Source organism: Fundulus heteroclitus, chromosome 19, assembly GCF_011125445.2.
Source record: "Fundulus heteroclitus isolate FHET01 chromosome 19, MU-UCD_Fhet_4.1, whole genome shotgun sequence".
Classification (NCBI taxonomy): domain Eukaryota; kingdom Metazoa; phylum Chordata; class Actinopteri; order Cyprinodontiformes; family Fundulidae; genus Fundulus; species Fundulus heteroclitus.
In genome coordinates, this window is record NC_046379.1 from 2,795,238 (window position 1) to 2,939,416 (window position 144,179).

At 41.6% G+C, this 144,179-nt stretch overlaps 3 protein-coding genes and 2 long non-coding RNA genes across 5 annotated transcripts; 1 reads left to right on the plus strand and 4 right to left on the minus strand.

The window, feature by feature from the left end:
- Positions 1-3,708: 3,708 nt before the first annotated feature.
- On the minus strand, positions 3,709-37,194 carry rnf144aa (ring finger protein 144aa). Its single transcript, XM_012867781.3, has 8 exons — positions 36,264-37,194; positions 20,827-20,977; positions 16,992-17,096; positions 16,047-16,107; positions 12,591-12,807; positions 10,100-10,247; positions 9,709-9,798; positions 3,709-4,933 (listed from the first exon to the last, which is right to left on the minus strand). Exons 2-8 carry the CDS (start codon positions 20,959-20,961, stop codon positions 4,802-4,804), a joined length of 888 nt encoding a protein of 295 aa, XP_012723235.1. The 5' UTR covers positions 20,962-20,977; positions 36,264-37,194; the 3' UTR covers positions 3,709-4,801.
- Positions 37,195-38,310: 1,116 nt separating this feature from the next.
- rsad2 (radical S-adenosyl methionine domain containing 2) lies at positions 38,311-42,071 on the minus strand. The gene is made up of 6 exons (XM_012867815.3): positions 41,655-42,071; positions 41,411-41,572; positions 39,676-39,905; positions 39,430-39,579; positions 38,780-38,812; positions 38,311-38,672 (listed from the first exon to the last, which is right to left on the minus strand). Exons 1-6 carry the CDS (start codon positions 41,977-41,979, stop codon positions 38,508-38,510), a joined length of 1,065 nt encoding a protein of 354 aa, XP_012723269.1. The 5' UTR covers positions 41,980-42,071; the 3' UTR covers positions 38,311-38,507.
- A 2,544-nt stretch (positions 42,072-44,615) lies between these two features.
- cmpk2 (cytidine monophosphate (UMP-CMP) kinase 2, mitochondrial) lies at positions 44,616-50,782 on the plus strand. Its single transcript, XM_012867814.3, has 5 exons — positions 44,616-45,405; positions 47,303-47,417; positions 47,741-47,942; positions 48,048-48,281; positions 50,126-50,782. Exons 1-5 carry the CDS (start codon positions 44,695-44,697, stop codon positions 50,244-50,246), a joined length of 1,383 nt encoding a protein of 460 aa, XP_012723268.2. The 5' UTR covers positions 44,616-44,694; the 3' UTR covers positions 50,247-50,782.
- Positions 50,783-54,041: 3,259 nt separating this feature from the next.
- Positions 54,042-58,825, minus strand: LOC110368846. Its single transcript, XR_002428458.2, has 2 exons — positions 58,507-58,825; positions 54,042-55,271 (listed from the first exon to the last, which is right to left on the minus strand). It is a non-coding gene; the product is annotated as an uncharacterized LOC110368846 (long non-coding RNA).
- A 76,608-nt stretch (positions 58,826-135,433) lies between these two features.
- LOC118567061 lies at positions 135,434-135,854 on the minus strand. Its single transcript, XR_004933448.1, has 2 exons — positions 135,701-135,854; positions 135,434-135,527 (listed from the first exon to the last, which is right to left on the minus strand). It is a non-coding gene; the product is annotated as an uncharacterized LOC118567061 (long non-coding RNA).
- Between the last annotated feature and the right edge of the window lie 8,325 nt (positions 135,855-144,179).

The following is a 144,179-nucleotide window of genomic DNA, read 5'->3' on the forward strand; positions in this document are numbered from 1 at the left end:
CAGCAAAGTGAACGGTTGACTGATGCTGCTGCAACAAAGACCATTTAGAGGCTACATTACAGTAACATTCAGCGTGAGGAGGAATAAATCTTCATATTTTGACAGTAAAATGCAAATAGCTGCTCTTAAGGCCCTCTTGACGCTGGCTTGAGACCGCATCATGGTTTCTGCAGGGTGTTGAGATGCATCAAGAGTTAAGGAGCATCAATCCGGCGGCTTGCTGTGATGGAGACGGTTTCCTAGTTGTTTTGAGCGTTTACTTGACATCTGAGCGGTGGCGTATCTGGATGCTGGGTGTGGCGTGGGGGAATGCGGTCACACTAGTGGCAGCTCACCTGGGTCAGGACAGAACTTAGAGAAGGCCTGACGGCACGCCGCCTAACCACACGGGACTGTGAGCGGCGGTGCTGCTGCACGCATGGCATCCTGCCGCGGCTCTGGCTCTACGCTCCTACTGATCTCCTAGCTGGGAAAATGGACACATTCCTTAAAATGATGCAAACAGGCGGGATGCCGGGAGACTGAAGTTGTGTTTTTCAGGCTGCAACTCAAGGCAGGGTGGTTGGTGTTGCTGGCAGAAGGAGAGGAGCAGCTTATGGGGTTTCTAATTTACTGCGGTCACAACACAACTCGTAGGAAACAACGTAAGCATTGTTGATTAGGAAGAATGAGTGATTAGTAAAAACCAAATCTTTGTGGTTCTGTGTCTCCTCTGAACTCGCTGAGACACGCCCAGAACGGTTCACCAGGTGAAAAGTACTGAGCAAGAGCCGTCCAGTGGGGCTGAAACTGATGGTGAAGGTGCTGAAACCTCCCAGGTCCATGGGGACATTTTGCTGCCTGTGTAGCCTGAACGGGGAAGTCGGTAAGCGCTCGGAGCGCCGTGGCGGCCAGGCTCGTGTTCACACTTACAGCGAGGTTCTGCAGTTCTTCAGGTCCTGGAGAACATGGGTTGGTCTTAGCCAGTTTAAGAGGGCCTAGCCTATTCTTTACATGTAAGAGCAGATCTGAATCCTCTGTGAAATTATTTCTTACCTCTTCCATTCAAGCGCTGCGCCCCAAACTCATCTTACGCTTGACAACAGGATTCATCGGCATGAAACGCTTCTACTTGGTGAGCCTTAAAGCAAAAGCCCTGCTAGGCAAGTCTATACCTGACTGCTAGTGATTGTAGTGCCTGCTGATTGGCTTTTAAGTCTGTTGCATAATCCAGAGTCTATTAGCGTCACTGTGAGCAAACGAAGGTAAAGGAGATGATCATTAAAACAAAACAGATTTCAGTCTGTGCCAGCTTGATGCTCGGATGATGCAGATCTAGCAGTATTTATATTTACAACCTGGCGAAACACGTCTGGAATATATACGGTTGCATATTTATGTTTGAACTGTTCTTTTGCCCCTGATGACAGATTCTGCCTCCATGAAACACAGTAGGCACCAAACAACACACAGAAATCACAGATTATATGAAGGCGTAGAAACACATCCAGGAAGAAAACTGCTTTCCATCACCAGGAAGTCCGTTTGGCACGATTGTCAGAAAGAACGATGAGTTTATAATAGAATAAAAACCTTAGTGGGGATGAAACTAAAGCCAAAAGGTCCCAAGGGTACAGAATAATAAAAAAAAGCTGTGGGTAATCGTTCCAGTAACTGTAGAAATGCAATATGAACATCAAACAACACCAGAAGCAGATGGATAAAGTACAACACATAAAAAAATCTTAATTCATCAGAAAAATATTCAAAAATTCTGGTTAAAGTCAGAACATTTTAGGTTTGATATAGATGATGTTTTTTAAATGGTTAAAACGTGTTTGAAAACTGATAACTAATAAAGGTTTGTATAAAGGTCCCTGATTAAAGGAATAAAGAAGCCCCCTAATTTATGCCACAATCACTGAGGATGAAGAGAACAATGAGGAATAAATAAAGGCTAAATATTATCTATTCATGCAACGGAGGTTAAAAATTTTGATTTTCTCCATGCTCAGTGGGCATTTCTAACAGGATAGCAGCAAACATGAAGCTCCAGGAGTGAGCTTTGCTTCAAAGACCTCCATTAAAGCACAGAGTCCAGGTTTTATATCAGGTAATTAACTTTAGACGGAATCTCGTCCTCCTGGGCACATTTGAAGACTTGGCTTGAAGAATGAGGGCCATGGAGGCGCCTGGAGACTTTCTGAAACACCTACAGTCTGTTTACTGTAGGGTTGCCTTCTATGTGGCCTCAGGATGTGGATGGAGATTTTAAATTAAATCAAAAATTTCACTCTCAAAAACAAAATCATCACATCTTCAGATTGAATATTAGTATTTTTCCTTCTCTTCCAACCTCTAACATCCTATCATTACCTGGTGACTGTGGGAAAACTAATGGTGAAATGAAGCTAAAACCTCATGATGTAAAGAAAAGTTGGCCGACTGGTTTTACACAAAGCATCTCTAAGCAGCAGAGTGCCGGTTTGTTAGGTCTCCATGCTAATGCTAACCGACTACAATATTAATCGAGACTTCCTCCTGCTTGTTGGATAAATCCCCAGAGACATCTCTCACTTAACTGTTAAATTTAGTTTTGCTTACTGGTAGGAGAAACCAGTAAGCAAAACATGTTTTTTTTTCTCTTTCCAATAAATTTAGAGGATGATCTTGAATGCATCGTCTGCCCTGTTGGGTCCAGGTGGACACATCCAGTGTCAATGTCACCGATCCAGTAGGTTTCTGATTGCTGCAACCGTTCCCAGTCTCCCCTACATTTAAGTAAACCTGAATATTTATTTCTGTAACTCATTTCAAAAAGTGAACCTCATACTTGAATTTATTATGAACAGACGACACAGACGTTTTCCTTCCACAAAACTTTCCTTTACTGTGCTTGCGTACAGCAGCTTCTGTGCCAGAGACCTTTTGCTCCACGTGGAGAAAGTCTAGTGAAAAACCCGCCGTTAGTAGTCTTCCCCGTGATTGTGTAACCCGTAACAGATCGTTTTCTGTTTAGCCCTGTGGAACGACTCCATTTTCAATAAACCTTCATCATAATTAACAGTTAAACACTTCAGGTCAACCATTCTGTGGGTAAGGACACCGCAAAAACGGATCTAAAAATAAGTAAAATATTCTTAAAATGTGTGTATTTTTCCTTGATTTGAGCAGGTAAATAAGATGATCTGCCAATAGAATAAGATTTTTGCACATAAAATAGGAACAATTCATCTTCATCATCTTATTTCAAGTGCAGTATATCTAATTATCTTATCTTAGGGGTCACAATACTCATTCCATTGGCAGATAATCTTATTTACCTGCTCAAATCTAGGACAAAAACACACATTTTAAGAACATTTTACTTATTTTTAGATCCGTTTTTGCACTGGAGTTACTGAATTATTTTATTTTAACACCGATTTAATTCTTTAGACCCAATACATGACGTCACTGTTAGTAAGGAACTGTTACTGTTAATAAGGAACTGTTAATTGTGATGATTACGGTGATGCACAGACTTGCATAGATGGAGTATGACGGTAAAGATCAGCCTAAATAAGGAACCATCGCGTTCCAACACCTCAGCAAAGACCTGCTGCCGGTGAAAAGTGTGCAGAGTTTCAGGGACGACGGCTAAATGCACGACGGCCAGCTCTCCTGCCCAGAGAGGCTGTAGGAACTAAAAACCTTGGGTCATAAAAAGTTTTATTTAGGAACCTTCAGTGTTGTTGTTTTTTTTGCACAACGACTATTAACATAGTGACACATTGATGACATCATAGAATCAAGTGACCGTAAAGGGCTCAGCATCACGCTCTCCCTGGGCTGATTTCTCTTAATGCACCGGGGAAGCTCCCGGGTTTAGGCCGTTTAAGGCTTTCCATTTCTATTTGGCTAAACGTTCATCTCAGGCCTGAACACTTTGATTGAAGTCCTAAGACAAAAAACGTGAATATAAAGTCCTCTGAGACAAAGAGCCCCTGCTAGACTTAAAGGGGAGCGCCACTCGGTTTGGAAACCGTTAGGTCGGCCATCTTGACGGGTTCCAGGCGATGACCCGAACAAGAGAGCGTTAACACCTAAAAACGAGCTTAGGGGTAACGTTTTAGTTTATCTACAAAAAGAAAAGTATTTATTATAGTGGAGTGGCAGTCCTCTTTAATACATCGGCCTGGAACGCTAAAAAAAAAAAGACTGAGATACAAGACACGCACACACGACTCTCAGCACGGTTCTACTAAAAGCGCAAGATTATAAAACATTGACATCATCGAGAGGACGTGCTGTACAGAGAGCTGAGGGCGACGCCGGCCTCCCCTCTCTCGCCGTGCTCAGTGTGCGAACTGAACCGAGTGGACCGCGAGCCGCCGCTGCTACTGGCTGCGTCCGCGGAGCTACATGGAGTGTGGCGGGAAGGAGAAGCTTTTGAGTTTACAGCAAACCAACACAGAGCAACAGAGCACAGGTCCTTCTGCAGGCGGTGGCAGCGTCCGTTCGTACGCATCGCCCACAGTAATCACAACATCAAAAAAATAAAAAAAAAAACAGAGCAGATCTTCCCGTCTCCAAACCTCCAACGTCTCCGCAACAGCGGCGGTCCTTTAGAAGGAGTCAGCTCAGCGGCTCCTCTCTCGCCCGTCTGCTCTAGCCTCCTCATGCAGAGCGATGGATCCCAAAGCGGCCGGGGCGGCTTCAGACCGAGCTCAGGGGGAAAAAACAAGCTCTCTCAAAGCCGGCGGGAGGGAAAAGAATGGAAAGTGGCAAAAGTTGACAGAAATAAGATGAGACCCGTCCTTGTCGACGACCGCCGAGGCCGTTAGGTCGGCAGCGGGTCGTCGTCGCCTTTGCTGCACTTGCACTTGCAGCAGAGGACGATGGGGGTGGCCAGCAGGAGGAAGGGCGAGGCGACCAGCAGGAGCAGGCCGAAGCCCGCGAAGATCCCCACGACCTGCGAGAAAACGGTGGTCAGTTCCCCGTCGACTACAGGCAAAGATCGGGAAATTCACAGCATCAGCGAAAAGTCTGTTAGCTTCAGAAATTCTATTCAAATTAGAAAGTCGTGATAAAAATTTATCACAGTGTTAATTCTGATGAGTTTCCATTTTAAGTAATGTAACCCCCATTTTTTTTAAAGAAATTTATATGAGAGCAATAAAGAAGAGGTTTTAACAAAGAAACGATGCAGTCTCTAGGGGCGTCCAGAGCTACACCTGAATCAAAGCCCTGAATTCCCCCTTCAGCAAGTCAGACCTGGCAACAAGGAAAAAGTTGATGCATCTAAAAACTGCAGGATTGTAGCTGTGCAAAACTCCAGGAAAGGTGTCCGGTTGCCTTTGAGCTTATTTTATATATATATATATATATATATATATATATATATATATATATATATATATATATATATATATATATATATATATATATATATATATAATACCTGAGAACCAAATCCTTTTAAGTTTTTTCCTTTTCCTGACAATAAAAACTATTTAAGCAAAAACATTACAGTAAAAAAAAAAAACGTCTGTGTTTAAGAATAAGGAGATAAGCGTCTTCTGATTCTTCTTATAAACTCTAAAGAGTAATGATTAAGTTCAATAAGCTCCTGAGTCTTTATTCACTCAGGAGGTCCAGTGTTGCACAGAAATGTCAAAACAATTTAGGCTTTAATTAAATATCCGGTAAGAAAACACAGAAAGAATAAAGGAAGGAAAGAAGGAAGGAAGAAACTAGGATAGGAGGGGTCACTAAACGAAGGATGTAAAATAAAAAATAGAATAAGGACACATCGAAGGAAAAATTAACACAGGACACAAAATTAAAGAAGGAAACAAGGAAGGAGCGCATAAAAGAAAAAAATGGTGCAAGGATGACAGAGAGGAAAGGAGGAAGAAAGAAGGACACGGAAGGAAGGCAGACATGGAGATAAGACTCAAGGATGGATAGATGGAAGAAATGAAGAAAATAAATGAGAGTACAAAGGAGAAAAGATCAGGTGACATGAAGGATAAGCAAAAGATAAATAGGATGCAAAGAAGGCATTGAGGTAGGACACAAGAAGCAAAGGATGGACAAGAGGAAGGAAGGTAGGACACAAGGATAGATAAACTGAAGGAAGGTCTGGAAAGCACAGAAATCAACTTCCAGACTTTTCCAAACTACACACAGTAATACTGCAATAAAGCGATTTGGATGTAACCACATTTCAGAGAGTGCAAGTGATTAAAATCACCACCAGGGGTCGCCAGACACCAGGAAAACTCACAGCCCAAAATGGAAAACTTAAGATCACGTCAAAGGAGGACTTAATACTAAAAAAATATGTTTCCTTCCTGCTGGTTTGAGGAGAAAGGGGAATGTTTTAGCTCTTTCTCCTTCCTATTATTTGTGGTTCTGGAAAAACAGGCTGCGCTGGAGAGCAGAACACAGTTTGGTCGTGTTAAGAGACCATCTAGGGCTCTCTGGTTTAGAACATGACGTCTGCTGTTGTGGAAGCAGAGACCCTGCCGTCCGCAGCCATGGACGGGTGGGGAACATGTTCACCCTGGAACATTTTGTGTTCCTGCAGGAGAGGAAGGGAGGCTGTCTGGGATGTAAAGCAGCCAACGAAGGGTGAAATAAGGAGAGGGAGAGATAGAGAGAGAGATAGAGAGAGAGAGAGAGAGAGAGAGAGAGAGAGAGTGGTGAAGCTTCAGCAGATGAACTGTAATCACATGACTCAGCCGGCCCCACTCAGAACAGATGCCAATGTGTATGCTAACGCTGGGAAAATAGCACGTACGTTGGACACAGTGACGCACCGACACCATGAATAGACTACTTTGCTGCACTCAGAGGGTGAAACTTCATAAATAATACCATCTGTGGGAGATCTAAGAACAGATCATGAATGTTAGATCTCGGTGCTTTTCAACTGCGAAGGCCCGCAACATTCTCCTCCTCTCAGTTTACTTTCTTTCTCCTGCGCTGATATTAAAACGGCTTTAAACACGACGGACGTTTGCGACATGCATGGATGCTGAATAGTTAAAGCCAATGTGACGCATCCCAAAGGAGCATCCGAGGCCGCTGGAGGAAAATGTAAAAACAACAGAACCATGAGCCGAGCTGGACCCGGCAACACGACGCCGACTCAAAACAAACCGCCAAGGACTGGCTGAGAATTAAAACAGTGGCCTAGTCAAAGCCCAGATCCTGCAGGGTGACATGAAACAGGCTTTTAATGAATCAAGAACCTCAAAAACAGCTTAGAACCGACAACGAGGAGTGGAACAAGCTTTCCTCAGACTGATGCAGGAGCAGCTACTCACTGAAGTTATAGCCTGTTAGGGGGTAGGGTGCCCTGACGCTTTCCTGGTACAATCTTACCTTAATTACCACAAATGCAGGACGTACAGATAAACTGAAATATTGTTTCTCTCTCTGAAGAATGCAAATGATTAAAAGAAAAAGAAAGTAAATAAATAAAGAGTTTAGGTGATCCTGCTTGCTGTCCTTGGACTGGTGGCAGTAAAGCCTCCGTACCACCAGGGCTGGACGGTATAGATAAAAAGCATGTTGATAAAATAGAAATATTTTATCAACATGCTTTGATCCATATAAAAATATATTAAACATTTTACGAGCAGCCATGTCCATTTTAGGCTGTTGCGTAATTTCCTATTTTTAGATTAAAAAAAAAAACAAACAAACACTGGATTCAAACTCAAAAACTGTTAGTTTTGAAAAAAACGTATAAAAGAGCGCGTCCTCTCTGAACTCTATCAAGGGGGCGGAGCTTGGTGACAGAGTGCTCCTGTGTCTGCGTTGTGATTGGTTGGGAGGATGAAATCACTGTAGTATCATTATCGCCTGTTGAACCAACTCCCAGTTTTGGTCCGTGAGGCAGACACCCCGTCTACTTTGAAGACTAATCTTAAAACTTTCCTTTCTGACAAAACTTATAGTCAGAGTGGCTCATTTACATTTTCATCTCAATTGTTTACATAAATCGCTGCTGCATCTTTATCCTGAAAAATACTGTGATTTTCAGAGTGATTTCTAGAGTGATTCTTTTCAAGCTGTATACAAACGAAATTTCGTTCTGTATGCACTTTGTGCATACAAAATGACAATAAAGATATCTATCTATCTATCTATCTATCTATCTATCTATCTATCTATCTATCTATCTATCTATCTATCATGTTACCCTGAGCTACCTCTATAGTTATGCTGCTATAGGCTTAGGCTGCTGGAGGACATCAGGGTCTATTTCTCTCTCTCTGCTGAGTTCTCCTACTGCTCTCCAATCTGCATTGTTTGTTGTTATTTCAGCTTTTAACTTTTTGTTCTCTGTCATTTTTCTCTTCATAGAAGGTACACCTGGTCTGGCGTTCTGTTAGCTGTGACATCATCAGGGGAGGCAGATCATCCACAACTACCATCTAACATAGAAAGTACTACTGGGTCAATGTGAGCTTCTGTGCTTTCTGTGTCTCTGCTCTGTCTTCTCTAAGCCCCAGTGGGTGGAGGCAGATGAGCGTTCACACTGAGCCTGGTTCTGGTTCTGCTGGAGGTTCTCCTCCCTGTTAAAGGGGAGTTTTCCTCTCCACTGTCGCTTCATGCATGCTCAGTATGAGGGATTGCTGCAAAGCCATCAACAATGCAGACGACTGTCCACTGTGGCTCTACGCTCTTTCAGGAGGAGTGAATGCTGCTTGGAGAGACTTGATGCAACCTGCTGGGTCCTTAGAGAGGAAACTTTCTCACCAACCTGGAGGATCTGATGGAGTCTGACTTTGAAAAGAGCCTTGAGATGATAAAATAAAATTTAATTGAATTATTAACCTACATGATAGGCTTGAACGCTATGAATTCTCTTATTTAGCCTTTTATTTACCCTTTTTTTCCCTAATGCACCACACGTCTATCGATCAATATATGTCGTTACTGAATTATCGTCCGGCCCTCTGTGATGCAGCCAGTAAACGCTGCTGTAGGGGGGCACGCAGTCGTGGGTTAGCAATTTGAAGAGCAGCGGGCTCAGCACACACCCCAGCGGAGCCCCAGTGCTCAGCAAGATGGTCTTGGAGGTAAGTGAACCTTTCTTGATAAATAACTGTATATTTAATGGGGTATTTAAAGTTATTTCACATGTGGAAAACGTTCTGAAATGAATTATTATGGTCATGGTTTTTACATCCCAGACTGCAGGCCTTTTGACCGGAGTGTGAAGGAATTACAACGCTCAACTTAAAGTTTCTCCCCTTTCCAGTAAAACCAGTGGAAACAAAGGGGGGTAAATACTGACCACAGAAAACCTGGACAAGGCTCATTCTTTCAAAAGATCTGATCCAGCACACATAAAGCATGGTTTTAAATAAGCCCAGCTGCACAGCAGAGGCATTCAGAATGTCATCCATTTAAAGTATTTAAATAGAATCTGTTATCAAAAGCTCCTGAACAACCTTGGTTACATAAACCTCCTCTAAAGGGATGTTTTTTTCAATATAATAGATCTGCATGCATACAGCAGGAGGGTCGCTGCTGCGTGCGGCTGAAGCTCTGCTCCACCTGTTGTGCTGTGGACGAAACCAGCCCAGCACAGAGGCGCAGCGTCGGGGCCAAAGGACGGGAGGAGGAAGAGCAGGAGAGCACGTGCGGCTCCGCATGCTGCGGCGTGGCTAAGAAAAGACGGAGGAGGTGTCACACACGTCTCCGGGAAGGCGTCTGTGTTCTCACCTGCGTTCTGTGCCAGATTACAGACGCCCTGGAGTGGCCCAGTTTGTTCCGACACGGTCCTTTGTCGTAGTGGATCAGCAGGAAGTCATCCTGGCACGCACACACACACACACACACACACACACACACACACACACACACACACACACACACACTCAGAGTTAAAACGTGACCATGAGGAGCCTAAAAACGTGCTTTTTTTAAATGAGCAGCATGCTCTGGAGCTCTCGTCTCATTCAGAAGCAGCGAGCAGTTATCCAGACGGTTTCATCTCTAATGAACTGAAAGTAAAATCAAGACCCTTCCTGATCAACTCTCAGGGTTGTTTTCTGTAAGGGCCTTTCTTTCTTTTTCAGAGAATGATGGTAAGATAAAGACGCAGCGAACTCACATCCAGGGACTCCAGGCAGTACCAGCAGAAGGCGTGTTTGCAGTTCTTGCACATCATCTGTGCGCAGCCCTCGTCTCTCTCGATGTAAACCTTACACTTGGGACAGCGCTTGATGGGGGCGTCGTCCTCTTCGTTCTTGTAAAAAGAGCTGGAAAGCAGGAGGACATCGGTTAGGTCGCGTTTTTTCCCCCCCTGATCTCTTCTGGGAATCATCCTGAGACGGCAGCTGATCCTGGCCGGTTCTGAGCGAATTACAGGACGTTTGAACACATCCTCCACCTCTACACGTTGGTAACAAGCTTTAAAATAAGAAAAGCCAAGAACAAAGAGCCTTCTTTAGCTGGCAATGAACCTGAGGAAGTGGTCTTATAGAAGGTAGATGAAGACTTAAACACTTTCAATCTGAATATAGACATCGTTTCATCTAGGGGTGGGTATTGCCAAAGAAGTCACGATTCGATTCGAATCACGATACTTGGATTATTGCGATGCATCGCGATGCATTGCGATATTTTCACTGAACACTGTTAGAATAAATACAGCCATTACCAGTGGCTGACTGGCTGTGTATGGATAGTGTCTTCAATTGATTCATAACTGAAAGAAACTGCATTCATACATAGCTGTATTTATTAAAATGACTTTTGGAGGTATTGCCATGAAAACAAATATTACTGTTACTAGAGTGGACGCACTGACAAAAAGTGCTTAGGATTATAAAACTTAAAATAACAAAGTAAGGATAAGTGGTCCTTTAAACGAATTAAGTTGTATTACACTTGTTTTTGGTTGATGTTCGCCAACCATTCATGCAATTTTATTTATTCATTTTTTTAAATTAATAATCAATACTTGGCGTCAAGAATCGATGCAGTAGATCGCGAAAATTACAATCGCGATGCATCGTCATGACGATTATTTTGCACACCACTAGTTTCATCACATAGAGGCTAATCCTATATTTATACCATGGTCTGGGTGAATACTTGGCTGCAGGGTGTTAAAACGGTGTCCTATGACACTTGTTGGGCTGGGCCGACAGTGGTGCAGGATTTATGGAGTTTGTCCTGCAATTGTCGGGTTGCCGGTTCGATCCCCCACCCCAGCCATCTGATTCATGGCGGCCTGGCCTCTGTCAGTCTGCCCCAGGGCAACTGTGGCTGCTAGCATAGCTCACCACCGTCAGGGTGTGAATGACTAGTGTGAAACGCTTTGGGGTTGTTGAAATAATTAAAGCTCCGTACAAGTTTACTATTTACTATTCAACAAAAAAGTTCAGGTCAAATAGCCATCTTCAGTGATTCCCCTACTGTTCTAAAGGAGGCGCCCCACACCCCCAACAGGAATGGCTTGCTTCAATGTATCCAGAACCTTTGACTCATACAAATATGAGAATGATGACGTCTGTTTAAACTCAATTATTATAAACATTAACGCTAAATGTGGCACGTTTTCAACAAGTAAACGCTTTCAGATGTCCTACCAAAACACCAAAGTCTGTCTGCTGGAAACAAAAACTCTCCTTCCTGAGTTCATCGATGAAATAAGATGGCTGCTTTATATGGAAAATGTCTTTTTGTTGCTAGATGGACCCCAGGAATGGATCAAAAACAGAATTTAATCAAGTCACGCCCAAAAATATTCTAAACTCAGGCAGATCTAGAGAGATTTTCATTCACTGAAGAAGTAGGAAGGAAGAGAGGCAGGTAGCCTTTAAAGTATAAAATTAAAGATGCCTGATGGAGACAGAACCATCACAACAGATCTGCTGGAAGACGGAGCGCTACAGGAGATCCTTCCATCAGCAACTTGTTGAAGAACCCTGCATGATACGAGTTGCACCAGCATTTACTTTACTCGGCCTGACACAATGTGAACACACGTTAAAGCTGTATTCTTTGATATAAACAGAAAGCCAGGTGGAGGAAAAATCTTTGTAACCGCCCAAAAAAGAAGCCCCCCACCACTCAGTTGATGCTGGTTCCTATTAAATAGTTCTGTCAGCTGCTTCATGTGAAACTCGTACAACTTTTATAGTGGAAAAAAACCCATTAAAGAGTTAATAATTGATTTAATATTTTTCTATTTCCTAAGTGACCATGGTATTAGCGGGATAACGCCCTTTGAGATGTCCGTCATCAGAAATAAATTAGCATCTGCGTCGTCCAGTAATTTCTGATCAGGCATCATCCCTTACTTATCTGATCATCATTATATTCATTAATGTCAATTATTAAATTGAGAAAGTGAAATTCATGTTTCTATAGAGCTTAACAAGCACAGAGTGATATATTTCAGCGGATTCTGACTTACGGCTAAACAAACTTAAATATTACATCGGATCAACGATGTAATATTAATAAGTCAACCAGCGACTTATGGAAGTAAAGAGAAGCTCACAGAGCGTCTGGCATGTTTTACACGGTGTAAAAGCCTTGGAGCTCTGTTCTTCCCCCTTTACTAGCCAGCAGACGTGAGTCCTGAGCAGTACCTGTTTTCTCCGGGGAGGAAGGAGGCGACGGGCAGGTTGCTCTCCTGACAGGGCTGCCCGGGGTGCCAGCTGGCCTTACAGGCCGAGCAGAACTCCAGGGCGCAGACGGCACACTGGACCAACTGGGGCGAAGCTGGAGGATCCGTTTCCTTCAGCTGGCACACGGCCTGGCAGGTGGATGAGGGGCACCACGTCCTGCACGGGTCCAGCAGAACCTCTGGAAGCACAGCGTGACGCCAGATGAGTAAAACAGCGAGTTTTAGTTGTGTTTGACAACTTTTTCATTTTCCCCATGAGCATCGCAAACTCTGCAGGTCATCAGGCAAACAAATATTTTGTTCACATCCTGATGTCTAATCCTATTTTTTGTTTATTTATGGAAAACAAAATGATTTAATTACACCTAAACAAAAACAAAAATAAACTTTTAATTGTCACAAAACAAGATATAAACCCAGATATGTTTTGTAATGGAGAAAATAACTTTGTACACCCCACCCTCTCTCAGCTGTCAGGTCTGAGGAGCTTCCAGCATTTATAGCCTCTTCTAATTCACCACCCAGCATCTTACAGAGGTCTGGGCTTTGACTAGGCCCCAAACTTTTCATTTCTGGGCCATCGTCTAAGACTTTCAATTTTACTCCACATCAGACTTTAATCATTGACCAACTTCATCATCAGCGTTTAAAACCCACCAGTGATTCATGTTTGTGCATAACTATACATGAGGGCCTTTCAACTAAAAGAAAAATGCCCACAACCAATCTTAAATCTTAAATAAAAGTCCAAACTACATGTTATCGTTCCTCTCCATGATGATCTCCAGGGTGACGTGTCCCCAGATTAATAGATAATTGTGATAAGGTGTCAGGTAATTATTTTAATTGCTGTAAACAGTCAAACAGACTCGTGTAAACTGTAATGCTGCACGCTGGATGCCGCATCGCAGGAAGACCCTGCTCTCATTCTTCCTCAGAAAGTCTATCTGGACGCACAGCCTCAGACCAATGAGGGATTTAAACCCGTACGGCGCCTCCGTGACGCTGTCATTTAACTTTTAAAACCACAATTATTTATTTCCTTGTAGGTGGACAGCACCTGTGCCTTTACCTCTAATTTACACAATAAATGCCTCTGGGTGAAATTGTTTCTTTGCTTTTTCTCCGTCGCTGCCATTTCACCATAAAAACGATCAGCTGACTCATTTAAATGCACATTAACATTCATGAGGTGCTTTGCACTGAGGGGCAGAACATGAGGAAGAACCTGGTCAGCCACGTTCAGCCTTGACCTACGAAGGGAAACCACCTGCTGCTGGTGGGAATTTTCTGTGGCGTACGCCATTTTTTATTTTATTTTTTTGCCCTTTTAGTTTGGATTCTACGCAATGTTTTATAAACGAGACCCCTGCTCTTTGTCTACGCCAACCTCATGTGATACTCTTGTTAATGTTTTTAAATGCATTCTACAGAAAACTGTCATCACTTCGTCCTGTTCATTTATCTGACTAGAAGTTTTTTATTACTGTTCAAACTGACTAGACTTTTGTCTGTCTGTGCGTTGGATTCTCCTCTGCACCGTCATTGGCCGGCTGACCTGCCAATCTCAATTAACAGCAGCCAATGGGAGCCTCCGTGTGCTGGGACTTCCTGGACTAGCAGAGATTAAGCTGTGAGAGAGCGGCACTGACTTTGAGACGTTTTTAACGTGTTTAATCTACTAAGGAAAGCTTTGATCATTGGAAGCAAAACATTTGAGAGTTTCATATTATTTGTTGGATTAGAATCACTAATAAAAAGTTGAGTTGTAGTTGGGTTTAGCCAATTCATCACAGAATGTTACACGTTGCATGTGGAAGGTTAATGGTAGGTTTATGTAGATTTTCTATTGTATATGCAGATGTTTAATATGTTTAATGTTTATGTTAACTAACCTAGAAATTAGTTTACTACTCATAATTGGTTATTTCTAAGTCAATGAGAGAAGTTTAGCTTTGCAGATAATTTAACTTGTATCCTAAATCGGTGAACTTTAATTTTTAACCTGTGTACTTTATAGAACCAGACACAAAGTAAACATAACATGGACTAAACTGAGCAGAGCTTAATAAAACTACTAAAAGACAAGTGACGCCTCATCTTTAATCCGACGCCTGCAGGTTTCCACTACCAGTAACCAGCCATTAGTTTCAAATAGTTAGGAAAGATGGCAGCTATTGTAGGGTGTCTGATCCAGATCAAATCAAAAGCTGTTCTGAGACCAGTTCATGCAGAACCTTCTCTGTAAGTGAAGAACCTGCAGGGAGAGAACACAGGGAACCAGGTTGCTGACGTCTGTAAGTAGGAATCAAATCCTGACGTTACTGATGAGCAGGTCTGCATGACGGCATCCACGCAGCATGACGCCGCCACCGTCTGTGTAGCGCTTCTTTATTCCGTCACGCAGAATTTCAGATGTAGGCCAAAAATTTACGTTTTGGTTTCATCCAACCAGAGCATCCTCATTTGCACAGTTTTATTTTTTTAAATAATTGTTTTCTTGGTTCTGCTCTTATGCATTACGCCCTGGCAATAAATGATCCCACCTGAGCTGTAACCCTGTGCAGCTCCTCCACTTACCACAGACCTGCTATCTGGTATCTGATTAACGCTCTGCTTGCTCAGCCTGTCCTGTCCTGGTAGGTCTGCAGGTGGTCCATCCTCTCTCCAGGTCCAGATGATGATCAGAACTCTGGATGTTGCTGTAGAACCTGATCCTGCTGTAAACTGGACCAGAACTTCCTCCCTGACCCGTCTGCTGGGTTCCTGGGTCTCCACTAGGCTGGTTGTTGTCTAATGTTCTCTAAATAACATCTGAGGCCAGAAACAGAGCAGCTGGATTTACACTGAGGTTAAGTTACAAACAGATGGACTCGGTTTACTTGACTTATGAAAGCAACTGGCTGCAGTGGATTTTATTTAGGGGTATCAGAGCAAAGGAAGACAAAAAGTAGATAAATGCTAAACTTTTCAGGACATTACTCGTAAAAAAACGTAACATATTTCCTCCTTGCAGTGTTGCACAACTGTTATTCTATCACATACCATCCCTTTAGAAATACACTGAAGCTTGTGGTTGCATCATGAGAACATATACTTGTCCAGGGCTCTGTGTGTGCTGAGCTGGTATTATACCTAAATTAGCTGCAGAAAATCCACAACCTCTCAGATTTTTTTGGCTGTTTCTATCCAAAATAATCTCACGAAACTTGGAAATTAAAACTGGTGAGCGTGAAAGCATTTTTTCAGAGTCTTCTCTCTCAGCGTTATTATCTCCCAGCATCCTTTGCATGCGTTATAGTAAAACACGGCGTCTCTTGAGCAGAGACCACGTGTGACAGCCCCAGCCCACAAATCACCCAGTGGAGAAATGTGGAGCCGTCGCCGACGCACCACAGCTGCCTTTGCATTGACTCACCGCGCTCAAACTGAAGCTTTTTATACCTCTGCATCATCTCTGTGGCCACCATGCACTCAATCTGCAGACAGAGGAGAGACCAGAAGGAAAGAAGGAAAAACAAATGATTAGACGGAATAAAAAATGATGGAATAAGCAAAAAATAAAATGATCATGCAGCATAAAAAAAATGCTGGAATCCTATTTCAGTAAGATCCAGTTTTGACATATTTTGCTTTTAAATATCTAATTTTAAATTGGGAAGATGGAGGGGCAGAAGGTCCTGGTGGAGCAAACACGGGCCGAGTCGGGTGAGCTCATTTAACGGTCGATGTATCGAATGTTCAGGCTTTGCAAACAAGAATCAATTACACAGTGGAGGACCTGCTGAGAGAATAGAAAGACTGGCAGGAGTAGCTGGGGTTACGATCAGCAGCAAGTGATGCTAATTGATCAGAAAGCCAACGCTGCGGTGAGCAGAACCACCATGAGCCTCTGAGGTGCAGTAAAGGAGCGAATGAAGCCGTCCCACACAGGCAGGAGGAGGGGAGGGAAGCGCCTGAGCAGCAGAGGAGCTTTGAAATGATGTAAACGGATACAGGAATGACTTTTTGACTTATGGACTTCACTAATTAAAAAAAGAAATAAAAAAAAAAATCAATCCAACGTTCTCCAACATCCTCCAACGTTCTTGGATAACAACTGAAACATCAGCTCAGAAATGAGAGAAAGACACGAAAGAAGAGAAGGATATGAGGAAGGAAGTTTGTTTTCTTACAAAAGGAAGATAGGAGCATAAAAACAGCATCTGTGTGTAATCAGGTTATATAAATTACATTATATTATATATGCACCAACAGTCATGATGAAAACCAATTTAAAAGGAAAAAACAAGAGTACCACATGGTGCAGGAAACAAATACTTTTTATTAGCAAAAAAAAAAACTGCACAGCTTTGAACTTTACCTCATTTTCCTGCAAATGTCCTCTTTTAGGACAGGCAGAGTCAGGACAGCTAATTGCAGTTTCAAGGCCTTCTTTAATCAGGAGCTCCACATACTGCTTCAGGCACTGAAAGGGAGTACATAACCACAGTCAGTATTGTGCAGAAGTATTCATACCCCCACCAACTTGCTTGTTACTGTAATTTACTGGGATTATTTGTGACCAACACAGTTTTTTTACAAATACAAATCCAAAAAGGCAGGTGTTGTGTTCAGTGCACCTGAGACAACATCTTATAGAACCAACTTTTACAGCAGCAGGTCCTTTGAGCTATGATTCTACCAGCTTTGAACTTCTACAGACTGAAATGATTGTCCGTTCGTCTTTAAAACACTCAAGCTCGGTCCGACTCACTGGAGAACATCTGCGAACAGCAACTTTCAAGTCTTGTCATAGGTTCCCAATTAAATTCAGGTCTGGACTTTGACTAGGCCATTGTAATTCACAAATCTGCTGGATCTAAACCATCCCATAATATCTCAGGCTGCAGGTTCAGGCTGGTTCTCCTGCTGGAAGGAGAACCTCTTCCTCAGTCTCAGGTCTCCTGCAGACTCTGACAGGTTCTCCTCCAGGATAGTCCTGATTTAGCTTCATCCATCTCCCCCATCAGCTCTGACCAGCTTCCCTGGACTCTGTTAAAGAACAGCATCCCCGCAGCATAATGCTTCCACCACCATATTTCACAGTAGCTCTGGTGTGTTAACGGTGCGTTTTGACCTTAGAAAGTTTTGTCCAGATGCTGTGCCCCCCACATGTGGACTGAAAAAAACAATCACACTCACAGGAGGACAATAGCCTAATTATTAAATAATTTCTGCGATGACTTTCCATTTAGGCTACAGAATCCAGTCAGTCATTAATTATGCCAAAATAATTAAGAATCTGGGTTTTTTCTTTGCCATGGTTTTCACTCTCTTTAGTTATGGTGTCATTTAATTCAATTCCATTCAATTTTATTTATATAGCGCCAATCCACGAAACATATCATCTCAAGGATCTTTCCAAAGTCAGACTCCATCAAATCCTCCAGGTTGGTGAGAAAGTTTCCTCTCTAAGGAAACCCAGCAGGTTGCATCAAGTCTCTCCAAGCAGCATTCACTCCTCCTGAAAGAGCGTAGAGCCACAGTGGACAGTCGTCTGCATTGTTGATGGCTTTGCAGCAATCCCTTAAACCTTTGAAGCAACTAAATCACTAAATTCACCAAGTGCACATAAAGCACATGTAGAAAACCGCTTAAATTTGGACGGTTATTTATTTTGCTAAACGTTTCTGGGTCACTGTGAGGACAGAACATTAATTGCATCTGAATATCTCGCTTATACGGACCCCTGGAGGTAAGCACCGGCGCCTCCGGGACCCTGAAGGGACGAGGCGGTTACAGCAGCGATCTCTTTTATTTAACTTATCTAACTTAACTGTAGGTCCATGTTCATTCATTTAACTTGGCTGCTTGTAAGTCAGAAAAGAATTAGCAAAGTAAATCTAAGCCACCAAGCAGCTGATGGCCAACCTCAGCCCAGACCTGAGTCTGGAGCGTCTCTGTGCGGCTGAACTTAGCCAGCCTGAGGAGGAGGAAATGGCAGCTATATTTAGAGCCGTTCTGGGTTAGGCTCTAAAAGCCAGCGGACGTCACTCTCCTTCGGACTCAGTCAGAGATGTGTAACGCACTGCGATGAAGAACCGGAGTTTAGTGACGCTCCTTTGTGGTTTTCACGCTGTTAAAATGTTCCACTGCTTCTCTGAAAGCTTCAGGCTGTTGATATTTTGGAAGTGGCAGCAAATTACAGGTCTGGATACGCCTTGCTGAAGAATTTCTGCACCCAGAACCTTTTCGTATTCTGTCGCATTGCAACAGCAGATGTAATTTATTAGGATTTTATGTGATGGACCAGTTAATAAAACTGCGTTCAGAAGTCACTTCATACGTAAAAAGAGTCCATAAAGGTCATTTACTCTGGCTATAAATAGACCTGAAGGCTGTTTTCCATTAGGACTCAACGTGCCTCGGCTCGACCCGGTTCTGGTCGTTTTCCGTTACAATGGAGTTCCACCTTAATGTGGGCGGGTCGTCACAGCAAGGCGGCCCGAGAACTAACATGACAAACGACCTTCCAGCTCTCTCTCATCAGCCACAAAAGGCCCAAAAAGGTCTGCTGCTAGCCGTTGGACCTCGGTGTTGGTTTCGGTCGGTGATTAGAAATGGCGGGAGTCGCTCTCCTGACTCAACCGTAGCCAATCAGTGACCAGCCGTCTTCACATTTTTGGCTCACTTACAAAAGACGCTGGTACCCGGCACCGGTACCTATTGCAGAACCTTAAAAACAAGTCGAGCTGAACAGTTAGGAGAGGAAAGGCGGTCTCAGAGGTTTGTTGGAAAACACTAGAGAACAACCAGCATCATGGAGACCAAGGAACCCAGCAGACGGGTCAGGGTTTCAGAGAAGTTTCATAAGTTTTATGTTTAGAAATGTGTTTCTACTGCCTGAATTTGGTACTTTGTAATTATTGTTGTTTGTAAATGTTATATCTTAGTCGTTAAATTACCAGAATTTGTACATAATTTAATATTTTTGCCTGACCGATGACATTATTTATAAATATTTACTCAGTACTTGAGTAGCCAAATACTTTTTTCCTCTTGAGTAATTTCTTGGTTGGCTACTTTTTACTTTGACTCAAGTAAAAATATACTGGAGTAGTGCTGCTGTTGCTTGAGTAAAACTTCTGGCTACTCTGCTTCAACACATCTTTACTTAATGGAAGCGTGACAAGAGAAAAAGAGATTAATGACAAGCCGTGTTTGCTACACACCATCTAGGGGGCACAGCAACATGTTTCAGACGGTGTTCTGGTCAGATTACAGCAAAACTGAACTGATGGTCAACATGCAAAATGTTGTGTGGTGAAAAAATACAGGGCACCTCATTTTGATCGCACAACGTTTAAAATGAAACTAGGGCTGCACAATTAATCGCATTTGCAATACAATCGCAGTTTTATAAAAACGCAATTTTCAAGTCGCAGAACTCTGCAATTTTTGGCAACGTAACAATTAACGGATCAGACGCGTCCTTTAAGTGTTGGTAAAATGTTTAAAGTGGGTTTGCTCCACATGGAAGGGAAGAGAGTTGCAGCACTGAGATAATCTAATTTTATTACTTGTTTTAGAGTTTATATAATCATACTTTACCAGAAAGGTTCAGGAATCTGACCATAGCATTAAGTTCTGATCATTCAGTTTATTGCATCGACTTGGTTGATGGTTGCACTTTATGTTCAACAAGGATTGATGTCCAACTCAATTAAAAGTTATCCTCTTGAATAACAATATCATGATTAATAAAAACAGCTACATTTCCTGTTTTAACAGTCCTTGTTTACACACATCTTTATCTCCAGGCCATTTTTGTTGCTTGTGGTTAATGCAGAGAAACAGTCTAAATTAAATAGAAATTATGGTCAAAATAAATCCCAACTTTGATTTCTGTGGAGCTCTAAATGAAAACCATGAGGTGGCGGCATCACGCTGCAGGAAGCTGAAGGGATGAAGCCGAAAGACCTGCAGCTGAAGATGGTTCTACGAAGCGTTGACCCAGGAGTATTACACCATTTCCAGATCCATGTTGGTACAGTTCAGGACATCAGCAATCCTTTACCCGCCGCTCCACAATCAGCCACTACTCTGTGCTCGTCACATAAAACCCTAATGCCATGGAGTAAAGGTTGTGGTTGTGACAAAATGTGAAAAGGTTCTACGGGTTTTTGCAAGCGGCTGTGAGAAGCGGTAAAACTGACCAGAGTGCAGAAGACACATTGGCACTGCGTGATGGTGGTCATCTGCTCCAGCGGGAACTCTCCAAGGCACAGCTTACAGGAGACCAGGGGGTCCACGGCCAACTCCCACGTGGGCCGGTACCGTGCCGTGGTCATCTTTCCCCCCACAGAGCTGAGACAAAACAACAACAGGAAGGAGGAAAGCCAGTTAATTTAAACAAATAAGTGGGAAAAAGGTACGCAGGAGACTCGCTTGTCCTCGTTTGTTCCCGCCTTCTGCCTGAGATGTTCTCTGCTCAGACTAATAAACTCCCTCTGTGTGGCGTTATAAACCCAAACCGGCCTGTTCTATGCAGAACCATGTCCACCATGTTCAGTTTCGTGGCATTAAAGATGAAAACAGCTCAGAGGCTTTGGAAAATCCCGTGGTCATCTGCATCAGCTATCTAAGCCCCCTGTTAAAATTCCCTCTGCATTAAGCAACACGTTTCTCTGTTTCTTCACAGATGCCTTTGTCTCTTTCCGAGAGCCGGACCGGGTTATTTTAGGCCGTCTCGTCTCACCCTGCAGCCGAGAGCAAATCGCTCCCACTCTGCTGTTTACAGGAAGTGGTCCTGCACTCGCAGCGTTAGCACCAACAACCTCTCCCCTTGCTGCTTAGCAACCAGCTGGAGGAGGATTGTAGAGATGGAGGGAGCAGTGAAGGAAGAAACAGTCTGCTTCGGTTTGGGGCTGCTGGTGGGCAGGGGAGGACAAAGAATCGCAGGATTGGGTTCAGGAGTTCATAGGACCGCTCCATGGACCCGTGCAGAGTCCATGTGCCAACCAGCAAGGGGGGAGGAGAGCATGAGAGCTGCTGCGTTTTGCTTCTATATCCCAGTTTTCCCAACTGTGTAGCCTTTTAAGCAGGAGGAAATCTGCAGGATGTTGCATGCAGGACCGACCCGCTACATGAAGCTGCTCCACCCGAGCCTTTAAATACAGCAGATGAGTCAACATGCATTCCTGTGAGCAGTTTTACTCTCAATCTGCGCCTGATTAAAATATCTAAAGACAAGAACAGCAGCAGAAATACGACAACATCAATGTTTCTAGTGAGTCTTTTGACATATAATTCACATCAGACGTCAGTAAATGAAAAAAAAAAAAAAGTAATTCCCACATGAAAGAAACTGAAACCAGACCATAAATTAAGTGATAAAGTAAAATAAAACATGGTAAAGAGAAATTTATTCAGCACTTTTAATCGGCATCTTATGCGTTTTATAAGTTTTCTCAATCATAAAACCCTGAAATCAGGGACGGCCTTTGCCAGGGGCAGGTCGTCCAAATCGGGGACGTCTGGTCCCCCTAACAGGCCGGCCACTGGCTACAGCCTATCCTGCTGTGAAACGCAGCCAAACACTCTTCCCACAGACTCCACTGATTATTTACTGACACCGTCCATGCTGCTGTCGTCAGACAAGCAGGTAATAGGCACATTTCAATTTCTGCTTATTAGTTGGAATAATATAAACCGACCGCTAGAGAGAGTTGACTGTTCAGAAGAACAAACAACTGGTGCTTACCCGTCGAGGAGAAACTTTGCCAACCCTGCATTTATTTTTTAAATGAATTATGTCTCTCAGACTTCTCCATCTTTCAAACAGGTTATTATTAATCCTCGTTTACCATAGGTGGTTTTGTCTTTTGGTGTTGTTGAGACCATTTCTGGTACGCTTACTGGCTTCCATGTTTGCAGGCTGCTGCTTTTCTGCCAACACAAAATAAAACCAAATGCTGCGTTCTGTGTTTGGGAACCCTGGAAACTCTCATACGATTGGATCAGGAACCAGGAAGTAAACACGAGCTACAGTCTGAACCAAAGTAGTTCTGGATGGTACCTCTAGGTTTGGGAGGAGAAAATGTGACTCATACATTGTTGATGGAGAGGACAGATTATTTATAGGGAATGTTACGTCCATACTGGATGTTAAAGTAAATATTTAACTTATTGCTCCTTTAATGCTGATTGTTGTAATGCACACCAAATTATTGCATTTTTTATGCTTCGTACATGAGGCTCCAGATGTTAGGAAGCAAACGTTTAACAAGTGGCTGCTGGGTTTTTCTTCAGCGGTGGAGTATTGTGCAGTGAGCATGCTCAGAGGCACAATGACTACACGCTGTGGATAAAAGCAACAGTAAATGTTTAAGGAAAAAACGTCACGGCTAATTCCAGGTCTTTCTGAAGCGAGTGCTCCCTGTTCAGATTAGTTTGACTCGTGCGTCAGAGAAAAATAGTTTTATGGTAAAATGTTTTCTCTCAAAGGAACATTCAGCAGTTTAAATGACTGAACTAGCTGATATATACTTGCACTGATAGGTGACCCTGACACATCTAAGCTTTTTTCTAGGCTTTCTGAACATTTTCATAGAATCTTTTCTTCTTTTTAAAATCTTTAAAGCCCTTTGTGTCACGTTTGATTGCATGAAATGTGCTCTATGAATAAAACTTGACTGACATGTTACTGCCTGTGTCGTTCCACATTATTGCACATCATTTAATTTGTGGAGTTCTTAGTGTTGATTTCTTTGTGTGGATTAGTTGGGTTGTTACCAACATCTTTTATGACCCGTCCATCAGAAATATGTTGACAGAGAAGAAAGCATTTGGTGTTTTTAAAACTTATTTTGAGTATGACTCAGAGAAGATGCAGAGATTCTCGGTTAGAAAACTTAACTTTCCAGCTGTCACTCCAAGCAGTGAGTCAGTTCTTGGTAAACTTGACTCGGCGAAATATCTCATTTAGTAATGAACTCTTCCTCCTTCACATCGCTTCATCATGTTCTCAGTAGGAGGACTGAAGAGAAAAGGAAAAGTGAAAGCTCGCTTGCTGCACCTCGGTTCTGACTCATTCCAGTCCTCTTCTATCCATTCATTGATTCATTTCTGGACGTCGTGACCGTCACCAGAAAGCCGTGAGGAAACTTAACCGAGCCATGAACCCAGAGATGGACGTTTGTCATTTAGAAGAAAAATGAACCAACAGAGGGTCTTTAATGCCAGATTACCTAATTACCAAAACAAAACACAATACAGGACTTATTGGGCAGAAAGACACATCATGTGGAGAGAACTAAAATATAAATTACAATAAAAACAATTATGTTGAGTCTTAAAAAAAAATAAAAAAAAATTGGTTAAAGAATTGTAAATAAATTTAGTTGTAGGGACCCAGCTGTTGGGAGTTAAGTGTGTCTTGTAATGAAAAGTATGGCTGTGTAATTTATTCTATTATTTGGATGATAAATCAATGATTGATTTGACTGTTTTTTTTCTCATTTTCAACTACAGTATATGTGGATTATGTGGGTTAATAATATCTGGTGTGAATGCTGCAGATTAGAAAGCCTTTATTTTCCCACAAAGGTGAAATTCACGATATATAGACACTAAAGGAACAATATTTCACTAAGTGCATAAAGCGTATGAAGACGTGAGCAGTCCAGCCTGGGCGCTCGCAGGACAAACAAACTTCTATAATATTGCTTTGTTTACTATTTTTTGTTGCTCAGCAAAGATGGAAATTCTTCTTCTGTGTTTTTTTTTTTTAGGGAGTTTTGATAGCTGCGCATGTCAGAGTGGTTCTATTCTGAATAAAGCCAGGTGCGTACACACGTTATGATCAGGTTAATTCATTGTGTGTCAATATAAACGGTACTATGTGATTTTTTTTGTTTGTTTTATAACGTAAACATGGCCGTTGACTCTGTAAAGTGCCTTTAGATGACGTGACGTGACTTGGTGCTATATAAATGAACTGAAGCTAAACTGAAGCAGCTAAAAGCAGCAGTGGTAAGTTCTGCTTATGTGACGTAAATCCAGACGGGTGACGAACATCTTCAACCTGTAGTAAGCGCTCCTGCAGGCGGCTCCTCCCTCGCCACTTCCTTCCTGCCTTTCCGTCGGCTGGAGTCCAACTCCTCTGCCTGGAACAAATAAATATGAACGCTACGTTTCGTCTACTGCGTTTCGTCCTGGAGTCCTGATGCTGACAAGATTTGATCAGGAAAAGAGATGATTAGAAAAATAAAAGAGAGACAGCTAAGCTTTGTCACAGATCCTTCCTTTCAGCAGCTGTTAAATCTTTACAACCATCCCATAAACTCAGTAAGACGTTTACATCCCTGCTGTTAATGCACATTTTTATTATTCTTAGAAATAGTCTGTTAGTGTTTTTTGTGCATGAACATACATGTTTTATACATTTTTGCAAAATATTTAACCTGAGTATGCTGTTTTTTTTTGTTGTTGTTTTTTTTAACAACTGTACAGTTTTTTCCTTATTTTGTAAACTCCCCCTTCTTATTTTTTGCTTTTAATATTTTTTAGCTTTGTGTGAATCTGCACGCTTCCATTTGCCTTTCACTTTGCTGCTTGTATACCTGAATTGCAAACACAACATTCAAAGCACTTCAGATAATATTAAAGCGTATTTACATCATAATACTGTAATAAAATCAGCTAATTTCAGTGGAAATCTTGTGCAAAGGAAACAAAGGGTGGAGTCCTTCTGTCTGGAGGCCGAGGGAATAACATCCTTGTCAAAGCTATTTAAAACGGGTAATTTTAAAAATGTTTTCCAGTGTTTATCTCATAATATTGTTAGCGATTCATGGTTTCCAGGTGGCAGCACAACAAATTATTTGAATCATAATTAACAGCCATGTTTAGATAATAACTAAAATATGCTAATAATCAGGCTTGTTCCTGCTGTGCAAAGCATTAATGTTGCTTGTTAAGAGACATTTCCCAAACTCTGTATGACTTAATGAGATTATAAATTACTCCAACATGTTTATTTCATGATAAAGCAGGTCATGTGGAAACTGAGGAGTTATCAAGATATTCTTTATTATTTAGAAAAAAAAACAAGCGTAAACTTAAAATATAAAAGGATAACAACACATTGGGTGAAAAAATGCCATGAACAGAAATAACAGCATGGTTTATATTCAGTAATATTATTGTAAGCCGTATTTAGGTCATGTGTTGAGGTTTATTCAAATCATTCTCTCTTTAAAAAGACCTAAGAACTCTGAGCTAAGCCTGATTTCACAAAGTAGGGATCCATGTGCTTGTTGTTTTTCTCTTAGAATTTTTTTTATTTTTTTAGCTAAAATCACAAATAGGAACTTTAATTCTGGCCAGTTCAGATGCTCTAAATGTACAGTAGCATAGCTTTAATGATGGACAGGGATTGCAGGCAGGCATTATGAGGGCAGCTAAGAATGGCAAGGGGCCTATTCTTTCCCATCCCTTGAGGTTTTAAACAATCATCTAAATATAAGTTGGCTTTGTGAGTGGGGTGGAGAGTGTGTGAGAATCAGTGCTTTGGCAGGAAGACCCGTCACAACGGTCATTGTGTTTGCACCGTTAAAATTTTTTATAAATCTGTAATTTATGAGATAAATCCGACATAACAGCCACCAACAACCTGAGCTAGGGAATCACTTTTCCTAAACTATTATATTTACTTTTCTGGGAACCAGAACAATTTCCTCCACCTCATTTACAGCAACAACTAAAGAGCCAAATAACCCATAAACATAAAGTGCTGCAGTAAGTGTAATAAAAAGCATAACAAGATATAAATTATTTTATTTAAAACATAAAATCAAAATTCACTCCTATTTATTACTATTTTAATGTCATCTAAATCCCTTTCTTGTTGCTCTTTATAGATTAACACAAGCCTAACAAGCTGACGTTAGCCTGTTTATTATTAGACGTGCTGCTTTTATATTGCTGGCTGGGGTCTTAAAACAGCATTACTGCAGGAAGAATGATGGCTGCCTGGGGCTCCTTTAACCCCCATTTCCTTTCCTGTCTTGAATGCTGCCACACTGAAAAACAAGTTCCTCGAGTCTAAAAGTAAGAAAACGACAGGATTTTTCCTGTGATGCCTTTAAGGCCTGCGTGTCTCTTCGGTGGCACTCCTGCTCTGAATAGTGCGTAACTATTGGGATCAAAAGTGTGGAATTCACAATGTTCAACTGCATCAGGAAGGGGCACTTTATTATTATTTTTTAAATTTCAATGCTTTTTGTGCATAACCAAATAATTGTATTAGTAATTATTAGCCATGTTAATCATACAACAGGACAATCAGTTTCAAGCATCCTGCATGCTGAGGTCAGTGAACACAGCAGACCGTAGCATGAAATTAAGTCATTTTTGGGCCGTTGCTCTAATATCTAAGTTGCAGTTGTGTTAATTTTGTAACACTGCTGCATCTCTGAATACTTGGCGTTGCGAGACGCAACGCAGAGCCTGACTGGAGATAAAATTGCCTGACTGGAGAATTAGGCTACGTTGTTGATGCTCAATTCCAAATTTTTGATGAAATCCCTATTTTTTTTTTTAGGTGCCCGTTCATACTACTGTTAAATGTGATAATTCTTCTGTCTGAACGCAAAGCGACACGCACGCGAAGATAACAGAATGAGATGTCCCACAGCAGCGCAATGTTTGTAGAAGTAATGATGAGTGTAATTGTTTCTTGAAGTGTTGAATAAAGTTTCTTAAAAACAGAAAAAAAAAATTTAATCGCAAATACCAGCCGGTCTCTCCCCTTGTTATTATGAGAAAGCCCTTGAGCAATGAGAGCCGACAATCAAAATGAAGGTAAGAAGAAAGCAGCATAGCTATTAACAACTTTTATGGAAAGTTAGCTGCTACTACTGTGTACTATGTGTAGTTGGAGACAGGAGAGTGACGTAAAAGACGGTTAAAATGTCACGTGTCTGTTAATCCGACACGTATCCGAATTAGTAGCACATGTGGAAGTGGCACAAATCTGATTTTTGGAATGAAAATATCTGTTCTAATGCATCTGTTCTTCTTGTAAAAACAGCAAAAGTTCAGTACTTGTCTTTCAGCCAGCTGACCATCGGTGCAGCAACATGTAGGAGCAGAACCTTTAACCCCAGGAATGGTATTACTTAAAATAGCTGACATTTTGAAATTGTACCTTTTAAGAACTTGATATACCTTAATACAGCTAAACAGACCGTGCCTGTTAACCTGAAGAATAACCTACATAACCAATGCATGAATACAACAAGACAGACATCTGGAGCACCGCCACAGGGACCAATCTAACACAGAATATCTACAGAAGGCTAAAACTACCTTACGCCAGGGAAGTAAACCAAGTAAATGTGGCAGGCCAGCAGTGAGATCAGCTGGATTGCTGTTAAATTTGTGACCTGCAACGCGTGACAGAAAAAACAACCACAGAAAGCAAGCAGGTTAATCATCACATGTTAATGTCTGTGTGCCTGGCTCTAAGCCCACGCAGACAGGGGGATTAAGGGGATTCACCCAACGCAGCGACGGTGGAGATTTACGGAGGAGCCGGATTCTTTACCTGCATAAAGCAGAGCAGGTAAGACAGAGATGTACTCTACAACTAGGGCTGGGCGATAAATCGATTTAATCGATTAATTCGAATTTACAATTCTTTAAGATTTAATTTTTGGAAAATCTGGATTTTATTTTGCCAATACACTCATTGGGTTTCCATGAAGAGAACAGCATGTGATGCTGAATATATGTTTAGGCAAATGTATTGTCAAAATATTGTTAAGTGGAAACTTTTTACCATAATACGAGGTACTTCATTTACTTATTTACTTTTTTTTTAACTTAGTTTGAAGTTCACAAGTGCAGTGAAGCCTGTTCTTAGCTCCATGTGTAATACCACTAGCAGCAAATGTTTTGTTATATTTTCATTGTTTATAATATCACGGCTGCTATCTTGTTTTACATGTTTCACAGCTTGTTTTTAGTTGCACTTTGAATTCAGGTCAACTCCCTGATGAAATGCTTGACATAAAGGCAAGGTTTTAAAATAATTGATTTAATTTATTTTTATAAAACAAAAAGGAGGAAAGAAATTGATAAATCGGATTTGGTATGATAAAATCGGAGATTTAATTTTTAATCCATATCGCCCAGTCCTAGCTACAACTCACTGACACAAGGCTTTTCTCTCCTAAAATGTGATTTAAATAAAGTTACATTATAAACTGACTGATAAATTAACGTCTTTTTTTAAATCTTACCTATCATTTTTATGTCAGTTTTGATAGTTTTGGCTTAAGCCCAAATTCCTCAGAAAATTAAGGAAATCAGACAACCAAACACTGTTCAGCCTGTTCACTGGGTGCCGTATCCAAGCATATCAATGGAAAGTTGAGTGGAAGGAAAAGGTGTTTTCCTTCCACTCAACATTTGCACAAACAACAGAGATAGCCACATGGTTGAGAGGATTGAGGAGTGAAGCCCATGCAGGAGTTTGGTGAATATTCGCCAGACGTGGACTGCGGCTGGAGGTAAAGCTCCATGATCCACCAACCACAGATGTATCCCAGACATGAGCTTAGACTGTTCCTTTCCTTTCCTTAGGCCATTCCTGGACCAGAGGCCACATCAGAAGTGTCTTACCTGAGCTAAGGAGAAGAAGAACTGGACTTTTGCCAAATTGTCCAAAGTATCGTCTTCAAATGAAAGTAACGTTTGCATTTTAGTTGGAAATCAAGGTCTCAGGGTGTGGAGGAAGAGTGAAGAGGTCCAGTGTGACGATTCCACAGCAATTAGGTCATCTCCTGGTGTTGGTCCACTGGATTTTATCAAGTCCAAAGTCAAAACAGTCGTCTACCAGAACGTTTTAGAGTCCTGCATGCTTCCCTTTATGGAGATGCTGATTTTATTTTCCAGCAGCTGCCCGCGCTGCCAAAAGGACCAATATCCACTTTAATCACCATGGTATGACTGGATCAGCTAGGAAACTGGTCATTTACACTACATGGACATTTATTTTATTGTTCTTATTTAATACTCTAATTTTTGGGTCGTAATTTGTTAAAACAAGAGAAGAAACAAATGAGATCCATCACTTTGTGTTTAATGACTATGTGAGTTTAACCTTTAGAATGGAATTCCCAAAATAAATTGATATTCCAATTTTCTAGAGCCGTAACTGTAAACATTATCTAATAAATAACTAAATAAGAAGAGCTTTAATGATGTCCGTCTCACAAACACCAGTTTTCCTTCAACAGGAAGTCCAGAACAAGCTGACTACCGCTCAAAAAGGGCGTTTTCTGCTCCTGTAATTGTCTCCTAAGCTTAGTGAAGGTGACAAGTATTCCACACTTAGCCTATTTCTTCTGACAGACGCAGAGAGCCTGGGCAAAGGGTCGACTTTGCTGGCAGCCCGTTGTCACTCGCTGCTTTACAGCGTCGGCTGTTATGTTGGCACATGGGTCACGTCTGCATAGTCTGACAATGCTGAGATTTACTGATATCTGATTTTAGAGCACAGACATAATGATGCTGCCCTGCTGGGCATAAACAGCTTCAGACCCGACTGCTCCAGCTTATTCTTTCACAGCAAGCTGCACACAGAAAAATAAGCAGCTTGGTTTGGGGAACCAAAACTAGGGAGGCATCTGAAGAATCGGTATGTAATTTGTATCTGGGAGATTCAGTGTCTTTGTTTTAGACTCTGGCATTTGGTCTCTGTAATGAGACATAATATGGAATAATTTGCACGCAGCACAAGGAAATGAGATCTGCTCAGAGATGTTCAGTAGAGACTTCTGTGGAGACTGATTTTAATCAGCGGACTGAGCCAGATCATCTTGCTCTAGGAAGTACTGCGTTAATATGCAACAAAGGCGTGATGCTTCTTCATCTGGAGCCTTAAGTGCAAAAGGGTCCATTTTTCTTTTTACAAAACAGGAAAAGTTGGCCAGGAACTACCTACATATAAAACGTTAAGGGCGCTCACATTCAAGGATTAAGAGCTTTAACTAAAAACGGGGTGATTGCTGCGGTCAAATAAATGGCACACAGAGATCATTGGGAAAATGAAAACAGGTGTACCACAAGGCTCAGTTCTCTCTCTACTTCTTTTTAGTTTATATATACATGATTTGCCACATTCATGTCCTGGTGCAGGTTTCCAGATGTATGCTGATGACATTGTTTTATGTATAGCAGGTAAGAACATCGCATTTGTTTCAACACAACTGTTTATGTATTTGGAGTCTATGGTAGCACAAGACGGACAAATCTCATGTTAATTGTAAAGAAAACTGTGTAGATGTGTTTTTCCACTTGGATGTGATCTTTAATTAACAGTAATGATTTAAACAAAGACAAAACTATCAAGCAAGTGTAGAAAGGAAAACATCTTGGGGTCATCGTGAATTTTGTTTAAAATTTTACAAAGTAAGAGCGTTGCAGAAGCCTATTTGCATTCCTTCTGACTTTTGATTGTTTTCGGATTTTAATCACTGCCTCACCTCTTAATCATAAGCAGCATCTAAAACTATCAAGCGACTACACAAAAATGCCGTTTTTCTCTCTCCTGCTTTTGTTCTTCTTCTTCCTCCTTTACTTCTGTGGCAGCGTTACAGCACCGCTAACTGGCATGACATAGGTATTACAACGCGTATTACGGCACTTCGGGACTTCATGCGGTTTTCTCTTTGTGCTCAAACCTTTCTGTGCGACAGTATTCGGCTCCCTGTGATTGTAGCCTAGGGACAATAACCAGGGCAACTAAGGGTTTGGACAGGAAGCTTATTAGATCACAGCTTCATCATGGGCCTTTTGTTCCTCTAAGAACTCGTGGGTACGTTTTGAAGTAGAGCTCCAAAACATATTGCATATAGGGATGCAAACAAATAATGGACTTTGGATTGTCGATTACTGGTTAATTAGATTAACGTTTGTCCAATCCAAATAACTGATGACATCCATTTAGACCCTCTTTTAGTGTTGTAGTATGGTCAACGTCCACAAGAGGGCGCTGTCGGTCATTCTAAAGTGGAGCCAGACTGCAGTAGTCAGAGAAAGTAATGGCGGAGGCAACGTGAAGCGGTCCAAACAGAGTCCAGTGTGATTTTTGCACAGTTTGACAACAAGGATGCAAAAATGCTTTTTATGCGGTTCTGTTCAGAAATATAAACACCCAACAAACTCCTTAAGTTGTCAGCTAAAAAAGCTTCCATTCAGCCGGGCTGCCTGGCGGAGCAGCGTCAACTTCTCAACCAAAACGGCAACAAGATGGAAATAAACATCGGATTCAGTCCAGTTTAACATATGGGAGCGGTTATTGGCGATATATCATGCACCTCTAATTATTGCTAAAAAATGCAGATGTTTGTCATGTAAATGCTAAAGCTCCGACATTTTAAGCTTTCCATGTGTTTTTCTCACATCCCTACAGCAAACAGAATTTTGGTTCCTGCTGATTTCTCTTTTCTATGAATGCAAAAGTGTGAAAACCTCCCCAGATCAACAGCCAACAGCTAAAAGCCCTTCACCTGCATTCTAAGCACCAAGTAGAACCAACGGAGACATCTAAATGGAGCCATTTATTCATTTACTGCAATCACTTTAACAAGGCACTCAGACTCTAATCTGTGGCGTCCCGTCTCACTCTCACCCACAGTGGGCTAAACTATTCCAGTAATTGCTGACTGAGAATTCGCAGACAAAACAAGAGTGTACAGAGTCAGTGTCATCCCCTAATCTCTCAGGCACACAGAGTCTGGCGACAAATGCACACCTCAACAAAAACAGCACATTTCGTCTTCCACTGGAGGGTCACTCCACCCTTCAAGCATCATATTCCCTGCCGCCTGTGAGCCAGAGGCATGGAGAGAAACCCCCATTCTCTCAGTCTTATGGAAACAGCGTGAGGAGGAAGCCTTAAACCCAACGTAGGAAGTGGTTCTACATCCTGTTGTTAAGTTAGCCGCAGACACAAAAGGGTGTGAACCCACCGAAAGAGAGGAAAGGAAACCCCTTCAAAGGGTAGACGTCTCCGATGAGACCTCACAAGTCACACAAAGGACTCAAAACACTGCCATCACACATTTATGTAACAGCAGTAAGCTCTGATTGCCTGCTGCAAGAACCCATTAAGGGCTTTGCAGCCTTTGTGTGCCACTAAATGACGGCGGTGGTTTGGAGCAAACAGCGAGCGTACACCAGTAGTCAGCTGATCCGCTCATCGTCCGGGTTCCTGCTGCCCAGGTCAACCAAGGCTTCAGACCATTGTTGACCGTTTGGAAAAGAGATCTGAAAAGTGTGGCGTGCATCTCTGTGCAGCCTCCCGTACTCAAGTAGTCCCAACGTAACAACTCCAGTGGAACCGTTTTCCTTTAGCAGACCATTAATTATTAAACAGTGTGTAATTTACTCCTGGTACAAATGCTGCGGTTCTGTTTCTGGCGTCAGGAACGCAGCAGTCAGGATCAGGAAGCTCTAGTTCAGCCTGAGGTTTGGCTGATTGTTCATGAACTATCAGACTCATTCGGCTCATAAAGTCATCTTAAATCTTTGTGTCTGAGTGAAATCCATCAACCTGACTCTGCCCACCGGCTCTTTCCGTTAGCTCCCTCCAGGCAGCTAAAAGGTGTCTGCTTACACGCCGACTCGCTGCTGCTGCTGCTGCTCGTTTGTGCGTGACTCACCCAACCCTGCCGGCTCCCAGCGACGCACACAGCGCTGCGACGCTGAATCTTGGAAAGTGTCAGCTGGTCAGCAGATTCCTCGCAGCGTTGCTAACGGCCGTCTCACTTTACACGCCATACCTGTCTGGCAGAGTGGAGCCTTGGAGAGCGGCTCAAAATGCCACCCTGCTGCTGCTGCTGGGGGGAAGCATCCCATAACGCTCCCCTAGCACCCCCACCCGATCCGAGCCTCTTCCAGCAGGTCTTGAGGCCTCGGCTGATAACGCCCCCCCTGTTCACCTGGAAACCGGCCTCGCTCCCAACATTCACTAACAACCACACACTGAAATGGCTTTTAGGAATGTTGCATAAGCTTTTGGCGCCGTGTCGGCAGACTGACGGACCCCCGGAGACAGATTACACCCAGATGACGTCTCCTCCGCAAGCGTAAAGGTTAGTGAAAGAAAGGAGCGGCTGATTTACAGGAGAGGAGGTGTTAGCCCGGTTATTTAACTGAGAGCGCTTCAGATTTAGTCCTGCCAAGTCCTCGGTGTTCGGCATCGGTTCAGCGCCGCCACCTTACCTCCAACAGACCAGGGACTGAGCAGAACCAGGCCCCAGTGACTGCTTAGCCCAGTTCAGGCTGACGGGGCGCAGGGCAGATTGTTTGGGTGCCGCTCTCCGACCCAGAGAGCGTCAGAGGAGACCGGTCTGAAAAAACCGAGGCCTTAAAAATACTTTCCATTGATTACAGCAGGGAGGACGGTGACTCCCTGCTGCCCATGAGCTCAGACCTACAGGGTGGGAGGTCCGATGATGACATCATGAAATATCAGCATCCTGTCAAACTATCGCTCCAGCTCGGCCAAATAAACTAACTTTTACTGGGAAACGCAGAAGTGAGCGTGATAACCTGGATATGAAAGAGGGCGCGTCACCCGAGTGGCGTTGCTTTTAAATTTAGACTGATTTTTGGGACTTAACCAGGACGGTTCTCCTTAAAGCACTTCACTCACAATTAGGGCTGAACAATTAATCGCATTTTCAATATAAAAAAAAAAAAAAATAAACGCAATTTCCAAATTGCAGAGGTCTATAATTTTTGGCTATGTAACAATTAGGGAATCAGACGCGTCCATTAGCTGTCAGTAAAATGTTTAAAGTGGGTTTGCCTCCACATGGAAGGGAAGACAGTTGCAGCAGTGAGATATTCTAACTTTATTACTTGTTTTAGAGTTTATATAATCATACATAGCATTAAGTTCTGGTCAATCAGTTTAATACATAGACTTGCTTGTTGGTTGCACTTTATGTTCAACAAGGATCGATGTCCAAATCAATTAAAAGCTGTTCTCTTGAATAATATTCCGATTAATAGAAACATTAAAAGTTCTTGTTTTAAATAGTCCTTGTTTACAAACACCTTTTATCTAGAGGCCATTTGAACAGACAACAATTGTTGCTTTTGGTTAATGCAGAAAAAAGTCAAAATTGCAATTTTGGTTGAAATATATTGTAGGCAGAACGTAATCATTTCTGCTCTGAGTTTAGATGCTGTGGGACTTTTAGTAACTAATCTGCACGGAGAGGAAACAAATTGATTTGTTGTTTTGTATATGTTTAAAAAGACATGATAAATTAAACTGGGGGAAAGAAATCGTATTAAATCGCAATATTAAGAAAAGAAAAAAATCGCAATTAGATTATTTTCCAAAATCGTTCAGCCCTACTCGCAATGGTAGAAACGGTGCAAACGGATGGAGATCTGATCAGAAATGCATCCCAGCCAAAGTGACTCGTTGTGGTTTTTTTCCCCAGTAAGAGAAACGCAGTTTAGTCAGGATGAGATTTAACCGTGAGAGAAGACGATGGCGCTCTGACCACCTTAGAGCGCTCGATACGATGAACACCTCAGACTCCAATGACGTACGGAACAAAACCCCAGAACAGATCCTCTTTGGACCGTAGAGCCACAAAACGATCCAAACGAACGCAGAAAGCAGGTCGGTGTGAGACCAGAACCATCCGGACCGTCGTGGATCAGCAGCTTTGCTCTGAGACAGTCTGATCTCAGAGGTGTGTGTGGCGGCTGTGCACAGAGCAAACCTGCCGAGCAAAAGTTTTTTAAATCTGAGGACCGACTTTGGGCTCCGCTGATCTAAACCATCCCATAATACCTCAGGCTGTACGTTCAGGCTGGTTCTCCTGCAGGGAGGTGAAGCTCCATCCATCCTCCCACCAGCTCTGAGCTGCTTCCCTGTCCCTGCTGAAGAAAAGCCTCCCCACAGCATGATGCTGCCACCTCCGTGTTTATGCTGCAAACTGTGTCCTCACATCGCTCTCTGCGTGACGGACGCATTTCAAACCTCTTCTCTCCTCTTACCGGAGCGCTTCTTCTGCACGTGACAAGCTGAAAATACAAACATGTGCCGTCCGCAGGCATCACGGGCTTCTGGGCTGCTCTCCGTGTTCAGATGACGCGTTCATCCGAGCTCTGGGAGACGTTTAAAGCTTTAGAACAACTGGACCGCCACACACGACAGGTGATTTCTGGATGCGTTTTATTTACAGGTGTCACATCAAAGGGGGCTGACCCTTCCCATAATTCCCTGTAGCAGACTATGAAGTGAGCTCCAGAGGCATGAATAACTTTGCAGGTTACTTCATATTTGGGGGATCTAGCCTGCCAGATGTCAGGGGGTTTATGCCTTTAGGTGAACCTGCTGCTGTCTGACGCGTCAGGGACCTGAATGACCTTTCAGGGCCCAGAGGAGCCTCGTCTCCCCCTAAAACCTCCCAGAAATGATCATTTCACAGTCAAACTGGAGCACATCTGTCTGCAGCAGAGGGATGTTTCAGGGCTAAAGTGGAGGATGGTGAATGCTCTGTTAGTAAAAGCACCCCGCTGCGCTGCAATGGTGGGAGGCATGGAGGCTTACCTGGCTGGCTGGGATAACGCCGTGTCGACGGTGTGGCCTCAGGAGCGCTGAGAAGATGATCTCCTGGATTTGGATTAACGCTGCCGAGCGGTCAGTCCATCAGGTGGAGGAGGAGGCCGTCCGTGGAGGGCTGATGCCCATCTTTTGACCTGCTGCTGTGGCCAGACGGCGCCTGGCTCCGGGCCCCCGCGACGCGCAGCAAGGACGCCAGCGACCGCCGAGAACAAGAGCGAGAAGCGGGCAGCCCCGGCTGCGGCGGACCCGCTCCTCTTCACCGGGGAGGGGGTTGTTTTCACACCGGAACGGCGGCGCTTTGACTCTCGATTTCCGGGGGCGGGGAAGGAGGGGGGGAAGCAACGTCCAGCCGTCAGGATGCGACGCGGATCCCGCAGAAAATAACAGAGCGACTTCTTCTGCAGCACGGAAATCCGGGGGCGGCGTGTTTACCTCTCCTGCGTCCCTGCTGCCGAGCTCCGTCGGGGATCAGCTGCTGCTCAGCGAGGAGACGCCATTTGTGTGGAAGGAACGGCTTCCAGCCGAGAGCTGCGCAACACCGCCCCCCAGTGGACGAGCCAGCGCCTGCAGCTTCAGCCACAGCGGCCCCTGCTGGCCACAGGCCTTCATTACGTTGTTCGGCTCAGCATTTTATATTTGGCGTATTTTCAAAAGGCCTGGATCTTATTAATTGTCAACAAATTGATAAGAATGAAATGATAAATAATATACTAAAAGCATATTACGCTATAAACATATTAATATTAATGCACAGTTGATAGCACTGTAGCCAATCAGCAAACCCCTGGGTTAAAAACCCCACCCTGAGATCTTTCTGCAGTGAGTTTGCATGTTCTCCCTACTCCTCCGAGGATTTTCTTCGGGTACTATGGCTTCCTCCCACAGTCCAAAAACATTACCTTAATTGGCCTCTTCAAATTGCCCTCAGGTGAGTGAGTGTGTGTGTACTCATGTTATCTATTGACCTATAATAGACTGGTAACCTGTCCAAGCAGGTATAGAAAATAGATAAATCCTAAAAGCCGGTATTATCATTTCTATATTTATTTGTAATTAATCATATCCCATCATTGTTTTTCACCACATCATGACTTTATTTTAACTTTTGATCCATTGAAGTCATAATTGGTGTGTTTGAGGACTCATATTGACAGCTAAAATTATTTCATGAAGAGCTGTAACTGCATGCAAATATTGTTCATATATTTGTTTGTATATGTAAATACATTATATAATTCATGTAAATTATACATGAATTATATAATGTTAACATGAGTATTTTAAGCTGTAAAAATGTTATTTAGATGGCTGGATGAATAAATAGGGGACAGACCATTCTAGCACTTATAGACAAAGTTCTTCTTTCATTTTGACAAACTAAAGTACAATACATACTGTCAGAGTAATCTAATTCAATATAATTTGATCTATATAGCGCCAATTCATGAGTGTGTACTTCATTGGTAGGGATGAAAGATGTCGTCCGTAAAACGTGGATTAATGTATCATCATTAATGTATCCCCTCGTGCTAAGGTGTGCAGGGCTGAGTGAATTACTCCATACTTACTGTATGATTGCCTGCAGCTGGAAAAGCCCTGAATAGACAACTTGTTCAGTTTAGAGAAGCGGACATAAGTTTAATTTCTTCAAATTCTTCTTCCAATTATTTTGCATTTTTCAGTGGTTTCTGAAGGACTTGTGAATAATTTTTCAAGCATATTCTCACCAAGTTGATGTAGCTGACATGAACCCTAACTCATCTAGCTGGTGGTGGACTAAAAGCCGTCAATCCCTGACTGCAACTCTGGGCCACAGGCACGACCCTTAGCCTGAGAATGATCCCAGTAAGGTGGCAGCCCACTGCTGCGGAGAACATCCCCATACTGTCTCCCCTCACCACCCTCAACAAGCTGTGGGTCTTAGATAGATAGATAGATAGATAGATAGATAGATAGATAGATAGATATGTTAAACTACAGTTGGTTATTTTAAAATGTATGTATTTTCTCTGCGTTGAAAAGACTGATGAGATCCAGTAGACAAAAATAAACTTTATTTAATATTTTCATGGAACATTATAATATACAATAAAATTAAACAGCAACATATTCAGAGCTTATCTTAACCTTAAAATACTTACAATAATCACATCTGAACGTTGTAACACATTAAAAAAACACACACACACATGCAAAAGCTGACATTAAATAAGTGAGCAGAGCAGAACATCACCACTCCAGCTTCATGTCAGCTTTGCTCCACACATAAACCCCCCCTCTCTTCAGAAACATCTTCTCATCAAAGCCACTGAAGCTGATGGCGTCCTTCACTCCGACATCCAGGATGGACCTGGACGGGTCCTTCCTTCCCTCTCGGCAGTCCAGGAAACGCATCTGCAGCAGCAGGAGGGAGGGAGTAAATGCTTAAACCTGAACACACCAGGTTAGCAGCTGCAAACACCTGATTAGATGAAGAGGTCTGAGCAATGCAAAGTACTTACATACTCGTCCAGGATCAGGTAAGAGTTCCTCATCTGTTAAAACAAAGTGCACAATAATAAATCTCACATGAAGGTGTTTCCTCTTTATAGGCTCACACAGATGTATTCATTGTTTTATGGCCTAACCCTGCATTAAAGTTCTCCACAGCTTGTTCCTGCTGGGTTCCTCCATGATGCTGAGTGTTCTCTAAGGTTCTTTAACAAACCTCAAATCTCAAATTAAAATTATATTTAAACAATTGCATTCTTTTATTTGAATGCTTTGAATGCATTTGGCTGTAAAGAACTTCATTTAAGGGTGTCAGAAGAAAAACGCACAACAGACTTTTTCACATTCTTTGTTTAAAAATGTTTTAAGTCATATATCATTTTCCTTCCCCTTCACAGTTTTTCACTCCTTCCTGTTCTACCCGTCAAATAAAATCCCAGCAAACACGCCGAGGTTTGTGGTTTTAGGGACAAAATGTGAACAAGTTGAAACTCTGTCATAATGCACTCGACTAAAGTGGAATTGTACACATTAGAAACAGCTGTACTCCCTGATCAGCGTGATAAAGCGCTGTTGCAGTCCCAGATTCCACGTCTAACGCCGACAACCAGAGGTTTGTAAAAAGTCTAAGCTGTAACGTCTCAGCGTTTCAGTCTCCTACCTTCTCGTTAGACTCTGGAACGAGGCAGGAGACGGCGCTGTGCCTGTCCAGAAACTCCTGAAACTGCTGCTCGCTGATGACGAACCTCTCAGCCTCCCTCAGCGCTGCCTCGCCAGCGTTCTCTCCATCAATCAACAGACACTGGAAAACCTGAGCAAAGCGGGAGATCAGGAGCTCAGAATCAGGGGTTCCAGCTGTGGATGCATAACCAAACATGCACGGCACATCTCGGACGTCTATTGTTACCTTCCAGCGGACGGGATTGAGCTGGTTGATCTGCTCGGTCATGTCTTCCAGAGCGTTGAAGCTGTTGATGACTGAATTGATTTTGAAGGCCACCTTGTACTGCTGGCACCAGCTGCGGATCTTGTAGAGGTTCTCGATGTGACTCTTCCTGCCCTGAGTTCTGCCGATCGTCTGGTTGGTTTCTTCATCGAAGCTGTCACATGAGATGGCCAAGATGTCCAAAAAGTCTCCTACGCGAGACCAAAGGTTGAGAGTGAATTTATAGGCTGATTGAACTGAATGCATAAAACCTGCAAATAATAGTCCAAACACAAACAATGAATGTTGTCACGACACCAAACAGGCTCACAGCTAATAAAGACCCTAAATTCAGTTTGGGTTTCCAGCCGCTGTCAGATAGAAAAATAAAATGTTGCATCAGAAAAAAAATGTTTGTCCAGTTTCTGTACATCTACATTGTTGGTTCTTGTGTCTTTTATCTTCCTCTTGACACTAATTCATAAAGTCTCTATGACCATTTAACTGGTGATACCATGATGGTGATTAAAGGAGCAATAAGCAGGTTTCACCACTAGGTGGAGCTAGATCACTGTCTGTAGACCAAAACAAAACAAAATGTAATGCTAATTAATTAGTTTTTTCTGTATTTGACAAACTAAGGCTGAATCCCGTTGCTAGATGAAGTGTTCTGGAGTGACAGAGCTGTGCCAAAAAGTTCTCTTTCAAGGATAATTTCTTCATATATTCTATACACGTGCAAACAAAGTTTTGTTTAAAGCCTGGAAAATGGTTTACAATGTTCAGGTCATTTGTGTCTTATACTTTTGCTTGCAATTGAGTCAAAAACTTAAAAAAAACTGTGTGTACGCGAAGCACGCAAAAAAATATGAAGAAAGTTTCATTGTTGGTGTGTACACAAAGGTCAGGTTTAAATGGAGGTGAAAAAAAATAATAATTAAATTAACAATAAAACTTGCATCTTTATTAAAATGTGAAATGTGTTAATTTATTAATACGTAATACAATGTGTATCTTTATTTAAGAGCCAAAAACAGGGTTGCCTGTTGCGCTTCTTTTGGGCTTGTTTTTATAGAGCTGGTTGCTTGTTTGTCTCACTGGCATCAAGCCACGCCTCTATCTACCTCACTGCAGCCCTCACACATCAGCTGGTATGCCCATATTTGCAAAGGATAACGTCACAGCAGAACAGCATCAGCTTTCAGAGGAGCATTTCCAGTGAGTAAGAAACTCAACTTTATCATGTTGTTACGCTCATGCTGAATGTGTACATACGTCCACAGCTACATAAACAAGAGACTAGAGAACAACACAGAGAGATGGTGTGTGACGTTTAACCATAGTCCAGCTAAAAAGATACTTTTAGTTCTTTACAAAAGTTTTTTTTTTTTATTCTTTCTATCTGAAATAATGAAATTTTGCTTATTGCTCCTTTAAAGCAGTTATTGATCCCTTTGGCAGTGTTGACCGGTACCAAGTCCCCATGAAACTAAAATTAGGTTCTCCATTAAGGCTTTCAGCAGACGGCTCTAGTCTCCTTGTAGGCAGCTGCTCTGAGGACTTGGTAAAACCCAGAGGATCAACACAGTTTTTCCTTCCACCAAACTTTTCAACAGCAGTCTAGAAACAGGTCAGCAGCCTCCCGACTGACATAACATTTACTTTTTAGACTCACTCAGTGTAGTAAATCAACTTTTAGAGGAAAGGTGGATCTTACCATATTTCTGGAACCACTTTTCTTTAATCATGCTTCCGTTGCTGACAATGCTGACGCTGGGGAGCTGCAGGTCCGCTTTGCAATACTGAACCATTTTGCCCAGGAAGTCTCCCCTTTCATGCAGAAACGGCTCCCCTCCGGAGAAGTTGATCTTTTCCATGCCTTAAAAACAGAAATCCAACATTCAGTGAATTTTAGTACACAAAGCAGCATTTTATGCTTCTAACTTCTTGCAAAATGTTACCTGCTTCTTTTAGAAGTTTGAGTCCCCTCTTGGCTTCCTCCAAAGGAAGGACGAAGGAGGTTTTTGCGGTGTGGAAACAGAACCCGCATTTGTAATTGCATTTGCGGGTAAAGTGATAATTGACGCTGGTCGGGGTCGTCGCGTTGTCCTCTGCGCGTTGCTCCGGTCGGCTGTCCACGGCGGACACCAGCGGCTGTGCGCCCCTGCAGGCTCCCCTGTACAAGAAGCGAACTTTGGAAAAGACGCTCGCAAAAATGCAGAGGACGGAGTGGACGCAGAGCTCCAGGACGGCTCTGGGAGAGGCGAACAGAGAGGAGAGAAGCATTCTGTCAGCTGATGGTGAGGATGCAGACTGCCTGGTCTTGCAGGGCGGCTCTTTATACCGGCGGAGCCCGGAGGCGGTCAGCTGGCTGCGCCGCGGCACAGTTTCCCTTTACAAACATCGAAAACGAAACTGATCGCTGAGTGATGGTGAAAAAATGTGTCTCTGCAGGCTAAGTTTGGATTTCTACAGCAGCAATCCTGACACACGGCGTTATTTTCCAACTATGTAAATAAACTGGGTGCAGCTGGAGCAAAAAAAAAAAAATCAACATTCAACAGGGATGCGTCAAAATTCTCCAATGCAGTTTCAGGTTTGTAAATAAAAATGTTATTGAAGTTATTAAAAAACTATATCACAAGGATCTATCACCAGTGTAAACTTAATAAAATGATGGCATAAGTCAAATGAACTTGTGATGAAAATGAGCAGGGGGGCCACTAAGGGGGGCCAGGGGGAGCAAAGCACCCCTGGTAATTGGCTGCCTTCCCGCTGACTCAGCCTGATCCTGTCTGCAAAATATGCATTTAAGAGAGGAGAGGGCAAACTTTGATGAGTGGAAACATTTATCAATGTATTTATTTACAATAATATGCATTTTTTTCCTCCATAACACTCCCTTTCATCCTCTGTCTTTGACTCGATACCAAAATACTGAAACTCAAGTTCAATTCCACCGAAGCAATTAACTCTGTTTTGGTGTGTCATCCCAGACTTATCAGCACCACTCATCTGACCACACCTTCACAAATGTTCCTTTGCCAGTCTTGAAAAGTTATCAGCTCCCACAGGCCTTGGCCTTAGGCTACACCACATCGTGTTTAATAGAATATCTAATATAAAAACCTCCACAAAGGGGTAAATCTATGTGCATATGTAAATATTAACGAGCAAGCTTTTATTTGAAGGTGGCCGCTGCCATTACACTGTTTTGGTAGCCATTTATGCTAACTATGGGTAACAGGTGCATATTGCTGCGATGTCTTCATCTACAGAGAGGGGGATTTTGTTGCACTGACAAGTCTAATAATACACTTTAAATGGAAGATTACATCTCTAAACTAAAGGATTTTTCTAAACTGGATTTTCAGTCGAAACAGGAATTAGATGGCCGACTTCGGAACTGAAAGATCTGCTTCAGACTAGGCGGAAAAAGGTAGTCCACTGTTTTCAACAGGAGTGTTAGCCTGCACCCAAAAATCTGAGCTACAAGACACTGCATTTTCTGCTTTTCATTTCTATTTCTTCATATTTCCTTTCCATGTATTTTTTTCTGCCTTGAAAAGACTGAAAACATCCAGTCTCACCAGGACCGGTCCAGGATGATTCTCCTTCTTGGTGATTTTCTCCACTGAAGCAGCCAGACCTTTAAATATTAAAGCTAAGAAGGACAATTTTTAAAACCTTGTGATGGAGATATTCATGGAAAACGATAGATGCAAAGACTTTATACACTAATAAAAGCAAGATCATAAACAACTTTAATAAAAAAAGAGAGATTAGCCCAAAAATGTAATTTAAAATTTAATTTCTACTCTGTCTTCTCTAACCCCCAGTGGGTCGAGACAGATGAGCGTTCATACTGAGCCTGGTTCTGGTTCTGCTGGAGGTTTTTCTTTCCCGTTAAAGGGGAGTTTCTCTTTCCACTGTCGCTTGATGCTTGCTCAGTATGAGGGATTGCTGCAAACCCACTGCTTGAGATGACGTTTCATGAATTGGCGCTATATAAATAAAATTTAATTGAATTTTTCTTCCTATATCACGTAGTAAAACAGTATTGAATTGAATAAAGGATAATAAAAAAAACTTTTAAAAATACTAAATGTTTACCTTAAGGTAAAAACTAAAAAATAAGCGTTTATTTTGGGTTCATTTATTTGTAGATCCAACTGATTGCTGCCAGAATTTTAGTGTTTCAAAAACAGGTTTTTGTGACCAGCAGTAATTCACTTCATTGTGCTTTTAAAACCCATGACAGAGTGCCGGTTTGTTACGTCTCCAAGCTCCTGCACTGGAACAACATTCACCTTGACTCCTTAATCCTGACTGGAGAAATCATCACCTCATGAACTCAAAGTCGCGTTGGGCGCTTACTACTTTGGTTTTGAGTCTGATTCTCTAGAGGGAACATCATCATCAACATTATCAGCAACTTCCATCGTGTCTTTGACTGCTTTGTTCTCGCTTTCTTCACTTTGCCGAAGGAATTTCTCCCTTTCCGACATGATGATGATGATGATGATGATGATGATGATGACGATGATGATGAACATAACTATCATGGGTTTAAAAGTAGACAAAAACAAAAACGTGTATAAATTCCCTTTAATGTATACAGTTCTTGGATTGAAATAAAGAAGGGTCAAGCAGTGAAAGGAAAATGTCAAATTATATTGCATTTCATAAAAAAACAGGGAATGAATCCCGGCCTGGGGTTCTTCTTCATGCACGTCTTCCTCATACATACAGGCTTCACCCCGGGTACTCCCATAAAGGTTAGATCATTGCTCTCCAGGTATGATGAGTGCATGAGTGCGGTTGTTTGTCCTGTGTCTCCAAGTTAACCATTTCTTTCCCAAAACGCATCTGACAGTGACTTTTATACAAATTTGTTCCTTTACAGCAACTTTAATTTGCTGGATTTAAAACACTCGGCGGTGACGTGCAGTGCCAAAGGTCTGTGAACATTTCAAAGCCCTAACTTTAACTTTTGGATTCATGGAAACAGTTTGTTTACTGGCTCTAAGTTTCGTTTTCGCCCTCTGCTCGGTAACTTTCGTTTTCCTTTCTGCGGCAGAGCGGCGCGCAGCGGCAGAGCGGCTCAGACTCAGAAAGCCTGTGCGTCAAACCATGGCCAGGAGCCTGAAGCCTCTCGTCCAGCGCTGGAGCTCCCGGGTCTTTTCCGTGGAGCTGGATGGAGCGCCTCTGTACTTTGGAGTCAGAGAGAAGCTCCGAGGAGGACCGGCCTCCCCTGCTGCCTTCTCCAAGCTGCAGCAGGAGGACAGGTGCTACTCCCTGCTGGTCTGCAGCTTGGACAGGATCAGAGGAGACAGGTTTCACTGGGAGCTCAGGGACAAACTGCTGAGGGACTTGCCTCCGGGCTCTGATGTCACCTCCATGTCCTCCTTCCTCCCAGAGGAGAAGGGCTCTCTGCTCAAAGGCTACTTCTTTAAAAGCAGGGCTGATGATTCCCTCCAGGTGGAGGAGCTGTTAGGCGACCTGGAGCAGCGTGACCCGGTGTTGGTGTGTTCCTACTCTCGGAGTGAAGACGGTCAGCAGTGGACCCAGAGTCTGAGGTCTGCAGAGAACCACCTGCTCAGGTTCTACGTGGTGCCTTCAGAAGCGCCAGAGCATCATCCGTCTGTCCTCAACATGATCAACTCCGATGTTTTCTACAGCTTGGATGAGGCCAGCGAAGTGCTGCGAAAGGTAAGAGGCGCAGCCGCTGCACACAGACCCAGTCTGCCCAGAAACACCTCAGCGGTAACGGGATTACAATTTACCTGAAGTTCCAACCTTTGCCACAAGGGCACCCTCTTGTGGAGGGGATGGGTATTGCAGCTTGGGCTACAAAATGTAGATTTTAGACTTTAGACAGCTTTATTTGTCAGTTTGTATGCACAAAGTGCGCACAGAACGAAATTTTGTTTGCATACAACTTGAAAAATGACAGTAAATTACAATAATTTTCAGAATAAAGATGCAGCAGTAATTTATGTAAACAACTTGAAATGTAAACAATGTAAAACAATGTAACAATGTAAACAATGCAGGGGAAATAGACAGTGTGCTATTCACGGTATCCAGGAGAGTATTATTAAAACCGTGTAATATACGAATGTGGTACAGAGTCCATTTTGTGGCTTCAGCAGTCCAGCATTCTGAAGCATATGTGCAAATGTGCAAATGAATGATGCATGGGACGCAAAAACACTCCTGCCCTTTAACCCTTGCCATATTCTCCGACGGCGCAGAACAGAGTTCATTGTAATCTATTTGGGGTTTAAGCGATAGACCAACACATGGATGTCAAGTGGGAGAGCAATTCAGCATCATGTATCTATTTGCAGCTAAAAGTAACAACTGTATATTCAAATCAGCCCCCGTACTTTGGTACGTTTAAAACCAAACTACTTCTACGTGTCCTCTGATTAGTGACTGATTATATTTAGCAGTCATCTGATTAGCACAGAGTCACCGTCTGTGTTATCAGTCTGAGCCTAACAGCAGCTATTCTGGCCTCAGAGGATGGTCAGAGAACATCAGAGAAGAACCAGCATCATGACGACCAGGGAACCCAGCAGACAGGCCAGTCAGGGAGGAAGTTCTGGTCTAAAGCAGGGTTTGGTTCTAAAACAGTGTCCCAAACTTTAATCATCTCCCAGAGCTCTGTTCAATCCATCATCTGGACACAGAGAGAGGATGGACCACCTGCCAAGACATGGACGTCCAGCTGGACTGACAGCCTGAGAAGAAGAGCTTTAATTAGTGAAGCAGACAAAAGACCAGTGGTAACTCTGGAGGAGCTGCAGAGATCCCCATCTCATGTGGGGGAAGATGTTAACATTAAATCATTAGCGCTGGTTTCCACCAATCTGGCCTTTATGGAGGAGTGGCAAGAAGAAAGCCATTGTGGAATAAAAAACAGAAGAAGTCCCTTCAGGATGCGAACAACACAGAAAACATTTGGGAGAAGTTGCTCCGATCAGATAACAGCAAAATGTAACTTTTGGGCGTGAATGCAAAAGGCTACATGTGGAGGACAGCTGACACCTGAACACAGCGTGCTGGCAGCGGCGTGCCGTCAGCGGCGTGCCGGCAGCGGTGAGCCGGCAGCGGTGAGCCGGCAGCGGCGTGCCGTAGGGACGCAGCGAGAGGGAAGCCGGTCAGAGATCAAGGGCAGATGGATGGAGCTAAATCCTGGAAGAAAACCTGTTACAGGCTGCAGAAGCCTTGAGACGGATGGAGGTTCACCCAGATGCAACCGGATTGGTTTAGAGCAAGGCATTTTCATTTATTAAAATGGCCTAGTCAAAGCCCAGACCTACATCCAACTCAGCGTCTTTTCACTACACTTTAAAACAGATGTTCCAATCTGACTGGGCTGGAGACGTTTTGAAAAGAGCGGGCAATAATCTCAATATCCAGATGTTCAAAGTCAGTGGAGACTAAAGAGGTAAAGGTGGTTCTACCAAGGACTGAATACAAATACACACCACGTTGTCCAGGTTATTACTTGTTATACACTTGTTCTGACTGCTTTAATGAAGCAAACAACCAGGTGCAGGATGTGTTCAGCCTATTTTGTGACTTACTTCTCTGGCAGTGCGATGACATCATCCCAGAGACCAGGTCTGTGCTGAGGATGCTTCCCAGCAGAGTGGATGCCAGAAGCAGACCAGACTTCCCCGTTATTGTCGTAGAGGGCCTGGATGCCACAGGTTAATGCCATTACCTCATAAATAAATATGGCATCAGCTTGATGCATGGATGTTCGCAGCGTGATGGGTGGCTGTTCTCCGCTAAAAACATTATCTGTCAGTGGGCTCTGCCTAATGGCATATCACGTATCATGACCTCAGAAGAGTTACATCACGTGGAAAGTGATTTATCCAGTCGCCCGCTCATCTAATACTCTTTAGAAAGCTCATGCAGACGCCGCCGTGCAGGTCATGAAGATTATCTGTTTAATGAAGTAAAAGTAACTGTTTTCTAAATGCGTCTTTTCTTTGTGTTTCTGCTGGGATGTTTTTTTCACACACAGGTAAGACCACGCTGACGGAGTCTCTGCGGGACGCCTTGGGCGCCGCGCTCCTGCGGTCCCCTCCCCAGTGCTTGTCCACCTGGAGGGCCCGCTTCGATCGGGAGCCGCCCCTCATTCGGAGGGCCTTCTACGCGGCGGGCAACTACATCACTGCCGAGCAAATCTGCCAGGAGGCCACCAGGTCGCCCGTTATCGTCGACAGGTAAGAACACAGCTGCAAGGCGGCTCTTAATATGGCAGCCTGGTTGTCAGACGGTACAGGAAGTCGTCGTCTTCATTCAGTCGGCCATCTTTCATCTGTCCCCAGGTTCTGGCACAGCACAGCAGCTTACGCCATCGCCACTGCGGTAACCGGCCCGGTGGGCAACCTGCCACACGAGGGCTCCGAGGTGTACTGCTGGCCCAGTGACCTCCTCCAGCCCAGCCTGGTGGTCCTGCTCACTCTGGACCCAGAGGAGAGGAAGAGGAGGCTGAGGAGCAGAGGTCTGATGAAGACCGATGAGGAGCAGGAGCTGGATCACAACAAACTTTTCAGACTCAGGTTAGAAGAACCTGTGTGGAGTGTTTGACGCTTACAGATATACCGGGGAATGGCTTCTGAAGGACCAGAGAAAGCTCTCAGTCATTGTTTCCATGTCAGGAAATCGTTGACTTACACACTGATGTGAAAAGAAACTCCTGATTAAATGATTTAGACTGGTCTGCAACACTAAGCAAACTTTTTCATTAGTTTTTCAGAGACAATATCTACATTATTCATTCTAATTTACTAAGATTTTAAGTCTTTCCCATGTCAACAGGAATTATTTTTCTATCTATTTTTACAATTAAAGGTCTAAAAAATGTGGTTACAGCTGCAGGTCTTTTGGAGTATAGGATTACCAGATTTGCACATATATTTAAATTATCGTCCATTATTCTGTGCAAAATAGCTCAATCTCAGTCAGGTTGGATGGAGGAAATCTGTGGAAATTTATTTTCAAGTCTTGAAACAGATTCTCAATTGGATTAAGGTCTGGACTTTGACTAGGCCACATCTTATACATGAATCTACTTTGATCTAAGCCATCCCATAATAACTCAGGCTGCAGGTTCAGGCTGGTTCTCCTGCTGGAAGGTGAACCTCCTCCTCAGTCTCAGGTTCTCCTGCAGCTTCTAGCAGGTTTTTCTCCAGGATGGTCCTGATTTATCTTCATCCATATTCCCATCAGCTCTGCTGTGGAAAAAAACATCTCTGGATTCTGCCACCATGTGACGCCAAAAAGCTACATTTTAGTTTTACCACAATAGCCTTTTCTGTGTTTGCTGTGCTCTCTACATTACTTTATTGGTTTTCATCATTGTCATTGGTATTTTATAAAACTTGTACCATTTTCCACCCACTTTTCAATTATGCACTACTTGTGTTGCTCTGTCACATAAAGTCCTGATCCAATGCGTTGAGGTTTGTTGATGTAACATAAGAGCAATTTGTTAAAATTGAAGAGGTGTGAATATTTTTTGCAAAAAAACCCCAAAAAAACAGTTTCTTCTTTAAGCTTTTACACAGATGTAATGTTACACAGATCTGCTACATATTTACTGAAGTCTAATTCAAACGTTTATTTAACAGATGAATACTGAAATTTGAATTGATTTAGAAAATCAACTCTTTAAGCTGAAGTGTAAAATATTCATGTCACTAACAGTTAAACAAAAAGAGAGAGAGCTCATAGAAAATATGAAATAATTACATTTAATCCATTTTTTGTAGCTGAAAACTGAGCTTCACCTGCCAGATAAAGAAGGATAAAAAAGGACAGCAGCTTTGTGTCACCTGTGAAGACATATTTGGTACTTTAGGTAAAAGGTTTGAACGTGAAGTCACAGATGGGTGCAAAATGCACAGAACATTCATAGTCAGACCAGCTCAGTCTTAGTCTTATCCATCAAACACTTAACAATCAATTACTGTCCCGTGGGGGAAGCTGCTGATGAGAAAAAGCAGGTGATTAGTTGTCGAGCTGCTGTGCTCCATTAAGCTGGTCAAAACTCGTAGCCGTTGCCGGCCCAGTTAGTCGCTACTGAGACAGGTCGATAGCTACTTTCATTCATCTTCTGCACTGACGTAATGGCCTGTCCACATGGGACGGCCAGATGTTGGGCCAGCAGAATTAGAAAACAGAAGGAGTTAGGAAGATGGAGAGATTCACTAACACAAGCACGCTTTTTTTATCAGAGAAAAGGGCTGTACTCTGAACCATCTGCCTTCTTCCTTTAGCTTGAAATTAATTTGGCCACAAAAACCAAGAGCATGAGCCGTCCTCTAAGTTAGGTACTAAGTTTCCTGTTTATATTTGCATACTGCTTACCTGTTGGCCGATGTGTTTGTGTTTTCCTGTGCAGAGTTGAGGAAGCTTATCGGAGGATCATCGGCCCAGCCTGCATCACCGTGGATGCGAGCCCCTCTGCAGACCTAGTGCTCCAACAAGCGCTGCTTTTAATTAGGGCCAAATGCCACTTGTAAACATTTCTCCCCCCCCAGCTGGCAGCCGAGGAGCCAGCGGGTGCAGTACCAGCTCTGGCCACTGGATGCCAGTAAGGTGCTGTGAGTGAGGCGGCAGGAGGGCAGGGGGCCAGATTGGAGTGTGGAAAAGAGATTCTGCTCACAATGAGCAAAGGTTGAGTGGCCAGGAGCCAGAACGGCATGCTGCAGACAAAAATACATATTAATGGAGAACACAAACATTTTCACACAGGAGGATTGTCAAAAAAAAAAAGTCTGCAGTTCACTTCTAGCTGTGCTTTCTCACAATAGGTTGTTGTGCAGCTCTCAGAATCACACTTCTGTAAATATAACTATTGGTTGAGTTGTTTTAAGTTTTCAGAAATAAACTCTAAATCTGAGCACATCTTCAGGAAAATAGACTCAAAGTGTGCATTGCAAGCTCTGGCCAGATAGTTAAACTCAATTAAAACAACTTTGTTCAATGCTAAGCATGGCGCCATAATACGAAATGCATGCAACAAGTGTAAATAAAATGTCTAACTGTTGTCTCACTACTGATTTTGTTTATTTAACAATGCTTATGTCAGGCATGTCCAAAATGTGGCCCGGGGGCCATTTGTGGCTCCTGAATTGGAAAGATTAGGCTGATGGAGATGGAAACATTTTATTTATTATATTTTGTTAAGCAGGTAAAAAACATTCACAACATCAGTTTTGGATTATTTTATATTATTATTATCCACTTTTTGGCCCTCGAGTACTTTTGAATTAAGAATTTCAGTCCATGTCCCTAAAGGTTCGGACACCCCTGGCTTACGTTTATGTGAACAGTGTGTAAAATATATAAAAAATGAATGGCAAATTAATGGAAACATTTTCTGATTTGAAAAAAATAGAGGAAATACACCTTACACCTGCTAACATTAATTAGCCTAGGTATGAATGCACTGCAGGGTGAAACCAACTCTTCTCAGTTCACTGAAAAATGTCCCGCTCTGCTCCAAATCCCAAGTTTGAAGAATAAACAGGAAGGTTCTCTGAAGCTGCAACTTCAAGTGCAAAAATCTGAAATTTCTCACTAATCCTAACTTCAAATTTCAATATGGCTGCTACTTTAAAAGTTTCCAGCAGCTGATGCAATTGTTCATCTGCACTTCAGAGCACTTGGTTCTGTTTTTTTTTTTGCTACAAACCCTGTACTGTGGTAAACATGGTCCTTTTTCTAGTCAGGCATTCTTCAGACTACTATCTGGTCCTTCCATAAGAACGGTGTCCCTTCTCTGAGCTAAGTCAAAATGCAAACCTTTCAACCGTCACCCTTGGTCATCGTGGATGTGAATGGTGACCAGAAGAATGAGACGCTGGGCTGGAACAAGCTTCATCATAAGGTGGTTGAGCTCCGCCGTAGCGGTAAGGAATAAAGCTCCTTCATCAGATGGAAGATCGAAGTGTAGCTGCTGCTCCTCCGTGTGGAACGGAGTCAGCTGAGGTGACATGGACCTTTGAGCTCCTGAGTCCTGAGCACTTCTATTTGAAGCTTTGGAGACCCCCAGGTCAGACCCAGAGCACGCTGGACACCCTCCTTTTCATGGGAGCACCATGGGGTCCCTCAGAGTGGATCTGGAAAGGCCTGCAACCTGATCCTGGACGAGCAGGAGACACGGGAAGCTTCACGTTTACCTCGTGCAAAACTGACACCATATTCTCTCCTGAGGGCAGCAGAAGAACCGCCTTTAAAACCCTGATCCTGGACTGGTCGACTTAACCGATGCCATGTGTTTGATAAGCGGCCACAGCGAGTATTAAATCCACTCAGGATATTTCATACAGTTTATACTTGATGCCTTCATAAACGTAGGCACTAAATACACACACAAGTACGCACATTAGCTAAGAGTATTTGCTGTAAGTCATTTATACAGGCAGGAAGCATATATTTGGCCTTTGTGATGGGAAGATTAATTGGGGGTTTTAGTAATTATGAGCTTGGCAAAGCTGCGGGCTGGAGAAGACAGAGTGACCCATCTCTTTTACTGTGATGCATCAGCGGAGCGCCAACAAATGCAGACCCCATTCATATGGCAATTAATGGAGCGCTGTATATCACTGTCATTCCTATGGTCCCGCTCATGAATGTAGGGCTTCTCGTGCGGCTGGTTCCAGCAAAGCGAGGTTTTTCAGAGAGCTGTGGGCGAATGTTTTACTGCCGGATCCAGTAAAAATAAGGAGCCGCCGCATTTATGAAGTATGGATCTCCCAGTTTAAGATACCTGAGCACAGGTTACTGTATTTCTAATGCTTCAGCTGCCTGGTGACCCAGCCGCTGTGCCGGCAACACAGAAGGTGTGTGAGCAGAGCAATTAGGCCTTAAGCCAGAGATCATACCTTATTGCCTCTGGTGTCAGACATAGTTTCCAGTCAGACGCTCTCAAACACTGATTTTCTTGGCGGTGATGCCGCAGCATTACTGCCCTCCAACACAACTGTGATACGACATTAATGTGCCTTAAGCAGACACGGTGAAAGGATTCACGTCTTTCATGATCGCTTTCTTTTTTGGGGATATAAGGATTTGTTTTAGGAGCTTTTCTTGCATCGCCAACATGAACACAGAGGTTGTAACAAGTGGACTGCCGTGCATTCATGGAGACGTGGTTAAAGGGGAAAGTTAACAACTAACGGATCTGGTACCAATCTGTGACTTTACTACTGAAGCTGCAGGATAAAAGTCCAAGCCAGATGTGGTGTAAGACTGAGATTCACAGACACACCACAGACACAGTGTCCGCATACAGTGCATGTAAAGCAGGGATCACCAAACTTTTAGAAACGCAGAGCTTCTTCACTCCTACGAAAGTCTACCTGTACTGACCTGTTCTGAGTCAGAGCTCACCTTAACTTTATGTAATATAAAAAATGTTTTAATGCATTTATCATTTTAAATCTACGTACGTAAGTGCAAGTATAATTAAAAAGGAAGAGCAACTAAATAAAATAACATTTTAGATGCAGCTCACTGGAGGGTTTTACTATTTTTTGAACAGGTTGACGGCTCCACATGTGGTCCTGGAGGGCTACCTGGTGCCCGCGGGCACAATGTTGGTGACCCCTGATCTAAAATAAGTACGCGACAGATGTAAAATAAATTAAAATAATAAAATAACATAAAAACAAGACCATAATAAATTGTTACAAAAGTTTCTCAGTAATAATCTGACGTATGTCAACAGAACGATGAACAAATCTGTTGTTCTATGCAAACCCATAAACTGATATCTTGTAGAAGCACCTTCTGATTTCATTTCAGCCATTATTCCTCTTTGGTTGCAGTTTATCAGCAGGCCATAACTTGATTTTATTATATTTGACCTCTCTACTTTCCAAACATTCTCCAGACATCTCAGACTGTCAGGGCGTCTCTTTTCCAAAGCGGTCCTCAGGTGACACCACAGATTTTCTGGCAGTTTTAGATCTCAACTCTGGATAGGTCCAAAACTTTCATTTTCTCCTCATGAGGTCATTCTTTTGATGATTATGGCGTATGCTTCAACTTACCGTGGTGCTGAAAAACGAAAACCATCTTTACCTTCCGCTTTCTAGCCACCTGAAGGTTTGGGTCAGGACAGGCTGGTTTGTTAACAATTTCATAAATTGTGACTAAGAACTTACCCCGCAGCATGTCGTCACTATTTTTACTGGGTTCTCCTGACTGATACCTTTTTTAAAATAAGCTCTATTTGATACTTTGCAACATGTCGCCGTAAAATGCTTTTAGCTAAATTATGCAAAAATGAAAAAAACAACAGACCCACATGGACTCCTGGTCTTTATTTCAGTGTATTCAGAACAATCAGCAGATAACAGAAGCTTTTATACCCCTCCATCCAACAGAAATGTTTGTTTTTCCATTTTATTTTACTAGATACTTCACATTAAAAATGAAAAAAAAAGTTTTGAATTGATTTATGAACGTGGCATTTTTGCACATCCCAATTTTCTTGCATCTGAACAGGGGGATGCGCCCTTTTGGGAGCCAAAGGCGCTGCATATGTGCAAATACAGTAGAGAAGCAGGGGACCGAGAGGGGCAGGCAGAGCGAGCGCATGTGCACACACGGAAAACTCACCCCGTATGAGGCCACTTTGCACTACACTCCTCAACTTCAATATTTCATCTGCACAACAGAGAAGGAGCTGCGGTGTGGAGGAAAGCCCTCCATGAAATAATTAAAGATCCAGCGGGGATGCAGCAGCGCAGCAGCCGCTGTCCTATCCTAACTAATAGATCAAATGAAAGCTGTCCCTCAGATCATTAATAATGAGTGTGGTATGGAGACTTAAGGCGTGGGGGGTGGGAGAAGAGTGGAAGGGCACAGGGCTGGTACAGGTTTGGGGGGGGGGGGAGCGGTGAAAGGGGGGCCGCGGAGGTAGAACAAGGTCTTTTTAATGTGCATTCGGTCGGTGGGGGGCTTGAATTGTGGTCCGATTCCCTCGGAAAAAGCCTCGGTGAAACCTCACTTGGCAGCCACATGAAGCGGCACGGCAAGAGGAGTCATGCATATGATTTGGCACAGAGTGTCTGCCAAACACCGAAGCCCGTCAGCAATGTCTATATACATCCCTCGTCGAATAAACAACGTTTTTAAACAGTGACAGGGCAGGTTAGCGCCGGCTAATAACGCTGCCTTTAATCAGCGAGGCCTAACGGCGCTGATGGAGGGTTTCTGGAGAGCTTATATACAGCCAGAGACGAGTTATCTGAGGCGGGGGAGGGGAGCCATAAAGGAGAAAAGAGGAGCCGAGGGGAGCACTGGAAACGGAGGGGAAGTAGGTGGAAATGAGAGTGGGGGTGGTGAGAGCGACTGTTGTGGATATGTTGTCATCTGCGATGCCGGGTCCCTCCAGATTCCCCTGGCTGTCAGGTACGCATGTTTCCTTAGACTGTCCTCGCTCCTCCATCTGCCGCCTTCCTTAACCGCCTTCAAATGTTCGTCTCAGCCCTCCGTACATCTTCACAAACGTCGCCCTCCATCACGGCAAGCCGCTGCAGAAGGAGAAGGTGATAAATAAAGCGGGATTAAAAACAACAGCTGGGAACATATGCATTGAACCCATCGATGCTTTGCTCTGTTAACATGTTTCCATTGGGGCTCCTGACCAGAAATCCACACCAGATGTCAACAATAGGTGTTTTTCACACATATACAAAAGCAACACAAAAAGTCCATATTATAAGTTACATGTCATGACATAAGGAGAAAAAAGTTCCCATGGAAATTTAGCCAGGACTTCGTTAAAAAGGCTAGCATTATGCATTTATCTGGTGTGGATTGGGTCTCTTCTTCCACACAAAGTGTTTTTAACTCCTAAATGTTCTGTGAAGGTTCCTCCTCTGTGGTTCTTTCCAGTGATTTTCAGTTGGATTCAGTCAGGTGACTGAAGCGTTATAGGGGTTTATTTTCTTCCTCTGAAACAGCAGAAGATTTCTTTACCTGAGTTTGGGATCATTCACTCTTCTTATCTTCATATTCTTATCAATAATAACATAAACCTTTAACATGGTTATTTTTTTTCGCCAGTGGAGTCTTGTGCTGTGAATATGCATAAAGGCCAAGTCACTTAATACTAAAGGTATTGTTTTAATAGAAAAACTTTAATTCTAGGTCTTTAAACTTTTTCTCCAAGTGAGCCTTGGATCTTGGACAACTCTTTTTATAATTGTTTGTTTTTTTTCTCCCCTGTCAGAAATCTTCCCATGAGAACGTTGTCGTGGCTGGCACAGATAAGGTTAGTAAAAAAACTCACCAGACTCCACTTTCTATGTAAATTAAGTACGTTTGGAGTGTGTAAAAACTTAATGACCATTTTCTATAACTCTCCCATTGAATCTGTCCTCATTTTTTCTTTTATCACCTGGTTTGGCTATCAGCGGGAAAACAGAACAGGATTAAGCAAATTGTAAAAATTGTTGGCAGAATTATAGGAGTGAGAAGATACTTTTTTAAAAAGGCAGAACACATAATTAATTATTCGTCTTCAAAGTGAATTCGAGCTACTACAATCGAGGAGGAGATTCAGACGTCCTAAATCAAGAACAAACAGATGGAAACACTTTGTGACTAGCCAGGCACTGATTCAAATACATTTTAAAGGTTATCAGGCTTGATTTGTTGTTCAGGCTGTTTTAATTGATAACAGTATATAGATGTTTACAAATTTTTTATTGTTGTTGCTAAATTAATTATGTGATTGTTTCTGTTTGCATGGGTATTGTCTATGTTTTGTTGTCCCATCTTGCTGTAGGGAGAATTTCCCTAAGGGGACACAATAAAGTGATACTTGATGCTTGATACTTGGTTTATGGCAAAATTATTTTCTTCTGACTTCTAAATCATGGGCTCAAAGGTCCTCATTGGAATATTTGTTTTTCTTCATAAAAAATCCTTATTGTGGGGTACCTTGGTCATAACAAGCCGTTTTAGGCCATCAGTTAGGACTATTCTCCAATTTTGAATTCTTTGTTGCTGATTTAACTTTTAACTTTATGTTTTTCCCTCTTCATAGTAGGTACATCTGGTCACCATCCAGAGGGGCCGATCATCTGCCATTATCCCTCAAACATAGAAAGTACTCCTGGATCAATGTGTGCTTCTGTGCTTTCTGTGTCTCTGCTCTGTCTTCTCTAACATAGAAAGTACTCCTGGGTCAATGTGAGCTTCTGAGCTTTCTGTGTCTCTGCTCTGTCTTCTCTAAGCCCCAGTGGGTGGAGGCAGATGAGCGTTCACACTGAGCCTGGTTCTGGTTCTGCTGGAGGTTCTCCTCCCTGTTAAAGGGGAGTTTTCCTCTCCACTGTCGCTTCATGCATGCTCAGTATGAGGGATTGCTGCAAAGCCATCAACAATGCAGACGACTGTCCACTGTGGCTCTACGCTCTTTCAGGAGGAGTGAATGCTGCTTGGAGAGACTTGATGCAACCTGCTGGGTTTCCTTAGAGAGGAAACTTTCTCACCAACCTGGAGGATCTGATGGAATCTGACTTTGGAAAGAACCTTGAGATGATATGTCATGAATTCTCACTATAAAAATTAAGTTTATTTGAATTGAATTAAACCAGCCAAAGTTAATTGGCACCAAAAGTGTCATGATTGCTCTATACATATTGAAAGATATGGTTTCTCTGATCTGCCTTTTCCCATCTCAATTTACGATTTCTGATTATTCTCTGTCTTTCCATTTTAATAAAAGTAATTTCATTAATTGATCAATTTCTTTAGGTTACTGTTGTTGTTGCCAACATCTGGTGTGAATTTTGATCAGTAAAATTAAGAAATCCCACCCGGTACAGGAATATTACAGAAATACATCTTCTGTTTTATAAATATTTTTCAAACCATCTCTCTCAAATCCCCAATCTTACTCATTCTGAAACATTTTCTTCTTTAAAATCATTGCGAATAAACAGTTTTCTCAAGGTCACTTTATCGTGATCGCTGAGACTTCAATTTACGGGCTAAAAATCACACGTTGTCCGTCCAGTCTATACACGAAGACGCCGGCGAGAGCGGAGTTAAAGTCTCTCGTCTTGCTTCACTCCTCAGCACATAAAAGCAGCGCGTACACACCAGCACCAGATCCCTCTGAACACAGCAGGTGGTGGCAGACACCCTGGCTCCGCTCTCTGTGAATGATGGGTGGTGGGATAGAAAAACATGAAGGGTGTAGGAGTCGAACAGATCGTTGGTGAAACGCCTCTCAAAAGTGAACAGCAAAAGCTCAAAATGAGGAAGAAAAAGCAGAAGAAAGGCAGCCACGGGGGGAAAGGAAAGTTTAGAAAATATCCCATTAAAAAGCAGATGTATAATTCAGGAGCTTTTTAACTGCGTGCTCACCCTTTGTCACGGTGTCTGGGTGCTTATTTGCGAGGGCAAAGACAGGATTGCTGTCGATAGGTGAAGGTATTACGCTCAGCATGCAGTGTATTCACAAAGCCATTATATATTCAGCTGTGGCGTCTTTTCCGATGTTTTCAGGGGTTGGGTCCTGTATTGTCTGCCATGATTGCGCGAAGCCTCACCGGGTTTGCCTGGCGGCTGTTAGGGAGGCTTCATCGGGAACGGTTAAATATTTAAACACTGCTGAGAGATCTCATTAAAAACTGCACATCAGCCCCCCAAAATCCCCCCCTCCCACCAACCCCACCCCACCGACTCCTCAAACATCCCCTCCAAAAAAGTGCAAGAAGTTGGTGGAGTGTGACAAAACATTTACTGTGTATTTACCGAGGAGAACTTGCGATAGATCGTCCCGTACTGTCAGACGAGACAGCTGGCAGTGGCGTTGACGAGTGGTAAGACGGCGTGTGATTGAGATCCAGTTCTGTTTGACAGCAGCAGACAAGCAAAAATAGTCCGCAAAACAAAAGCAGCTGACAACTAGACCGGGCTAATGCTGCCGTACCTCTCGCACGAAAACAAGACAACAGAGGAAACTTTGGATCTCTGGAGTCTCCTCCCGTTCCCTCAGAGTCTCAACAATTAATTCTAGCGCTGTTGTTCGGGGCTTCCCTATTTTTAGACTGGCCGCCCTCTCTAATAAATTGATTTCTGGTGGCAAACTTGGAGTGTTCCTTGTGCCCCCCCCCCTCCCCCCTCTTCAAAATGCACAAATGCAGTCCTTCTTCTCCCCGGAGAGATAAATCAAAGGCAGCTCAGCCAAGCCCCACATAGCTGCGCATACGCATCCCCCCCTTTTATACTTGAAAACGGTTTATTTTGGTTTCACTTCCATTAATGCTCAGGCATGTCTGGCACTTCATCAAGCATCAGCAGACAGTTGAGAAGCGGCTTGCTTGACAGCTAAGTGGATGAGTGAGTCTGAAAATACCCGAACTGACTGACTCCTCCTCGTTCTCCAGTCTCAGGTCTTTGATTCTGACTCCTCGGGGACTCGCAGGTCTGTTCCTGTGGTCTTTACCGCAGAAATAATGGCTGGGTCAAAACAGACTTAGCTCTCCCCTCGCAAGAAGATATTTAAACACCCACAATGACATGAGGGGGGGGGGTGAAGCAACCTGATACTGGCTTCTTGTAGCGGTGTCTGGGGAGCCACTGCTGTTTGATGAACACGACCAAAGACACATGCGCTGTGGCTGCTTCCAGGGGAGAGACTCTCACAAAGACGGTGAGAATAATAGCGTGGAACAGAAACCATCAGACGCACCCCAAATGTTTTCTCAACTTCGTCGAGGCAACCTTGTAAGACTACATCCCGTGTGTATATGTTATATATCCATCCAGCTTTCTGTTTCTGATGTTAAGTCAGAGCCTCCGGTACGAGCTGGATCACCAGACGAGGCGTTTGGTCGAGCTTCTGTTTCCGTTTTAGCTACCGGCCGCTGATGTCACAGACCGAACCGTTAGGAGGAGAGGATTGTAAATTAAGGCTTTTGGCGCGTGAAAACAAACAATAATGGAAAGAGAAACAGCGGAGGAAGGATAGAGGCAGAGACACAAATAAGGAAAAAGATCCCGCCAGAAGCCGGAGCCTTATCCAGACTAAGCCACCTGAATCCCCCTTACACCCTTTTAGTTTGTTCACTGCGGCTCTGCTGCGCGGGAGCCGAGGGGTTTGCCTGCTTAACAGTCTTTTCACTGCACCTCGGAAAATATTGAGCTTTCAGCCGGCGCTGCTCATCTCCATAATCAACCCTACGTACACTTAGCAGACCTGCCGAAGAGGCTGCGAGTTGACATGGGAGGAAGAAGCTTCAACAGAAAAATCTCCCAGCAAGTCGCTTCTTCTGCCTGGTAAACAGTCTGTGAACAGCACCTCTGGGCTGATGCAGAGAAGAAGAAAAACACGTTCATGAAATCACCGGGTTACTTTGAAGTATCTTCAAAGATGTCCATCTGGGGTAAAAAAAAGAAAGAAAGAAAGAAAGTACAAAATATGATGTGGAAAATTGGCAATTTTTGTTCAAGGAGGATCTCAGTTGGAGGAGAAAGTAGACATGGTTTATAAAAAGGGTAAATATTCTGTTTCCAGCCATAAAAATCTTTAGGAAGTGAAATAATGAAATGTAAATACATCATAATTCAGTTGTTTTCACAAGCAGGTGACCCACATACGATTTCTGTCAGAGGAATCAAAAGAACTGTCAGAGAGCCCAGGAACGATCCCAGAGAGCTGCAGGAAGATCTGGATTCATTCTGAACAAAAGTTAATAAATAAAAATAAACAATTAGGACTCTACTCAAGCACAATGATGCACTCACTGCCAAGACTCAGAATCTTAAAAACGGACCAGTGGTTGAGCTGCAGACAACATCTGACTAATTTGCAACCACTGCAAGAAAACTGGGACTTGCTAACCATTAGCTGCTAACGGTGCTAACGCTGTCATAGTCTTCAGGGCTTAACGACTGCTAGTGTGCACCGGGAATCTGAAATCCAACATTTTAATATGGAAATAAGATCAACTGGATTATACTACAATAAACAAAGTTTAAAAAGAAAACAATTAGATAATTTGTGAACATAAAAGCGCAAGAATTGTAACGTTTTGCTTGGCATTGGGAGCTTCATAGGGTTTTAAAAAACTACAAACCACGATGTATAAAGCTGTGTAACTGGGCCTGAGGTTTATACACTGGTTACCAATCTTTTAAAACAAAGTTAGCTTTGTCTCTTTATCATTACCCTGTTATCACCTGACTGTCTGGTTAATTGGTCTCTAAATTGCCCCTGGGTGTGAACGTGGGTGTCTCTGTGTTGTCCGGTCCAATGACCACAGGAGATAGACACCAGTTCCCCTCGACTCTACAAGGACAACCGGGTTGTTGGGACAATGGATGGATAAAAATAACAGAAACCAAAGATAAACAGCAGCAAGACTTTTCCCCTGGTCTACTGTGACAGAACTGCAGTACTGTCTAACTAAAAAAAGCAAACACGTTTGTGGGAGGAAAATCTCTAAAAAATAGGAACTTTAACTAGTTGGCACTAGAAAGGAACTTAACCTTAAAAAAAAAAAACAAGTTTACACAAAGACAAAGAAACATCTAAAACTGAACCAATGACAAACAGCAGGAATAATGATGCAAATAATAAAACCACAACGTTGCCGTTTTAACAGCCCACACAGAGCCAAGTGATGATGTAGCCGGCTAACGCTGGGCGGGAGCAGTTATCCATCTCAGCCTGCGCTGCCAGCTGTCAGGGCGCGCAGCTCCGGCTAGCCGCCGGTGGCAGGTGTAATCAATATGGACTCCACAGAGAGTTGCACTACCAGAGGCCAGTCGCTACTCTCTAACCCGTCTCTGTCTCTCCGGGGGAAACAGTAGGCAGGCGGGCACGGAGATTACGTTTGATGTCTCCTCCGGGCCAAGATGGAGCAGCTCACTGTGGCTCTCTTTCAGGGAGATGATTAATCCTGCCCACTGGATGCAACGTGTCGGCCGGGATGCGCATTATGCAAGAAAAGTTTTGCTGTTGAAACAGGGTGGCCTCCAATCATTTCACCGCATGTAATTTCTGCAGCATTTTTGGCTGTGCTTGCCTCAAAATATCCTCCATCATCCCCCTCACGCAGGACTTTAGGAGACTGAGAGCGTTGATCAACTGATGAAGCAATGATTTCATTTTCCACTCTCCACTAGAAAAGTAAGACACAAAAGGTCATTTCTAATGTAGCTCACTGCTGTATCCAAGCATGTTAACGGAAAGTTGAGTGGAAGGAAAAAGTGTACGTGGTAACAATGGTGGACAAACTACAGGGATGAACCCGTTCAAGAATTTTTGTAGATTGTTAATAGAAACACAAGCTTAAAATACATTTGTATAGTAATAATAATATTCTAAATGTCTCTTTTTAAGTCAAAGTCTCTCTGATTATATCGTTATTTTTGGAGTGCAGAAGTGTTTATTAACACTTGTTCTAAAACACCACCAGCATCCTGTGCCCAAAGTAGAGCGTTCTCACAGAACGGAAAAACAACAGGACATTTTAAAGGATCATTTACTTTTAAGCACTTGTCTCAAAAACCACGTTTCTGTGGAGTAAATAGGGGCGATAACAGCTGTATTAGACTAACATACCTTTTGCATGATAATACATTTAATAAAGACATGCATTTTTTCTGCCTTCTATAGTTTAGATCACCTGCCTTAACAGGCCAAATTCAGCCCTCCAGAGCCAAAGTAGGCATATCATGTCATAAAGTAGAGCCATATATCCTTTTAAAGTGTATAAAGTGGTTAAAACTTTAACTGTGTAGTAACAGCATCCTACCACTAGATGTCAGTTTTCCCACAACACATTAAAACAGCCCAGAAACGTCCAAAAAGAGAAGAAGTGATGCAGAATGATGAGTTTGAAGTGTAACTCACCCCAATATCAACCTTTTTCATATAAATTGTATAAACTGGGCCCAAGGTGCTACTTTAATGTTACTGTGCATTTTTTATACTTCTATGTGAACTGAGATGAAATTCTGAAATTAAAAGTATCACCTATACGCTTGCAACCGCCCCTTTTAATGACTTCATGATGCCAAAATGGCCCCATATAGAAACAAATTTGACTCCCCTGGTTTAGATTCTTCTGCCAAAAGCTTTGACATATTTACACATTCATGCATTTGCAATTGGTTAGATACTTATAAACCTCTAGAAGTTTACTTTTAGAAACAAATGACATTGATATCCTGTGTGATAGCAACACGGTCGCTCCAGAAAAAGCAGTAAAGGCCCTGCTGGCGTCGGATCAAGAACCACTGAGGCGTCAAGAAGAAGAACATGCAACTGGTAAATCTCAAAACCACCTGACAGAGCGTGTCCTCCCAGTTACCCTGAGGGATGGCGAGCAACAAAAGGCAGAGATACCATTACCAGGTCAGATCTATCTTGCAGATGTATGCAGTGAACTCCACACAAAGACGCAGCAACACGGCCCCACATTAACAACAAGGGAGGGAGTCTCAGTGACAGGCACCCCAGGCTGAGGTGGAAAATCTGCCCAACCTATTTTTAATCAACACTCCTACACACACAAAGCTAATAGGTATGCACCAATGGGGAGACAAAAAGAGGAGTTCATGCATGCGGGGTAGAATAATAAGCAGTTTTCATTTCACTGGTCCATTGGTTTACATACGGCTCAGTGAGTGCAGACTCAACCCGGATCTGTCGGAACATCTCTCTAACAGTTAAACTAAAATCACTTTACGCTTTTTCTTTTGTCTCAGTGAGGCTTAAAGGGGACATATGCTTTTAATGACTTCCTTTCACATTTAAGTCATTCAGTTGTGGTATAAAGCAGAATCCCCTTCACCCCGTTCAGCCATTTCTGTAGTATGCTGGGGGACGGTCGGATGAATTATGTGCATTAACATACCTAAACAACTAAACATTTTGACTTATCCACTTGTAGCCTGGCATCCTTGAGCTCGGACTACAAAAATTAACAAAAAAATTGGTAAAAATTACGGATTTGTGAAGTTGGGAAGCTGGAAATCCATGGCGTCATTCAGCTGTTCCACAGCAAATACTGCAACATAATTGTTCAAACAACGTGGAGGAGAATAGGGAAAACTTGAAGAATATAATCCAGACAGAAAATAAAGTTATCTAAGCAGCACCTGGAGAGCATAAGTAAATGTTTTCTGCTCTCCTAGAGACTCCAAGAGCACAGCAAAATGTATTTAAAGGCTAAAAAAGGAGGCAAAGCTGCCAGTTATCAGCCTCCAAATGGTGTCTGTGGGTATCTTTTAAAGGTTGTCCAGCTGTTGTCTCCATTTAATGCAGAAATGGCATCTAAACGTGGCCTCACTGTAAATGTTACATCATGCAAATGTTGAGCAAAGTTTTAAAATATCACAAAATAAAGAAAACGTGTATTTAGCCGTGTTTCCATCCACCGGCCATGCAAAGCATAAATTGGTCAGAGGTTGCCGTCATGCATGGCTGTGATAAACTGGAAGTAGAGGCTGCAAACTAACATCTAAAATAAAAGGAGAGGTAAGTTCTCAGGAACGTGGCAAGTCTTAATTGTTCTGTCACATCAACTAGTGCTGCAGCGTTACATGCAGTCCGTAGACGCTGAGACGCTTAAAATCTTCCTTTCTGATGAATCTTATCGTTTGATGCTCAGGTCATCGTTCCTACATGTCTCTCTTTTTTTGATGCACTTCAAGTTCCTTTTCAGTTTTTTATAGAAACTATACCTGGCTCAGTGGTTTTGAGTTTAATTGTGTCTCTTTCAAGAACAAAGTGATCAATGAAAACGTCGCTGCCATCGACTGTATATTCTCTGGTTAGCTTGCTCATACGTACTGCTACTGGCTCGGCGCTTCATCTGTATTTCTCTGCAGACCAAATCCACTGAGGGTGCTGCCGCTGGCATTAAAAGCTGTAAACTCTGGGATTCTTTCTCCTAGAAGGTAATTCTTGAACAGTACCTCTGTTTCTATCTCCTTCCCGTTCCCTCAGGTGGGAAATAGCCCATTATGCAACAACATTTAGCTCAAATGTACCTGGTGAATGTGCAGTTGAATAACACTAAGCTCGAAGTTTACGCTGAGGCTGGTTCTTTTCAACGTTCCTTCCTGTTAAAAAAGAGGAGTTCCTTCCACCTTGTCTATATAATTAACAGCACTTTGAATTGTCTCGTTACTGAAAACTGCTGCATAAATAAACTTGTTTTGCCTTAATCAGGATGAAGGATTGCTGCAAAGTCGATGACCCAGGACCGGCTCAGACTCCTTCGATAAATAACTTTCTTCATGTCATACGCTTGATTTAATTATACTGCATCGTGATTGTGATATATCTGAACTGAAACTGGGCAGAATTGGATGAATACTGTATACTTGTCTATTAAATGCCTGTTTTTTATGATGTAAAAAGAAAATGATGAGTCATTTTCAAACATTTCACAACTTTAACATGATGCAATTTCATCAAAAAATGCAAATCTGTTAAAGGGAAGATTTTAGCCAGCATAACAACAGCAATAATTGGGCTGAATACGTGTGCACACCCTGAAACTAGTATGTTGGTGAAGCAGCTTTTGATTGAATTTCAGCATTTGGTCTCATTTGACAGGAGTTTATCAGCATCCCACAGTTTGACTAGCCTCGTGAGACCATCCTGATCTCGCGAGCTTTCAAGGTTTCACTCGCAGATCAGTCTGGCTACACTCCGTTAAAGAAAATTTGGAGCCGTTCACCAAACGAACGTCCAATCAGCGTTGGCTTTGAGGCGGGTTGAGGTGTGACGCAACGAGAAGCGCGACAGTTCAGTCTAAAGAACATGGCGGCTTCAGCCGATGAAACTAGCGTTAGCGCGGCTATCGAGCAAGTTTTATCGGAATTACAGAGTATTTATTTGCTGAGCTAACGAGCCTTTACCTGCAGCAGCAAGAGTAGCTTGGCTTGTGGTTGTGTTTTCGTTGTCGCTCTGTTACGAGCGACGACGAATCTGATTGGTTTATTTGGCCCGTCTATCACCAACATAGGCCAATCAGCTAACCAGTATTTTCGCCCCTTCCCAAAATTACTTCAACGGAAGGTTTCCAGATGGATATGCAGAGCAAATCTATCTGGCGGAGTCAGGTAACAGTTTGACTGGGACATCTGTGTGTGCTCTGCCCTTGACAAGTGGAGCTAAAGATGAACCCACATGTTGTCTGTTGGTTTCTTATTTATTCTGACACAGAAGTGACCAAAACTTTATTTTTCTCCCTATGATTTTATCCATTTGGGGATGTTTTTTGTATACGTGGGCTCACTGTGATGTTGAGAAATTAAACATCTCTTTTCGTTTTTTTAGATAGAAAAGAACTAAAGATAGAAAGAACTAAAAATAGTGATGTAGAGAACTAAAGGTAATATTTACAGCTGCCACTCAGGGCTTGGCGCCTCCCTGCCCTAAAATGCCGCGGTCAGAGCAGCGCAGCGCAGCGCTGGAGCAACATGGCGGAGAGCACATCCGGCGGATAAAAACCTTCTCTGGCTAACAGCAATATAAAATTAGGAGTTACTTCTTCACTAGACATATTCCTCTGAAAAGCGATGCTGTCCTTTACACATATGTGCATTGGAGGTGGCGGGTGAGAAGGGAGGGTGGCGGGTGCTCCTTTAAGCTTTCCATCAGCTTTTATTGGTAATGTGCTGTGTTTTGAACCTACCTTTTGAAATGGTGACCCTGAAGTTAAAGTATTTTTTCCCTCCAACCAAACAACATTTTTCCAAGAGGGTTTGAGGGGATTTTATCCAGGCCTGGATGGTTTTATTTTGGAAGCAAAACAATTAGAGATATCAGCAACACTGATCCGTGACAAGCGAACTTTCTTTTAAAAGCAGCGTTTCTTCTCTTTTTATTTTTCTTATAGTGTCCTGTCTGGCAATGTGGCATGAAGAATTGTCTTAATGCCAAAAAGAGCCCAACAGATTTTACTTTCTTAAGTGGAACCGTACCGCTTTCGCCATAGTGCTCCGCTTGATTTATACATGTAAATAGCTTTATTATAAAAAAAAAAGAGAAAAGGTGAAAGAAAGAGGAGATAAAAGGGAGAGAATGGTAAAACAACCCCAGTCTGCTTCTTCACCTGCAAAGAGAGATGTAAAAGAACAGCAGTATTACAGATACAATAAAGTAGAGTTTCTTCTTAACACATAACTTTAAAATTAGTTCTTATACTGAACGAGACACGTAACATAATCAAAACGATTATGTTAAGTGTGGGAAACCAAGTGGCACAAAAGTTTTAGTTTTGTGGCGATATGCCGCTCAGATAATAAACAGGGCAAAGCAACTCCACCGCCTGCAAGAACCTGAGCAGAGTGAATTAACCCGAGAAACTGCACCTAACGCTGCAGACAGCAGAGTCAAAAATCACATTACTACTCTTTTCTGACATCTGCACACAGTTTAGTTACACATTGAGAGAATATTCTGAGTGTTTGGCAGACCACTAATCTGTAAAGTACAGAAAAAGAGCCGCAGCAATGAGCACAGGACGTGCATCGGTTGTTATCCAGATTGCGTCTGGCATCGTGTAACCTGACACCACAGCTGTCCAGAACCAAAGGTTACAGCAAGGATGCTGCTGCGCATTTACCAATCGCTGCACCATTAAAATAAATGCATCAATGCATAAAGGGCTAACTCCATCATGTAAATCTGCAGGATGAATCAAAAATCTGGAAAATGAGAAAATGATTAGAATTTTGCTAAACAGAAACAATTATTATGGGTGTCCTACATTAATTTGGCACTAAGAAATTAGCCTAAAATAGGAAAGCAGGCTCCTCTCCTGTGGAACCAACTCCCAGTTTTGGTCTGTGAGGCAGACACCCCGTCTACTTTTAAGACTAATCTTAAAACTTTCCTTTTTGACAAAGCTTATAGTTAGAGTGGCTCATGTTACCCTGAGCTATCTCTATAGTTGTGCTGTGATAGGCCTAGGCTGCTGGAGGACATCAGGGTCTAATTTTCTCACTCTACTGATTTCTACTGTTCTTCAGTCTACTGTTCTCCAGTTTTGCATTGTATTACATTGAAATGACTGTCGTCATTTCAGCTTTTAACTTTTTGCTCTCTCTCTTTTTCTTCATAGTAGGTACACCTGGTCTGGCGTTCTGTTAACTGTGACATCATCCAGAGAAGACGGCTCACCCGCTACTACCATCTAATGTAGAACAGATTACTAGATCAATGTGTGCTTCTGTGCTTTTTTGTCTCTCTTGTTGTGTCTCTGTTCTGTCTTCTGTAACCCCAGTCGGTCGAGGCAGATGACCGTTCATACTGAGCCCGGTTCTGGTTCTGCCGGAGGTTTTTCCTTCCCGTTAATGGGGAGTTTTTCTTCCCACTGTCGCTTCATGCTTGCTCAGTATGAGGGATTGCTGCAAAGCCATGTACAATGCAGATGACTCTTCCTGTGGCTCTACGGTTCCCCAGGAGTGAATGCTGCTTGTCGGGACTTTGATGCAATCAACTGGTTTCCTTATATAGGACATTTTTGACCAATCTGTATAATCTGACCCAATCTGTATAATATGATTGAACTTGACTTTGTAAAGTGCCTTGAGCTGACATGTTTCATGATTTGGCGCTATATAAATAAAATTGAATTGAATTGAATTGAAAATATGGCGTTTTCTTGAGCTTTGCTAGGCTGAAGGGCAGAAAACATGATGTCATCCTATAAGCAACAGTAGGATATTCTTCAATCCTCAGGGTTAAATGTTTCCAGCATTTTCCTCAACCAGCGGAGGAGGCCTGCAAACAGAGTGGGATTCTGCTTGTGCACCACCATCACTTTTACTCCTGTCAATCCGCGCGTCTCTCGCTCTGACCTCAATTTTCTGCCCCCTTCTAAGCGACTGATCTTCTCTTTCCTCCGACCTCAAGCGAGTCAGGCTGCTCTCAGAATGATGGATCGGTGAAACACGATGGCCCATTTAAAGTTAACTCCTCCACTTTACGCCACGCCTGACGCAATGAAATGCTACGCCTTGATGTATGCAAGCGTGTCAGCCACAGGCGTGCAAAGAGAGTCGGAGCCGCAGTCGGCTTGTTCACAGATCAATGTGTTGCTGCAGCCTGTGGCTGAATTTTAAGCTTGTTGTCTCTTCTCCTCTTTAAAAGCAGAAAGGCAGGGGTCACACCTGTTCTCGCAGAGTAGAACGGATAACCGGGGGGCTTGTCCTGGCTTCAGTGTGTAGTCTCAGCCCTGTCCCCATTAAAAGCGGACCATGAAAGCGCTGCTGTGTGGAGGCGGTGGGCTACAGTTTCACTACCACTTTATCCTTCATGGCTGTGAAGGTGTTCTTAGGTCTGAAAATACGGAGAACGCATGAGGAAAAGGCCTCTCTCCTAATCGTACAGAGCCTCACAAAAAGGATTTGGACCTCTTGAACTTCTTCCCGTTTTGACATGTTGCCGCCACAAAATCCAAGTAATGATCAAGTAACGATCTCGAAAATGGGAAAAGTGTAGCTCTGATAGCCCTGAATAAATTGCATTGACACCACTAGCCTTCAAAAGTCATTTTATTAGTAAGTAGAGTCCATCTGTGTGTAATTTAAGCTCAGTGTAAACGCAGCTGTTCTGTTTCTGGCCTCAGAGGTTGTTTTATTTTAGAGAACATGAGAGAACAACCAACATGATGGAGATCAAGGCACCCGGCACACAGGGCAGAGAGAAAGTTTGAAACCGGGTTAGGTTATAAAAAATATCCCAGCTTTGAAGCTCTCCCAGAGCTCTGATCATCATCTGGACCTGGAGAGAGGATGGACCACCTGCAGACCTACCAGGACATGGACGTCCACCTGGACTGACAGGCTGGACCAGGAGAGCATTGATCAGAGAAGCAGGAGGACCATGGAGGCTCTGACTTAGACAAACTTTATTGTCATTTTGTATGCACAGAGTGCGTACAGAACGTAATTGCGTTTGCATACAGCTTAAGAATTTCATTGAATTGCAGTGGATTTCAGAATAAAGTAACCTTGTAGGATAATAAAATGAATTTGCAGGATAAATAAAGTAACTTTGCAGGATAGTTCCAGGATAAAGTGCAGCAGTGATTTCACAGTACAGCAATTTAGATGTAAACAATGCAGGACTCATGTGATACAGAGTCCAGTTTTTTTTTTTTCTGGAGGAGCTGCAGAGATCCATACATTGGGTTGATGGGACAGCAATTATTCTTTCACTCCGTAAACCTCGCCTTTACTGTGGGGTAAAACTTAGGGATTAAAAATGTGGATGAAGGTGCTCCAGTTTTTAAACATTTGAAGTGGGAAATGCTGTGTGTGGCAAAATAACCTCTGAGCAAATCGTTTCATGTGGTGGCAGCATCATGCCGTGGAGATGCTTTTCTTCTGCAGCGACAGGGAAGCAGGTCAGAGCAGATGGATGGAGATACATCAGGACCATCCTGGAGGAAAATCTGTTGGAGGCTGCAGGAGACCTGAGACTGAGGAGGAGGTTCTCCGTCCAGCAGGAGAACCACTGAACATGCAGCCTGAGGTATTATGGGATGGTTTAGATCAGGGGTGTCAAACATACGGCCCGCGGACCAGGTCCTGTCTGGCAATGTGGCAATAAGAATTGTTGTCTTAATGGCAAAAAGAGCTCATCAGATTTGACTTTCACAAGTAGAGCAGTACTGCTTTTGCCATAGTGCTCCGCTTGATTTATGAATGTGAATAGTTTTATTATGATTCATGCGGGGAATATCTCAAATGATATGGACACTACAATGGGAAAGTAGGAGATGAAAAGAAGAACAAGAAGAAAAAAAGAAAAGGTGAAAGAAAGAGGAGATAAAAGGAAGAGAATGATAAAACCGTCCGTCCGTCCGTTGTCTTCCGCTTATCCGGGGTCGGGTCGCGGGGGTAGCAGCTTCAGTAGGGAGGCCCAGACGTCCCTCTCCTCAGCCACTTGGGCCAGCTCCTCAGGAGGAATCCCAAGGCATTCCCAGCAGAGAGACATAGTCCCTCCAGCGTGTCCTGGGTCTTCCCCTGGGTCTCCTCCCGGTGGGACGTGCCCAGAACACCTCACCAGGGAGGCGTCCAGGAGGCATCCTGACCAGATGCCTGAGCCACCTCAACTGGCTCCTCTCGACGTGGAGGAGCAGCGGCTCTACTCTGAGTCCTCCCCGGATGACTGAGCTCCTCACCCTATCTCTAAGGGAGAGCCCAGACACACTACGGAGAAAACTCATTTCAGCCGCTTGTATCCGGGATCTCGTTCTTTCGGTCACGACCCAAAGCTCGTGACCATAGATGAGGGTAGGAACGTAGATCGACCGGTAAATCGAGAGCTTGGCCTTTTGGCTCAGCTCTCTCTTCACCACAACGGATCGGTACAGCGCCCGCTTCACAGCAGACGCTGCACCAATCCGCCTGTCGATCTCCCGCTCCATCTTCCCCTCATTCGTGAACAAGACCCCAAGATACTTGAACTCCTCCACTAGTGGAGGAGTTCAAGAATGATAAAACAATTATTGAAAAAAACATGTATGTCGTTTAATTGAAAATCTGCAGTTTCTATATTGTCCACGAGGGGCGCTGTGTTTTAATCAGCAGATGGTAGCACTGAGCTTCAGGTGTGGAAAATTGATTTTAAATCATTTCTTAATTTTTATCTGATGTATTTTGTCATGTAGGACAGTGTTTTTAAGTTCGAAAAAATGTGAATAAATGTTTTTCAGCATTGTACAATCACTGTGATCAGTTCTTATGCATAATGTACAAGTAAATGTTTAACTGAGTTAAAGTATTGTTGAAATTGCACATACTTTTCTTAAAAACGCTGAGGTTATTCATAATATATTGTGTAAAGTGAAATTAATTTAATATAAAAATCAACAACAAGTCCACATTTATTAGTTCTATTTAATCTTGCAATGAGTTAACTCGTGTGGCCCTCTTGAGATCAGAATAAGCTGAATGCGGCCCCTAAACCAAAATGAGTTTGACACCCCTGGTTTAGATCAAAGGATAGTCTTGTGTTTTAATGGACAAGTCCAGACCTAAATCCAATTTCTTGCTTTTTGTCTAATCTGACTGATGTTGAGCTTGTTTGCAAGGAATGGACAAAGATTTCAGACTACAGGTGGTTCTACTGACCACTGACTCACCTTTCAGATTTAATTTGCCAAGAAAAACAACTTGAAAACTGCGTATCAATTGTTTTCTCCTTCAACACTATGAGAGAATTTGTGTGTTGGTTCATCCGTTACAATCCCATTTCCATTGCAAGGTCCTGTTTACACGTTTCTACAAACTCTGTGTTTCCGAGGTGCTCACAGGTCAAGGAGCAAAACAACCTCGGCTTGCAGATCACTTCTGGCTCCGCGCGCAAATTGGCCGGAGATTGCTTTGAATTAACGGCGTAATTGCTGAGCTTCGCTGCCGCATTGATATGCAAGCAGGTCTGCTCTGCTGTACGGTTTATAACGACGGAGCTGTCAGGCGGGCCTCAGAAGGCGGGTAGACGAGTCTGATGTCACGGGTGGTGGCATATCTCATGTAGCAACCACAAGTCATATGCAGGCATGTTATATTACACTGCAGTCTCCAGGATGTCTGCGCATCCGGGCCGAGAGAGTAATCAGATAAGATAATGTAGTCAGGAGAGAAAGAGGCAGCGAGAAAGAAAGAAAGAAAGAAAGAAAAGAGCCATAACTATAACGCTGAGTGTCAGGAGGGGAGCGCATCCCTCGGAGGGGGGATCTATCACTCTGAGCACGCAGTTGCGCCTGATGCACACACTTACTCCCACACTCAGAAGACAAAGCCGTGAGCAGCAGTCGCAGACAAAGAGGATGTTTACAAAGCTGCCAGGCTCAGCGCATCTTTCAGGTTGCATTACGGCTGCTCCTAATTGGAGGAGGTGGATGTGGGGGTGGAGGCAGAGGAGGGCCGCGCCGGAGGTTCAACCTGAGGATAGAAGTCTCTCCACGTCCCAGCTGCTCATATTTCACCGCGTTCAGCGAAACTCAAGGGGTCACTCACACTCCGACTCACTCGCACTCCTACTCACAGAGTTTAAATGTTTAGATTGGAGAATCGATGCGGCGTTCTCGTGTCAAAATATACAAACCTCCCTATATTTCCAACACTGAAGGGCCTCGACCAACCAGTTCTGCTATTTTTCTTTACTCAGATGAGCACGTTTGCATTAAGCGGGAACATTTACCGTCCCTGCTTCTGTTGAACAAATTAAACCAAAAGGTTCTCATTTTGACAGCAAGCTATACCTTTGTTGGCTCTTATGCATCATTAACTTTTCTTCATTGAAATGTAGTGAAACAGAATTTTTTGGCACATTTATCATATGGATTATTATTGTACCACGTAGTGGGTAAAAGGAACTAACACAGGAAAATATACATAGAATTTTATACAAAAATATGTATAGAGTACAGACAAACATTGAATTATGTAATTCATAATCATACTTATGAATTACATTCTGTATTGAAAATTAAACAAGACGTTAAATTAGCTTAAAGAAGCCGTGGGAAGAAGATAAACGTATTTAGTATCAATCCATATTCATAACAATCAATCACTTTCAATCAATCACTTTATTTATTTTGGTAAATTGTCCACATTAAACACAAGTAACAGCAAAAGAAAAAAAAAAAAAAACAATAGACAAACCCACAGTTTACCAAAAAAGGAATAGGCCGAAGCAAAGCTTATTCTTGCCTACCCTGTTTTTTTACCTTACAACCTACCAGGATTTCTTCAAATTCAAATTCAAGTACATAGTACATATATAGATCTACATAACAGCGTAACATTTTATCATTTTACATTTTAAAGCTCTTTTAAAGTTCACCAAGAAAGGACATAACTTAAATTCATCATTCAATTCATTCCACAGTTTCACACCAATAACTGAAACACATCTAGACTTTATCTGACTTTTCTCTTTTGCACATTCAAATATAAACAAACCTCGCAAATTATATTTATTTTCTCTTAACCAAAATAATTTAGGATTTAATGTCATATCCTGTAAGAAGAAAGAAAGTTTGAGTCTAAAAAAAGAAGAGATAAATGATTATAAACAGGAATACTGGAAACAGACAATAACTGCATAGTTTAATCTGTAGTTTCGGATTTTGCAATCGAAGGAGCGTGGGGTGAACCAACAGGCTGCAGTTTGTAGGCTTTCCTCTAGATGTCACTAAAGCTAACACAAGGCTCCTTTAATGTTGTCCTTGGGACGCTGTTGTGTTTTTGATTTAGTGGCGACCTGTACAGGACGCGCTCCGCCTCTCGCCCAATGACTGCTGCAGGGAGGCAACAGCCCTCCAAGGATAACCTGGTGCAGGGATGGAGGGATGGATGCTGCTGTAGTTACCCCTCTAGTCCTCTCTTTCTGCTGAGCTAAATAATAAACATCCAATTGGACAAAAACATCACATGGCAAATAAAAATACATAAACATTTCGCATGACATACAGCCAAAGAAGAAATGTGGCTGGATTAAAACAAAGCATGAGCGAGGCCAGATTCTCCCCACAGGGATGTAAAAGACGTCCTGCCCGTGATATCAAGCATCTGATTGGCTGTTTTCACATGAGACCAGGTCTCTATTTGCTCAGGTTATCTTTGCTGGATACTGGAAATACTTTGATGATCTGAAAGTAAAACTTATGATCCACTAATTCTGCATATTTTCAGCTGACCTCGCAGTCAGTAAATACAGTTTTTGTGTGTTTGAAAGAAAACATTTGGAGGAGGTTTACTAATCGATAAACTTGTAAAGATGGATTTTAAGAGCTCTTTTCAAAGCGTGATGCAAAGTAAAAGCGAGATGAAGGCGTGCATTTTAAAAGGGATGCCTGGCAGCAAACACAACACATCCTGAATCCTGAACCTCTTTGTATCTCGTACAGTAACTTCTCCCCGACGTGGGAAAGTTTCCATCTCAGTATCCTCTTTGAGCTCTCTCTTTGCCTTTTCTGCTCTCTCTAGCATCTAGTGCTTTGCTCCGGTGCAAAGTGGCGAGCCCTGTCTGATCATTGGACTGAGCAGATCCCACTGTGAGGGAGATGGGGGCTCAACTGTGTGATTAAGCAAGCCTCGGTTCCACCAGAGGGCCACCGGAGCAGATGTTCTCATTAAAAATGCAGGCTCTGTGAGCGAAGGAGATTGCCTTGTTCCAAGAAAAACCTGGCCGGAGGTTTAAAGCTCTCATTCCTCTCACTTGTTAGGCCAGCCAAGTTTTCAATGCCTGTACACCCTTTAAGCAATGTGGCAAACACAAAAAAAAAAAAGAATTATTCCAACATCATCCTGCAATCCCCTTAATTCACTGCTAAAAGGAAAAGGGATCCGCTCAGCGTCTGCGTTGAAAAATTAATTTGGACTGTAAGCTTGTGGTTTTCCACTGTCTCTGGTTTCCTCATTGGCACTTTTACTGATCTCAGCAGGGTGTAGCTGCTGGACATTTCATCTGGTGACAGAAGAAGAGAGCAGCAAACATTTTAGCACGTTCAGCTTTGCAAAAAAAATAAAAAATAAAAAAGGCCAGATGACTGTGAAAACTCTGGGTTTTTTGTGGCTTGAGCACAAGCTGCTGATGACAGCTTGGGATATTCCCCGGTTTTCCAGCTGGCACCTAGTCGGGGCCTACAATTAACATGAAACTACAGTGCAATAAAAGGCAGCTCGGCAGTCCAACGAGGAGAGCTTCACCTACAGTACACAGCTGCTTAATAGAATCGGGGATATCCATCAAAAAGCTTTTTTTAAACCCGCAGCAAGACGGCGGCCGTCTAACATCTTTGCCGGACCCTACGGATAATCCCCGGGCATTAAATATTGTCAACAGAGACACAGATCGGCCTGTAGTGCTAAAGTTGTTGGAAAGTTAAAGGGGGATTTGTGCGATCTGGTGGGGCGTTCTGGCTTTCATCAAACGACAGACGCTTGGCTGCGGTTGGATGCGGGGGTTAGACAAGCCCCTCCACGTGCGGAGGTACACTCCCCACATGGTGGGATGGAGAGTGTGTGGGAGGAAAGGTTGCTGATGGATTATAGTCTTCGCCTTTGAGGCTGACCCCATTACTGGCCGCAACCTCTCCCTCCTTTCCCTGTCCTTAAAATCCCTCATCCCTGTGATCCCCAAACACCTCTTGTTCTCTTCTGCTGTTCTACAGCCCAAACACCCAAAACACACACGTGTTAGAGGATTCACAGGAGGCGTGCCAGCAAAGGGGATTTTTTTGTGACAGACTACTAACCAAACTGTCAAAATATACAATTGAAAATTATTTTTTTCCCCTGAGTTATCTGATGCGGTGTTGTCAAAATTACACGCCCTCGTCCAGATTTCTGCTGACTTTGCTTTTCTGTAATGCTTTCACGCACCAGAAATGCAAATTATGTGACACTATTCCCAATTAGGCAATTTGATCGAAAGGTTTTCTCCTCAAGATGCTTTTTTATGTTGTGTTTTTGTACAGTCTACTGTGCGAACGGCAAATTTATAAGTGAAAGTGTTCTGCATCAGAAAATATCAGTATTAGACAATATTGCATTTTCGGTTCTGGACGTCACTGGAAGTCCAAAAAAAAAAGCTCAACTGGATCATAGATACACTATATTGCCAAAAGTATTCACTCTTCTGCCTTTGACATGTCTGTGAACTTGAGTGGAATCTTATTCTTAGTTCACAAGGTTCAACGCTGCATTGGTCCATCCTGTGCGGCTAGAACAGCTTCAGCTCTTCTGGGAAGGCGGTCCACAAGGTTCTGGACTCTTTGTGGGGATTTTTAGACCAGTCCTCCAGAAGTGCATTTATGAGGTCAGACACTGATGTTGGACGACTAATCACTGCAGAGATCTCCACTGCTCTGGAGTGCAGTGGTGGCAGGTTTCACAGCGCTGCATCTGATGCTTTGCGTTGCGCTGCACCAGGTGATGTAGAGCCTGGATGCAGCAGCAGCTCAGCCATCATTGCTCCTGAGACTGACCCGTTCTTTCATACATTTTTATTTAAAAAAAAAAAAACGTCTGCAGGTTTTATACATCTGTGGCCATGGAAGCCACTTGAAACTCCTGGTTTCCATTATTTGGAAGGGTGAGCGAATACTTTCACCCATATTTCCACACAAAGGACAATTTATGCTTCTTTATTCTGTATATACCAGTCTGTTAGCCCATTATCTTTTGATCAAATAAATGTAAAATACTTTTTTGCAGTATAACAAGTAATTGTGACATGCTTTAATCAAATTCTGTGAAAGGATTCATGGTTGCTCTTGATTTTACAACAGATACAGTGTAAAAAACGTCAGTAAAATTAATTGAACATCACTGTAAAATGATGACATAAAAACCTGTAAACCCAAAACAATAAAACACTATTCAAAAAATAAAACACTAAAGGAATGTACTAAACAAGACTGTTAAATTTATTGCAATTTATTTCTAAAAATGATGTTTCAACATGAAAAAACTTAGTTATAGTTAAAATTACAGGAAGAATTTTTTTTTATTTTACATGACAATGCTGAACTTTGAATGTAGCAAGCATAGACTGCTAATTTGGACTTTTAAATACATAAATTATGATTTAAAAATGTCTAGTCAAGGCACTGGTCATAAGAAACTGTTTAGATTGTTGAACAAAAGTCTACATTAAAGTCAAAATACACATTTTATACCCCTCATATCAAAACAATCATATTAATATTCCTAGGTGTTTTTACGTGTTCAGTGGATGTTGAGATTGTCAAACTTTTTTTTGATGCAGCAAGAAACCACCATTAAGGCAATTAAATGTAATGTAAATAAACAGAAAATAGCGTTTAAATATAAATTTAAACACGTGAAGACAACAAGAAGTCCACAGTTTTATAATGTAAAATATACAGGCGAGTTGGTAAACTTGCTTATATTTTTACCGTTTTTTATACTGCAACCAGAGCTGCCAAAGTTTTTCAGTAAAAACAACAGATTTTTTATTTATTTTTATTTTCAAAGTGCTGTACATATATGGAGGACCAAGTCTTCCATAATTAAAAATAAATACAGAAATAAATAAATGCTCAATAAATAAATATGCATACAATTATGTGCCACCAAAAAAAAAAATAAACAAATAAATGTAGATAGAAAAGAAATTATACAGTGAGACAAAATGTATATATCTCCTTTAATTAGCCACTTTATTTATTAATTACTTATTTTTTAAGTATTTATTTATGTGCATGTTATAATATTTTTGTCTGTTTTATTCTTTCTTTGTATTTTTTTGCCCTATTTATTTCTCCGATGCTATTTATTTCTGCCTGTCCTTTTTACATTTCTGTCTGTCCTTTTTACATTTCTGTTTCCCGTTTTTACATTTCTGTTTGTCGTTTTTACATTTCTGTTTGTCCTTTTTACATTTCTGTCTGTCCTTTTTACATTTCTGTTTCCCGTTTTTACATTTCTGTCTCTCGTTTTTACATTTCTGCCTGTCCTTTTTACATTTCTGTATGCATTTCTGCCTCATTATGCAAATGAGGAGGGGCTGTGTCTTAAGGGCTCAACTTCTTCCCATTGGTTGGTTAGCATTTTACTGCATCGGTCAATCTACATGGCTTTTCCCCGACATGAAGCATTGTTTAATAATAACTCAGCAGGCAGACGTTCAGTGTCCGACCTCTTAAGGGAAGCTGCTAATAGACTGGAAGAATTAGAACGCTGTACATTTGGGATTTGAATGTTTTTCGGTGGTTTCAGATTCGGCTTTCCAGATCAATAACTCATCGGCGGATGATTTATTCTACAAAACAGACACCTCTCCGCAACCACAGCAAGGCAGACACTGAGCTACAACCGTAGATTCCTCAAAACGAGTCTTAGTCCGTGGGCCAGAATCTGTGGGACGTCTCCTTAAAAAGTTTCGTATGAACTGTCAGACGGCAACTTTCTTCCACCGGGAAAAGTTGCTACACATAGCAGTGATCTCAAAACACCAATGTTCCCACGTTTCACTTGCACATTAATAAGTTATTGCTGATAAAAAATCTAAACTGTTGCGCTCCGGTCCGAGAGGTCACGTGATTCGATTTTTGCTGCTCAGCCAATCAGATCGCTGTATTGTCAGCTGAGTGCGTTCAATGTGTAAGGTGTTTTAAACATTTGTTTCCAGGCGAAGAAAGCCCAGTAATAGTATTTTCTGGTGCCAGTTGGCAAAGATCTTGATGGCAAGGAAAAAGAAATAGCCCAGACCATCCATCATCCATTTTCTAACACGATTATCCCTGCTGGGTTCGGACCGGTGCCGATCTCCGGCTGTCAATGGGCGAGAGGCGGGGTATAAACTGGACAGGTCGGCAGTCCATCGCAGGGCAGAAATAGCCCAGACTTTTGCTCATTTTGCTGTGATATCACCAAGACCTGCTGCGCTAGGATAGCACAGCCAAACGACTTATCCCCAGCAGAATTTGGATCCCCTGCGTCGGTAGCGCATTCAGCTGGAAGAATGAATCCAGTCAACTCCGCCTCATCTCCAACCGGCGTGGAAATGAAGATGTTTTACTTTTCTTAACGAAATATAGCGATGGTGTCGTTACATTGTCGTTCAGTTAGTGGGTTAAAACTGAAAATGTAACATTTGTTAGTACGATCGTAAGGGATTGCTATGTCGGTTAAAACTCCATTGATCACTCAATATAACACGTTATGAGAAAGTAAACGGCTCTGTGGTCATTTCCACATGTGTCACAAAAATATTAGCTTTATGTTATTAGATTGTCGCATGTCTGTCTGCTTAAACCAAAAATCCACCTTCATGAGTTCATCACAGCTGTCTACTTGTTCATCTTTTTTCTTTTTCTTTTTTGGTAGCTAGACCCGCATGAATAGATCATATAAAGCGGATTTCATGTGTGATCAAATAAACACTGAATACAGGTACAGCTAAAATTATCAGATTTAATAACATTTTAATTCAACCAAGAACCATATAGAGATATTGACTATATTAAGAAAACGACATATGCCGATTTTAAAAACAGAACAATGTATTAGGATTTTAAAAATCAATTTCATTTTATTAGAATGTGATGTTTAAAAATATTTAGACTTCACAAAGCTGAAGGTTAAAACTTTTATTGATTTCAAACATTCTCCCGACGCAGGGGATCCAAATTCTGCCGGGGATAAGTCGTTTGGCTGTGCTATCCTAGCGCAGCAGGTCTTGGTGATATCACAGCAAAATGAGCAAAAGTCTGGGCTATTTCTGCCCTGCGATGGACTGCCGACCTGTCCAGTTTATACCCCGCCTCTCGCCCATTGACAGCTGGAGATCCGCACCGGTCCGAACCCAGCAGGGATAAGCGTGTTAGAAAATGGATGATGGATGGTCTGGGCTATTTCTTTTTCCTTGCCATCAAGATCTTTGCCAACTGGCGCCAGAAAATACTATTACTGGGCTTTTTTCGTCTGGAAACAAATTTTCACAACAGCTTACAGATTGAACGCACTCAGCTGACAATACAGCGATCTGATTGGCTGAGCAGCAAAAATCGAATCACGTGACCTCTCGGACCGGAGCGCAACAGTTTAGATTTTTTATCAGCAATAACTTATTAATGTGCAAGTGAAACGTGGGAACATTGGTGTTTTGAGATCACTGCTATGTGTAGCAACTTTTCCCGGTGGAAGAAAGTTGCCGTCTGACAGTTCATACGAAACTTTTTAAGGAGACGTCCCACAGATTCTGGCCCACGGACTCGTTTTGAGGAAACTACGGTTGTAGCTCAGTGTCTGCCTTGCTGTGGTTGCGGAGAGGTGTCTGTTTTGTAGAATAAATCATCCGCCGATGAGTTATTGATCTGGAAAGCCGAATCTGAAACCACCGAAAAACATTTCAGATCCCAAATGTACAGCGTTCTAATTCTTCCAGTCTATTAGCAGCTTCCCTTAAGAGGTCGGACACTGAACGTCTGCCTGCTGAGTTATTATTAAACAATGCTTCATGTCGGGGAAAAGCCATGTAGATTGACCGATGCAGTAAAATGCTAACCAACCAATGGGAAGAAGTTGAGCCCTTAAGACACAGCCCCTCCTCATAATGAGGCAGAAATGCATACAGAAATGTAAAAAGGACAGGCAGAAATGTAAAAACGAGAGACAGAAATGTAAAAACGACAAACAGAAATGTTAAAAGGACAGACAGAAATGTAAAAACGAGAAACAGAAATGTAAAAAGGACAGGCAGAAATAAATAGCATCGGAGAAATAAATAGGGCAAAAAAATACAAAGAAAGAATAAAACAGACAAAAATATTATAACATGCACATAAATAAATACTTAAAAAAATAAGTAATTAATAAATAAAGTGGCTAATTAAAGGAGATATATACGTTTTGTCTCACTGTATAATTTATTTTCTACCTAGATTTATTTGTTTATTATATTTTTGGTGGCACATAATTGTATGCATATTTATTTATTGAGCATTTATTTATTTTTGTATTTATTTTTAATTATGGAAGACTTGGTCCTCCATATACATGTACAGAACAAAGAAAAGAAAATATCCAGAGGAAAGCACATTGCAGTGGAATAGCAGCAGCAGGTCAAGATAAGTTGGGCTACAAACTTAATCTTATTAGGTTTCAGTGAAATACAACAGTTTGACTTGATCATTAACATGTAAAGACAACTCTAAACAAACTGTGGTGTTTAAGGACGGTTGGCAATTAGAAAGAAATTGTTGGAAAAAAAGCCAGAGGAAGTTGTGTTTGCAGAAGGCGCTCGGATCGGAGAAGACAGAAGAAGAAAAGTGATGTAACACGTTACTGTGAACACATCCGCCTGATGAAACCCGGTGGTGGCAGCATCATGCCGTATTTTAGCAGGGACACTGGATCTGGGCAGAGTTCACTGGAGGAAAAAACTAAACTGAAAACAAGCTTGAGATTAAGACATTTAGCAAAGAAGAAAAAAAAGTCTTTAGATGTGCAGGGCTGGAGGATCCCAACCCCAACAAACCTGCAGCTGAAACTGTAAAACTGTGGTTTTATTAAATAGTGACGTGTGTTGTGCTCCATAATTGTATGCAAACAATTTAAATGAAATAAAACAAATAACTTTGTCATTTTCCTTCCACTGAGTTTTATTTTTTAGATTTTAGAAAGATGGGAACAAGTGTAAACCAGACCTTTCTGATTTTTATTGCCAAAAAATTTAAAACCATGTATACGTTTTTTTCACTTTACAATTAACTCCAAATGAAATACGTTGAAATTTATGTTTGTGTTTGTAATTTAATAAAATGTGAACTTTTCAGTGAGGTGTGACTGTTTATGCTCAAACAGACACGCTGTCATTTGCACAGATGTTGAAATGATGACATTTATTTATTTATTTATTTTGTTTCAGGAATCCTAATAATTCTTTTTTATGATTTACCAGAGCAACACAAGATGCGAGATATTCCCTGACATGGTCCATAATTTACATTTTTCCTCTTTAAAGCGATGTTTTTAGATGATTGCAGAGGAAACATCGCTCATTGGGCTCAGCTCTCTCTGTCTGTGTCTGTTTCTGGCGCATGTATCCCTGCGATGCATGCAGTCCATAAAACAAATGGCAGTTGTGTAGAACAGATTGCGCTGTTAAAGGAAACATTGTTTGCAACATTGAAAGGCAAGCAGAATTTCAGCATAAAAAGTGCAATAACCTATACGCTGCAGAGATTTATGCATCCCTGGATGGAGCGCGTCTTCCATGCTGAGGACTGCCAGGCGGTAAATTAGGATATGCCTGTTGGCAATGGCGCTCGCTTGATACACACACACACACACACACACACACACACACACACACACACACACACACACACACACACACACACACACACACACACACACACACACACACACACACACACTCCTTATTACTAACTTCAGCAACAGACCCGAGTAACAACATCGCCAATATTTGATACAGCTAGCCTCTCAATAAATGAAACGCATGAAGTAGAAAATGATAAAAAGCCTAGATTCTCACTTTGCTTTAAATCAAAACAACCTTCTTCTAAAGTGTTTTTTTTAAGTCTCATAACAGTGGAAAGTTTCTTGAAAAAAGGGGGATTTGACACAGAAAGTGGAAAAAAAAAGCTACTTTCTCACTTACCCTCCACACATGCATGGACAGAGACAACCCTGGGAAAGAAACCATTATGACACCTGATATGGCAGAGAGATTATGGTGTCATTTGGCCAAATCTTAACCAGTTAATGGGCTCTGAGAGCTACAAGCATCTCACACGCTCCAAGTCGCCGGGCATTTCTCCACACAACAGAAGGATATCGGATACATTGTTGGCTGCAGTCCATTTATGTGTATAGTAAAACAGAGCGGAATCATCTCAGCACATGTAACAATCCATCACTAAGACGTGAGTCTAGGAAAGTGGACCATCTCTTTCTACAAATGCACAAACCCAAACAGAGTTTACAGGACCAGTTTGGCCGGTTTTCAAACTTACACGACTAGTTAAAAGGGTCTTTGTCAGGCAAAGGACTAACTTCCCTCTGCAAAAGACCCGCACACCAACACACTCGCACACTCGTCTTCACACGTGTACAGTTTCTGGGATTGCAGATGGAGGTGTGAGCTGCTCTCATCCAGTGGTTCTGAGGGAGGTTGGCCCCCGGGGGTCCTGCAGCGGTTTGGGGGTCACCGCTGAGGTTAGGGTGGCAGCCCCCCAGAGGCCCCGTGTCAAACCTCAGCTTTCACAGCCTCGCTCTGCGTCTGGAGATGGAAGGCGTGCTGCTGGGTCTGCCGACGCAGGGAGAGGACGGCGGAGTCCCACGTTTTAACCGATCAGTTTGTTTTGGCCGACGTTAGTATAGTTTGAATCTGATTTAATTATTTTCTTTAGTGTCTTCTGCTCAGTCCCTTAATGTTCATGCAGTCAAGATGTCCAATACACTTTGTGTGGTGCGGCATATCAACAATAGTTGTGAGTTCTATTCCAGCTACTTCCTATGCGGTGGTGGCTGGAGTTGAACCCACAACTAGAGGTCGTCCATTACCACCCAACAATAACTTTTACCCAAGCATCAATCTGTCCGCGGTTAGTTGCCTGCTGCTAGATTTTTTTTCGGTCTGGTGGAAATTTTTATTGTCTGTTTTGTTTCTCCATTAAAAGACTTGTTTGGCGCACCGGTGGTGCGGTGGTAGCGTGTGGAACATGTACGGAGGCCTCAGTCCTCAGCGCCGCTCACACAGGTTCAATCCTAACCTGTGGTCCTTTAGCATGGGTCTTCCCCCTCGCTCAGCCCCCTTTCCTGTCAGCCTACTTTCAAGAAAAGGGCCACTAGTGGCACAAAAAAATCCCCCTAATATATATATATATATATATATATATATATATATATATATGTATATATATATATATTTTTTTCTTTTTTTTTTTTCCAGCACCATCTTCTTTGGTCATGTCCTTATTGCTGACTGTCCCTTTTCTGGGACATTCATGTTTTAGCTGCCAGGTGTTTGACTTTGATTGACAGGTACGATTAAATAATCTGATTAGATGAAGATCGACACAAAAAGTGCTGATTGTCTACAGGTGAAGAGAGCTGCACCTCAGGGAGGATCTTTAAGTCACCAGTTTGAGACCACCGTGAAGTCACATAGAAGTGAAAAAACTTAAAAACATAAATAATACACATCCACTGAAATATTGAAAGTTAGACAACAACCCTAAATAAACCCAAAGTGGAACGGAAATGTTGAAAAATCAAAAGTCAGACACATTTTAACAGACATCAGATGAGATAATTACGGTACTTCCTTTTTTACAATTTGTATTTTCTTTTTTTTATTCTTCTATTCTGATGGTGGTGACACCAGAGCGCCCCCTGCTGGTAAGCAACGGCTGCTCCTACTGCATCCCAAAGTGCATGTGGCAGCAGACCTAGCTGTAATGTAAAGCAGTTTGCGTGGTTGGAGTCAGTAGAAAAACACGATATAAATTCATTACATTTACCATTTAAAGGTTTTACTAACATTTTGCATCTTTGTGCATCTTTAATAGTGAAACAGCCCAACTGTAAAACAGCCAAATCTACAATACAGCCATTGTTCCGATAATGTCTTTTTTTTGTGCAATAATTTGCCTGTTCTGTGGTTTGTTTAAAAAAAAGAAAATAATTTTCTGGAAGAAATGAATATTTTTAAATGCATTACATTTTCCAGGCATTATTTGCTTTAAATAAAACATTTCTTCCCAGAAACTAATAGTCCTCTGTAAGGATTATGTTATATTTTGCTTTGTGGCTCAAGCCTCAATTAGTTTTAGAAAACAAACAAATATAAAAAGACATTCTGCTCGGGTCTGTGCTCTTTGCTCATGCATGCATCATTAATACATGGAAGCTCACGCGCACACAGACACACAACTTGCTCGCTCGCTCACAGTAAGAACTACATATGGTGGACTGCAAGCAGGCGAGTTGGGCAGCTGGCTGGAATTAAATTGGATCCCTGGGTTCCCCGCTGTTCGTTGGGACTTAAAGCCATATTAAAGGCATCTCCTATAGTCCTGCAGTAGTGGGAGAACATGGACAGGGGCCAAGGAAAGCAGCCTGGTGCCAGCAACACCCCTGGAGGACTGCATCTGCTCTCGCTCTATAACCTGGCCCCTTTATGTTCAGCGTGACATATCGTCTCATGTGCGCCCATATGCCGGTCGTACCAGCCTGCGTGCCCCTTAGAAACAAGACTGCACTGTTCCACAGGGGCGACAAACCTCATTCAATCCATCTCTGAACTTATGCAACAAAGTTTTGTTTGACTTGTTTGAAACAGATGCAACTTTAGCCATTATGGGTACGGTGCCTTGCGAAAGTATTCACCCCGCTTGAAATCTCTGATTCGGTCACGTTACAAACACAAAGTTCAGTGGATTCAGTAGTGCACAAGTGTTGGTGGAGGAGAACACATTGTTTTCAAAATGTTGGAAAATTAGTTTTATGAATTCCCCCTGCACTGCAAAAACAGAACTAGAAATAAATAAAATGTTCTTAAAATGTGTGTATTTGTCCTTGATTTGAGCAGGTAAATAAGATGGTTTGCCAATGGAATAAGATTTTTGCACCTAAAATAGGAACAATTTATCTCTGTCGTCTTATTTCAAGTGCAGGATGTCTAATTATCTTATTTTAGGGATCAAAATACTCACTCCATTGGCAGATAATCTTATTTACCTGCTCAAATCAAGGATAAATACACCAACTTTAAGAACATTTTACTTATTTTTACATCTGTTTTTGCAGTGTGTGATACCCCTAAAGAAAAAACTCATCCATCCATCTACCTGCTCATCCATGAAGGGTCTTGGGTGTGGGGGGGGGGGGGGGGGGTTGCTGGTGCTCACCCTGGAGAGGTCTCCAGTCCATCACGAGGCAACAAAGACACAAATAGAAAAACAAACCATGCATTCAGTCCTATGGACAGTTTAGAGAGAGCCTGCACTGTGTGAGGAAGCTGGAGTACCTGGAGAGAAGCCACACATTCACGAGGAGAAGATGCAGAAGATTACAGGCTGGGATTCAAACCCAGGACCTTCATGCTTGAAGGCAACAGTCCCAAATAAAATGCATAAAATTATCTTCAGAAGTAAGTAAATAGACTCCATCGCTATGTAATTGAATGGGATTATGAACACAGCTTTTCTGTTTCTGGAGAACATTACAGAACATCCAGCATCATGGAGACCAGCAGACGGGTCAGGGAGGAAGTTCTGGTCCAGTTTACAGCAGGATCAGGTTCTACAACAACATCCAGAGTTCTGATCATCATCTGGACCTGGAGAGAGGATGGACCACCTGCAGACCTACCAGGACTGACAAGGAGAACATTTATCAGAGAAGCAGCCGAGAGGTTGGTGGTAAATATGGAGGAGCTGCACAGAGCCACAGCTCGGGTGCGATGACCTGTTGACAGCTATTAGTCTTGACCTCCACAATATTAGATCAGGAGGAGTGGCCACAAGATAGCGACCCTTTAGACCCATTAGAACCTGCTGCATGTAGAGGACACAACCAGCATGCAGAAGAAGATCTTAAAAAAATAACAGAAAAGTGTAGTTAACAGAAGTGACACTGGCTTGGAGCACTAAGAAAACCCCAGCGTTGAACATGAAACATCCTAAGAGGCGTTTACTCTGCAACACTAACATTAAAAGTAAACTCACAAATAATAAAACAGGATGCATAGATAAAAGAAATGTATTCAGAATTTTAATCAGGAAAAAAAGTTAATCAATTACCGCAATGAACAAAATACAGTAATTAAGATTATTCGAAATATACATATAGAAAACTGGAAAAATGGCAGCATAAATATATAGATATACAGACCTAACAAGTTAAATTCCTTTTGCATAATCTTAACTTCTAAAAGCTAAACCTAGAGGTCTACTGGTGTCCTGTGGATTTTCAACTTAACTTCAGGTTAAAAGCATTGAACCGATCTGTGTGGCAGTTTGAGTCAAACATGACTTAAAGTTTCTGTGAGTTGGTGTTTAACCTGCAGAAGCGTTTAGTGGGGGGGGGGTTGTGCTGGCGGTGGCTGTCTCAGACTGCAGCGTGGTGCAGATCGTGCAGGCAGATGCAGCTCCATGTGCTCAGCTCGGTTTTATCCCCACCTCGCCCCAAACACCCCTGACATAAAGCTAGCAGTGCAGTCATGCCTGGAGAACGTGAGAAGGGGGGGGGGGGGGGGGGTGGATGTGGAGTTACTTTTTTTTAAGGATTACTCTTTACTGAACTGGTTTCACATTTAAAAGCCAACCCAGAGGTTTCACATAAGGTTGTTTTTTTTTAAGGAAACACCAGAGCGGAGAAGAAAAGCTGTCCCCTCGTTTGGTGGAACCCTTTACAAATGGAAAAGGTGGTAGTCTAATAAGTCGGTTTGCCTTGTTACTGCAGAATGTTTTCTCGTAAAGCTAATTAGCTTTCTGGACCCTGGGGAGCCACCTTTGTGTAGCGCACTGTTGCCGGCACAGCTACTCGCTCATCCTGTCTAACCTGCACCAGACACATTTCTGTGTGTCTGTGCCTTCAGATTCTGTCACGTTTAAATTGATGGAGGGTCTGGCGATTGTCTGTGCGTTCCCAAGGTGCCTTTCCCCACAACACAGGCCTCCTCTGGAGTCTTCCTGGCCCTCGGTTGATTACAATAAATCAATCCGAGGGGTCAAATACTTTGATTAGGCCACTGTAATCAACAGTGGCTTTGAGGGTAAGCTGGCCCATGATGAGAGGACGTTTCCTGGAACCCCGTTTACCCCCGTGCCACTCTTTGTACCTCAGAGAGACTTTCATTAAGGCAAAACATCTCTTCCTGAAGTTACAAACTGGGGATGGGGGATGAAGCGAGGGGATTGTTCTTGTTTTTTTATGCAATTCCTCTCTGCTACACCTCCAGTGGCCTTATTTATCCGTGTGGTAGGCCTGAAAAACTGACATAGCTGAGCAATTTCGCCCACCCCCTGGCCTGTATCGCAAATGATGCCGGAGATTTAATCAATGGCCGAGGGGAAAAGCAGGACCAAATCAATAGCAGCCTGGATATGTGCTCTCCTGCTTTGAAGGTGAATCCAGGCCTTGCTACATAAATGGGCTAATTGAGGAGCATGCTAGGAAACAAGCCCTTTTCAAAGCATGTGTGTGTCAGCATGTTACTCGCATGCTAAATTCATCATCTCTGAAGTGCAAAACTCCAGGATATTAAATCATGCAGCAGGAAAGCAAACCTGAAGGGATCAAAAACAGATTAGATAATTTACTATTAAATCACATTTTATTTTCAAGGTGTGAAAGAATCCCTGTACAACGAACGTGTGAAAAGGCTGCGCTGCATACTAAGCTTACGACTCAAATCTACCGACACAATGCCTCGCTAGAGCTTTTATACCCCTTAAGGTATAAAATGTAATGTATTTTGAGATTTATTTATTTATTTTTTTACCAAACACAAAAACAATTGTTGGGAAAAAAACATGCTATATAGTTATTTTTATATGAATAAACATCTAAAAAGAACATGTTCAGGTAACCAATCAATACTTTGCAGAACGGCCTTTCATTGCAGTTAAAGTGTCCATCTGCATCAACTGGCTGTGGTGATGGCAGGCCAGATTTGTACCATTTATGAATTATACAGGTTTGGGATGGTGGTCCACACCAGTAAACAGTCAACAGTAGCCCAAAGGGTTCAATCTTGGTCTTCCGCACGTTTGTTTCGGGACTCGCTGCCTTTTTTTCTATAGTTGCTTTCTTCTTGAAACCATGAACATTAGATTTGTGGAGTGCATGACTAATAGTTGTCCCATACACATATTCTACCTCCTAAACCCAAATGCGCGACATACTCTACAAAATTGTTTTTGGTGAAAATTGGTTAATAGCCATGCTTAGTTTTCCTACTACTCCCCAGTAATGCACCACTCTGTGTTGATCTTTCACATTAAATCCCTCTAAAATGCACTGAAGTTGTGGTTCTAGGCATTCAAGGGTTTTAATACTTTTGTTTGGGTTTGTGGCAAACATATTAGAGACAAACCCTTACCTTTTGAAGGCACCTCTGTTCAAAAAGTGTCTTAAAGTGGGGAAATTGGGCATTTGAGACTAACAAAGTTATCAAATAAACATGCGTTTGCTGCATTATCTATCAGACCTCTCTGCTGGTCAAGAGCCTCCCTAAGACCTCAATCTGTTTCTGGTCTCAGGTTTTCAGTCTGCAGTTTGGTCTTAATTAAAACATTTTGTTGGAATTTCAGGAACAACAGGAGGTGTTAACCCCATCAGTGCAGCGGCACGCTGTAGCATTAAACTATCCTAGAGTGAGGAGGGTACGTGGGGAATATCTCAGCTGCTGATTGGCTTACAGGGCGGCAGGAAGAGGATGGGAGCCAAAATGAAATGATTGTATCAGATAGAAATCAATGACAATCCATGCCTTCCTTAATCCTACTCCCCGGTGCAGGCAATCTCTCAAGCATCATTACGACACGCAGATCGATGGTGGGCAGCAAAGGCCTCCGGTTAAGTTTCTGGCTACACTGCAGAAGTGTGGAGGAGGCGTTTAAAGGAGAAGAAAGATGGGACAGGAGGATGAGAGAGTATAGCTGTGCTGTTGGTGAATGTAATTAACCGGGGAGGATGGAGAAAACAGTATTTAAAAAATGAAACCTAAGTCCTGCTAGAACCCCAAAGCATGAAATGTTTTGTGGTGTTATTATCTCACGGTGAGGATTTGAGTTCAGTACCAAACATACTCTGCCTTAAGAGATGAATGATGAGAACACGTACATGACTTAACGATTTACAAAGTATTTTCTTGCTTTCAACTTTGATATCTAATTCAGTTCATTCAATTTATTTCAACTTCATTTATATAGCAGCAATTCACAATACACGTCATCTCCAGGCTCTTTCCAAAGTCAGACTCCATCAGATCCTCCAGGTTGGTGAGAAAGTTTCCTCTCTAAGGAAACCCAGCAGGTTGCATCAAGTCTCTCCAAGCAGCATTCACTCCTCCTGAAAGAGCGTAGAGCCACAGTGGACAGTCGTCTGCATTGTTGATGGCTTTGCAGCAATCCCTCATACTGAGCATGCATGAAGCGACAGTGGAGAGGAAAACTCCCCTTTAACAGGGAGGAGAACCTTCAGCAGAACCAGAACCAGGCTCAGTTTGAACGCTCATCTGCCTCGACCCACTGGGGCTTAGAGAAGACAGAGCAGAGACACAGAAAGCTCAGAAGCTCACATTGACCCAGGAGTACTTTCTATGTTAGATGGTAATACAGGATGATCTGCCTCCCCTGATGATGTCACAGCTAACAGAACGCCAGACCAGGTGTACCTTCTAAGAAGAGAAAAAAAGGACAGAGAACAAAAAGTTAAAAGCTGAAATAACAACAAACAATGCAGATTGGAGAGCAGTAGGAGAACTCAGCAGAGTGAGAGGAATAGACCCTGATGTCCTCCAGCAGCCTAAGCCTTTAGCAGCAGTTCATGACACGACCAATAAAAAGCTGCATGTCAGAAAATAAAAACCTCAGAGTCTCTTAGAGAGGAGTTAGTGGAAGAGAGTTTACTTTTACAATGACTGAGTTTTAGTCCAACGACTTTAAAAATACTAAACATAAAACATGTCTTATCTGGCACAGTCAAACAGCTGTAAGACAAATCCCATTAACTACAGGTGCATCTAAATTAGTTATTACATTTACTTCATCCCCTTCAGTAATTTCATTCACAAACTGAAAGTCCTTAATGGTATGATTCATTAATCCAGAAATGTGGGCCTATGTGTGCATTTCCTGTAGTTTCTGGACTGAAAACCTGGTCTGGGCTCATTTTGCATGAATTACTGCATTAATGCAGCGTGGCCTGCAGGAGACACACCTGTGGTTCTGCTGAAGTGTTCATAAAGCGCAGGTTGCTGTGATCGTTGCTGGCTGATTCTGGTTTCTCTCGTCCTCAGTTTGACAACAGCTCATAGTTTCTCTGTGGCTTTAGGGTTTGCTGGTCAGTAAAGCAGGTACTGGTACTTTTGCCAGTGTGGATCGTTACCAAGTCCTGCTGGAAAAGGAAATCAGCATCACGGTAACGATTGTCAGCAGGAGGAAGCTTTGAGAGCTCTAAGGTTTCCCGTTAAAGGCGGCTCTGACTTTGGACTTTGGAGCAGCTGACTGAGGAAGCTTCACAGTGGATCTCCATCTACTCTGAAATGTGCTTTGATCAGAAGACTCTGAGGCGGTGAGCAAACATCCCGTCTCTTTCTCCTTATCCATATCCGTTTCACGAGCGGCTTGACAAAATGGAAGCAGCAGTTTCAGTGCGTGTCCCGTGAGTGGTTCCTTTTGAAGCACTGACTCCATCTGAAGGCCACGCTTTATAGATCTCACCTAAACTCTCAAACCACCGTTGCTTTCCCTGCTTCTCAAGGCTGCACAACTCATGTTGCCTGAGGACTCTATGAGACTTTTTCTTTCCACTCAACTTTCTGTTGATGTATATTGGTGATGAACTCTGTGACCTTCGTGTCTTATTGTCCTTGTAGAAGAAGACTGTCTGCTAGAAAACCGACAGGTTAGCACACTTCCACAGGATTATGTTGGTTAAAATATGGTTCTAACTAAAACTTTGATTAGAAATCCTTTTTGTTATTGGTTATGTGTAATATTCAAACATTCTGAGTAACTGACCTTTGGTTGTTCTTTAGCTGTAAGCCATGATAATAATGAAAGAAAAGAAACAAATACGTCAAATATGTCAGTGTGTGTTCGATGAATCTAATGCATTAGTTTCAATTCTTTGAGAGAGAAATAAACTTTTGGATAATTTCCTATAATTTACAGCGATGGACATGTTTCTAAAAACATCCTCCATGACTTGTTTGTGCGTAATTGTCGTGCATCTTTCCTGTGAGGAAAAAATAATAATTGGGTTATCGCTAACAGCAGTGGCTTTAACAGCAGGAAGATCCATCATTAACACCAGTGGACAGGGCTGGAGAAAGCGCAGAGGAAGAGCCGTCAGCATCATTCTTTGCTCTCTGCGTTCAGTAGTCAAGTCACAGGGTCCGTTTAAAAACCCCTCAATTAAAAGCACCGAGTCGGGCGCCGCTTTAATGATAGCTGTGAGTTTAATCAGGAGCGCCGTATTCCTCCTAGGTCCTGGAGGTCTGGTGGCCTCCCTCCGACCGCTCTCCCCCAGCAGAACGAGCCGCCAGGACGCAGAGGGAAAAGAAAATTAAAACGGTGAAAGTAATTAATTCCATTAGCATCAATATTCTAGTCATAGGTTGCAAACACAGGTCGGTACAGGACGTCTCAGTGACGGGAGGCCCAGGAAGGAGATACTGAGAGAAGCATTGTTTACTCCTTCCCCGCTCACCGTCTCGGTCTTATCGTCTTCTTTGAAGAAGACCGCTGGCACAAAGGAACTTTTTCCTGCAATTAAGAAGGGCCGCAGACACTCGGTGTAATTACCGCCACACATTGCCGCTGTCACAAAACTCAGCTTGCCCCGTGGTCATAAAAAAAAAAACACATGGAAGAATATTTAGGGATGAATTATTCAGAATGATTGTTCGCACTCAATTATTCATGGAGCCTCAGCGAAGGGAGATTTGCATCTCGACGCTGTAAATATTATTAATCTTGCCAATTACTAAATTCTCTGCTGCTCCAAATTCTTCAATTGATGTTCCAAATGTGTGCGGCATTTTATAGCCTTTAATGTTTAAGTGGCTTGAAATGAATGTGGTGCAGCTATTACAAGTCATCTGGAAAAATAATCAAGTTCTGTTGAATGAGATTTTTCACAGCGTCTGAGACAGAGCCGCCCCACAAAACTGCCAAGTGCAACTCAGTCGCACATCAAAATGTATAAATTCTGCTCTGGCCCACACTGCAAAACCTATTAGTCTCACAATGAAAGACTGAAACCTTGTAAAATTGATATGTTATTTAGGTCTGTGTTCCCTCCTGTGGTTGGCCTGTGTGTCTTGTTCTGTCTGTGTTCTTTTAATCTTTTTGGGTATCTTTGGTGTTTTATTTTCCTTCACTTTTCTTTGTTCTGTTAAGGCTAGAACCAGCCTCATCCCAGCCGTAACCAGACAGTGAAAAGCTTCCGTCAACAGGCCACCTTTGTGCCAAGTTCATAGAAATAAAACTCATAACCGTCACCAGAGACCATGGCAGCAGGTCTGGGAACATGTCATCTGTGTTTTATGACACGTAAATATGAACAGCTGACTGATATTACCATGGAAGTGTGTTAAAAGGAAAACAAGCAACAATTCTTGATGGGACGAAAAGTAAAAAGGGTTAAACATGCAAAAATAAAAACCCAAACCAGAATTGTAATTTTTGTGAATACAATCATGCAACATGCCTATTATTATTTGCATTTTATAACAAATTGAGACAGGTTCAGAATTATTTACTGTGAGTCTCACACTTTAACTTCTCTGCCAATGTTTGTCTAATTAATACTGAGATCTACTTCTTTGGTGTTGTATCAGACGAAGGGCTACCTGTACTGACCTTTGAATTAGAGGAGTCAGACTTAACCTTAACTTTATGTAAAATGAAGCTGAAGGCGCAAGTTCAATCGAAGAAACTCATCGCCTGCCTCCATTCAATCAGAGTCCGATACGCCTCTGATGTGAGCCAATCAGCTACGAACCGCACCTCCATGAAGCCAATCAGCATCCCACGCTCATCTTAAAAGCAACTTCAAATCCACGTCTCAGCCTGCTAACCAGCAAGCGCAAATGGATTGCATGTTGGATTTCGAATCAGATGTCCGATTCAACCCACCCCCAACCCCTTCTCCACCATCATAGCTGAGTTCATCTAGCTTCCAAGACGTTCCTCCATCCTCAACCCATCAGAGTGTTTTCTCCCTTCAGTCTTCAGCACTCCCTATCGCCTGTTATTGGTCCGGCAGAAGACCACCATGTTGGGCCCGGTTCTGCCAGAGGTTTCTTCCCAAAGGGGAGTTTTTCCTCTCCACAGTCGCTTCAAGCTTGCTCATCATGGACAGTTCATGCAAACCTGTGTTTATCAAGTTGGACATCTATCTTAAACAGATCATCATATGGACTGAACAAACTTCTTCTATCTCCACTCCACCACCAGTTTCAGACCTGGGGGGGAACATCCCTGTTCTCACACATCTACTTATGCATATTAAAGTATAATTCAGCATTAATGTTCCTGCCGAGGTCTGAGCGCCAAAGACTTAAAATATTGTATCAATAAAATCCTTCTAATTGCCATTTCTTTCTCTGTGAGTTTTTCAGATTGAAATAAACACATTTGTCATGCTTTGTTATAGATATTGTCATTTTTAAATCTATATACATGTAACTGAAGAGTAACGGAATAAAGTATGTTTTTTAAATGCAGCCCACTGGTGGATTTTGCTTTTTTAGAACAGGCTGGTGGGCTCCACATGTGGTCCTCGGGGGCTACTTGGTGCCCAGGTTGGTGACCCCTGGTCTAATTAATACATTCATGTAATTGTACAGCAATCCACAGTATTTTACGTTGTACTGTGAACTGACTGCTATCTGTCTTTTTTGACTTGAATATTTAATTCTCATCAGATGCTAAGCCTGTTTGCATCTTTTTAGCTTGAACATTAGGTCTTGTTTTGTGTCGATGTGTTATGTGTGAATTCTGAGCTGCTGTCTCACCAACCTTTAATTGTGGTTACATCATGACAATAAAGACACAAACACGCATGTCATGATTTCTAACAAAAACACAGATTTGGTTATTTCTTACAAGATTGATCTACTTTAGTTTATAATTAAAAAAAATAGCATCCTTATAAAAAAATGATGCATCCCCAAATGGATGTGATTGCGATGACAATACTATGTCACAACAGCCCTCCCTTTCTCTCTTTCTCCCCTTCTCCACCTTCAGAGCTTTCTGCTTCCCTTATAGGTGTGCTTGGGGTCATTGTCCTGCTGCATGACACAGTTGGAACGTATCAAACAAGTTCCTGGAGGTTTGGGTTAAAATGAGATGGAGTGACATCCATGTGGGCTTAGCATGGCTGGGATTTTCTTAAAGGTCACTGACTCCGCCTGCAGCAAAGCACAGCGAGCCGTCACTGGTTGTCACCCATTGTTAATGGCTGCCGCTCCACACAGAGGAGGCGCGCTTTCATCGGTCTGAGGACATGATCTCCACGTTTAAACAGGTGATCATAAACTCTGCCCACCCATACAACTCTGATGTGACCAGTCTTTGCCATAAACAAAGGTTAACCTTGCTCTTTGAATGAAACAATGACAAATGGCGTTTAAGTCAGTGTTGATTCGTTTTCATGTAATTCTCAGCACCAAATTGCATCGGTTCCACCTACTTTCAAAGAAAGAACCTCGCTAAGCATCTTCTCTCACTTTAACTTTTTAAACCTCCAACTGCAAGACAGAACATAGAGTCAATGAACTGGAAATAAAGGTACTGCTAAATATTTTCACATATTAAGCTTTTGTCTTTGACACAAGTGATAAATAGCATGTTGACTGGCCTGCAGCAACGGCATTTATTGCATTAGGTTAGAGGTCTAAGAGTTTTAACTGTGCATCAGTCTATGAGGATCGGTGACTTCCTTTTAAGACAGCATATTTCAAATAAACTTTTCAAACCAAATATTCATTACATATCATTAGTCCCTTTAAGAATAACATTGGAAAAACTCAAATTATCTGACAGTAACCAGTGAAAAAGGATATTTAAAACGTCATGTTATCAAGACTTCATTTGGTGCATGTTGGTTACACTGTTGCCAAGTCTGCTTGTTATAAGCCACTTTGGCTGTCATTAGCTGGTTGCGGTTTTTTCGGCTTGTTTCTGAACGTGAAGTAGCTTATTTGGGCTCTAAAATAAGTGACGATAAACGTGAGTTATTAAGACACTGTGAGTATAAGCAGCTAAAATATCCCTCCACTTCTTCACGTTCACAAACTTCTACCTAAAGACAAAGTATACTAAACGCCTCATTATCCTCCATCCTGCGTCGCCGCCATATTGGCTGGATCTTCTCTACTCTAGGCTGCCACAGGAGCCGACAGGAGTAAAGGCAGAAGGAGCAATGTTGCCCGTATTTTCTGCAGTTGACGGTTGCAATTTTCTTTCAACACTGGCTAACTTAACAACTAATCCAATCACATATTTTCTCTCTCCTGAGCTCCTGGATCTCTGACCAGTCAGTTCAGGTGGACGGCCATGTCTTGGTAGCATTGCAGTAGCATAAATGCATGCCACACTTTGTAGATTTATACCTGCATAAATAAATAAAAACCATGTATAATCACAATGATGCAACATCCTGTGTTGGTTTATCACATAAAATACATCGTGGCTATTAAGTGACAAAAAGTAGAATAAAAATCAACGGGTCTGAATACTTTTGAAACACACTTTATTTTAGTTTATGTTGAAATAAACTAAAAGCTGAAATAACTGCAAATTTGGGGAGGATGTCTGCAAAGTTGTCCGACAGGTACACCGTGGAGACCCTCCACTGAAAAGATGATTGCCTCACACCTTTCTGCCTGTTGCTTCCTGGTCTCAGGTGAAACGGGAGGGACACTTTGTAAATCATTTAGATGATTAGCTTTTCTAATTGGTCTGTGCGTAATTAGCACGGGGAGTCCCCGTGTATGTAAACCCCCAGAAATTAAAGTTGCTGGCACATGGAAGCATAAAATGAACCGTGTTATGTTAATATCCAAACAGAGATGCGCACACAGAGCCAGTAAAGACAAAATGAGGTAATTTCCAGATTTAATATCCTTTGGCCCATGTTGTGCCCATTCCATCCCTCGCTCCTCTCCGCTTCTCTATCTTCCACTCGTTGCCTCGCAGGCTGCAGCGTGATGTGTCATTTTATAATACTCTGCCGGCTAAATTACATTAAGAATATCCTCTCATTAATTAGAGATGCTATTGACAGCACCTGAGATAAAACAGATTAGAAGTGCTGTGAGTGAAATCACAGAGCACAAAGTGCTGGCATCAGCAGTTTGCATGTGTGCAATGTTCCTGAGAGCGTGGGGAAGCAGCATGAGAGGAAGGAGCGGCACCACCAGGATCTGCGGGTGTTTCTGTCTGTAGGTGGTGCTGCAGCAATGGATACCGGCCGCTTCATTACAGGAAGCTAACCGCTAACAGGTCTTCCTTAAGAGTTCATTTATTCACAACACACAGGTGATTTCTCTTTTTTCTGTAACCTTCAGTGCGTCCGAAGCAAAAGGACTTCTCTCTTCACTCCCCCCTCCCAAAAAAAAAAAAAAAAAAAGACAGCCTGAAGCAGTTCAGGCTTTTCTCTCCTTGACTAATGACATCATTAGAAATTACATTTGCATAATGTCTGGCTGGTCTGGATCAAACAGCTGACCGGTCAGAGCAGGATGAACTTTTCATGTGGCTCATGAAAAACAAAAAGCACAGAAAGAAAGTTAAAATAAAAAAGTGTCAAAGCAGTGTACTATGCACTGATCAGGCACAACATTATGACCCCCAGCTGGCACCTGTGAGTGGGTTAGTGTTCGGCAGCAAGTATAGATTTAGTCCTCAGATGTGTTTGAAGAAGTAAAAACGGAGCAGCAGCAACGTTTGAGAATGTTTCAAAAACAGATCTGAGTGTGGTGTTGGCCCCTGGGATCAGAGTCTCTAAAAAACTGCAGCTTTTGTGTTCCCAGTCTGGAGTTAATGCTGTTAATGCTGCTTAGTACAGAAAACCAACTAGTTTTAGGGGAAAGCATACAAAAATATGTCATGCAAATCCCAGTGGGGAGGCATGTTGTTTCAAACAGGCCCTTCATGACTCAATAAATCTTTGTCTCTGGACAAATTAATCTCAGTATCCAGCTGCTGCTGTGCATGGCTAACTGGAGAGCGGCTGAAACTCGTTTTCTGGGTACACTGCAGCACCTCCAGCCTCGTTCTTTCACAAAGCGCTTGATCTGAAGTGCCAGATTAAGTTTGTCTCTCTCCGAGTGATGAAGTAACATTTCCCAACTGATTCTTTACCCGATGTTTGATTCCTGAATATGAGCCTTTCCAGACTCCTAAGTACAATTCAGACAATGGATGTTTACATCAGGGAACATATGTTCAAGAGAATTTTATAGTTTTTCCTGTAAAAGGCTGTTGCCATGGAGTGATGGATGGATGGCATTCAACAGCAAGTGATTAAACAATAAGTAAAAGACTGGGCAAAAAGGGCATCCCTGGAAAAGTTTTAAGGCCAAAACCACCGCTGACCAACAAGAACACAAACGCCTGTCTCACTTTTATCACCGAAATATCTTGTGAAAGAATTATGTCGACCACTGTTTGAAACTGTGTAGTTCCCAAGAACATTTAAACATTTGCACCTGCTTTAAAGGCAAAAATGTGGTTAATATATTAATTTATGTCGTCTGCACTGCAAAAACGGATCTAAAAATAAGTAAAATGTTCCATTGGCAGATAAATTATATTATCTGCCAATGGAATTAGTATTTTGACCCCTAAAATAAGATAATTAGACATCCTGCACTTAAAATAAGATGAATGAGATGAATTGTTCTTATTTTAAGTGCAAAAATGTCATTCCATTGGCAAATCATCTTATTTACCTGCTCAAATCAAGGACAAATACATTAATTCTAGTGAACATTTTACTTATTTCTAGTTCTGTTTTTGCAGTGTGGTGACCTGACTCACGTGATTTTCAACTTGCACCCTAAATGGTAACCGACTGGTTGGAATTTAAAAAAATCTGATCTTTTTCTGATTTAACGCATTATGTAAGCCCCACATAGTGACGCTGACAGCCATACTGCAGTGTGGCTGTCAGCAGCCTGTTTCTCCTCACATCTACGACATACCGGCAATCTTGATTCACTCCGCTAACAACCAATAAGAGCCAGACATTCCTCCTGGCTCTGACTGGTTGTTTCTGACTGGGAGCGCTGTATTTCTGCAAATGGCAGTAGGTTTAGAGGGAGGCGCCAGAGCAACTTGATTTTATTCACATATTATCTGTCTTCTATTTTACTGACAGAATAGTGACAGTTTTAACAAATATGTAAAAAAATACATTACATTTTATTTGTTACCCACTGCAGCTTTAATTGGTAATGCTAACTGTGTTAACCGATTGCATAAGATCCTGAAGAAAATGGTCAAATGGTAACTATTTGGTAAATGATAACTAAAGTTTGGTGTTTGTTTTAAAATAGGAGCAAAACCCTCTTTCTCAGCACCTGGTCTCACTTTCACAGGTGTTGGGAAGTCACCTCTGCTCCTAACATGAGTACTTAATTAGAGCTCACTGCAGGAGGACTAGAGGAACACACTTTGATTGCTGCTATAGTTTCCTCTTCTGTCATAGCTTATAAGGACAATTTGGAATAGGCTAAAATAATTTGTGGCCAAGCTTTATAAAAGCTGGAGATCAGATTCAATAAACTGCTTTATTAACAAAGTGAGTTGTTTTTAACTCCATTTTCTGTTATTTGATGCATTGAAAAGATGCTGACAGACAATAACAGTATGTTACGGGCAGTGATTGGCTGGTGAATTGTGTTTTTTGGTCTATTTCACACCTATAACCTTGAAAGACTCAGCTAACCTTACACTTGTACCATAAAGTAAATTACCAGGAGCCGGCATCATGCGTAGAGTCACACATGTGACACGCATGTCAGATGCTCTGCCTTCAGTGTCACTGTGCACTTAAGATAATGGAGACATCTTCCTCGCTTGCTCTTTCTCCTCATTTTTCCTGAAACCACTTAATACGTCCTGGTTGGATTACTTGACGGCATTTTTTGCATTTTTCCATTTGATTCCTGAACTGATAGTGAACCCAGCAGCCCTCCCTGTTCTGCCTTTTGTCTGCATCTTGCTGACGGCTGAAGTCCTCTGTAAGGGCCAACCATTTAAAGAGCAAGTTTACTTTGTATTAATCTCATAAATGCCCTGTGCCTCTTCTCCTCTGTCCCTCTTCCCTCCCACCCCGATGATGCAGGCACGCAATAAACCACTTAAATAAACCTTTCCACCGAGGAAAAAATAAATAAAACAGCTGACATATTCAAAGCTTTACACTGGCTTTCTACATCCACTGCGCCCCACCCCACCCTCTCCGTACGCTTGTGATTTCCACCAGGAATGCTTTATTTGGATCCTTTATTACATGAGCTGTCCCAAAGTCTTGAAGGGCGGTTTTAATATGTGAATCCTCTGCTCTGCAGAGTGTGAAACAAGTATGAGGCACAGTGAAATATGTTGACATTAATGAGCCCAAATGCATTTCACTGGGCCAGTTGTTGTTGAGTCGTCAATACAGGTTGGCATTAATGTAGGGTAAGAAACTGCTGTTGTGACGAGGAGGGCTTATTTTACAATTTTAGCTCTAGAGTTATGGCGGAGAACAGAGCTTGTCAATAAAACCATGATTCTCTTGCTCCTCTTTAATGGTTGAAGTCTACCTCTCACAACTGTTATGAAGCCTACATATATATATATATATATATATATATATATATATACTAATATATGATATTATAGCATACTATACTATCATATATATTATATATATATACATGATATATTATATATATATATATTAATACAATATATATCTATATCTATATCTATATATATACTATATAATTACATATATATATATATATATATATAGTAGATATACATTATATATTATTATATATATATTATATATATATATATATAATATCATTATATATATATATATATATATGCACACCTTTCGACTGAACATTAGTACTTTTTCTGTGTAATCCTGTTACTTGTTATTTTCATAGGCCTGAGGCGACCCTGGTGTTAACCTTGTCTGGAGGACTGTGCACGTTCAAACGATTTTTACTCTATTGTCACTTTCCAGTTCAAAAGTTGTCTGTATTCCTGAAATTATTGTTTGTGCTGATGCAGAGTTTTCATTCGCATCCTGTGTTGACAGATTGGTTTGAGATTATGGAGAGGAAACAGCAGGTCTAGTAAACAAAATATGCATAATACCATTTTTCTTTAAATACCCAACACAGACATGTAAGTGGGATAGGCAAGAGTAACAGAAGACTAGACCGGGTGCCGGAGAAGGACACTGATAAAAGACGGTCTCCTAAGAGATTGTGTTCCCTTATGGTCCACTCTGGAATCTCCTGTAGATAAACCCCGCAATGGAGCCCCTTTCTCTTTTTATCGGTTATGTACTTATACTTGTTCCTGGCTGGGATCCAAGGATTCCTCCTTCCAGACAGCCAACTTTGTTGGACAGACACCTGTTGGGTCCTAATCCTCCCTCTTTTAAGTAACCGTGGATGGAGGCCCCTTCAATAATAAAATAGGGAGCTGGACATGTGTCTGGTCTGCTGGCTGAGAGGTTCAGAGAGCAAGAATCTGATGTTTCCAATTTCATGCAAGGTTTTATGAAACTCTGATTAAGTCTGGATAGCCATTTGAGTTTAACCTGTTGGAAAAACAAGTTTGCTTAATGTTGATTTTACTGTTTGTTAATGCTTCTTGAGCTACATTTAAACTCCAGTTCTGTGGCCAAAAAAAACAAAAACATGGGTTTTTAAAGATGAAATTAACTCAGGCTGAGAATATCATCATAGTTGTTTTCATATTTACTGACATGCATATCTTAGGTCATTGTTAAAAGTTAGGATCAGGTTACTAATGATTAAACAACGTGACTTTTAGTGATTCACAAAGAGGACAGCTAAAGTTACAGAACCAGTCAGAGGCAGAAATATGAGCAGATCTGTCTCAATACATTTCAAATTGCATTGTTTTTTAGATTTTATTTTCATGCTAAGTAAATTATGTGTTTTCTTGGACATTAACCTAAAAGTCTAGAAGCGACTGCATTATCAGTAGATTATTGAAAAAGCTGTTTCAACAATTAAACACCTTCTTAACTACGATCAGCTGCTTTGACGTTTTCCAGTCAGATTTCCTCCCCACAGTACAGAGACCGCCCTTATCAAGGTGTTTAATGACATCCATATAAATGCAGACTGTGGAAGAACCACCGTGCTGGTTCTGTTGGACCTCAGAGCAGCATTGATACTCTTTGATCACTCCATTCTGTTAGAACGCCTGGAGAACTGGGTCGGCCTCTCTGGTACAGCTCTCCACTGGTTTAAATCCTACTTAAAGGACTTTTAGTGTCAGTAGGTAACCTTACATCAAAGATGACAAAAATCTCATGCGGGGTTCCCCAAGGTTCCATCCTGGGTTCCTCCTGTTCTAGATCTACATGCTCTCTCTAGCTCAGATCATAAAAACATCATCAGCTACCATCACTATGCAGACGACACACAGCTCTACATCACCATGTCACCAGAAGACTATGAACCCATTAAAGCTCTGAGTAAATGCTAAGAAGAAATCAATGCATGGATGTGCCAAAATGTTCTTCAGTTGAATAATATCACAACTGAAGTAATAATCTTTGGACCAATAGAGGAAAGATCAAAAGTTAGCACACAGCTTCAGCTGCTTCAGCTAGGAACCACTGATCAGGCCTGAAACCTGGGAGTAGTGATGGACTCACACCTGAACCTCCATCTGAAGACAAAGTGGACCTTCTAGAACCTGGAGAACATTTCCAGGATTAAAGGACTGATGTCTCAGCAGGATCTGGAAAAACTAATCCATGTTTATCTTTAGTAGAACTGATCATTGCAACGGTGTTTTCACAGGTCTGCCTAAAAAGTGGATCAGAACGCTGCAGCTGATCCAGAACCTGCTGCCCATGTTCTGTAAAAGTGCTGAAAGCCAAGTTCTTTTAAATCAAGATAAAAAAAACACATTTGTTTAGGATTGCCTTAGACTGTTCTGGTTAAACTATTTTACTGAAATATCCTTCGTGTTTGTAGCACAACTGTTTTTAAAATCATTTGTATTTACTTTTAGTTTCTATTTTCCTACATTTTATTTTGTTTCATTTTTTTCCTACATTTTACTCCAACTTGCTTTTATTCTGTTTTTAATTTCATATATTTTAATCGTGTAAAGCACTTTGCATTGTCTTTGAGCTGAAATGTGCTGCAGAAATAAATGTGCCTTGCCTTGCCTAAAGATCTAGCCTAAAGATCATTCACTTTTCTTCCATAGCTGTAATTTTAATGGCGATGCTCTTCCTGTGTATTCACTACTTTCAAGCATCTTTTTCTCATTTCCACACCTCTGATTAGTGTGTCCAGCCATATAGGTACCATCAGCATTCATTACCTGCTCTTTTCAGCTCCTCTATTCACAACTTTCTTTACCTGACCATCTCCCTCCATCTACCCTTGTCATTTCTCGTTCGCCCCTACCACCAGTGAAACTCCCTCTCCACCCGGCACCATATGATGCGCCATCATTCACGTCAGGAGAGCTATTCTCTCTCTGAATGGGATCATAATCGGTCCAGCTTTACTTTTAATAGCCCAAGTGACAATACCTTGCTGGCGCATATGGGTAAATGTGTGGCTCTTTCTGCGTCTGACACCTCTGTGGCTGCTTGGATGAGCTCGGGCAGATGTGCCCACTGGAGCAGAACTGCCGGAGCGTGCAGAGACTTACACATTAATGAGACGGTGACAAACTTCATGCTCTCCAATTAAACGTGGTGAAGAAAGGCCATTTAAAAGACGGGGAGTGGGAAGGATGAGAAATGAAAAGGATATCCTGAAGAGAAGGTAATGCTGGGTAATAATGTAAAAAGGAAGGCGCTACAGAGTTTGTAGCTAATTAGCGAACACTATCTACTAAAAATTGAAGAGCTATAGCTGCACTACTACTGAAACAGTTTTACTGGATAGAAGGAATGCATATTTTTTACATTTTAAATATATGGCCTTAACCTCACTTATAGTCAGGGACATTTTAGATGTTGTTTTTCTTTAAAGGTTTTGAGTTAGTGAGCATCACTGTTATCTACAAAAACTCTGTCTCCCTTTTTTGTTATCACTTATCAAAATATCACAACTTCCAGGGAGGATTTAAAGGACTAAGGTCAAATCTAATCTGTGAGTGTTACCCTATAGCCAGATCTGCTCAGAGACCTGCATCTATCAGCACTGAATTCAAAGTCAGGTAGGAGCTGAAAAAATTCACTCCTTCAAGAAGCCAATAAGCATCACTTTTTGAAGGTGTAGTGTAAACCAATCATAGGATTTTCACCTTTTTAATTGTAAAGACGCTCCTGCCCTTTTCAGCTTGCAGTAAAGGTTCTACAATTTAGCCAAAATAAGACATTAATTTAGCCATCAGAGCAGCTTTCTCATACAAGAACCAGTTTTCGTAAAATAAGAATGTTTCTCTGACTTTCTAAATCGTTCCTGTGCTGTTTTACTCATGTATTCCCTCCACTGGCAATTTGTGGCAGCGTTCAGACCAATGTCTGTTCTATTCAATCATTAAGGCCTTTTAATTTAGTTATAATTTCCTTTTTCTGAACGGTCACTTATGTTTAGTCTTTTGAGGAATCCACTATTGTTTTTTCTGTTGTTATTCACACTGGAAGAGCTTAGCCTTACTTAGACGAGCCTAAGTTGAATGTAGATCCCTGAAGCCCTGTGGCCAGAAGAGAACAATCACCAGACAGTATCAACATGACCTTTGGCAGACTAGTACGCTTGGAGCAGAACTAAGCTTTAAAAGTATGTTCTTTGCTGCTTCTGACACGCTGATAGTCTTTTGATAACTTTTAGACTCTTAATCAGCTCTAATTACTATAGCTTGAGTGCTATTTTAATGATTTATTACCCTTGAATTGATAAATAGTCCGAAGCTTATTCATATTCTGTCCTATTTCTCTAGTTTTAGCTAATCAATAGGGGGTAAACCTCAGTTGATTCATAGCAGATTTGATTTTGATCAGTGATTCAGAGAAACTGTTTCTTTATGATCCTTAGCTGATGTGTTAGCTTCATCTGATTTGTTTCTCTTTTAATTCTCTTTTACGACGCTGAGAAAATACAGAATTCTTCTCATTTCATTTTAAGAGAAAATGTTACCTCAATATAGAAGAAAAAAACATTCCTCCATTAAGAGGATTTTTAAAAAATAACTACACAGACTGATGATTTATGATTATTAAAGTGATACAAAGTAGCAGATAGTTTCTGTACAGATGTTTTGGATGCAAACATATATCGTCAGCAATAGCCTAATTTATGAGTCTTCTTAACACAAAAGAGCAACATTGCCAGGCTAATTTCCAAGAGATTAACACAGAGATTACAGAGTTTTTGTTGAGAGTAAAATATTTTTAATGAATCATTACAAAGATGTCCATCCTATTTTCCATGCTTGGTGTGTATAAGTGTAAATGATACCCAGCAACATAAACCTATATAACGTTAGTCATACTGGCTATGAGAAATAGTTTTATTTTGAAAGATTATAACCCTTCTTTTGTACTTTTTTATTGTTAAAAAAAATATCCACAGCACCAGCACAAGTAATACCATAACTACATAGATCCAATATATAATTATAATAGAGTTGTGCCAGTAACAATAATATGATGGAGGACTAGCATGTCTGATTATCATTGCAAGCATTCTATTTTCATGTTTGTTTTCCTTCAACATCTCTGTTGAAACAGAAATTTATAGAAATTGGTAAATCATATTTATGCTGTGTTAGTATAGACAAAAAAAACAGCACAAACAAGTAAAAACAAGTCATATACTGACTGGCTGTGATGTCGTCATTGCCCTGTTTAACTGACTTAGTAGAAATACTTGAATGCTAATGCAGTAGTCAGGTTAACAAGTTTCTCCCACTGTTCCTCTGAAGTTGAAAAGTTTGTTTAATAACTGCCCTGGCTCGTCTGAAGAAGAATGCCCTGATTTTTACACGTGACATTTGGATAAAAAGAGGAATTAGCGTCAGTAAACATCTGACTGTCTTGTCTTTCAGGTATGGGGTGATACATTTAATCTGTTAAGTGGGTCAGAAAATGGATGGATGGGATGGAGACCATCAGTGCAATCAGATTTTCCTTTTGGCCCCTTTCACACGCAGGATTCAACTGGATTTTTATAATAAATGTAATTTAAAAATGTGATAAATAACACTAATAATATATAGATTAATTCTGTTTTGCTTTACAAAGTTATGTCTTTTTGAGCAGGCGCAGATTGCGTGACGGAGTTGGCATATGGAGGTCGTCTTTGCTCTTTGTATATTTTTCAGAAGCTGATGATGTGAAGACACAGCAGGGAGGACTGCTGTTGCTGCTGGTTCTTGATGTTAGTTTAATGTAAAGAACCCTCATTAGTGCTTCTGAAACAACAGTCTCTACTGTCAAAAAGAGCCTCAAAGTGTTTTTGTATGAACTGCAGGGGTTGTTAAGCAAGGCGGGTCTATTTGTATAGCACATTTCAGCAACAAGACGGTTCAAAGTGATTTACATGATGAAAATACAAGTGTATTGCAGTGACATTATAAAGGAAAGGAAAGAAAAGTTGGACTACAGACATTTCATTTAATAGTTTAAATAGAAGAGTCAGGCAACTCTAAACAAATCTTCTTTTTTATCTTGATATCAAGACACTCAGGATTTCAGGATTGTTGCAGTTTTCTGGAAGTTCGTTGCCAGTCAGATTGATAATGTGTAAAAGGACAAACGTTCAGCAGAACTTTCTGAGACGGCTGGGCAAAGTGACACCTAGTGTCGCACCGGTATGTCCCGCCTTAAACCTCAATACTGCAACGTGATTGGCCCGAACCGTTTTTGGTTCGGAAACAAACGGTTGAAGTGGGAGTGTTACAAGATGGATTCTCGTGTTTGTGAACACACAAATACCGCGAGGATTCATCTTGGAGGAAAGTTCAGATGCAGAATAGTAGAGTATAAATAATGAAAGCTGTTTCTCCATGTTTGGTTCTGGGTGTCCAGATTAGACTTCAACCAGAAGACCTGAGTGGTCTGCAAGGTTAAAACAAAGACAACAAATATTTAATGTATTTGGTGCTAAGCCATTGATTTGTATTTTAGTCTATTCTCTGAGATACAGGAAGTCAGTAGTTGTGTTTCCATCAACGTTTTTATGCACATTTTGAAATATTGCAGGAGAAAAGGTTGATGGAAATGGCAAGATTCGAAATAACTTCCTCAATTTCGCAAAAATGTTTTTACTCTCACTTGATGTGTTTTTTTTGGTTTTTGCTACAGTTAGGACTTCCGTACTGAGGGGATGTGCTTTGCTCTCTTATTTTGCATGACTACCTGGGTAGCAGCGTTCTGGATCAACTGCAGCTGTCTGATTTACTTTTTAGGCAATCGATTCCACTAAAGACAAAAGCATGGAGGAGTTTTTCAGGATTCTGATGGGACATTAGCCCTTTAATCCTGGAAACATTTAAGAATAGAAGGCTAACTTTGTAATTGTCTTCATGTGCCTCTGAAGGTTCAGGTCTGAATCCATCACTACATCCAGATTTCAGACTTGATTCGTAGTTTCTAGCTGTAAAAACAGCTTCAGTGTGGTTTTTATTCAACCAAAGAATGCCCATGCATTGATCTGTTCAATGCATCTCCTCAACATTTGAATGGGTGATATTGTAAAGTTGAGCTTTGTTGTATGCATAGTTATTTCATAGTGACTTCTACCCCGGGGCAAACTCTGAATACGATGAAGGGACTACATATTACTTCTGGCCAAGGGACATCTTGGGATCTCCCCAGAATAACCTGAAAACTGTTGCTGGAGAAAAGGATGTCTGGGTTACCCTTGCAGACCTGTTACACCAGCAACCCCAATCTAAGAAAAGCGTCAATTGATGGACTGAAGGAACATAATCAGAACGTCTTTTGTTGGCCAATTTTGCCTGTCCTAAATCCAGATAAAGAAGGAGGGTTGTAAATATGATATCAATTCAGCAATATTTCAAAGAAAAAAGGAAACTTTATGGTCATAAGCATTTCAAATGTTTTTAAATCACTTTTGAGGCTTACCACATTTTCCTTCTGACAAAAACACAGGAAAAAAGTCCCAAAATGTAGTTCAAATTACAATAAATAATCCTATGACAACTATTGCTCATGTCTGCCCATAAAATTTATATTTTCTGGTTGTTGATATTTGTTTTAACAAATTAACAATGTTCATAATCCATTTTTAGTTTTCATGTTGGTGGTACTCTCTAAAAGTCTTTCTGATGCTGCTCAGAACAGTAAGAATTACTGTAGTAATATCACGCAATGATTATCTGCTATTACTTTGCTTTGTGACTTTGTTACATGTATCTAGAGAAATCACGGGTGGTGGAGTTCATGTCCCACCAAGTGTAGAATGTATGTTTGATATGTTGGACCCCTCTGCAGTCTGCATTGATCCGCCTCCTTCCCTGACTCCTGATGCAGCTTGACCCCTCCAGCAACCAAAGCAGTAATTGATCCTGCAGTATTGCTGTGGACTCCCAAAGCTCTGCACGTCTGTTTTCTACATGTTTGAACTGGACTCCAGCCAGAAGGACCTCATTTTACCAGCATTTCTACAGCAATATTAATATATCTGACACTCAGACCAGCAGATTCGAAAGCCTCTTTATGCCAAGTACATCTCAACAAGTTTAAAAGTTCATCAAAGTCAGCAACTTAACATAAAAAGTGAGACTCATATAGGTTGATTATAAAAAGGATAGTTTTCAAGCATTTATTTCTGTTAAAGTTGATGATTGTAGCAGTTAATGAAACCTAAAATTCAGTATCTCAGAAAAACTGAATATGATAAAAGAAAATAAATACAAAAATGTGTGCCTACATGTGTCTTTTCTGTAAAGCATCTGCACTCAGTACTTGGTCGTTGCTCCATTTCTGCATCAATGCAGTGTGGCATGCAGGAGATCAGCCGATGGTTCTGATGAAGTGTTCTGGTTGATAACAGCCTCCAGCTCATCTTTATTGTTGGTTCTGGGGTCGCTCAGCTTCCTCTTGACAGCTCTGGTTTGCTGGTGTTACCATGGTGATTGAAGCAGGTATTAATACTTTTGGTAAGGTGGGCTGTTACCAAGTAGGTTGCAAGTCCTGCTGGGGATGAAGTCAACTCCACCCATCGTTCAAGGAGAATTGTTCAATACCGCCACCTCTCTGAACACCCAGCCTCTTTAACAATGAGCTTGGGTTAGTTAGTCTGCTGGACTTCTCCAGAATTTTGTTTGTCTTTTTAAATTGGTCTGATGTAATATTACATTTTTTTGGGATTTTCATTTGCTGCAGGCCATAATAATGAAAATTAACAGCAAAAACACATCAGAAATAAATGATTCAATGTGAAAAGTATGGAGTTTCCCATTTTGACCTGAATTACTGATTTATCTAACTTTTCCTATTTATTATAATTTATTTAATGGCACCTGGACATCTGTTTTCAGATGCATATCTTCTGTAAGCAGTTTTTCCTTTTCTTCTGATTTTTCCCAGTTTAATTGCTTACAGAGTATATTTAATATTCCAATAAAACGTCTCTTGTTTCAGGCTGTCATATGAGCTATCCTGGTGATCACACAGCTCCTGATTTTATGTAAAAGAAATTGAATCCAAGCTGCTCCAAGCTGATTCATTCCTTTGGCATGCTTGATTTTGTTACCATTTGAGTGTCTGAAAAGAGGCCGTTTCAGTTTCATCCAGCTTGAGACAAAAACTGTAAAGAGGAAGCTGCCAAGTGAAATCGGTAGATTTTGGTGAAAGAGAAACAGCTGCCTACATGGACAGCTAATTCACACACTGCCAAATATTCAGGTTTTTCTTTTTTTTGCCAGAAACATGCAGACATACACACAAACCTATTCCAAGTTACAAATTATGGTCTTTATAAAAAGAAAAAAAAAAAAAACTCCAACTGAGATACGCAAAAAGTTCAAAAGGAGCCTCGTCAAAGCAGTTGCAAATTTTCTCAGCTCCTGTATCTGCATTTCAAAGTGTTGCAGGTTTTGCCTCTGCCAAATTACAAGCTCCATTTGCCAGCCTAATTAACGGTTCATAGCATTCGGTGAAATTTATTGCAACAGCACGGGCGCTTGCCAAACCAAACAGAATAGACCTCACAGATAACTGTAAACTTGGCTGTGGAAGCTGACACCTTGAAAAAACAAACTTGTTACAGGGAGTCTGTTTATATACTCCGATTTCCCTCTGCTTTCTCCTTCTTTCCTCCTGCTGCCTCTCTTCTCGCTCCACTGTCTCGCCTGACAGTGAGTTGACTGTTTCACTTCATGCTCAACGTGGCGATGTTTGGTTAAAGGAGGAAATCCAGACTCACAGCCTATCCCTTTTGACCACTGTTCGCTGTAATGTTTGTCAGTGGGTGTTCTCATAGTCAGTACTGTGTAGATGCACATATGAAATGTGAATTCAGTTGAGAGGAGGAGAAAGAGCATGAAATTCAGCCTAACTCCCACGAAACACCTAAATAGTCTGAACAGTTTTGAGAAAAGGTCAACACACAGTTAGGCAATAGCTTTTGCTTACTGAAGAATTTGCTTTTGAGTCAATCAAACTCATGTAACATTTACACCCACCTCTCACTTTATTAGGTAGAGCGGTTGTCACAATACAAAAATTTCAAACTTGATACCAATACTAAGAAAAATACTCAATATAATTTTTGACAATGTGGCAGCATGTTTTAAAGGCACTGGGTTGATTCTGGTTAAGAGTGATTATCATTTATGAAAGTATGTACCATTGATTCTGTCATGCAACTATTTTTATTAGAATTAATTATAATATTTGGTTATCTTTAGTGCACGGCAGTATTCTTCCATATATTGACCAGTTAATCTGCTGTTGATAAAATAACATTTTACCATTGCCCACTGACTGTGACCTTTCAGGCATCTGCATTTAACCCATCCCTTAGGGAGCAGTGGGCAGATCTTTCTTTTTTTACAGTGCCTGGTCTGGTTCAGACCGGAGCGACAATAATTTTCTGTCAAGCGTACAACAAGTAAAAACTGTGCTTTTTAAATCCTGCAAGTGGGTTTTGAAAAGGCTCAAAAATGAGAAAAGTTGAAAGAGAAAATGGAGTGTTTCACCTAGAGTGGATGGACTAACGTGCATTCGTCCATGGTGGTTGTGAAAAGTGGCAACCTGAAGAAACATTATGAAACTGAAGAAAGGAAAACAAAAAATAAATGGATTGTAAGGCCAGAATGAGAAAGAGACACAGTTGTTTTTTCATTAATTCTCAGCCCAACAGCAAGCCAAGGATTATTGAAAGTGCAATGGATCTTAACACAAAAAGTCCTTTACAGATGCTGAGGTGGTAAAATAATGTTTTTGTTGCTGTTGTCCTGACACTTTTAGACTGAGCCATGACGGCAGTCTCTCATTGGCTCCAGGACTCCTTTCTCCAGGACTCATCTTAACATTCAAAAAACAGTCTGTGTGTTTTTCTCTCGGCTGCTGGCAGATAGTGAGCAACTATATGTGTTAGTCAATGGAGGGATATTACATATGGTTCCACAATTTAAATACCTTGGAGTAATTTTTGATTCTAATCTAAATTTTAAGCAGCATTTCACTTATAAATAGGGCTGGGCAACGATTAAAATATTTAATCGCGATTAATCGCATTGTATTTACAAACTCCAAGAATGAATTCAAAAGTAGTGTAAAGAGCACTTTTATTTTAATGTTCTGCTGCCATATGAACAAAAGTGTTGTAACATTTGTAGCACTTATTTTATACTGGATATTTTCAACCCATCTATTGAATTTAGTGCACTAGTTGATCTTTTCTTCATAAGAGAACAGCAAGCACTGCAGCCAAAATATGGCCTTTTTTGACCTGCTGTATATTAGCCAGTCCCTAAGCTTGATGTATCATGAAACTGTTGACCTTTTGGGTTTTGTGGTTTTTATTTTATTATTACAATTTAATAATAATAATAATAATAATAATAATAATGTTATGTTCAGTGTTTTTTCGCTAATCCACCTCTTATATATTTCAATCCTTATGTCATTTTGTCTGTGTTGTGTGCACCTGCCTGTTGCTTTAATCCTATTAATTTCCCCGTCGTGGGATAAAAAAAGGATTAGCTAATGTTATCTTATCTTAAATAACACTTTTTAATATATGTACTGGGTTCTTTCAAGGTCTTAATTACATGTTATGTGTGGGCTCCAGTAACATCCATCCATCCATCCATCCATCCATCCATCCATCCATCCATCCATCCATCCATCCACTGATCTACCTGGATGTTCCCTGGAGGACTGAAACGCCTCAGTCAGAGACGTCTGTGGGTCTGTCGGGGCAGTGAGAGAAGTTTCGTCTCCTCTCTCCGTTTCTGGGGCTCGACGTTTTCATGTTTTTTCACGTGCTTAGATAAATTTGTTGTGTTTCCACTGAAATGAACCGGCTTTTTACAAAACATACAGCTTGATTTCATTTACGGTATTAAAATAAAGCCGAACGGTGCTACATCCTCTGTTCATGTTTTTCCGCTGCTGCGTTCTCTCTCAGCTGTTTGTGTATTAAGTTTGTGTGAGAGCTGAGTGCGTGGGCCAGGCTGAGTCTGCGTGCTGATTGGCTGGCGCCGCTGAGCCATGTACGAGAGGGGAGGGGGAGCGAGAGAGTGCTGCCGTGTGCCTGCTGACTGACACTGACTGAAAGCATGTGAGCAACATGCGTTAATGCGCGATAAAATAAATATCGCCGTTAATAGTCTAACGAATTAACGCGAAATTAACACGTTAACTTGCCCAGCCCTACTTATAAATAAACATTATCTGTCATATTTTAAACATATAAGACCTTCTCTAAACAGAATCAGCAAAGGCTTATATGCATTTTATGATATTCGGTCATATAGCCTGTACACTACATGGTCTCACACGTCAGAGGCCATTTTGAAGTCCTTAAAGTCTTTTTTTAAAGAAAACTCTGAACATTTTTGACAAAAACCCTCTACAGTATCATCAATGTAACATCATCAGTAAGTGCAACACTTCGGATATTCATAGTAATTTGAATTTTATTGATGCATGCCTTATTTTTAAACTTTTAAATGTATTTGCTTTTCCCCCCTTTAATGTATTTTCTAAGTAGAAAAACAGGTAATACAGTAAACACAAGAGCATTGACCAGAGGAGATGGTCGTGTACAGCAGCGCAGGACTAAATATGGCCAAATGGTGGCGTCCATCCGAGGCACGCAGTCGTTGAACACACTGTGCCAGCTTATATCAGGAACTGTGGAACCTGCTACATCTTTAAAAATAGCTTTGAGACACTGGCTGAAAACTAACAAGAGGAGCACTAATATGTAGACTACTTTGTCTACTTGTTAGGGTACCTTAATTGTAACTTCTTGTTTTTTTGTGTTATTCATTTTATAGGTTATGTTTGCATTATTCTCTGCTCTTTGTTTTGTGGGATGGTTTTTGTTCTTACCAGCATATTTACGTTAATGCTCACTGCTGACATGTTGATTAATGTGTGTTGTCCTAATTTAAACAAATAAATAAGTAAAATTAAACAATTAAACCCTTTCGAACATTTGTAAGAATGGCAGTGACTTCATTCCATCTCAGGTTTAAAATACTTGCAGGGAATACGCAACCTATTTTTTTTCCTGGAGTGTTAGAAAAATTAGTTATGTTTACAAACTTACGTGTGAACATGCAACTAATTTCTGCGTGTGTATTTGCACCGATATTCAGTCCAGCTGTTTTTGTTTTCTTAAAATATTCACCATTTAGGTCTAAGCAGGCTCTTTGGCCATGTTTGTGAATAATATAGTTTTCATAGTATGTATTTATCCTTTGGAATTTTGTGATTTTAAGTCAAAAGTATTTCAAGTTTTTTGATGAAAGAAGACAAATCTGAACAGCAGCTACTTTTGCCTTTTATTTATTGAACTCATCTTTAGTTAGTGTTAGGATATCAACAAGGTCAAGTGGAACGAGCTGTTTATCCCAGAACTGCATGGCACACTTAGATGGCACTGACCCAAAAGATTGGCACATATCTATCAGATACCACCCCGGAGGTGACACAGCTTCCCTGCTGATGTCACAGTTTGGACGTGTACCGCCCTTGTATGGGTGTGTCCCGAGATCCCTTTATAATGTTTGCGTGATGAGCACTCGAGGCCTCCTGCCGATCAGGGGCCCATCAGCGCTGGTGTGACTGTAACTATTTCTCTGTCTTTACTTAGATAAAATATAACTAAAAGCATACTTGTCTGTTTTATGCGTCCTACATTCAAGGTAAAAAGTAAGTGGGAGTCGCCTGACTGGGTAAAACGAACTGGGTCCACCGAGGGTGCTTCACCGTAGTCACGGCACGGTGAAACAGTAACAAAATGGTGTTTCCACCCGGACCCAAAAGGCGGCATACCACCTTCCGTTTTCCGGCCAGGACGTCATTCCGGAAGAAAAACACACACAGCCCGCGGCCGCAAAAAAGGTAAGGAGATTTCATTCATCTCCTAGTGTCTTTTTCTTCCTGGAGGGCCGACTTTTTGTACTCCTAAAGGCAGAGAAAAGTTGAGGATAATTGTTTGCAAACGTGTCGATAATCGATAAGAATTTGGGATTTGCGTGCGGTCACAGAGGTGAGAGTCCGGGAATCCTTGGCCAGGGTTCCGAAAATACTGTGCACCTTGAGAATTTAGGGTTTAAAAGGTCCCCTTGTTAGGCACAGAGGAAAATACGTGTTCCTCTGTGCGTAGCATAAAAGCGGCCATTCTGACAGACACGCCTGTACGCGTGGCTTCTTAAACATCGTGTAGCCTAGAAAATGTGGGTTTAGAGCTCCCTTATTTTCCGCGAGGACGAACATAAAAATCTTCGTCTTTGCGGTAATATAAAAGCAGCCTTTTTCGAAAAACGAGCGCGTATGAGACTGAGAACACGCGTGGCTTCTAAAACATCGTGTAGCCTAGAAATTGTGGGTTTAGAGCTCCCTTATTTTCCGCGAGGACGAATATAAAAATCTTCGTTTTTGCGGTAATATAAAAGCAGCCTTTTTCGAAAAACGAGCGCGTATGAGATTGAGACCGGAGGTACCTACAGAGTTAACTAAAGATTGGCCAGAGAGAGTGTGAATGTGTGTGTGTGTGTGTGTGAGACACGTTATTGTCATTGAGCCGTGGAAGTGAAGTGAAGGGTAAGGGCCTTCTCATCCTGAGTACACTGGCTCATTGAAACTGCCGTGTAAAAACACAATAATAAGGCATATAGGAACATAATAAGTTTTGGTGTCTGAGAGATAAAAAATAAGCTCTCATTGGACCGGGGTCAGGACGCTGTCCCAGCAGGTTGGCCAAGACGTGTGAGTGCTGGAACGGCTGAGAATCAGGCAGAAAATGAGCTCCAGGGGGGTTCTTTAGGAACACTGCTGGAGACAGGAAAAAGGAGCATGATGGCAAACTTCCCACATAAAGATGCTGAAAACCATTTAAAACAATTTGAGGAGTGGTGTGAAAAAATGAGGGGAGACGGGGTTTTTGGTGATACACAAGGACCTCCACCCGATGCCCAAATGTGCACTTACTATTTTGCAAATGTTAAAAAATAGATTAGCCCTAGCACGAGTAGAAACGGGTGATGCAGGTGAGTTTGCTCGAGAAAAATACCAAAAAGAGGAAATCAAAATAGCAGGCTTGATAAAACTAACTGAACTGTATTTCAGCATTTGCTTCTCAGGCCTCGACAAACAACAAGAGAGTGAAAATCTGCAGGGGGTAAGGGAATCATCTTCTTTCAAACAAGAAGGTAAGTACACAGCCCCTGTTACTCCAGAGATGTCTGCTTCTGGTGCAGCCGCTGTTATGCAAAACAATCTGTTTGGTGATAGTGGAGAGCTGTTATCGAAGGCCAGGAGTGTGGTGACTTCATCAGACCCTTCGGTGCATGTGCCTGGTATAGAATTATGTGGGGGACAGGTAAGCTGTGACGTAAGACCCAGATGCAGCCGGCATTCTAGCGAAACTGATCTTTCTTTACCTGCAACAAAACAAAGTGTGCAACTGCCATTGTTTCAGACTCACAGTGCTACAGGACAGGTGAATGCAGCTGTTTACAGCCCTCTTTCATGTGCTGACAACGTTTATCTGAGGCACATGTTCCCTGATCCCAGAAAAGGGGCGCACCTTTGGATCCAAGCATTCGTGGAGACTTTAAGCAGGTATGTATTGGCTATTGGGGATGTGAGGACTGGCTTATCAGCATACCTGGAACCACAAGAGGTACATGCGGTTGAAGTCTCTGCTGGAACTGACGTACTAGGAACAGCTGCTCCTTTGGCCCCAGTGGCACGGCAACTTTGGAGCACATTGAGGACATTTTTATCCAGTAAGTACGGATTCTGGCCTTTTTAAATGACACTACACGTTGGGCAGGGGAGACGGCTTCAGCATATGTGAACAGAATGTTGAAAGTTAGCGCGCAAGCTGTCTGTCTGATATTGTTGCCTTCGTCATGTCTTGTACAATATATTGTGTCTGTTGAAATGAGATTATTGAGTCAGAGTGAGTGGGGGAGAGACTGCTTGGATCCGCGGATATTGAGTGTGTCTGTGTGTGTGTGTGCAAATGGGTCTTTGTGTGTAAGTGAGGTTACAGATAAATGTATTTGTGTTTTGTTTTGTTTTGGGGGTTTTTGGCGCAGGGGGGTGTTCAAAGTGCAACCAGTTGGTCGGGGCAGTTGGATTAATAAGAAAAAGAAAAGCGAAAGTTTTTAATAAAATAAAAAATAAAAAGGAAACGGAAACGGAACTAAAAGGGCGTTGCACCGGGGAAGCGTTTACGTGGGGACCGACTGGGACTTCCGTTGTGGATAAAATTGTTCGTAACTATTAAATGCAACGTATAACTTTCAAAAAGGGGTAAGCGTCCAGGTGTCTGCGAGACACAGAGTTGTATCCTTGCGGGGCTGAAGAGTAAAACCGTGTTTGGACGAAACATTCGGGGGTCGTAGCCAGCGCAAGCTCTCCACTTTTAAACTAAGCGGGAACTTAACACGTTGAAAATACATCTTTCGGCGTTGCTATAGACGTTTAAAAACTATGAAAAACATAGAACTATTTAAGACAGTCAGAAAAAGCAGGCCTGCACGTGTTTGTCTGTCTGAATGTCATCTTTGTATGTAAATGTATGTATTTGTGTATCGTATGTAACTAAACGTTCGTCTGTGTGATGTTCATGGTTTCAGAATGTTCATTTGTTTTGGGAGAACTGCAGCTCCGTAATTCAAATGACGTTTTAATCATGAACTACGTTAACTAAAAGCTGAAGAAAGGTAAAGAGAGATTTCAATAACAGTTTGTTTTTCTTCCCACATTAAACATCCGGCCAAATTAAATTGTTACACTGAGAGATGTTAACGTGTCTTAAACAGAAAATATCCCAGGGCTGTAGGAAATACTTGGGACTGGGGATAAAAGTTTTTGTTGTTTGGAGCTTAAATATGCAGTACAGCAACCAGAGGCGTTAGGGCTGTATTCAGTTATGCTATTAGATTGCGTTTGGCTTGTGTTTGTCAATGAATTCATGACAACTGAAATAATAACAGAGAAAAAGCTTTTATATTGTAATTTTAGAACATTAATAAAATGGCAAACAGCATATGGGGAGCATATGGGAGAATGTTTGGGAGAAAAGGATTTTACAGCTGCCTAAAAAGAAGAATTTAAGAGCACTAAGATATACATGATTTTTGATTTAAATAGATGAGACAAACTGCTTTAAACAAACTGTATGGGACTAAATATGGTTGCTTTTCTAAGGGTTCTGTATTAATTTATTTTATTTCTTTTTTACTGGGGATTTGAATGCAGCTAATGAGAAATTTAGAGAAGTGTCAAGATATCACAAGGCCACATTAAGCATGTCATCAGTTACAAAAGCATCTGATGGAATTAGTTATGCTGAGCTGAGGCAAGCCTCAGAGGGTCAGTTTAATCTGAAACAGGACAATAGATATGATAAACAAATCTGACCATGATGTAAACATCTGAATGTTATGGCAAGGCTGGGTCTGTGTGTTCTGGCCTGGGGGCACGAAAACTATGTCAGAGGGAAAAAATAAAATAAAGCCACCTTCTCAGTGTGCTGAATTACGGAGAAAACTCTTATCATGTATAGAAAAACACCAGAAGCTCAAAACACTGAAAGAGAAAATGGTTGCTTTAAAGTTTCACCCTTGACAATTTAAGATTGAAAAGCATTAATAACTAAGTTTGCATGATCGAAAGAGCTAGAAAGAAATCAAAAGAATGCTATAAGATATTGGAACACACATAATGCACGCTTTGGGAGACTTTTTACTTTCGGGTTTTTATTGTTTTGTGTATTTTGATTATTTCTTTGTTAAATGATTCCTTTGCCTTAATTTTTACATCACCAGCGGCAAAAAAGTGACAAAATTTAAGGTTGTTCGGCAGATAATTTAAGAAAAGGAGAAGTTTTAATACAAAATGATGAAAGTAAAGGAACGAGAGATTCCTACCTCCCCTGGACCAACCAAGAACTTAGACACATCACGTTAAGAACCAAGACACTAGAAAGACCAGGTTTTCTTTTGTCACCTAATACACTAACAGAATTGTTTTTCTCTGAGTTACTTCTTTCAGATGATGTGAGATGAAACTGTAAAGCCACCTTGTTCCAACAGAAGTCTCTGGAAAGTGAGCTCTTTCAGGCCGTATGGTAAGAAGTCATGATCTAAAATGGACGTGCAGGGATTGACAAAAGTGACCAAATTATGCTAAGTTTAACAAACTTATGACAGGTAATATCGAGACCTTCTAGGCAAGGCAAGGCAAATTTATTTATAAAGTACAATTCAGTATTCAGTATCCTTCTAGAGGTAAGAAGGTGGCTTTGGAAATTGTTCATGTACCCCTGCTGCCCTCTCTACTGACTCACATTAACATTTCTATCCTGTTTTCTGCTTTTTTCTTGCAAGGAAACCTGGTCATATATAATTGGAATGTGCTAACGGAGAGATTTTAGTCTCTTTTTAGGCATTCTCAGAGACAAGTTAGTACGGTGCCACAGTGGTCCAGGGGACGGAGAAAAAGGTGATGTACTTGACTCCTGCCTAATCCAGTTTTTAATCAAATTTTGAAAAAAAAAAAAAAAAAAAAAAAAAAAAAAAATCAGTAATTTTTGCAGAAGCTGCATAGAGGTTTAATGGGGAATGTGATGCTACAAAGTTAAGAGAAATGTTTTTTATCAATGAACTTATACAAAGAGGTTGAACTGTCTGTAAAATATTTTGCTTGGATAAATTTTTAAGGGATCAAGATCTGGGGTAAAGGTGAAAAACTTCAAGAATAATTTTGTTTTAGAGGGAACGATGTGGTTGATTCTTGTAATTTTTGTTTTGATTTTTTTCTTTTCAACTTATTTACACTACACTACGGATGAAGATGGACAATTCTTGTATTAGACAATTTGATTTTGGACGAAATCCATATTGGCAAAATGCTGGCAGAATTCTTGTGGTTTCAGACACAACGATGGGAGAAAGAAGATTCATGGACAATGCTCGTCCTGGAACGATGTTGTGCTGTTGAACTGAGACATGAGGACTGAAAATGGACAACTAATTGCGGGGGAAAAGACAGAGGCATCGGATAACCTTCAATGGACCGCAACACGAAACAAAGATGAGTTGGCAGACACCCCTTCTGCATTTCACATCAGATTTTCCTGCACATAATTAAAACACGAAACACACATTAGAAACATACACATTGGCGGATGCGCTTAGAAGAAAACTTTCAGATTAAAAGCAATCAAGATTATTATTAAACCCCTAGGATGTTAATTGTTTTAAGTCAGAGCTGTTATTAGCGAGCGATAAGAGGGTCAAACGCATTCGGACAAGTGGTACTGGTCTGGAAACAAAGCTGGTAGAGATTTTGGGCCGCTGATAAGAAGGATTTTCTTTTACTTTTCTAACAAAGTTTTTATTTAAATCATTTAAACACACATAGATATGTTTTGGAATTTTATTAGCCCCACAAGGGGTTTTGAATAAGATTCAAAGGGGCACCTTTAAGAGACAATAAGCTTCATAAAATACATCATGCATGAGAAGAAATAGGGGGGAACCGGTAAAAGACATCCATTTTGCACCAAAATATTAAGTTACGGGATGAGAGCATAGAGCAGCTTAAGTAATTATGCTAAACCTAAAAGGTTTAACAAACTTATATTGGGGATTACAGTAAGGGAATTACATAGAGGGGCCGTCTAAACGTAAAAGGAAAGTGGATGAGAACAATGTATGCTATTACATCAATGGGCGATAATTATGATCATGAAAAAACTAGTGGGCGAAAAAGTTAAAGTAGGCATTACAGCAACAGTTAATAGCATAAACGAATGAACGAACGAGTGAGCAAGCTAATTTTTCAATATGAGCAGAATGAACTCTAAACCTTTTAACCTTGTTCAAGCGAAGGGGAAATTGTGAGCACAACATTTACTGGGTATCCTAAAGTAAGCAGAGGCACAACTAAGAAATTAATTATTAGGATGTAAAGCAACACAAAGGTTAAGGACTTAAATGGATAAAACTGGAAGTTTAGAATAATAATGCCTTATTCTAATAAATAACTTGGGTAAATTAGGATTAAAGCACCAATGTAAATAGTTTGGAATTGTACGCAGTTACCTAAAAGGTGTGAGGAGACTTAACAACTATCTGTTTGAACACAAAATAGCACAATAGTTGTTCTTTAACTAAATGTTAAAACATCCAGAAGAAAAGAACACATAAACATAGTTTAGCCATCTATTAACCTAGTGGTCTTTTAGACCAGGATAATCTAACGATCGTCCTCTTGTACATGCAGAAAAGTAATGAGGTCAATTAGATTAGTTGGACATTTGGAATCTGGTCAGGACAGCAGAAGCGACTCCTGGACACAAGATGATGAGGAAGGATAACAGCTTCAACATGATATCAATGCATGAAGGTTGGCTCTGAGGAACATCAGAGCTGCAATGGCATCAGACAGTGACACTCCTGCTGTGATAGAGAGCATCTTGAAAAGAACTATGCATGACTGCTTTGCTTCACAGGTGATGGAATTCAACTGCAAGGTTTCACGAACATGACATGGAGAGGTTGGCGTTCAGGAAACGCACCTAGAACACACTCTTGGACTCTTTGGGGTAAATGGGCTCTAAAGGGGGACACTTAACAGGAGATGAACTGAAAGCCTGGGCTTACGACGAGAGAAATTTCAGACAGGGGGTGTGGACACCCAGGAATTGATGCTGTGGTTCGAAAATGTCAGAGATTTGTCGCAGGTGGTGGAGTGTTTCGATGTCCCAGGCGCTTGGAACCAGGTTGAACAAAGGAGACGACGTCGTGTTCCCACAGGGATTACCTATAACCTAACACTGACAGTGAACATTTTTGTTTTTGGGTTTGCTGGGGTTGCCAAAAGGAGCATCGGAGATTACTTTCTCTATCCTGACCAGGTTCACACTTAAAATGCAAAGAAAAAATTATAGAGGCCAAAACAAATACGGACATAGAGAAGTGTTTATACAAAGAATTCCACTATTCGTCAATTTAAGGTGCAGATACTAAGGCTAAACAAAGAATTAGAAGAAGGGCAAGACTTAAAGCTGATCATTTAACAACGGGTGGTCAATATTTAAGAGGGTTTAAAGGAACTGCACAATTTCTTCAATAATCACAACAGACAGTGATTGAGGAAACAAAAAAGCAAATTCTAGAATGAGAATTTTTAATCTGCTGGGACAAGACGGTGCAAACATAAAATAAGGGTTTATAGATCACTGGGTGATATAAGATCACAAAGGTAATAATAATAAATGTATGAGAATGTAAGAAAATCACTCGGAGTAATGTCTGCTTAAAGTTTTTTAAGGATAAACTAAACACATGAGAACAAGAACTAGATACTTGTTAAAGGGTTGATTTACTTGGGGATATAATTATGCTTGGATGTATTATCAATTAAACTAATGTTGAAAGACTGAAAAAGGTTTAAAGACCTAGAGCAGTATGGAGCTACTTACATGGTCAGGGGGCGATGTGTCTAATAAGCAACAATGAGTTACTGCTCACAGCATATTACAGTTTAAAGGTTTGTTTCAAACAAGATTCAAACAGGGGGACATAAGATAAAACCAGGGTCGCTTACAAAAGCTGTGTGTTAAAACAAGCAGAAGTGATTAAAAAATCAAGAATTAATGGGGTTAGAATTGCTCTTCGAATCAGGTGAAGGGCGCATTCAACTACAAGTCTTTTGGGTTGATGCACGTCAAGCTGAAAGTGATTCACAGAACTACTTCCTGTCTCCGCCCTGGGCTACACCCACTTCCTGAATAGCAACCAATCACAACTCCGTGTGGGCGAGGGGCATGCACACACTTCCTTTCTCTTAGCAGAGCTTTTCAAAATAAGACAAGAAGTACATAGGGCTGCTTCATATTAACATCACAACATTATTCTGCAAATATATATAGTGGAGCTTTCTTTTACAAACTTAAGGGTTTTTCTGTTGGACTTTTTAGAAAAATGTGAAGTATTTTGGAGCTGGTTCAGTAAGAAGTTTCTGAAAGGTTTTAATACAATTCCTTGTGTGCTAGATAAATTGAGATGAACCGTGTCACAGTAGCCATGAAACATATGATGATAAATTTCTATTGCAGAGATCTTTTCAACTGTTGGACAATTGTAAGGTGAGACACACATGGGAAAGAATTATAGAGAAATGCTGCTGTAGATAACGTTGAACTTTCAGATTTCTCTTTTATATAAGAGTAATGCAAGATCTAATGATTACAGTAAAGGAGGTTAAGCTAAGAGCATAATAATTGTGAACGGAAATATCTGGATGTGAAAGTGTTTGAAGAAGGTAAATGTAAAAAGGATTGGGAGTCTTGATAAGAACACTAATTACACCTTGTTTCTGTTATCCAACAGTAAACAAGGCTTGGTGTCTGCCAACCATCTCAACAGAGCATTTTACTGGGGATAAAATGCTTATTGCCTAAAAAAGGACAGGACTCTCATTACCATCCAACTAAATCGTTTTTGTCCATGCGGAGGAACCAAGAAAAGGACTGGGGATGAAGAAGCCAGAGACCTCTGATTCCTTATTCTTCAACGGGAGGAGTTGCCTGAAGAGACCCTAAGCGCGATTAGATTATTTTCTGCCTTGTGCCTGAATGGCCTGAAGGCTTCCTTAACTTTGCGTTATTGACGTACAGACTCTTTTTATATCACAAACCTGATTTTTTACTTTCTCTTCTCCACTGACTTCCATCACCATGTTTGATTTTATGTGTTATGATGTTTATATTGTGATGTTGCAATATGTTGATCATTATGGCTTTATGACTAAAAATGAAAACTCTCTGTTACAGACACACACACCAAGACCTACAGTTCTTGCAATCTTTTTGCTTTGTTATATAGAGAACCAGGATCTGATGGCTATCACAGATCCATAAATTACTCGGTAAGGCTAATTTTTAGATTCAATACAGGGTGTCTTCTCGCTCAGATTGGCCCAGAGTGGGAGTGCCCTAGACTGGGCTCCATCACTTTTTTGCCATTTCTTAGAGATGGTTTTTTGTGATGAAGACTCAGCCTGCCCTATGATGCCCCCTACTGGTACTCCTGGATTTGTGTGGTATGAAGGCGATGGATCGTTGTCCATGGGAATGGAGAGTGGAGGACCGAGTAGGAGGTTTCTTGGGGTGGGGGTAGAGTAGACGAATTTGGCCTTGATTAAGGTACATCTTTAGCTTATATAGTCTAAAGTAAACTTAAAATAATGTGCGCATAGGAACCTAAAACAGGCCTAGCTTGAATAGTTGAACCCTAAATTGTAGATAAAATGCTTGGACTGTGGGCTTGAGTAAAAAAGGCTGAATTATGAAGTATTCATGCTGATTGATGCTAAGATGTTTCCATTGTGGTTTGTCCGGCCCTTTTCTTGGAACTGTTTTCGTTGTGATGTGCCTTTGGGGCACACCAACAGGGGGGGCTAACGGACAACTGGACTGTTTTTACAAAGTGCTTTTCAGTCACACCAGCAGAGATTGTGTGACCCCAGAGACTGAACCGCACTATCGACTGCCATGGAGATCACAGATGGATGGACTCTGGAAGCCGGAAGCTGACGTGCTTGGATTGCTTGGACTGGACGGAATGACCGACTGTTCTGGGAGAGGGACAGACTGAGAGCTGTCGTTCCACTGGTTGATCATCTTTGGTGATGTGCCATAATGACACATCATCAGGGGGACTGTTAGGATATCAACAAGGTCAAGTGGAACGAGCTGTTTATCCCAGAACTGCATGGCACACTTAGATGGCACTGACCCAAAAGATTGGCACATATCTATCAGATACCACCCCGGAGGTGACACAGCTTCCCTGCTGATGTCACAGTTTGGACGTGTACCGCCCTTGTATGGGTGTGTCCCGAGATCCCTTTATAATGTTTGCGTGATGAGCACTCGAGGCCTCCTGCCGATCAGGGGCCCATCAGCGCTGGTGTGACTGTAACTATTTCTCTGTCTTTACTTAGATAAAATATAACTAAAAGCATACTTGTCTGTTTTATGCGTCCTACATTCAAGGTAAAAAGTAAGTGGGAGTCGCCTGACTGGGTAAAACGAACTGGGTCCACCGAGGGTGCTTCACCGTAGTCACGGCACGGTGAAACAGTAACATTAGGTAAGGCACTTATTTAAATAAGGCAATATGAAATGTCTAGATATAAATTTTATGGCACAGGTAATTAATTTTTAGGATTTTGAGCTCTCAGTCAGAAATATCTGAAGCACAATGTAAGTTAGTTATTGATGATGTTACTGTTGTAAAAACACCAGCTTAATCATAGAATGTGATATTCAGACACATTGTGTTTTAAAAGATTTATCAAATATTAAATCAGGCCCTGGTGCAGGCAGGCAAAACTTGCAGAAGTCTGGAGAGGCGAGCAGCCTGGCAGACAGGACTGAAGCTTGAGAGAGGTCTGTAAGGCAGGCTTTATAGCCGATAGATCCAAAGTGTTTGGATCGGGTGGTTGTGAAACAGTTCAGGTAGATGTCCAGAAAACAGAAGCCGATGAGGTTTCAGATTAGGGCAAGGCAAAACAGGGAAATCCAGGAAACGAGAACTTGGTCAGGAAATTGGCAAGGCAGGCGTAGAGCACTGGACATCAACTCACTCTGTGGCTTTCAATAATCTGACATCGACTGTCTGTGGAACCTCAGTATATGAAGGCAGAGAAACAGGTGCAGAAAGTTGGCTTGATTGTGCTGCAACAGCAGAACTCACAGGTGCAGGAAAGGATCTTGATCACCATGTTGCTGGAGAGTGACAGAGCATGCAGACAGCTGAGCCACAATACGACAACTGTAGCATTTATGTTGTTTAGACTTGATGTGGAACTTATTCCATCTTCAGATTAAGGATGAATAGAGCCACAGGTTCAAAGCCAAACAATCTTTCTTAAAAGTATGAGAAACTGTATTTTTAAATAAATTTTAACAAATAAAACTCAAGATTAAGAAACAAATCTCTATTATGTTGCCTTCTTGCTCAGATCTCCACTGGAAGGAACAGTACTTATGTAGATCTCTAGTAGTTTAAATTGAAGACAAGATTAATCTTCTCTGCAGTCCTACAAATAGTTCAGAATGCTGCAGCTCATCTTTTAACTGGAACGAAGAAGCATGAACAATGTCTTCATTGGCTTCCTGCCCATCATTGCATGGATTTTAAAATGTCATTCCTCACTTTTACAGTTTTAAACGGTCTGGTTCTGTCATATCTGCACGATCCCCTCCACAGCCACACACCTTCATGATCTCTCCGGTCAGCCAGCCGGTCTCTCCTCTATGTTCTGAGATCAAAGTGAAAGCGGTGAGGTGATTGGGTTTTCACTCCAAGACGAAGGAATACCATACCTCTACACATCTGCATAGAAACATCTACATGTCTGTATAAAACTCCTCTAATTTTCCTGACCTTTGACTGAGTATGAAACACTGAAATGCTGTTTTTCTGGTAGTGTAATTGTGAGACACTTTGGTCAACTCTTGTTCTGCTCGAAAGAGCTATGTAAATAAACTTGACATCGACATGAAAACGTTTTTGTTTTTTATTGTTGCAATAAAGGTTTGACTCTTACATATCTCATCAACTCTAAAACTTGTTTTTTCTTTTCTGGACATTTATTCACCAATGGTTCAATCACATTAACAAATACCCAAAGGTGAATTGAGGAAAATGGGGCATACTAGTGAGAGTAAACACACCCTGAAATCCTTATTTCAAGTTTTTATAGATGGCAACAAAAAATTTGAAGTTGTGTCTTAAAGGTAGAGTAGACGATTTTTCTTGAAGTGAAGCCAAGAAACGCCCATGTCACTTTTTTGAATAAATGTGCATGTTACCTAAAACCTGCTCTTCATTAAAGAATCTCCCAGATACACTCGGGTCTTATTTCTTTCTGCTGAGGTCTTCCTCTTCTTCTCATAAACCTTTAACACAGTTTTTTTTCTGCAACTCTCTACCAATTTTAAAGTAGGAGCTACAATGAGCGGCTAAACTAGCAAGAAACGAGCGGACACACATTGGCGTTACATTAGCATGTTTAAATTATTGGCATGAGGGACAACCAATATATAAGATGATTCCCCGGAACTCGAAGCCGAAAGAAGATCTTCCACTGTATCTTTAATTTTACACAGACCAGATATCGCCTGCAGCATTCTGATCAATGCATCTATGAAATGTGGTTTTCAGACGCCAGACTTAGAAATCCAACACAGCTGGACTGGGCTTGCTAAAAATACTGAAGGTCCATCAGAACCAGTTCAGAGACCCCTTTGAGTGGAGCCACATAGATTTTATAATGATCACAAAGTTTAGTCTTTCCTTCATTATATTCTCTATAATTTTAGTCTGTGGACTCTATGATTATTTTTCCTTGGCAGGTAAAATCTACCATGCATGAAATATGTTTCCAAAAGGGACATTGCAACACAAATTACTGAATAAGCTGCATAAATACATTCTTACATGATATATGAACTGTTTTCACACGTGCACAGGCAGAAAAAAGGGGAAGTCTTCAAACGTCTCTCAGTAGATTGCCTACAAGTTGCACCATATGAACAACCCTCCAAAGATGCAACAGTGACTTTACATCTAAAAACTCACTAACTAAGACAGCTCGACATAGAAAGACAGTAAAAAGTGAAAGAAAGTTCTTTTCATGTGCATGCTGCTGCAAGCATCGGACTGGCTTCTCGTGGGAAGAGCTTTTTGTTGGAGGTAGAATCAGCGTATCAAAGCGAGGCCTAAATGAGACACAAAGGGATGCAAACACAGCCATGTTGCTAAATGATCAATGGCTTGTTCCAGGAATTAAAAACTGAAGTCTCGCCTCATTAGCACACAGTCTAAAACTCCAACTTCAGCCTTGTTCTGAGAACATTGCTAAAGGGCATAGCTCAAACTGAGAAACAGTGAAACACAGCAAAGAAGAAGAAATGATTGAAACATTAAAGGATTTAAAGTGAATTTTACCGCCGCTTTGAGCAATCAGTTTAAAGCCCAGAACTGAAATGGATTTCACTTTCTCACTTTGGCTGCCGGAGTTTTTTAGCTGATTCTTGCTCACCAACTATACTTTCTAACACTAAAACTAAGTTTAAAACTGATCCCTTTAAAACCTCTAAATCATACAAGCGGGCCACAAGAATTTGCAGCAGCCCATGTCATATTGTCCTAAGAGGCTGGCCATTAGCAGGAAAGAAACTGGACCGGCTTTAACTTGTCAGGAAGCTTCAAAGAAGACTGTGTGGGCCTCTCGGAAGCCTCCCCGGCTGATGGAGAATTATTGATTGTGTGTTCAGATATCTTGAGGCACTGGTGTGTAACACTGGGGTTTAAATTCAGCCCTAATGCTCAGGCCATGCATAATTTATGTAGTTCCCATCAAAGGTAGAAGCGATGCAAACTAAAGAGGTCTCATGAAGCTTTTTGTTGAAAGTTTTCACACATCAACAAGCTTAAAGCACAGTACGGTTTCAACAGCGAAAGGTCAAAATCCAAGAGTGGAAAAATAAATAACATTTTTACCAGCTGTGTAGGGTAGCACTCGAGTATTGGCAAAAGCGTTTGATGTAGCTGAAAAAAATAATAAAACCGAGCAGGATTTAAATTATTATTTAGGGTTTACATTAGGGAACAAACCAGCTTACTACTATTAGATGTACTTTTCTCCTGACTAGGTTTTATGGTTTATCACATGCAAAATTGCTGTGAGAGCTGGGCAAATAAATAAGCAAACATACCCAGCTAATATAATGGAGGACATGATTTTCCCTCTCCTTTGCTTTCAGCCTGGCATGTTAGAGAAACATGCATTACTTGAATAATAAAAGGAACATTCACATATTGATCTGGCCGTATTGACCACCACTGCCCCCGGCTTTGCTCCTCCACACGGTAGCGACATTCATTTACACAGAGAGGCTCTCTTACTGGTAATTATGGAACTACATGGAAAAGATTTTGTTGAAGGAATAAAAGAATGAGAAACGTCTCCTCCTGCAGGAGCTGTCAGTTACACTTCAGTAAGCATCTCCCACTTTAACAGCAACGCGTGCATTTTAGAGCTAACCTGAAAGCCATGATCCAATTTTCTAGGTTGGACCCGTTCAGTTTTAATTCTGTTGGAGCACAAGCTGGAAAGCGAAGGAGTACAAAGTGCAAGTCAGAGGGGAGAAGGTAGAGACGAGACGTTGAGATTAGTTGAATTCTGCAAACATTTGAACGTCTTCAGGTAACTTTGACTTAGAGCAGGCTGGGCAGAAATGTCTGCTGCCATGGTTCTCAGACTATAGATCAACTACTACTACTGGTACTTGACCTGGCTTCAGTGGTACTAAAAGAAGAATTTTTGATTAAATAAAAACACAAAACAAATCGACTTGTCAGATGAAAGAAAATGTAAGAATGTTTCTTTTGTTCTTTTCTGTTTTTATGACAAAATACAAAAAAATGTAAAAGCTGACAGGTTGTTAGTTGGTTTAATTCCAAAACTTAGTTGAGTTGCAAATGGACCCAAGAACAAAAAAGCAAAAGCGTTTGTGAAGATCCGACTAAAGCGGATAGAGGTTCCAACACCAACGTGGGCTGAAAGTCCACTCAGAGAAGAAGAAGCCATTTCTCTGCCGGTAACATCAAAAGCCATTTTGGAATGCACTCAGGGAAAAAGGCCTTTATTTTTGGAGACATGTCCTGTGGTATAAGGAAATGGAATTGACGTGTTTGGTCACGATGACATTGTTACGTTTTGACGAAAAAAAAAGGAAATTGTACTCACAAAACCACCATTCCAACTGTGAAGTTGGCTGGCTGCTTTATGCTGTTTTGCTGCAACCTGGCTGACCGGATCAATAATGTGCACTCTCTGTTCTGCTGCACACCATCAATCTGCTCCTGACCAATCCGTTTGGGGATTCAGCAGAACTCTCCGAGCTGATTGGTCAAAGCGACACACAGTGCCCGCCTAGCGAAGGTTGGTTTTAGCCAATCATGGCATCAAATTAAAATGTAAGCAGTAAAGGTCATGAGAAACCACAAGCAGGTCTGCTAGTCAAGGAGCTTCTTTCTGTTCTTTCAAAGATGAAATTGTGGATTCTGACCAAACAGATGTAACAGCAGCAGCTACATGTGCGTCCTCCTGTGCTGCCATGTTTGTGTTGGTTCAGCTCAACAGCTCTTGCTTTCGTCACAGTGGTATGTCCCGCCTTAAACCATAATACCGTAACGGGATTGGCCCAAACCGTTCACAAACGTGGATTCTTGTGTGTTTGTGAACACACGAATACCGCCAGATTTCATCTTCCAGGTTCGCTTTGCTGCAGGAAAGGTCGACTTCACACAACAGATTGAATCGTGAGGAAAGAACATTATGTGGCAATCTGGGAGAAGAACCTCAGGAAATCCGCCAGGCAGTTAAAGCTTGGGGTATGGCAGACCTTGCAAATGCACAATGACCCTAAGCATACCGACAAATTAGTTACAAAAATGCTTAACAGCCAAAATCCCCGTAAATTACTTTGGAACATATTGTGGAAAGAAACCCAAAGTACAAATCATACAGTTTAATAAGCTTTTCTACCAAAATACTAAGAGAACATATCTTTTTATTCCATCATTTAGCAAATAGAACCAATTTTCCATCTAAAGCGGGGGTTTAAACTCACTTAATGTCAGACAGTGAGGGGAAAAAAGCGTATGTGGCTTATCATGTAGCGAATGCAAATATCTGCCAACAACTGTTTCCAAGCTGTATGAACTTTGCACAATCAGCTGTAATCATGGCGTGCCTCTGCTGAGAGGCTTCTGAAAACATCACCACATCCACAACTGATCATGCAGCCTCCCACCCTAACAGGTGGTGGAACAAGCCAAGGGTTTAACAGGTTTTTTTTTTTTCTTTCTGTTTTTGAGTTTTCATTTATTTATACACACTCCTCATTATGCCCTCAACTGTGTCTGCCGCAGCGGGAGGCCGGGCTTTGACGGTGCCCGTCCTCATTACTGGCAGGCAAGCACCTGAGAGATAAGATTCTTCCTGACACCCCCGGGCTGATTCTCACCTCCATTAACACCAGCGGGGGGTCGCCGTGATCTGATTACAGGGGAGAATGAATAAGGAAACTGTTGAGAAACAAGAGAGGAGGGAAGGGATGAGAGGTAGACATAAAGAAAAGAATCGACGGAGGACAGGAACGTGGTGGTGGTGGGGGGGGTGGATGATGAAGGAGGGCGGTCAGGTGATCGGGGTGGGGGTTGACGGCAGCGCCACTTGTCTGGAGTGCATAAGCCAGCAGCTGTGGGGCCTAATGATGGAGGTCATTGGCACTCGGTTCAGGGAGGGCGACTGGCTGTGATCGATACCACCTGATGAGGTGTCTGAGTTCTCTCTGATGTGCATCAAAATGGAATATGTTTTTCCTCCCCGCTTAATCGATGGCAAGAGTGTGAAACTAATTGGGCAAAATTGTAGGGGCATTTATCGATTAATCAAGCAGAAAAACGAGGGGAGAATACCAGGAGCCCGGGCCTCGGCATGTGGGGGCGACGGCACGGTGTTTTGATTGGTGAGGTGAATCGATATCTTGAAATCATTCTCCGGCGCATAAAAGTCACGCGGGGGCATGAAATATTTAACGGCGCCGTGGCAACAGCACCTGCAGATCTGCAGAAAGCTGAATAAAAACAGACTGGCATCAATTTTGAATGCCAGACGGATCCGAAGTGGAAATCACTGCTGTGGATGACAGGATCTTCCCTTTTCCATTCCTCTCATGCACACATCCTCTTCACTATCATGTCAGTGCGGCATGCCTGAGCATGGAGCATGCCTTTTAGATCCCTGGAAGTTTTCTCCACCGTGGAAAAAAAAAAATGTCACGGTGCTGGTTCTGTTTTACATTGTGGGAATGTGTTTGTTCATGGAGGGATATCACTCTGGGGTCCTGTGAAGGACAGGGATTGTGTGTCTATAATCTCTCGTCTCAGTAGCGCTGGACGCCTGGGGAGAGTCGGATCAGGCCACTTGATTCAGTCTTTTAGTTCCACAGCAGTGCACGTTACCAATAAAAGCCATCTCCCTTGTTGAAGAAGATGGAAATAACTTTGATGATGTGGGGGATGCAGACGCAGCCAGCAGTCCTTCACTGTTTTCCACATTGAAGAAAAACTTATACTGTTCTGCATTTGCATGTGAATTATTAAAAATATAAACAGAAACTACAGACACCCTTTAGTTTTTGTGCTTGTCTATAACCTACAGCGCCTCGCCGATGTATTTTTCATCATTTGCATTTCACAGATATTGTCACGTTGTAACCACAGAGTATTTGAGTGAAATCTTCTGTGATAGATCAGCAGAGACCAGTGCGGTAAATGATGCATGGCTCTCAACATTGTGTCCATATTCAAATTTGAAACGTGTGAGGTGGTTCTATTCTGCCTAGCTTAGTTTTAGTAGCAGATTTTTCTCAGCAATTTTTGCTCTTGTAGAGACTTAAATTTCTGCCCATTCAATGTGGACAATAAGTCAAGATCAGTCAAACTCAACATGAGAGCATCTGTGAGATAAAAAGTTAAATGTTGATCTCATCTGACTAGAGGTCCTTCGTCCACGTGTTTGCCCCCTTCATCACTTGTGGCAAACAGACTTCTTACATGCGTCTTCCTTCCACCAAGTTTTTTATTCTTGCCACTATTTCATAAAAAAACAGATTTGAAGAGCGCAGGACTAACAGTTTTCCCCACCTTTCTGCTAAGTTAAAGTCCGAATCCATCTGCCTGTAGGACTCAACCAGCACCAAATATCATGGAAGCTGTTATAACCGCAGTGTGAATAAAAGTGAATAAAACGTGTTTCATTGTCAGATGTAGGCATAGTTATTCAATAAATCCTAAACAACACATTTGCCCTTTATAAGTGGTTTTATTGAGTAACATTAATTATCATTAATATTATTAACTGACCAAATGGAAACATAATGAAATGTTGTTGAAGTCGGTTCTACACTAGTTATTTTCCTCAAATGCTGGGACAGATGAATAAACACAGTGGTTGTCATAAAATGTAATAAATATGTACACACTTCTTTTTGTTTTACAGGGATCTTTTTGTACTTTTTCATTCCTAATTTATACAAAGACTAAATTACCAAATTTACTGATTTGGTCCTTCAGTAAAAACAAAGGAGGGGCTGATTTACACAACACTTTTTAACTTTGTTATTTGCCAAAAATTTTACAATGCTGAACTATCTTCCCTCCATGATAATGCCCTACTGTTTAACCTATCACATACAATTCCTATAAGAAACATTGGAGTTTGGTGTTGTGACAAAATGTTGGCAAAAGCTAAAGGGGTTTGAATAATTTTAAAAGGCACCAGATGCTGCAGCGTAAACAGGTGAGTAAAACAAAAGATAGCAGTGAGAGTTGTTGAAGAAAACGGACCAAAGCAAATGCAGATTTCTGGATGAGGCTTGGATTTCTGGACATTCTCCTGCACGCGACGAAATGTGTTACAGAGTGATGAAATCCACAGCAACATGTGGTGGAGGAGAAAGCACGCCTTCTCAGGTCACTGAAGTGTCACGGTGGTAGAACATGTTGTGACTTCCACTCACAATTTATTTTAAGGAGATGCTAAGAGTCTGCAGGCTGCTGGGAGGTGGTAGATAACTGTCTGTTGACCTCTCAGTGGCCTCACAGCGCCGTCCGCCGACTCTCACAGCTCCAAGGCTTTCAGTGTCCATCAGCAGAAAGACTCAAAAACACATTAGTCTGAGTGGAAGTCCACTGGGTCCTGTTCTTCTGGCCCACAACAGTCCGGTTTACATACTAATGAGAGACATCCCCACAGAAAAAAGTCTAGAAAACTCTATAGGTTTGGCTCAGTTGACCCGGGGTTGGTCTGAACTTTCAGTTATTTGTGAACACACGGCGGGTTGATATGAGGCCACACCTGATGGTATTAACACTCTCAGTGCTGAAACCCGGTTATGGGCTGATAGGGAAGATAACAAGCCCTACTGTTTATGATATATTTGTACTTTGACATCTGAAGAACCAGGATCTGATTGGCACCAAAGATCCCTAAAATTCTTGGTAATGGCAATTTTCAGATTCAATACGGGGTTTTCTGGCTTAGTTTGGCTAAGAGCGGGATTTCCCAGAGAGTTTCAGCAGTTTTTACTCAGTTTTTACCATCTCCTAGCTGGGATGCCGTTTTCTGGTGGTGAAAGACCCAGGCAGCCCTGTAAAGCTCCCTACTGGTACTCTTGAATTTGTAAGTATGGGAGTGATGGATGTTTATCCATGGAAATGAACAACAAAGGACCAAGTAGGAGGTTTTTTGGAGGGGGGAAGATTCAACTTTGTTAGTTAACAGGCTTAGTTTAGCTAGTCTAATTGTAGAACTTAAAAAAATAATGTGCACATAGGAACCTAAAACAGGTGTTACTTAATTAATTGAACCCTACATTGCAGATAAATTCTAATACTGTGGTCTTGAGTGACAAATACTGAATTTTGAATTGTTCATGCTGAATATTGATAAATGTTTTCATTGATTTTGTCAAGCCCATTTTTTAGAACTGCTTTCATTGCGCTGTGCCTTTTGGGCACATCAACAAGGGGACTGTTACAGATTACAGATGCTGGAACTGCAGAGGGCAGTTTACAGAAACAACAGACACTGGAGACTCGGAGGCTGACATACTAAGATTGAACAGAATGACTGATTAGGGGTAAATGGGTCAGCTTGGTCACGTCTACATTATAGTATGATGTTCTCCACCAATGTGATTCCCTCGAATGGGTGTACACAATTGGTCTTACTTAATATCTGTGTGAGGAATGAACAGGACTCTCTGTTGTCTGGAAATCTACCCTTACGCCGTTGTTTTCTGTCTGACAGTCCATTACTAAAGCTGTAACATCCCCCCTGCTTTTTTAGATGAAATATTTTTAAGTATAATTTCTGTTTCAATAGTCTTTTTATCACTACAGAAATCTACAGTAGTAAACACCACAACTTTCAGGCAAGCAACCTGGGGGGACTACAACTGGATGCAGTAAATTCTGATCAGGGCTCAACATGGAGAAGTTGTAGCAAAGAAATGGATTTTAGCTGCTGGTTAGAGATTCTGCTTTAGAGTTAATGGATCTGACACATGAATATAATATGACAACTTGATGTTAAAACCATGAAAAAAAGTTATGTAATGAGTTTCTGCCAGATAAGAAACAATCATCATTGCAACCACAACCTTCAATGTATTTTGTTTGGATTTGATGTGATAGAAAAACGTAGTGCATAAATGTTCTTAAATGTTATACATTAGTAGGGAAATTATATATTTTTTTATCTTATTTTTATTAAAAAAGTGTGGACTTTATTTGTATTCAGCTAGTTTTAGTGTATATGTAACCCAGGCTTTCCCTCTTTAAACCTGCAGCTGGTAGAAGACACCCTATGGACTCTGCGTTGTGTTTTCTTTTGGGTGAAGGTGGGATGTGTTCCGTGCAGAAGAGGAACTGGACACAGGGCTCTTAGTTGTGGGGAGACCTTGGCGCGTTTATTTCGTCCACCTTACAGGCAGTAAACACACTGTCAGCATTCAAACATTTTCTTTTTTACAAAATATTCAAACATCACAAATACAAAATGCAATTTGTATTTAACTGGCAAACTGACCAAATAGAAATAGCTCCATATTAATGTAAAATATATTTTACACCGGGCTAGCAGAGCTGCTGCTTACCTTACAGGCAGTAAACACACTGTAAGGAATACAGCGTTCGCGCACAAAAAATCCCCTGCACTACGGTGTCCCCAGCAGGACAAACATGTTAGAATTGCGGTAGTGCCAGGAATTGCAGAAAACAGCACCCCCTTTTGGAACATTTATGCACCGCTTTACATATACTAAAGTAATTTTTTTATTTGATTGTATTATTATATTACAGTAATAAATATCGTATCAAAGTCATATTGTTATTTAAATACTGATAGTAATAAATTGAAACTGTCTAGACTTAGTAGAAATTTCCAGGTGCTTTTGGTGCAAAGAGAGTTACACTGGGCGTCTAACAAGCTGATATTAACCGGTATGATAGTCAGGCTATCTGCTGCGTAGAGCCTGCAGGCCAACTGTAATTTACTTTAATAACACTGATGGATGTGACTGGTTTATATTTTACACCATGACTTTCTTCTTTTTTTCTGTCCAGAAATTCGGAGTTTGTTTTTCTTGTGTGCGATTGGTGGATTAATTCATTTTCACTTCTTATATGAATTACTTAGACAAATCCATGAACTTTAAAAAAATATCTACTTCCTTACAAATTGTGTTTGTTGTGTTGTCTCACCTACATTTTACAGATCATTAAACTGATTATAATATCTAGACTACCTTATTTAAATAAAATACAATTTTCAAATTTCGTTATTAATGGAAAATAGCTATACCTATCTGACACATTAAAAAAATGTAATTGCCTTCTTTGTACATCAGGAATTAATTAATTAACCACGTTTTTTCTAAATGCTGGGTTGAGAACCTTCTGGATGATTTATCAATCTATCTTGAGAACACAATAACATCTAAAGCTCTGCAGACCTCAGTTGCTTCAGTAAAGATCAGAGGTCATGTTTCAACAATATGAAGGAGGAGAAAATGGCCTTCATGGGAGAGTTCAAAGCCCAAAACCAATGCTGGCCCAAAAAGGCCTATCTCATATTTACCAAAAGAAACAAACCAACAACAACCTGATGATCCTCAAAACACTGGGGAGAATATTCTGTGTACTGATGAAATTGTGTCATCTTTCATCATTTCAGAGACAGAACATCATGATTATGCTATCGGGTTGCTTTGCTGCTCTTGGCCAATTTGTCATAATTATTGGGACCATGAAATTTAGTTTTTTTGCAGAAAATGCAACAGGAGACACGAGCACATTTTTGTCCCGCAATAATAAAATTATCTGAAGGCCGTCTATGAGGCCATCTCAAAATGAAACTAAAAACAAAATCAAAGTTCAAGGGTGGCCTAGTCAAAGCTCAGACGTATACCGGCCATTCATGCTGGAACTTTCAAATGTAAAATAATGAAAACAATTCTGCAAAGAAGAGTGGAAGTGGCACAACCAGCTTTAGGGGGAAATTACCTCTTCACACAGCGTCAGATCTGGATCATGTTTTACATTACTAAACTCAATCTTCATTAAAAGCCTGCCGTCAGTATTTAGTCAGGTTATCTATGTCAGATAAAATTTTTTTAATGATCTGCATAGTAACAAAAAAGTCAAAAAAGCAAAGAAACAAACAGAAGAAATCTAACCAGAGGGAAGGTCCTTTTTCACAGCACTGTAAGAAGACGCTTAACCCACAGGGAGTTTAATAAACTTTATTTAAAAATTCCTCTGCCACAGTGACTAACTCTGACTCCTGTTGGACAGGGAACGGCTGCGCCTTACCAATCTCCCCTGACACCGGGGACACCGGGGACCCCGGCCTTGGCAGAGCAACAGGGATGTAGAAAGCGTCCTGAAAAGCAGACCTGCATTTACAACCTGTTCGGGATTTGGCCATTGCAGCGTGACTAACACCCCTGCTGCACCACATATGCTGCTGAATTTTAAGTCTGGCATGCTGCAGGAGGCGTGGGGGTTAATAAGAGCACGGAACAAATGCCATCTGTTAAACAAACAAACACAGAACATCCCACTCTGTCATCTTCCACGCAGGAGCAAAAACTTTCCAGTCCCGAAAATGACTCCACGCCGTTACGTCTTAACTCCAGACTGCCTATTATGTTTTATTCCCGCACTTAAAGTTTGGGAACGAGTGCTCGATATTGCCTATAATATATACACAAGCAAGCTGTCACCCAAAGGACTGGTGCTTAAATGGGCCCCCGGGGGGTCCTGAGGTGGGAAAGAAAGGTACCGCAACGAGTAGACGGCCACCTGCGTGTGTCTGCCCATACTGTCTGAGTCAATTACTGGCTGACGGACAGAAAGAGGAGCCTGACAAGCCATAACTGTTTGGCAGATGCCATACACAAATACTTCACACCAGCTTGACGTCAATGGACAGAGCCGGGATGGGGCCTCGGTCTGACAGCTCAGCTGGAGCGGAGCCAGGGAGGGAAATATAGGAGCGGTGGCGGCGGTGAGGCGAGGTGAGAGGATTAATATTACATTCATCTGCCTAACGAGGCTGACAACAGCTCGACAGGAACATTGGGAGAGAGTTTGGAAGCTTGGCTCAGTGTTTTCAGCGTTAACCGTTTGTGAATTTAAAGCATGAGAAGGAGATTTCCTCATGTCGGCCCGAGGCTGTGTTTGGATTTCATGTAAACCTGCATCTTCGTAAATTAAAATACCAGAGAGAAGTTCATTTCTTCAATTATTTAACTCAGCTTAAGAGGGGAAAGTCAAATATTATGTGAGACAGTCCTAGCATTTATTTTGTTTCCTGTTATTTTGATTTTTTTTGCTTGCGGCTAAAGAAAACCTAAATTTAATTTTCTCCGCTAATTAGAATATCACATCTGACCAATAAAAAACATATTTAATACTGAAGTGTGGTCCTAATGAACAGTTTTCCTATGTTCTGTACAATATGTGCCCTTGGTGTATGAACTACTGCATCAGTAAAGCAAGGCATGGGAGAGATCATCCTGTGGTTCTGCTGAGGGGTTCAGCGAGCCCAGTTTGTTTCATTAGCAGCCTGCAGATCATCTGCATTGTTGGTTCTGGCGTCTCTTAACATGGTGACGAAAGCAGGTATTGGTACCTTTGGCAGTGTGAGCCGGTACCAAGTTCTGTTGAAAAAGGAAAACAGCATCTCCATAGAGCTGGTCAGCAGAAGGAAGCAAAAAGGTGCTTTAAATTGTCCTGGACCGGGTGAAACCCAGGGGACCAGAACCAGTTGAAAACCTGGCTCCTTGAATTATCACTGACCTTGAGCAATGTCAATTTTGTTCCTCCAGACTCTGGGACCTTGATTTCTGAATAAAATGCTAAATTTACTCTGACCGGAAGGTTGTGGTCCATTTCCTGAATAGATCTGTGTCAAGCCCGGAGTCCAGCTACAGTCTGGGTCTTATCTTTTGACTGAGCTTTGCTTCACAATCGCCTCAAGGTTGGGTTCAATCCCTGTTGCCACACTTTTTCCTTCCACTGAACTTTCTGCAAATGTCTTACAAAGCTGTTTTCTACAGCAATGACCTTAGCCTCCTTGTGGATGGTGTTGATTGTTGTCTTTTGGATAACTGCTCCTTTTCTTCCTCTTGCTGCCAGATATTGTTATAAAAAGGCAAATCAAATCATGTAGATCAGATCGGAAAGCATCATGTGCAGCCCATTCAATTCAATTCAATTCAATTCAATTCAATTCAATTTTACTTATATAGCGCCAATTCATGAAACATGTCATCTCCAGGCACTTTACAAAGTCAAATTAAATCATATTAGTTACAATGGTGAACAAATACGATCTAGATAGTTTTGTAGTGATGAAAGGATTGAAATGAATTGACTCCAGCGACAATCTCACTATCAAGAGCGAGAATGACTAAATATACATTTGTTTTCACCGAATACAGCTTCCTTTCTTTAAGCCCGTAAAAACAAGCCGATAAAACAGCCTCTCATCTGTTGTTTTCTTTATTCCCATTCAGCGTTCATGTTGTGTGATATAGTGAGAGTCAAGGCTGAGTAGGGGAAAAAAAAGCCTTCAAAGGGAGAAGGAGTCTTTGTTCAGGGTTCATTTATGCCACTGTCAGATCCAAAAGGAAGATTTAAAAGAGTGACACGGACAGATTCTGTCCCAAATAAAAGCGCGCTCCACTGCGAATCCAAAGAAGCATGTGCAGCGGGGAGATTGGATGGAACGGCAGAGAGGCGACGGATAAGCGTCCTTATCTGCAGCGCTCGAACAAATGTCAGTACGTTGGAGGGAGCGTGAGCGAGGCTGCGCTTCTGGGCCACTTCAGAGCCAGAAGAATGAGAGGGCTCCCCGGTGACACTGGACCCCTCAGTCATTCATGTATCATATTTGACATGATTGCAAACACACACACACACACACACACACACACACACACACACACACACACACACACACACACACACACACACACACACACACACACACGGGCACACATCCAAGTGTTACAAAGAGCCCTGACTGCTTGTCAGCAGCTTGATTCTCAGGTGGCTGCACGGGTTGCTTGACACCACCACATCTCCGGGTTCCCTGTGGGACAAGAAGCTCATCATCAGTCCTCCCAATCCCAGGTGGATGGCAGGAGGTCACCCAGCTATGAGGAGGTAGGGTTAGGCCAGAGGCAATACACCCTCTATTGTGAACATGAAAAAATATCCACATCTGCCTCAGCCGCTGGTAGGATTGGTTGTGTACGACCCAGAGAGAGAAAGCCACCGCGGCGGACACTTCTGTCACCTCTGATTATCCTCCTGCCGCTCTGACACGGAGAGATTGAGGCCATACGAACGCCTTTCTAGCCCTAAGCAATGTTTAGGGGCAGCGGATGGAGAGATGCATCAGTTTCTGCTTATATGGGGCCATAATCAGACGTGAAAGCTGTCCTGTACGCTCACAGGCAGGATTGTGGGGAAATAGCTGCTCGCCGTAACACTGACGGCCTTTTTCAGCAGGTCATACGAGGAGGATTCAGCAAAGAAACTGGAAACACATTGCCAACGCCTCGTGGCTTTCAGGTTGAAGGAGTCTGAACTTGGAATGTTAATCATTCAGCAGGATTATCTTCCTGCTGGGTGAGCGGCAGAAGAACAAGAGGAAAAGGAAGCATCAGAACAGCTGTTTCTGCATAAAGGATTTAGAAAACATCCGCGCGCATTTGAACTCCATGTTGAGCGAGCACAACAGAGCCAGAGATGCCTCACAAACACAAAAAAAGAAAATAATGTTCTTATTAAGTGCACAACAAACAGAATTGCTACGTTTCCGATTAGGTTTTTCACCACACTGGTGAGAAATAGGAAGAACACCTGCATCAAAATCTAGGGCTTTTTTTTCTTTTTGTCTTCTAAGTTTCTGCTCTCTATGAAATAAAAGGATATAGGGCGAGCCTTGGAGGACATCAAGTGTTTATAAAGACCGGCGTTTAGTGTTTAACATCACTGTAATGTAGCTTCTTTGAGTGTGAAGGGCTTCATCCATGAGTCAGGCTTTGACTAGGCCACTGCACAACCTTCATTCAGTTTATCTGAGCTATTTGGAGGTCTACTATTCTTGTATGTTAACAGAAACACTGTAATCAAGCCTACGATGGATCTGTGCAGTGTTTGTCAGGACAGACAGCAGAGTGAATGCAAAAATAAAGAAATGAAAATGTGCAAAACAAAGCTGAAAGTACAAAAATATATTTCACAAATCCAAAGAAACATGAACCAGATTGAAATCCGAAAGCTGCAGAGAATCCAGAGACCGTAGAGTTGAGGTGAAGAAAGCAGAAAGAACAAGCAGAGACCAAATGGAGCCGAGGGGGAAATATACCGTGGAGAGGGGGGGCGGTGAAACAGGACAGGTGGGTACCAATCACCGGAGAACAGAGGGAATCCGATGGAATGAGTGGCAGAACAAACCCTAAAACCAGAAAAAGGAGCACAACTCTACAGGAGAGGGACAAAAGACAGAAGAAGATTTAGAAACTCAGAACCAGGACAGAGAAGAAAACAGGAAGTCTGGTAGACGCAGACCAAAAAAGACCAGACTAATGGAAACTAAAAACTCTGAATCTGATGACTACAACTCAGAATAAACACCAATATGGGTTAAAAACAATATTTATTTAGAGTAAAATTATCCTTTATTTTCTCACAGTGGAGACTTTCAAGTGCATCAGCAGCAAATAAGGGGAAAAGTCCAAAAGAGAAGAAAGTTACTGTGCGGTCATTAAAAATGGCATTTGCAGATTAAATGAAATAAGTTTCATATATATTTCATCATAGATGAGCTGAAAGTGTATAAAATGCTCATGTATGGTAGTTCATAAAGAACAGAATATGGAAAAGACTGCAATTAACAGCCAGGATGTGAACAACGTATTTAGCTGGTTGGGCGCAGTGATGGTTGTAAAGTCAGACAGTTTCTTTTTTAAAGGTTTATTTATCTAGGTAGGGCTTCACGTGGCCTTAGCGCGCCTTTAGTGTTTAGCAGAACAGCCTTGATGTCAGGGAGAACGCCACCCTGAGCGACTGTAGCGCCACCTAGCAGCTTGTTGAGCTCCTCGCTGCAGATGATCGGGGATGATCCTGGTCTTCTTGTGATCACGGGCAGCTCCAGGGTCTTGGCAGCGAGGTTCTCCAGTACGACGGCCAGGTAGACCGGAGCTGCTCCACCTACACACTCAGCAGCCTGTAGACACGAGCCAGGGGGAACTGAAGCTCAGCACTAGGTGGCCGAGTCTTTGCCTTAGCTCTGGCGATTTTTCTGCATCTGTTTGTTATTCTTTTGAAGAAAAAAGGCTGTACAGCATCTCTTAAAAGTCTACACCCCCCTATTAAACCAGGGTTTGGCGATGTAAAGAGAAAGCCATGATATATTATTTCCAAACTTGTGTGACATTTATGAAAAGAAACCGATCTGTTAAATTAAAAGCTGCATTAACCCGGTGACATCACAGCCTTTTACAAATACTTTGTTTTTCTTTTGGTGGCACTCATGGCCTTTATTCTTTATTATTGATGACTGTTTACACTTACTTCTTATTTGACCTTTCCCTTTTAAGGTGTCGCCACAGCGAACTGTCACCATTGAACAATGGTATATACTTAATGATATTTATTATTATTTTTTGTACTTTTGTCCTTTCTGCTATCTGTGTACAGCGAGTTCCTTCCAGTTCTCTCTAATCTTTCTGCAAACTGTGGGTTTGGCAAAGGATGCATACGGGCAAATGTCAAGGAAGTCCTTCAAGGACATTTAAACTTCATTTGAGCTTAATCAGATTTACGGTAACTGATGGCCAGCGTGAACTCAACAGAAATAAAGAGGAAATATGGAAATTCAATCAAAAAGCGCTTCAGTGAAGTATAAGATTAAGAGTCTGTGTTTATACAACTACGTTATCAAAGTTTTTTTTTTAAATTCTTTAACAATTTTCTCCTCTTCTAGCATAATTTTACCAAAGTTGTAAAGCACATTTGTCAAATTAAAGGTGGAAGATGCTTTTATATAATGCATTTATCCCAGGACCAGAAGTAAACCATGTGAGGCAGCATGCAGTGTTCTTATTGCTCTTCAGCGCTGCAACAAACCGACAGACAACCTGAAATTAGCAGAAACTGTTGTTTCCTTTAAACTAATACTCAGTTTACAGCAGCATTAACTCAAATAAACTTAACAATAAACAGTTTAAGACATCTGCTAATTTATATATAACCTTGTAACACCTTTATACACAGCTTTTATGCTTATTTTCTTTCTGTCGTTCCTTCAATCATCTTTAGATTGCACTTTAGATGGCCTCATGTATGAATGATGCTGCGTAAATAAACTTGCCTTCCCTCTTCATAAATTACAACACATGTAACACATTTGACCCAATTTCAACATAGTGCCTAAGGGTCAACATGTTAAACCTAATTATGAAGATAACAGAAAATTAAAAAAGAAATCACAACCATTTGTTTTACTGAATTTGACCTCAATTTCCGGCAAATCTATCCTTAGAGAACTGAATAACTCCTAACTAAATTTATAAAATGTTTATTCCCGCTTATCAGCTGGTGGAATACCACTAGGTTACGCTACATAAAAAAAATTATGACGTTTATTTTGTGTCTAGAGGGATTGATAAATATGTTGGCATATTATTTTAGTTCAGTAAATATTTATATTTTATGATTATATGACGCTAAGGCTTACCATACACTAACATACCCTGACCACTGTCACCATCACTGGCGGCTTCAAAATCGACCTCAGCATTTGTGCAATGTCGATTAGAAACAGGCACGTAATTATTGAGGCTAACAAATGCCCATTATTTATTGAATTTGTTGTGGAAATCTTCAGAAAGTAACTTAATTTATTCATTTTGCATCAGCGCTCCAAGCACAACGGCAGGAAAGCACCTTCAGAGTAAAGCTTACATGGCGACTCCTGCACTGGCAGTGCAGTACCAAGTTACACGAAGGTGAATCCTTCTGCAAAACTACTTAAAATGCTCACAAAGTAGAATA

Bases quoted from the DNA above. Each gene is read 5' to 3' on its own strand.
- rnf144aa (XM_012867781.3), bottom strand. From the start codon at position 20,961: ATGACCACGGCACGGTACCGGCCCACGTGGGAGTTGGCCGTGGACCCC. The intron at 17,097-20,826 runs GTCAGTTTTACC...ACTCCCTTTCAG, and splicing joins AATGTGTCTTCTGCACTCTG to TGCCTGAAGCAGTATGTGGA. The intron at 16,108-16,991 runs GTAAAGTTCAAA...CTCTGTCTGCAG, and splicing joins GACATTTGCAGGAAAATGAG to ATTGAGTGCATGGTGGCCAC.
- rsad2 (XM_012867815.3), bottom strand. From the start codon at position 41,979: ATGCTTCTCTCCTCTCTGTTCGCCTCTCCCAGAGCCGTCCTGGAGCTC. The intron at 39,906-41,410 runs GTAAGATCCACC...GGTCTCGCGTAG, and splicing joins AAAGTGGTTCCAGAAATATG to GAGACTTTTTGGACATCTTG. The intron at 39,580-39,675 runs GTAACAATAGAC...CGCTTTGCTCAG, and splicing joins TCAATCCCGTCCGCTGGAAG to GTTTTCCAGTGTCTGTTGAT.
- cmpk2 (XM_012867814.3), top strand. From the start codon at position 44,695: ATGGAAACAGTTTGTTTACTGGCTCTAAGTTTCGTTTTCGCCCTCTGC. The intron at 47,418-47,740 runs GTTAATGCCATT...TTTCACACACAG, and splicing joins AGAGGGCCTGGATGCCACAG to GTAAGACCACGCTGACGGAG. The intron at 48,282-50,125 runs GTTAGAAGAACC...TTTCCTGTGCAG, and splicing joins AACAAACTTTTCAGACTCAG to AGTTGAGGAAGCTTATCGGA.